Here is a 144,179-nt window from a genome sequence, read left to right as displayed (position 1 = left end):
CTCCACAGACCTCATAGTCACCCTATTTTTCCTTCCTCATTACTCGTATCTCGGTCATCTCAAATGCAGCATTGTGGTAATTGCTGTCTGATGGCAGCAATGATGCAGTAACACACCATATGCTGGGATAGGAAGTTTTATTTAAACTGGGATACAGATGTATCATAATCACCAAGTCTAAATGGATAGCATGTTTGATTAAACACATATTTACAGCTAAAAGTCATTCATCTAAATTATTTATTGTTGAATCCATAATCTTTGTATTTGGCGTTGTGTTCTCACTGTTGTTGGCGACTGTGGCTCATTAGTAGAGCAGGGTCCTACTTCAATCAGAGGATCGGGGGTACCATCCTCCATGTCGGTGTCTTTGGGCAAGACATTTAACTCCAAATTGCTGTGAATAGGTGCATTAGAATTCTGATGGGCAGGTTGCACTTATGAATGGGTGACATGTAGTGTTAAAACGCTTTGAGTGGTTTGAGAGAATGGAGACTAGAAAAGCGCTATACAAGTACAGACCATTTAACAATTCATTCCTATCCATGCAAAAGGTCAAATAGGTGGACTCATATCTTACAGACTATTTGGCATCAACTGGACCAGCCGGCCTTTGTGCCAGTACTCTTCTGCGAGGAGTTTGTATATTCTCTGTGTGTTTTTCTCCAGTTGTCCAGCGTCCTCTCACTGTCCAAGAAATGCAGGTTTGATTAAAACCTCTTAAACCCTCGGCCTATTTTAAGACCTCTGCTCGAAAATGTCATACCCAAACTCTAGAGTGTAAATCTCTAACTACAAGGTCTATTTGAATAATTTAAATGGAAAAATAACACAAATAAATGTGAGCTTTGTTAATATGTGTACATATCATTGTATATGTTACTGGTAAATGCTGAAACGAATGTTACACACAGCTCAAATTGAACATTTTCAGGTTCGCCTTTTTTTTTGTTGCCCTAAAAGCACTTTTATTGATTTGAAATGATGCACACGAAGGCCTAAACTCTCCCAAATCATATCACAACATGTCAGCAGTCAAATTGGCTTTGATAGAGTGAAGTATGCCTGAGAAATCAATGCCGGTGTACAGGTCAGCTGAGGTTAGCCAACGTCAATTCTGATTTTGGATGGAGCAGATATAGCTGTTTTATTGTACTTTTATATACTATATAACTATATATTTCACTTCTTTTATCACTAATGGTGTTCAATCTATCTAATACAGCAGTCTGGCATCATTTTGAGAGCCTGGGCCCTATAATAACCTGTAAAACATGGCTCATTTTCGTCAGCGTTTCAGTTTTACCTGATGTATTTGAACCTAACACAGCCTGTGATCGGCCAATTTGCGCATTTCTCACAGATCTGACTCCGGAAGAGTCTGGGCGGTGTAGTCATTCGTTCTTTGAGTTGTTTGACAGAATTTTAAGCCAATAAAATAATCAAACTGTGATCCACCCCCATGGGTCAAACCCATTGACCAAAACTGAAATTATTATTCATTCGTCATAGAAGCTCTAGATGCTCACAGAACGAGCAGAGAGACTGCTGCCAAATTGCTGCAGGGATTATTTTATTGCCGATTATTTTTTGCTGATTTTCATCCAGGAAACATCTAAAAGGTACGGAGCGTTTCAACTGTTATGATGATGGGCTGAGTTGATATCTGTGGCAGATCAATAGTAACTTTCTAATGGTTTAAAGTAGAATAATTTGGAGGCGATAGTTCGATGCAGTTTGTTCTGCTCGTCCTCCTGGATATGCAGTGTCTGAGAAAGAGCAGTAGATCGCGGCAGGGAATGATAACGGAGAACATTGTTCGCCTTCTCCTGGTGAGAAATAGGTGAAATTGTGGTAGTACTTGTCTATATATATGTTTTTGAGTGATTAAAATAGGTTACATGGTCCATTTTATCAGAATCTCTTCGTCATGTAGGTTTTTAAAATATCATTTCATTCGTTCTCAGAAGTGATTTGTAGTACATGTGTGTACTCTTCGTCCCCCCATTGGGGGGCTCTCGGGTGCAAGTGGCCGACTCTGAACTGCCTTTAGTTGTGAATGGTTGTCTGTTTGTGTGTGTGAGCCCTTTGATAGACTGGAGACCTGTAGCCCAATGCTAGCCTCCTGTGATTGTCATGGTCTAGGGTTTTGTTTAGTTGTTTTTCTGTTTTATTTTGAATTTCCCTGCCTCTTGTGTCCAGTGTTCTCTTCACTTTCTGCCTTGGTATGTTTCCCCGCCTGTGCGATTGTCTGCCTCAGGTAACCCTCATTGAATCCTCCTGTGTCTAAACACCTACACATCCCCAGTGTATTTAAACCCTGTGAAGTCCCCTGTCTGTGTTAGTTTGTCTGTTGTGTTTCCTGGTCTGCTGTGCTCTGTTCTGCCCTGATGTGACTGTTTATGGCATGTTCCCTGTGTTGCTCCTTGTCCTGCTCAGCTCTGTGTTTTCAAGTATGTACCCCTCATGATTGTTTTGTTTTTTTTAGATCCTGTTTTGCTTGTTCCTTGTTTTTCATTTGGATTTTTTCTTTCTTACTCTGCAAGTTTTGTTTAGGACTTTTTTCATTTAATTATTAAATCACCTTCATATATCTGCTCCTGTGTGTCTCTGTGTTTGGGTCCATCCTCTACTACCAGTTTGTCCTACACCCCTGACAGTGATACTCTAAAGGATAACGAGGTGTATCTATATATAGATGTGTAGTACGACATCTAAAACTCATACAGTCTGACACAAAATTGCCTCCTGCCTTCATAAATGTTCCTAAATTCGGAATATTTCCCATAAATGTGACAACTATGACTCTGTGTGATATTAACTTTGAACTCTCCTCCACTGTGGAGATTAACATTTATATCTGGGTAAGCATCCTGTTGAAGCTAAATTGATCTTCTTGTGGACCAGGATCCTGCTGGTCCTAGTTATCACTAGTTTAGTAGTTCTCAGGGAGAATTGAACACTACATATTTTCATGCATTTTCTGCATTACAAACTGGGGTGTGGCGTTTGAAAGATATGGGCATTTAATATACAGACATTAAGGATGTTTGTTTTTGACTATTTCATAAATGTGTTTCTTGTTGGTCTCCAAATGTCATGGAAGTACAATACTAAATCATTGGAGTACCACTTTCAGTAATAAGTCTTTGAAATTCATTTCTGTTATTTATTTAGGCATGATAATTGTCAACTGTAATACTTGTTATACTTCATTCAGTTTACCATCCTCACAAAATTCAAGCTGCCTTTTCTGTCCAAAACTAAAACTGGCTTTCAAAAATCCATTTGAGCCAGATTCAATTGTAGTGTCTGTCATTGAGACATCTCATCTGACTGCTGTTGACAGCCAGTGAGCAGACATTTATAAAGTGGTGGGAAGAGATAGTAACTGTCAGCACACATCAATGTCAACAGCTATCCTCCATGTTAAACTGGGCAGAGATGGGTCGAGCAGCCAACAAAAAGTGTACTCGAAGCAAAGTACTGTTGCTTTCTAAAGTACTCAGGTAGAATTAAGTTAGAAAACTTGAGTACAAAAGTATAAGTAAAAGAACTCAAAGGTGACAATTTATGGCACAATAATGTTGCTTGATCATTTTCTCATTGGAAATAATGACATAGCTGTGACTTAAAAATCTGGCACTGACATGAGCAAAGATACTGCTGAAGTCTGGTGGTTCCTCAGCCGGCCCAGGCTTCAGTGAGGTAAAGATATCCTTTGAAATGAATGTAGCTCAAAGCTGTAAAAAGCTTTCATGTAACTTTTGATTTCCTGTCACATCAAATCTGGAATCCCAGAAGGCTAACATGATCATCAAAGTGCAACTTTAGAATATTTGTAAGATTCAGTGGCGGGTTGTGGATTTTATACCTGGGCCTTCAGTGCTGTTCTACACTTCTAATAACCTCATTATGACGTCACAGCTACGGGTTATTTGTTTCGTGTAAAAGCCGCATATTCACATAACACTGCAACATTTGACAAATGAAATAAAATGTTACATGAAGTTCAACACCTAGCATACAAAACACGAAATGCAGAGTGCAGATACATGAATACGAGCATGACAGGACGCTGCGTCATTAACGGACAATATAGTCCAAATCAATGTAACACAATGACAAACTCACAAGAGCGGTCGCATATATTCGTATGACAACAAATCAATCCAGCAGACCTGCAGCGGATCCACGCATTCCACCACACGAGCACGAGCCATTCAAATATTATTCATAAAAACGCCACGATAGACAAATGAACAGTAGAGGTAAACAAACGAACTTCACTTACAAATGCTGTCTATCCTCCTTTCTTTGTTGACAAAGAGTTTAATCCCAGTACATCAGTTCCAGTTAGAAGTCCTTCTCGATTCATCGATGCTAGTCGAGCCTCCCCAGTTGTATTTCGCCGGTCGTCGTCGGTCTTCCGCCGCCGGTCGGTTGTCCGTCTTCCGCCGCCTTTCGGTTGTCTTCCACTGCCGGTCGGTTGTCCGTCTTCCGCCGCCGGTCGGTTGTCCGTCTTCCGCCGCCGGTCGGTTGTCCGTCTTCCGCCGCCGTTCGGTGGTCGTCTTCCGCCGCCGTTAGGTGGTCGTCTTCGGCCGTGGACCAGCGAAGGGCAGGCCGCGGTTGTGGAGCTGATTCCCTGCGAACGTGGTCGTTGAGTTGTAGATCCACTCGAGTCTCTCCAAAAGTACCGACGCTCAGTTAAAATGAAACACATTCACAGCCATAACATGTGCAACGCTTCTCCGACGCTGCATACAAATCCTTTTCCTGGCTGGGTCAGGGCTGCTAGCTGTGGGGTCATTTCTTACTGTCCAGTTTGTTCAGAAATGTCCTTCTTGAGAAAAGCGTTCCCAGTAACTCCGCCACTAAATCCGTTTCTCCTCCTTCCGCCATTTCATATTAAAAAAACAAAGCTAGGTAAAATGTCTTTCAAATATTTCCACTTGAACTCTGTCTGCTACAACCAAAGCTCTGCTAGCAAACATTATGTTTCGCGGGCAAATAGTCACGTGCCCGCCTACTGACCAATCACAGCACAAGCACACCTTGCGGCAGAGAGGCATCTGGACTCTAAGCTGCAGTAATGCTGACGTAACTGTAGGCCTGTAAACCGCTCTGGTGCGTCCATGAATCCCAAACTCTGATTGGTTGAAGACTGTCAATCAACAATATCGTCCCCATTCAACTTAAACTGCACATGGAAGCACTGGGTGAGTCTGCAGGCCTGGGGCCTCTCTTCTTACCTAGAGACACAGAGGTGAAATCTGATTGGATAAAAGCTCTACTTAAAACAAGCTGCACTGGAAGCAGAGCAACTGAGGAACACAGTAGCTGTGCAATGAGAAAATAAGATAATGGGAAAAATATTTTTATAAATTATAATACATATAAGAAAAAATGTAATGTATTTAAGAAAAAATATTAAATTATAAAATAGCTATAACTTTGTGATTCTGTTTAGGCCAGCAGAGAAGGCTTTGCAGGCCCTGATGGCCCGCCACTGGTAAGATTCAGCTGAATAGCCGTAGAATACTATAACTCTACTTTGTGGTGATGACGTGATAATCTAATTTTGTCGAAAAAAACCTAAAGAGACGGATAATTCCCTTTTAAATTTCTTGTCATCTACAAACAAATCCCAAACCACGCATTTATGGCCAAACTGACAAACACTGTTTGTACTCTTAACTGACACAAGGTAGGTGGAGGGATCCAGATGCCGATTCAGACGATGGAAGGTGGAAATATTTTACTAAAGAATTCTCAAATACAGTACAAAAGACACTGAGGACTCAAGCAACAGAAGTTGCATAAAACTCGCAAATTACTCAAAACTCAAACTAGGGCCGATGATCTAAAGCAAGGAATTCAGCATTCCTTGTTTTAGACCATCGGTGTATATACATACTTACTACTCGGACAATGAACTACTCACAACCTATAAAACTACTAATGAAGATCATCCACAGGTGTGCTCTCAGCGGGAGTCCACTGATGGCATTGCACACAGGTGTGCAACTCTTTCCATGGAAATCTGTCACCTAGATAGAGAGAAAACAAACCAGGCACACAGCATTCATTCTACTTAAAAAAAACATTAAAAGAAAACACACTCACAGGGGTGAAACCGTGACTTCAGTAAATAAATACTTAGAAGTCTATGTTTTGTTAAAAACTCTACAATCTGTATCAATCTTTATTTTTTTAACAAAGGCATTTTAGAGGGTGTGGAGAATTAAAAGCATTATTTAGTAGAATTTATAGCACCCCTAGTGGTGAATGAAATTGTCACAATGATGAGAATGTAAATTATGTTAAGAGTCACAATATATTTACTTATGGAATGTAATATAGGTTTACAGGATGTTTACTTATAGAAGATATTATATGTTTGCAATAAGTTTACTTGTAGGAGTCTTTTAACATAATCATTGGAAGTGTTGAACCAAAGTACAGTCACATAGGTATGTGGGTTCTGAGCCATGAGGCAGAGACATCAAAGGGGACACAGAGGTGCTGGACAAATGGCCAAGGAAGGAGGAGGAGAACCGGAGACAACTGATGAGGAAGCAGACGGCCATAAAATAACAGAGAGCACTCCTGGGTAACACCATGCGGCCGCAGGACAGAGGGCAGGTCAGAGGTGATGTCAGAGGTGATGTCACAAGGGGTCCAGCCATTGAGATGAGCAGTGGATCGATGAAGGAGGCGTCAGAGCGATTGGAAGCCAATCACTGACCCCAGAAGACGGCCTTTGTGTTTTACGACAGATTTCGGACACTTTCCGACCATCAAAGGACATAAAAGGACTGTTTGCGAGGACGTGCGCCAGGCCATGGTAGTTCGCTTTGCAGGATCCGACTTGGTCGGGCCTGTGAGGGGAGTTGCACGTGGTCTCTGCTCTCGAGATGCATACTATCGATAGTGTATTATAGATTATAATTGTCATCATCAGTTTACAGTCGTCATTGTTTAATTAAATACTGTTTTGAATTTGGACCGGTTCGAGTTACTTTATGATGCGCCTGCGCAGAAAGAAGTAAACACAGCAGCGGCCTTGCGCTTCCTCCACCAGTTTCAGCCTCAACAAGGGTTAACACCGTACTCATATCTCCCTTAAATTCAGTTTGACAACACGTTGCAGTAACGCTGCTGCTCGCACACATTCTACATACTACCTTGCGTAAATTGAGAGAAAAAAAACAGCAACAGTTTCCTTCAAAATAAAAGCAATGCAGCTGTATTCCCTGCATGATGTACACTTATTTACGTTTTATTCCTAATTTCCCATTGACGTCCCGCGGGCCGGTCGGCGACAGCTATAGCGCCGGCTATGGCCTTGGGGGCCGTATAATGCCCAGGTCTGTCCTAACCAGTGCCGCCAATCCTCTAGTGCCATCTTCACAGCTAGCAGCTCCCTGTCCCCATTATCGTGGTTCTTCTCTGTAGGGGTGAGACGAGTCTTGGGACAGGATTGCCCCCATTCCCACATCTGAAGCATCAAATTGAATTTGGAGAGATCAGGATGGGCTCCAACGAGAAGAGGCTCATGAGCCTTTCAAACGCTGCTTCAGCTTCCAAGGACCACTTGAAGGGTCCTGGTAAGAGCTGTCAAGGGGGCTACCACCTTACTGTAAGCTGCTTCCAACCCTGAGGGCGAGGCCAATCTCTCATCGCTTGGACTGTGGCAGGATCCATCCTGACCTCACCTTGATTGAGCATGTCACGAAGCACATCATTAATCTGGGCTTGAAATACAGCAGGGGTGTTGGTAAGTCCAAAAGGCATGACAAGATACTCAAAATGGCACAGGGGAGTTTCAAACGCCGTCTTCCACTCGTCAAAAGCAGAGTCAATGGCCCAATCCCAATCTCCCCTCTAAGCCCTGAACCCTCAGGGACTTAATTGATGTCGCCTGGTAAGTGGTTGAGTGTGAGGCTGCAAGGGCTCGAATGGTATAAATAGGAATGGGACAGCTCTTTGTGTCATAGGACTTCATCTTGACAGCATCGCAAAACATGTTGCATACCATTGTGAGTTTGGGAATTTTTATTTACATTTTTTTTATGCCTTACAGAGTGGACGAGAGGTCATTTTCAAATCTATTTATTATTTCTGTCAAAAAAAAGCTAACATTTTTAGACATTGATGAATAAACTTAATATATGCTTGCATTAATTTAATTTCATGTGTTTTATGTACCATCTTAAATCCTTATTAATGTAGTGTTTCTGTGTAAATGTAGGCATTCCACTGCACCCACTATGCCAGGCTGAACAGCCATGTGCCAGTCCTCAGGATGTACATGAATGTGGAACTAGGATTGACTTTTGGGTGTCAAGAGAGGCCTTCTAACCATTTTGCACCAGGAGAGGGATCATGGCTGGGGACATAATTTAGAGGGCCTTATTTTTGTGTTTTGGCTGGCGTCTTACCAGGTGACTACACAGGCTTTTGATGTGCCAAAGTCCACAATTTGTAGAGTTGTGCACAGGATTGCTAAAGAGATTCGTCGATGAAAATCTAAGGTCATCTTCTTCCCCAGTCCTAACACTTTGGAGGAAGTTGGTCAAGGATTAGGACGGTTGGCACAGCATGAGGCCTTCAATAAGGCTGTGGGGGCAATATATGGCTGTCAAATAAGAATTAAACCACCCAAACATAATCAGTTAGATTATTTCAACTACAAGCAGTTTCACTTCAACTTCAAGGCATCTGTGACTCTGGGAGATTTCTGGACATTTTTGTTGGTTATGGAGAAACAACCCCGTTTATTTCAATTCATTGATTATTTTCTCTTGATAGATGGAGGTTACCCTTGTTTTGAGCTCCCTATTGCAATTATTACTGCTTTCAGACACCCATTACAAGGAAGGATGCAGGAATACTTTGATAAAAAGCATGCCAGAGCCCGTTCTGTAATTGAGAGGACATTTGGGGTCATGAAGGCACGGTGGCGGGCTACCTTATAAAGGTGTTGGAGGTTAAGCCCAAGTTTTGTTCTGAAGTTGCCCTGGCCTGTGGGTTCCTCCACAATTTGTGCCTCAGACATGGGAATATCCTGGAAGAGCCAGAGCTCCAGCCTGGTCCCCCTGCTCCACCTGATGACATCCAGGAGAAGAGTGGGGCCCACTTGAGGGACAGGCTATGTGTTCACACATCAGCACCTTTAAGCCCCGTTCAGGGATCATGACTATGCTGGCAGATAAAATGTTGTGAAATTATGAAATTGTTGTGTAAATTTACGTTGGGCTATCTTCAGTTTAAATTAACAGCTACCATAATCCTGGTTTACCCTTAAAACATGTCTGTTGAAATGATTTAATTTTGTGGTCATAAAGCTATAAATACCTACATTACTGTCTACTTTGTTTCTTGTTTGTGATGGATCTAAAAGTGTTTTGATACTCAAGAATGACAATTCAACACACATTTCTGTTTTGCACCCAATCTCCCTTAAACTCATCCACTCCCCCCCTATTTTGGAGCAAAAACACCTAAAATGTGTTGAGGCTGAAGCTTCTGGAGGAATTGCAAGGCCGCTGCTGTGTTTACTTCTTTCTGCGCAGCCGCATCAAAAAGTAACTCGATCCGGTCCAAATTCAAAACAGTATTTAATTAAACGATAACAACTGTAAACTGATGATGACAATTACAATCTAAAATACACTATCGATAGTATGCATCTCGAGAGCAGACACCACGTGCAACTCCACTCACAGGTCCGACCTAGCCGGGTGGCTGAAAAACGGAGTCTACCGTGGCCTACCGCACGCTCTCTCAAACATTCCTTTTATGTTCTTTGATGGTCGGAAGGCGTCCGAAATCTGTCGTAAAACACAAAGGCCGTCTTCTGGGGCCAGTGATTGGCTTCCAATCGCTCTGACCCCTCCTTCATCGATCCGCTGCTCATCTCTGTGGCTGGGCTCCTTGTGACATCACCTCTGACCTGCCCTCTGTCCTGCGGCCGCATGGTCCTACCCAGGAGTCCTCTCTGTTGTCTTACGGCAGTCTCTGCTTCTCATCAGTTGTCTCTGCTTCTCCTCCCCTGTCTCTGAAAAGCCTCGCCTTGAATAATCCCTAACTTTGTGTTTAAATCCTCCAGTGATTATGCATTCATAATTTCAATACATTCAATATGTCAATATACTGTAACCTATAACATCCTTCATGTAAACATATTACAAACATATAATTCATTCTTCAGTAAATATTTTGTGACTAACATATTTTACCTTTTATTATTGTGACACCTCTATTCACCACTTATGTTATAAATTCTACTAAATAATGCTTTTAATTCTTAAATTCTCCACAAATGACATACCCAAATTAAAATGGCTGTAGCTCTGACTATATGCATCAATGAGGTCTTGCCAGAAAGAAAACCCCCTAAAGTTTCTTGTGAAAGTGTCAGAACCTGTAGGTCATACAGAAACAGAGCAGTGGGCCTTTGAAGTCAGTAAAAAATTGAAGATTTTTGTCCGCCTAAAATAAAAAAGTATCTTTCAGCATAAATAACTGCCTGTGGCTGTATCTGTACCTGCCTCAAATTTGAAGAAGATAGGACAAAGTATGACCATTCTACAGTGTTTTTTTTTCATGAAAGGATCCAGGCGGAGCTTTAAAAAAGACATTTGGAAACTCCGAAGTTGACACACTTCTCCGACCTGTGCTCAGTGCGGGTGTGGTCAATGGCTTTCCTATTCGTCTGGAAGGTGTGAGCTTCGGGGTGGGTGCTGGAGGTGAAGGTCTTCTCTTTGCCCTGGATGGTAGTGGGGGGGGACTGACGATGATGGCCCTGGTTGTTGACTGAGCCCAGGTGGTTCATCTGTGTCCTCCCCATCCAGACTGTTAGAAAAGTTTTAGAATGAGTTGGTATCACTACTGTAATAATAATTCTATTCACCAATTTGTAGCTTCGTGCAAATATGAAATCTCCATGGGACAATACAGTAGAATAACAGTAATAGTACAATGATAGCATGCAAAATACAGTAGTATTAAATATAGTAGTCACAGATGAAACACATACCGTGACTTTCTTTTCTTTCTCGGTTGGGCGGCAGCAGGAGAGGCCTGTGGAGGCTCCCAGTCCTCATCATCATCTTCCTCATCGAAACTGAGAAAAAGAATAAACAAGATTATAAATAGTTTATGCAATTACCAATACAAATAATTGTTTCAGCTAGACTGAAACAATTATTTATTATTAAAGTGAAAATGATGACCCCGTTGATTGACAGCTTATATCAGAGAAAAAATAGGTTTCTAGTAAAAGTACTTGCCTTTTCTGAAGCCACTAGCTTCATGCTAACATCCGCTAGTACATCCACTATTAAAGTCGGGTGTGTCCTGTAACTTTTGCCGTCGAAATACTGAAAGACACAACTTGCAGCAGTGTGTTTAGGCTCCTCTTGTGAAAAATGCTTAAGAAATAAAAGAAAATCAATGTTTTCTTTACAGAGATGAGGATTTTGCGAATGCTGGGATACCAAACATGTCCAAACATTAACATAGTGTGCGTCAGCAAGCCGTAAGATGGGGAGGGGATCGCAGGCGTCCACGAGGAGTTGAAGAGGTAGCAAACTCTTTAGATATTCATGTGGGAAATCTTAGTTTCAAAAATCACTGCACTGAGACAAATGAAATGCAACTCAGGTTAAATGTCATACAGCTTAAAAAAGAAACAAATATATAATTTATAGCTGTACATATTTTCAAACACATGAAATTAAACCAATTCACAGGGTTAACCACAAATGAAAATATTACAACCAAAGTAACAAGTCACTGCTTCTCCGCCAACTTTCCAAAGATGCCAATGAGGGTGTCCAGCTGCTCTTGTTTTTTTTCCTCTCTCTCTTCTACTCTTTTGTCCAGCTCCCTCTGCCTCTTCTCCTGCCTTTCTGTGTGAAGGTACTCTAAAACCTTAATTTGTCTTTTTCTGTGTTTTGGCCTTTTGGAACCCCCAGACAGTAGTTTTGGGATAGATGGCCCTGGAGCAGAGGTACAGGAGTCTTCTGCTGTGGCAGTGATGTTTAGAGGCTGGGTGGAGTCTCTCTTCCCCAGAGCCTTGTGCATTGCCTCGAAGAAAGGCCAATTTCCAGCTGACATCTCGCCACCCTCGGTCCCTGATCCGGTTTTTGGTAATATCAGATCTGGAGTGTACGGAACACAAGGTTAAATCAACATAGTACACCTTTTTACCTTACTTATTAATAAGACTGGAGCCAGAACGTTCATGAAGATTCGCTATGAGTGCAAAGTAAACCCACACACAGAAATAGCCTATGTGATCCAATAGCCCATTCAGCAGGTATAAATTAGGCTCATGCTGTACTTCTTTAAGTTTTCCCATTTCTTAGTGCCTTGAATGTTTGTGAGCTCATTCTCCAATCCCATCTCTCTTATTAACAAACTGATGAGAAAAGCAAAGTTGGGGGTCCATTATGTGTTAGGATTAAATGCAATTTAATGTCAGAGAAGAACATGTACCACAGCAGCAGTAGACTGTCAGCATTATATGCCCCTATCAAAGGGGTTGACTTGTGGAATGCTGTGACAAGGCAGTATGAAAATAACTAATAACAAATTAAGATATGATTATTATTTAGCATGAAACGTTTGGAACTCTATTTTTGATTCGGTTTTTAAAATTAGAAGTGAAATGGTTGCCTATTAGAATATATGTAAAAAGAGTATATCATAAGCCTAAGCCTCAGCTTTCCTCTTTATTTAATGTTTTATTGTTATTAATTTATATTTTTTGTGAAAAGACTCAATGATTTGACAGTGGGACAGCCCTAAACCCTGATGCACTTTACGGGAGCGCGCCTCAAAGTCTGTGAGTCCGTCAGGGTGGAGATTGGGATTGGGCCAATAAGTGGGATGGGATACTTGTTCTTTGCAGTTATGCCATTGATTCCACAATAGTCAATGCACGGCCGCAGAGTTCCATCTTTTTTGCCTATGAAGAAGAAGCTGGAGCCCAAGATGATGGTCATATGATTCCACCCGCCAGGGATTCATGGATGTAATTCTCCATGGCTTGTGTCTCAGGCTAGGAGAGGTTGTACAGCCGACTGGAGGGGAAGGTGGCACATGACTTTACATACCTGCAAACTTGTCACTTTTTGGCGAAATTCACAGTTTTCACGGCGAAATTCACGTGAATCGTGTAGATCCGAAGAGTTGTTTTTTTTTTGGGGGGGGGGGGGGTCAACTGGCCGGCCAGCGTTTCTCAGATTGGAGTGAGATGAAGAGAAAAGATGATGTTGTGATCTTCGCAATAAAACATTGTGTCGAGTCTTGGTCAATCAGCATTAAGATGTCTACAGCGTCTTCATTTCGCTCCAACTTTTCATCCTTTCACTCCAAGTTGAAGTTACCGCCGATACTGGATCTACTTACAGCAATGAACACTTGTTTTGGGGTAAGTCTTGTTTGCTAGGAACGATGTAATATGCTGTTTAACTAACTTAACGAAGGTAACTAGCCATCCAAGTTGTGTGTCGTAATATTTTTGTCACGTTACCCCATCAAATCTTTCCCAACCTGTTTTATAATGGAAAGCTAGTCAGCTTGTTCCCCCCCCCCCCCCCGTGGTCTGGGTCAGTTCACGCCGTCACTCGTTAACGTTAAACCGGAACACCGGCGGATCTGGTTGCAGGTTATTTTTTTTAACTCAAAGTAGAATGAAGCAAATCACGTAGTTGGGCTTTGCCAATAATGTGATTTCGTGGTCATAAGAGGCCCAGATATTTATAAGATGATGTGGTCCATTTTTCAGAATGAAAGAGCTTAAGGAAGAGGACGCTATTTATGTAGCGCAGCTTGATGCAGGGCTGAGATGCAAGTGGAGCTGGGCCTGGCTGAAGGTCAAAACAAAAGTGAAGGGAGTGCAGTACAGCTTCCCGCTGTCCCAGTATTTTATAAAAATTGATAAAGCAGGGTATGCTAAATGCAGCCTCTGCTACAAGGAGATCAGTTACAGCAAAAAGGGCTCACATGCCCTCTAGTCACACTGCCAGACAGAAGTGCACCGGCAAAAGGTGTACACTGTAATGACCACAGCCAGTTTACTTCCAGTCCTAACAGTCGCAAGTACAGTTGCTCCCAAGGGCCCTGAAGGAATGAGAGAGAGAGTTAAGGTGCCTGTACTTTCATTTCAGCGGGTTGCAAATGCAGAGGTGTGTATAGATTGGAAGCTTGCAGTTAAATCACAGCTGTTATTTTACTCTGGATTAACTACTTTAGCCAGAGTAGATTATAATTTTAATTTAACTGGATGGAATGCATATTAATTGCAAATAGAATATAGGCCACAATTCTAACAGCTGTACAGTAATAGTGGAAGTCCATTAATATTAAGTCATACAGTAACAGGGTTTTACCAATGAAAACTGATATTTTTTTTTTTCCTCGCTACTCTTGCTGAACATTCGCTGCCGTTTACCTTCGCACCTGTGATGGTGAAGCTGGCCCTGGCTCTAGCTTCAGACAAAGTAGCGCTGAGTGGATTAAAGCTGTCACGCACATCAGCAGCTTTCAAAATGGTGCATGGATTGGGGTATACATTTTCACAGAGGATCTTCAGCAACATACAGAAGTACCCATTTTCCATCAACCTCGATGAGAGCACTACCAATGGTAACAAAAAAGTGCTGTCCATCCTGGTCTTCAACCCAGACAGGTAAACAGTTAATGTGGAACACCTCAGCTCTTTAGAAGTCTTGAAAGTGTGGAGAATTTAAGAATTAAAAGCATTATTTAGTAGAATTTATAACACCCTTAGTGGTGAATAGAGGTGTCACAATAATAAAAGGTAAAATATGTTAGTCACAAAATATTTACTGAAGAATGAATTATATGTTTGTAATATGTTTACATGAAGGATATTATATGTTACAGTATATTGACACATTGAATGTATTGAAATCATGAATGCATAAACACTGGAGGATTTAAACACTGTAAAGAATAGCCATCAGGGAAAGTTAGGGAATTCAAGGCGAGGCTTTTCAGAGACGGAGGAGGAGAAGCGGAGACAACTGATGAGAAGCAGAGACTGCCATAAAACAACAGAGAGGACTCCTGGGTAAGACCATGCGGTCGCAGGTCAGAGGTGATGTCACAAGGAGCCCAGCCACAGAGATGAGCAGCGGATCGATGAAGGAGGGGTCAGAGCGATTGGAAGCCAATCACTGGCCCCAGAAGACGGCCTTTGTGTTTTACGACAGATTTCGGACGCCTTCCGACCATCAAAGAACATAAAAGGAATGTTTGAGAGAGCGTGCGGTAGGCCACGGTAGACTCCGTTTTTCAGCCACCCGGCTAGGTCGGACCTGTGAGTGGAGTTGCACGTGGTGTCTGCTCTCGAGATGCATACTATCGATAGTGTATTTTAGATTGTAATTGTCATCATCAGTTTACAGTTGTTATCGTTTAATTAAATACTGTTTTGAATTTGGACCGGATCGAGTTACTTTTTGATGCGGCTGCGCAGAAAGAAGTAAACACAGCAGCGGCCTTGCAATTCCTCCAGAAGCTTCAGCCTCAACACATTTTAGGTGTTTTTGCTCCAAAATAGGGGGGGAGTGGATGAGTTTAAGGGAGATTGGGTGCAAAACAGAAATGTGTGTTGAATTGTCATTCTTGAGTATCAAAACACTTTTAGACACCCTTATGAATCCGAGTCCGAGAATACCGGTTTACCACTTCAAAGTGTTAGCTCTAAAGTAGAATTATTTATCACTGGGTGGGATTCTTTTTTCCAGTTCCAGGATCGAAGGGGCAATCTCGAACTCCATCTTGAGGACAGCCTTTCACCGTCTGGGAGGAATCAACTATTCTTTGCACGCTTCTGTCGTCCAGCGGAGTCCAGATTACTCGTCGGATCCCATCCTCGTAGCCATTTATGGCCGAAATTAATCTTTCTAATTTCCCTGTGGGAAATAAACGTGATGAGAAAGCTCTCAAATGTCTTTACGTACTTTATTGAACAGACAGAGCTTTCTCCACGGATGGTTCGGAGGTCTAACAACATGTCTAACATTTTACAGAGCATATATGCTTCTCACAAACTGCACATTATTTTGTCCCCCCACTGCTGTTTTTCATTAATGCAACACTACCACAACAAAGTTAATTCTCAAAAACGACCATATAACTGAATCAACACACAAGTAACTCAAGCAGCATCAACAACAACTGAACATTACTATATTTCCCATGCCACTGAGCACTAACTCAAACTGAACCAAACACAGGACCAACAATATTCATTTTTGCAGCTTTATTCATAAATACAGTCAGAAAGAAGTGCTGCAGGGTAAGTCCAAAATAATCACAGATACAAAAATGTGTGAGGTCTTTGGTCAAAGTTTCCAATGAAATCAGTGCAGAAAAGCAAAATAACGTTATCCTGCTGACCGTACACTGTTTTTGCACACCAGCTGGAGTTTTCCACTTCACGATGGTCTGCACCATTGTTACGTTCCCCTTTTGGCGTCTAAGGTATGCGGGGAGTAACGATATTAAAACCCCGGGGAAGGAGAATCATGAGCAACTGATGAGGGTTTAACAAAGAAGTATTTATTATCAAAAAGGGTTAACTGCTTACACAGCAGCAAATGAAAACAACTTTCTTATAAAAAGAAAGAGACACTAGTTGACGATATACAAACAGCATACACGGCTTAAACACATGCTGGAACATACGCTGATCCACACACTCACACACAGACACAGACGCACACGCAGCTTCACTACTGCGCATTGCCCAAGGGGTCGTCCTTCTGGAGCTCCTCTCCTTTTAACCACCGCTGATTTGGGATCGAACGCAGCCACGTTCAATCACCTGGCAGCTGGCATCTAGGGAAATGGGCGGCACCCGAGAGGACACTGGGGGGGGGCAGAGGGAGAGCAAAACACAACACGGCACGTAACACCCCCTCCCATAAGACCAAACACCTGTTTGGCCACAACCAACCCACATCATACATGTATCTACATTATAACAACAAAAAACACACAAGACAACACACAGAAGGGGACCTATTGCAAATGTCCTCCAGACTGATATAACTGTTGCCTTACCCGATTGTGCAACCCACTTCTGCATCACCACCCGCTTTCTACTAGGAAAGACCGCCCACCACTGCACTCACTGGTGCCCTCATCCACTGCGGCAAAACACCATGCCAAGGCTGGATCACCTCTCTGGGCGCCGATGAGCGCCTCACGCGTCAATGGCAAGTCCATTGCTGGATCAGCAGTGGACTTTGCTCCACTTTTAGGGTCCTTTTTGAGGTGCCGTTCACCGACCCACCAACAGGAAGAGACCTATCCTCAGACAACACAGAAGCCAACAGTGAATCAGGTATGGGGACATCCACAACTTCAGGGTCAGGGAACACTTTACCTCCCGCTACATCGTTATCATGATGAACTCCACACCATCAACGGGAAAACATGAGCGGACGGCCACTGGGAAGAAACCACTTATTAATTTTGTCTGTACATAGATCTGGTGGAGAGGTGCGGGAACGAAACCCATTTCAATCCCTATTACCACCGTACTCACGTCACAGGCAGACTCGTCATTAAAAGGCAGATCACTGGCAAGAATTAAGGACTGCGAACCACCAGTGTCGCGTAGCACCGTCACTGGGCGCTGGTCCTCTGCCTCTCCTGTGAGCGACACAAATCCTTTCATGTTAAACGGTTTAAAACACTCAGGCACTTTTGGAGCGGCAGCCTGGCCAGCGGGAGTCACCGTCGTCATTAACCCAACTCCCTGTGGCTGCTGTCCGGAAGCTGCGCAGTCTACGACCAAGTGACCAGGGTCATGACAGAAAAAATACAGTTTCTTAGCCTTAGGACCCGACCGAGAAACAGTTCGGTGTCACGACCCGGCTCTTGAGCCATGACAAAACGGGAGACACATGGGTTGTTATACCAAACAGTTTGCATTTATTGCTCAACAAAACAAAGGCATGGTGCTGCAGGAACAGAGAGGCTCCGACTGCGACAGGGAGGTCCTATATACCCCTGGGAGACTGGCCAGGTGCTCCCAATTGGACAGAGAGGCTCCGCCTACAAGGGACCTGCAAGACAGCACAGACAAGACACAAAGGAACGCCCACTGCAGGCCCTGCTGAAAGCCAGAGGCCGTCACATCTGCGTGACCCATATGTGCCACCATCCTCCTGAGAATACTCGCACTGCTGAGCATCTCGCCTTGAAAACACATTCCTATGCGTTAGAGGAAATGCGTCTGCTAGTGTAGCGGCCTGCTGCAGGGTGGTCACTTTCTGCTCATTTAAATACACTACAGTACGCTCAGAAACACAATTTTTTAATTCTTCCATCATCAGGAGCTCACACACCGAGGCTAGATCATCAGCCTTACTGGCTTTACACCAACAGTCAAACTCAATCTTCTTATCCTGAGCGAAGTCAGTGAAAGTCTGGTTGTACGCCTTCTTAAGGTTTCGGAAACACTGTCTGTAAGCCTCTGGTACCAACTCATACGCTCGCAGAATGGCCTCTTTAACCTTCGTATAAACTAGGCTATCTTCCACAGACAGTGACGAGCAAGCTTCCTGAGCTTTTCCAACCAGCTTACACTGCAGAAGTATGGCCCAGACGTCTTCTGGCCAATGAAATGCAGCAGCGATGTGGTCAAATGCACCAAAGTATGACTCTACCTCAGACTCACGAAACACAGGGACCAAAGAAATATTCTTACTGACATCAAATGCAGCCGTAGAACCTGATGTTACGTGCATAGCTGTAGGGGTGCCACCAGAAACAGAATGCAGCTCTAATTCACGCATCCTAACAGCTGTATCTGCCGCCAACTTACGGAACTCTAATTCCCTCCGGAGCTCAAACTCTCGCTCTTCCTTTTCTAACTGAAGACGAGCGGGGCGCACTTTTAACCGAGCATCCACCCTAGAACCAGGAGTTGATCCCGAAAGAAAGGGATCAAACTGAGGCAATGTGTGCGGCTTCGGTTCCGCCCTGCGCAGCCGGAGTGAAATGCTGCTCGGTTGCATCCCACCCTGGAGCATCCGGAGATACCGCTGCTGCGCCCCCTAAGCCTCTACCGGTGCCGGTAGCCTGAGAACACCCCTAGTACACAAATTGTTGAGAATCACTGCTTTGAGTTTTCCTTTCGAAAGTGAACTCGAAACAGGGACACTATAATACGATGCTATCTCCCGCAAACCACTCTTCTTACACTTCTCGAACTGAGTGAGAAAAGGATTAGCCACAAACTCCTCCATATCAAAAGCTGCCATATTAACACGGTGAAGAGAAAACACACAGCAGCACTAGCTCACCACTAGCAACGCTGCTAACGCTAACGTTAACTCACTCAGCTGAGTTAGCTCACTCGCTACAAAAAGCCCAGCTGGACACTCACCTGTCTAACCTGAGGAAGCTGTTATCCTATAACAGAGACTATACCACAGACATCCAGACATCAACACTTACCACGAGACACTCAGACACGCTCATTAATTATCCAGTCAACTCCTTCAGATCCCGGACGAGCCCCCAACTGTTGCACGTAACAACCATGCATAGCTACTCTCCAAAATCTGAACATCTCCAAGTGGGAGTGGGCAAGGTAGGAGACATGGTTACCTGGGCTACCAGCTGGGGAAACTGCAATCCACCACTGACCTAGAAAGTTATACGGTCCTTTTTTGGAAACTGCTAGTTGGTACCACCTGTTTACAACCATTGCAGCTCCATTATAAGGCCCTGACCAACAAGGACCAGTCGCACCATGTCCTATGGAATGAAGAATGTGAGGCAGCCTTCGGAACCCCAAAATCCTTCAGTATTCATCATTAGAGTGAAGCCATGTGGAAAGAAACCATTCTGTCTGATTATTATGGCGCACACTGCTCTGTAGCACCTTCCAGAGGGGAGATATTGAAAAGGTTCATGTCCAGAGTGAAAGAGGTCTACAGTCATAGAACATACTAAGGATTACAAATATTCACACCATTATATCTAGGAATCAGGTTCAAACCTGACAATTCTGCAGCACCCAATGTTATCCACTGCCAACGCTCAGTAAAGCAGGAACTTGTGAGTCCTTTATAGTGAGTTTCAACATGCAGAGTTAAGCAGTAAAGTATAGTGTATGGGTGTGTGAGCATGTTTTCCTCAATCATGACCAACTGTGATTTAGATATGGTATGAATAAATAATTAATCGAATGTGCTTATTGAATGTAACCCGAGGTTTTGCAGAACTGTCTTCTATCAGCTCTCTGTCTACTGTTGGTTTGATACATTTGGTGTTTCCGGGTTCCAAGTAAGCCGTTTTCAATCCGTCTACAATTTCTAGGTGCATCCTTGGCAGACTGCATCCATATTCAAGAAGACACACACACACACACACACACACACACACACACACACACACACACACACACACACACACACACACACACACACAGTCCACCTCAGCTCTGTGCAAGTGCCACAAATACCATCAGATAGCTCTTTTCTAATCAGTGATGAGTGCAGGACTCTATCACCCATCCAAAGTGATGTTGACCATCCTCCGTAATCATTGCTAATATTATGCCAAACACCATTTTTCTTTTCTATTGCTGAAGCAATATGTCGTTCTGCCCAAGATTCTGCCTCTAGAGGCACTGCTCTGTGGATTCAGGTTTTATACTGAGTGCATTGTCACAGTAATTGGCTGAAAGACTCCTGAGAGAGAAAGAAAGATTTCTAAATAAATTAACAAGCCACTCAGGGTATAAATGCCAACAGCAGTGCCAAGAAACGCTGAGAGGGACGAATCACTGCGGCTGAGGACAGGAGCAGCACTGTGTCGACAATACATCCTCATATCATTATTTCATATATACACTGTGAGGCACAGATTACACGTGTGTGTGCACACACATTGTGTCAACATTACTTTAATTCAATTCACTTTTTATGTTTTCGTGTACTGCCTTAATGTAAAGGTGTTTTTCTGCTTGTACCTACTTTGTTGTAGTGCTACTGTTCTACAAATGGTTCAAATCTATCCGAAGAGTTTTTAGACGCAACATCTAGAGACGTTGCTTTTCCAGCTATATGAACAGTGAACCTGAGATCATCAACTTCTTCATAATGTATTGATGTTTTGTCTGACATGTTGGTGGCCAACATCACCTGTTTGTTTTTTCTTTCCTGTTGAGAATCATGTAGTTGTTATTTGTGCTGTGTGAGTAGATGTTGCCAACCTAAAAATCCTAACATTTCCTCAATAAAAGGTGTAAAGAAGCACCTACATTAATCTGATTCATGCAACTTTACTTCCACTCCATATTCCATTTTAAATTCCATCACCCCAACACTCCAAACAATAGTAGGCCTTAACGGCTTATCATAAAAACAGTGTTGGTCAAGGAGTGCATTAAAAATACACCAAATAATAACTGTTATTAATGTCCATACAAAATGTGTATATGCATATACTTGAAAAGGTGCCTATTGCACCGATCCTTTTCATACCTTATTACATGGCAAACCACAGCAGTGGATCTAAGCCCCAAAAGGCTTTCCCCTTGGAATCCTTTTACACCTGAGTACTGCAGATCAGAATAACCCAGATACTGAGAGGATCAACTCAAGAGGAGGCTAAAACATTCATAGCTTCTTCACAAGAACAGGAAGGGCTGAGAAGTGGATAAAAATGGAGAGCAGAGTGAGAGGCAGGAGGGTAATGAAGAAAAAGAAGATGAAATGAGTGAGAGGTGAGGGAGATATGCGATAAGAGGACCAGAGAGAGAGAGATGAAAGAGTCAGAGAGCCAGGGAGTGAGAGAAAGGTCTTGTTAAATAAGAGGTGAAGAGGAAGTGACTCACCTACATGTTTTTACAAAGCCTTTCACTGGAAAATGGCGGTTTAAGTTTATGCATGGATGTATGCAACAAAGTAGCCATTATCATGAAACTTGCTCGACTAGTTAGCGTCAAAGCTCATTTTAACATTGATGTCAATAGAGAAATGCTAATCGCGATTACCATCTATTAATACAACACGCATGTTATACTAAAACAGCAAATACACAAAGAATATATCGTAGTAGATCATTATATGCTACATACAGAAATATTTACAGACTTAGACCTTTAAAGGCTACCAAACAGGATAAGTGAAAAGCTACTGCAGCATGTCCTCTCAGGAGAATCAGAAACAAAGAAGGAACTAACTATGGCAAGAGAGGAGGGATAAATATGAGAACGTAAATGCAATCACATTCTACACCACTTGGTGTCTCTAATGCAACACATTGAAATGTGGGGGCAGATCAAAACAGTAAGAGGATGTTAGAAATATATGGAAGCCCATTACCGCGACTGTGAGGAAAATATATATATAAAATATATATAATGAGTTACTGACTGAGGGCGGGGCGTAGCAGAGCAGGGAAGCCATGGTGGGGAGACAGTGAACCAGGTGAAGTAAGGTTTGAGTTAACGACAACTACGCTCGTCACTGTAACTACAATACAAACTTGTTCAAGTAAAAGCCTAGGAGAGGGGGAAAACGGCTGTTCAACAACATGTAGAAAAGCGATATTTTCTGCTGTTTTGACCGAGCAGCAAATCGTTGTAACATAAGCTAAAGCTAAAGCTGTTTGTATTTAGCCTACCTGTTCAGCATAGTTTGTAGCATAGTTTATATTAAAACATGGCAAATTCTTGTAAGCTTAGCTACCAGCTGAGACGGCCCCTCCTCTCCTCTCGGTACCTGCACGCAGGTTAACGCTAAACACAACTCAGTATTTTGATTTCAGCGATATTTGGTATTGTATCGAAATTTAAGATTTGTATCCAATAAGAAATGACTACGTTTTATATAGGCTGTCTTGAGGTAAACATTGCTGGTGCTACTCTAGAAACTGTTCGTTAGTTATGTTTGAAATATATCCTGTAATGAATTTATTCTTTTTAAATTTAAAGTGAATCCTTAGCTATGAAAAAGAGATGTTTACGGGAGGCAAATTTAGACAACTATCATGAGCCATAACAATGGCATGTTTTTTTTTATTGAAAGGTGAAAGTTATCCTTATAAAACTACACTTACACTATATATAGAGTAATTCAGTAGTTCATACTACACCGTTGATGATTGCATTTACAAATGTTGGCATGAACTAAGATTAAGATGATAAAAGCAGACTGTTATTGTTTAGTGACTCGCCTTTTATATGCTACATTAACAGTATCCAACCTGTATGTTTCAATGACTTTCAAATTCACATCAATATTAGCCATGGTGCATTGCAGAACACAGTAGTGGTGTCACAGATTTGAAAAAAAACTGTACAAATGCAAAGTGACAATGCCACTTCCCTCGCAAAATCATAGCTCATCTGTAGCCCAGACTCTAGTTGTGTATATATGATGTATGTATGATGATATGATGATATGAATAACTTTCCTTGTAATGCATGCTCACAGGATGGATGATCTAAGTGACTTCTTGAGACACACAAATGTTCCTGAGGAAACACTAGAGACCCTGGAGCATGAGAAGGTACTTGACTGCAACTATCAACTGTACCTTTCATAGACACTTGTTATTGCTTCTAAATTATTGTTTCTGAAAATAAACATGAGCTTTGTTGTTTCGCTGTTTCATTAAACTGTAGACAACTAAATATTAGCAAAAATGATTAGGTTATCTAATCAGGATTGCTATTTTTTTTAAACAATTCCACTGTCCATGTTTTGGTTGATGCCAGCACCATACAGCTGATGACAGATGAAGAATTAAAGACTTATTTGCCATCATATGGTGATCACCTAGAGATTGCCTAGGATTTTGTAAGAACACTCGAAAAATCAAAGCTTTTTGAGTGTCTGAAACACAAATTGGCAAAATCAAAACCTTGTGATGAAGGAGGCAGCAGTAAAAACCAAGGAGAGCACTCACCAGCCCCTCAGAAAAGAAATGCTCTGTCGACAATGACAAAAATAGAAATAGGATGGATGCATTATGCTGATCAAAAAGAGGCTTTCAAGCAAGTGAGAGGCCAGAGGTGGAACAAGAAAAGTCAACGTTTCAAAGGATGCTCAGAAAAGGGATTTAATTCAGGAAGCAATTGGCCTGTTCTTTCCAGATAGGAGAAATAGTCTGGGGCCCTTAACAGATTTTGAGTTAGATCTCAAAGATTATCCAGAGGTGACAGTTGACAATGTAATTACAGTTGGACAACTGTACACTGACACAAAACTCCCTCTTATTAGGTTTTATTTGACCACACAGAAAAAAACAGTCCACACTGTCACAGTGCGGGTTTGGCTCCATCTTTGGAGAGACAAGCTCTCAGAATCAGTCTTCCACTTCTTTTCTCAGTGTTGCTACAGCCCCACCATCTGCTACATTTGAAACATTCAACCCTGATGTGATATTTCTTGGAAGTACTACAAGCAATGACAATTTTGACTTTGCACTATATTCCACACAGGGTGGGAGTGAGGATGTTTTTGAGAGTAGCAACGTTATTTTTGTATGAGACTTCTGAAAATGACCAACAGAATTTGGATGATACACTGCCTGTTTCACCACAAACCGTGCCATCCAGTGAGAGAGTGAAGAGAATATTGGTTCACAGAGGGCAGGTACTGCCAGAGCTCATGGCACATTTCTCTGATGATGGACATCAAGATGTTGACATCAAAATCCAGCTTGTACTGCCAGATGGAACATCTGAGATGGGAACTGATGATGGAGGAGTTGTGAGAGATAGCCTTTCAAAATTCTGGAGTGAATTCTACGACCAATGCGCAACGTGAAATGCTCTTAAAGTGCCTTTTCAAAGACATGATTTTGGGCAGCAACAGTGGGAGAGTGTAGGTCAAATATTTGTTTTTGGATGGGCAAGGGAGAAATATCTTCCTGTTAAGATCGTGCCTGGCATATTAGAGCAAGCTGCCTTTGGATATGTGAAGAGCAATGTAGTGGAGATTTCCTCAAATACATACCTGAGTCTGAGCGTACAGTGTTTAAATCATGGAGATCAGATTTTAACAGCGTTGACGAAGAAGAATTAGTTGAGATCCTAGAAAACCACAGCTGCAAAAGGATACCAACAGCCAGGAGCTTGCCCACTAAAGGCTTGTCCAAGATCCTGCCTGTCTGTGTTTGCCCTGAAGGTAATCGGTGCCTGCTGTATCCTCCATAACATTTGTGTGGCAGCAGGTGACATCCTGGAGGAGGTGGAGGAGGATGAGGAAGGCCCTGGCCCAGATGACATCGAGGATGACACGGGCAACACTGATGAGAGGGACCTGTCTGGGAACGGGATCCGAGGAAGGCTTGCTGCCCAGATTTTTGCTCGTGAAGGACTGCTTGCATTTCTGGGTGAACATGACTACATGTAGACAGTAAACCTTTTTGCAATGTTCTGGCTAATATAAATGTAACTGGATGACTGTAAATAACTTTAACTGTAAAAAAATAGGACTTTGTAATTGTTTTTTGTTGTAAATATACACAATTGCTTTCAAAAATGAATATCCTGGATAGAATTTCAAACATAACATTTATTTACAATTGATCTACTCATTTTTCAAACAGAGACAGGAAACGTTCATCTCTTTCTGTGGCAGCCCTCTGTCTCTCCTCTTCTCTCACCACTGCCTCTCTTTCCCTCTCCTCGTCCCTCTCTGCCTGCTCTTTCAAATAGTCCAGGAGACCCTCTCTATCCCTGGTCCTCTTCCTGGTGGGCTGGTTGGCACCGCTTGTTTCTTCAGCAGAAGGGGCAGAGGCCGGAGCACTGACTGTGTCACCTGTAGTGGCAGTCAAGTTCGCTGCAACGACCAGGGGCGGACTGATTGAATGCTGTCCCTGGAGTGCAGCATCCATGACTGGGTACCACTGCCAGCTGGCAGCAGTCACACTACCAGCCTCCACCCCTTTGCCTGTTGGGGGGTCCCTAAGCTCTTGAAAGTAGGGTGTTATTTACTACACTGTGAAGCTGACTGAATTTATTCACAGTCCCAAAGAACACCCACTGCATTCCTGTTATCTGTGTTAGGTTTCACAATTGACCTGGCAAATTACTCTTTTCGGGGAATCATATTAAGGCTCTCTCAGTATATAATACAAAGCAGAGATTACCTTGTATTTGTCCTTTTCTGGCCTGTTTGACAGTTACTGTCAGGCCTGACATGGTAACGAAGTCCCTGGGCAAAACATAAAACCACAGTGACATGTTACCACTTCAATAACATATTAATTATTTCAGATGGAGACTGAACAAGGCTCCAACTCTTTCCTAGACATGCACGCAATGATAAGAGCACTCAAAATCTATATTCACTCCCATCCAGTCTTGCTGGAGTAGCGCCGGCCTGTAAAATGGCTCTTGTTGGCCGCCCACCAGTCAATAAGGGCCCGGGTTTCCTCAGTTGTCCCTTAATTAAAATATTGCTTAAATGTTAGTCCCAATGCACAATGACAGACAGTATAACAAGCATGCACAATATGGATAGACAAGCAAACAAGTCGGTCAACAGTAAAAAGACGCTCTAGTTCAACGTTAAATGTAAATTAAAATAACAAGTTATGAATCTTAACTTTGCCCTCCCCCAAACTGATTTAACGTTACCTGGCTGTACCTCTTGAGACCAAAAGACTGTTTGTTAGATTCAACCAAACCGAATTATAGCTCAGGTTTACTAACGAGGTAAGGCTGTTCTCGGCAGGTACCTTGAGCGCTGACCCCCCCGGTGCTGGTGAGGTTTACTGCAGGTCCCGCTAGCAACACCTCACATCTCCGAAATCGTCGGAGCTCATTTTTAAGTCGGCTGAATCTTGACAAACCGACCACAGATTTGATGCTTAAACAACTAACTTCTCGCCTACCAAGATCCTAAAATTACTTTCCATGACTCAACAACAGTAGTATTTAGAAAATGTAAACTTACAGTTGTGTGACTTCTCCTCCGCCATTGTTCCTTGTTGCTGGAGCGAGACACAAGTCACATCCGGGCATTTGGACCATGCTTGGCTCGATGCAGATTTTTGAATTGGAACAGTACTTTGGGCTGCGACTGATGACGTTTCACAAGTCCACAAATACAGACAAGAACGCATATTGAGAAAGGCCTCATGTCTTGTGTGTGACCTTTCTTATGTGTTACACACAACACAAAAAAGAGGAGATTAAGGGTTCCACAAGGCATAAAAACTCCTTGCCCATGGGTTTGGATGGGCAGCAGATATGCATGTTAAAATCCTCTAAAATCAACATTCATCAAAATGAGAGATGGGTTATGGAAACCATCAGCAGATCAGAGATGGGCAAAAATACATCAAAATGTATTTTGATACAAAATACCCCTCAAATAAATGTATTAAAATAAAATACAGAATACTGGTGCCAGAAAATGTAACAAAATACAATACATGTATTTTGTATTTAAAATATAGGAAATACTTTTTTCTGGATTTTCCGTTTTCTCACAATGTATCAACAAGAAAATATTCATCACACATGAATAGCATCACACATTAGGCCGATGTATACTATAAGAGCAAAATATAGAATTAAGAATACTTTCATAATATTCCTTTTAAATAAAATAAATTGGATATTTAATATTTTTTGTGTTTTTTTTTAACAAATGGACATCCACTGTCATAGCCTGGCTAACTGTGAACTATATTATCTGCCAGTAATTGATATGGCATTATGACATTCACATTGAGAAGATACAGCATAACTTGTAATACAGTGCAAGATTAGATGGTCAGACGTCTCTTGATAAGGTTATCATGAACATACAAGTTCTCAATCTCCCTCTTCCTATAGCTAGCTACTCGACTGATAAGTTAACTTGCTAAACACTGGCTATGTATGTACTAGCCTAGACAGCATGCTAGCGTCATTAGCATGTTAGCATCGATCGCTAGCTTGATATTATAACCATCACCATGTATATATAATAGGCTATGTAGCCTACATGTAGTCAGCATGATTATGGTATACAGAAGCTTCTCAGCTTCTTGGAGTTGGTAGTGTGGAGATTCTCCAGAATAGCATCCTCTGTAACAGCCGGTGAATACAAGCAACAAAGGGAGGACCTAAATGCAGACAATAGAGGCAGAATAAAAGTTAGAGCATTATTAATCAAATACAGGTACCATTGTGCCATGGTCAAAACCAGGAAGGCAGTCCAAACAAGCAAATAAATTAGGCATTGAATCATTAGTCTGCAAATATGGCAGAAGGTCGGGCAGGTACAACAGAAGCCTAAAAGCATTGAAACTTGCCAAAATGATTGCGTCAATACTCAGCGAGCATTTTTCCGTTGAAAAGACATTTAAAAGACATCTATGGCCACTGTTGAAAAGACATTGAAATTGGTTCAAATGTGAAGGTTTGTTCACTATGGGGTCAGATCAGTCTCAATAATCGCAAATGCACACAGATAGACTCACAAATGCAAACAGAAAGATTCACAAATGCGCACAGAACAATTCACAAATATATTCGATTTACAAATGCACACAGAAGGATTTACAAATATATTCGATTTACAAATGCACGCAGAACAATTCACAAATACATTCCAATGCACAAATAAATAAATTACGATTTATATATATGTAAAAAAAAAAAATCACAAATATATTTCTGCATTTGTATGTATTTGTGTGTGGATTTGTATGTATTTGTGTGTGGATTTGTATGTATTTGTGTGTGGATCGCACTGCATTCATTTGCAAATCGCTTCACATTCGTGTATGGATTTTTGAGACTGTTCTGCCGTCGCTGGATTCACAAATGCGTTTTTTTCAACATAGACCTGTCTGTAGCCAATCAGATGTCAGCCTCATTTTCAACCAATCACATGAGCGCAGCTTCATACATATTCATACATATTGTAGCCGTCTGTGTTCACCCAGAGCTCTACGATACCTCATATCAGTAGAGACCGGACCAAACTATGTGTGTGTAAACCATATGGTACAAACAATGAGGCCACTAGGCTGCTAGCGTAATGCTGCGGTTCACACCAAACACGATTCGCGCCGCGTTAATCGCGCCGCCGTTCTCGCCGGGGGACTATTTGTGTTCATTCGCGTGAATCGGTGAATCGCGCTGGACACGCCGGTGAGGGAGCGCGGCTTATCGCCCTGATAGCCGTTCAACTGTCCGCCGTCAACTGTGGAAAAAATAACCTCTATTTCTGCTTAGTATGTGTTGTGGAAGTCCCAGATATCACGGGGAACCAAATGCCGTCATGTCTGGTTCATAACATAGTCCGGAGGAGCTCCGTGGATTTCATCGAACTGTATTCTGTATTCCTCATATCAGTAGAGACCGGACCAAACTATGTGTATAAATGTTATTTCGGAGTTCCTTTTTGTTGGTTTATTGCCGTTAAATCATAGCCAAATCAGTTTATGTTGTGTTCATACAGCTGTGGTAAACAGCCGACGTGTGGCTTGCTAGACACAGTGAATACAGTTCGATGAAATCCACGGAGCTCCTCCGGACTAAGCCGCGCTCCCTCACCGGCGCGTCCAGCGCGATTCACCGATTCACGTGAATGAACACAAATAGTCCCCCGGCGAGAACGGCGGCGCGAATCGTGTTTGGTGTGAACCGCAGCATTACGCTAGCAGCCTAGTGGCCTCATTGTTTGTACCATATGGTTTACACACACATAGTTTGGTCCGGTCTCTACTGATATGAGGTATCGTAGAGCTCTGGGTGAACACAGACGGCTACAATATGTATGAATATGTATGAAGCTGCGCTCATGTGATTGGTTGAAAATGAGGCTGACATCTGATTGGCTACAGACAGGTCTATGTTGAAAAAAACGCATTTGTGAATCCAGCGACGGCAGAACAGTCTCAAAAATCCATACACGAATGTGAAGCGATTTGCAAATGAATGCAGTGCGATCCACACACAAATACATACAAATCCACACACAAATACATAGAAATCCACATACAAATGCAGAAATATATTTGTGATTTTTTTTTTTACATATATATAAATCGTAATTTATTTATTTGTGCATTGGAATATATTTGTAAATCCTTCTGTGTGCATTTGTAAATCGAATATATTTGTGAATTGTTCTGTGCGCATTTGTGAATCTTTCTGTTTGCATTTGTGAGTCTATCTGTGTGCATTTGCGATTATTGAGACTGATCTGACCCCATAGTTCACCAACTATATGAAGACGATTGAACGTTCAAGTTTAGACCTGATTTCAACGGGATTTGCAAGGCTACAAATTGTTGTCCTCTACATTGTGCTAATAATAGTATATCATCATTTTATAGGCAAGAAACCACATCCACATTTCTCAGTTGAAAGCCAATATTGCAAATCCCAGTGAAATCTGGTCTAAACGTGAACGTTTAATCAACGTCTTTAAATAGTCAGTGAAAAAACTTTCACTTTTGAACCACTTTTAACCGTCTTTTCAACATCACCGTATTTTAAACGCTCACAGTAAAATATGTAGCAACTAAATAAACTTAGCACAAAAAGTAAGGAAATGTGTGTTTGGTAGAATTGTTGTAACAATACTTCTTGGCAATACATCTTATACTATTGGAAAGCCTGTTTATTTACCTTTTAAATGTTTTTTAAGGAACAGGCATTCGTGAGATGAGCAGCAGAGCTGAGTATGTGGGTTTACGCCCATGAAAAATGTGCCAAATCTTCTCTGCCTGTCTTCAACAGGGGAAATAAACAGGATCACTATGACTAGCTTTATTTCCACACTTTGTTCACTAACACTATCCACATGTGCAGGTAGTGAAGATGAGCAGGGTGAGTTGACCGGTGAAGGCAGAGTGTGCGTTGTCGAGGCTGGAAAACTTCACGAGAGGGAGCAGGCTGCAAAACTTTCGCCGCTGCTAACTTTCAGCAACGGAGTCTAACCAAAAACAAACTGGATCCAATTTAAAAAGTCAAAAAAAGTAATTTAATAAAAAGATAGCAGATACAAGCAACCACGAAGGTAACAATGCTAACAAATGCAACCTAATGTTTTTCAAATGCAAACTAAAATACACCATGCATGGTGATATTCTCGAGAACAGAGATCACGTGTAAACTTCACTCACAGGTCTGACCTAGTCGGGTTCTGAAAAACCAAGTACCGTGATCTCAAGCACGCTCTCTCAAACATTCTTTTTATGTTCTTTGATGGTCGGAAAGCGTCCGAAACCTGTCGCAAAACACAAAGACCATCATCTGGGGTCAGTGATTGGTTTCCGATTGCTCTGACCCCTCCTTCATCGATCCGCTGCTCATCTCTGTGGCTAGGTTCCCTCTGTCGTCACCTCTGCCCTGCGGCCGCATGGTCTTTCCCAGGAGTCCTCTCCTGTTGTCTTACGGCAGTCTCTGCTTCTCATCAGTTGTCTCTGCTTCTCCTCCCCTGTCTCTGAAAAGCCTCGCCTTGAATAATCCCTAACTTTCCCTGAAGGCTATTCTTCACAGTGTTTATGTCCTCCAGTGACTATGCTCTTATGGTTTTAATACATTCAATGTGTCAATATACTGTAACATATAATATCCTTCATGTAAACATATTACAAACATTTCAGTCTTTAGTAAATATATTGTGACTCTTTCAACATATTTTACCTTTTATTATTCTTCTATTCACCACTAAGGGTGCTATCAATTCTACTACTAATACTTTTTAATTCTGCAATTCTTCACAGCGTCCACCGCGGTGTCTCCAGTGACAGCACAGTCGTGTTCACTGCAGTGATTTTACTCACAAAAACTATATGAAAACTAAAATCATTGGTGATACATGGACAGTATTGGAAGATATTTCTGAAAACTACTGATGCTCTGTTCTGCAATTCGTTAATGCTATTTGATGATATCTTGGATTTCTACAACTGATGATGATCATTTCATCAGTTAGTACCCAGACAGTCCGGTCCTCTCTGTGCTCTGAGGCTGAGCAATGTGATGAAAATAGAGCGGAACTTTCTTTTGATTTGAGTTGGTTTATATCTTTGATAATGGAAAGGTGCTTATTGAATAGTTAAGGATCATTAGCACAACACAAGTAACACTGCTGGTTTAAATGCTTATGATGAAGCGGATCTATAAGTAATGTGTGGTTAGAAGTGAAATTAAGTGAGTGACAGGCGTCATTATACAATGTGGTTCAAGTCACCACCTCACTATCTGTGTCTACAAAATGTGCGTACGCATGAGTCTATGTTTAGGTCACACATTTGCCTGTCAAGTTAGTTTGTAACTTAAGTTTGGGAAGTGGCATAAGCTTCTTTCAGGTCCCGTTTTGTGCGTATGCAAGGCTTATAAATAAGACCAGTGAGGAGAGCCATGCAAGTCCTCATGACATCCTCAGATATTTACCTCATCTAAGAGATTAATATATCCTAATATACTGAAGAGCATACATGTGGTTAGGGTTAGGGTTACATAAACAATGTGTTAGCTGTTTGTTTTTGACATGGCTGGATGTACTGCCTTAATTGTTTTAGGATCTAATTATAACTGTGCAATTTTAAATGTACTCAATGAATTTTCAGATTCAAATGAGAAGTGAGTTGTATTGAACCAGAAAATGTACTGTACCTCTGGGATGTCTCTCCTTGGAAAAACACCTTCCCTGCTGACAACTTTACACAGTCTTTATTCCATGCCCAATGTTGTTGGCATTTCAACGAACACTATTGCATACCAAAAGATATCGACTGGAGATAAGTATCCTGCGTTCTAATGTTGTGCATGTTTTGAGTTCTAAACATCACAGAGAAGAGCGATACATACCTTTTAATCAGAGAAGATGGAAGTGATACAGATGTCCAGGTGAATTCTTACCACTGGTCGAGTGAAGAAGATGAAAGCCTGTCCACAAATCAGTCTGTGGCATGAGAACCTGTTTCATCATGAGTCTTCCTAATGCTTGAGATATACAGTACTGTATGAGTAGAAGCCAGCACTGTTACTTTGGCTGTTTTTATTTCAATACAGTCCTATTTTTGTGGCTTTGGAGATGCCGCCTATGTCAAAGCTTGTGGAAAAAGTCAGATTTGTTATAAAACCGTAGGAAATTCATACATGATTGTGCCTCCTATTCCACGATGTAGAAGTCTGTAATAGAGTCGATGGCTTTTTTTAAATCAATGCAAGAAATTAATATCTTATCTTTTTTTTTTTGGAGTACAGGTTTGTTAATTTAAGTGTGAAGGGTTTATACAGGATCGGTGGTGCAGGGTTTTGGGAGGAAACCAGTTTGATTTTAATGAAGATGGCGTGAAGGAAGTGTTATATAAGCCATATATTTAGTTTTGATTACAAATCATAATTTCTAATTTTGCGACCATATTTGTATGACCTAAACACATTCTTAATTTGTTAATGAAGGTTAAATGTGCATTCTGTACAATTATTTTTGTTTCGGAACTTTTGTGATTAATCAGATGAGGATCAGCTGGTATAAGAGGAAGAGGTGGGACTGAGTCTCGAGTGAGGACAACTTTACTACGTATTATCACACTATACAACACCATATGCACTGATAAACAATATACAAGCAACAAAGACCTAATCCAGAAGCTGGAGTCAACATGTCAGTAGTGATCAGAGCATGGGAATGCTGGTGGTTGCTGTGGCTCCAGCAAGCCCTGCAGATGCTGGATCCGGAAGGAACTGGATTCACTAATCGGTCAGCTCAGGGATCGATCATTGTTCAATTGGATCATCCGCCAGTGCTGAAGCCAAACACGGACATGTTCCAAGACACACCACAGTTGTTAAGACCCTCGTGGATATAATTAATTCCACTAACACTAACCGCTCTAGTGTTTTAGCGTTGGACTCCTTACACTCCATAGAGTCTCTGGGGGATGTTGTGACGTCACTGTGTCACTTTGACTTAAGTGCCTACTGAGTTCAATGGACCTAAACCACACCGCTAGAAGAGAAACGGACTCTGGGTATTTTCACTTGCCCCACATGTGTAAATTGCACACGCTATTTGATTCTCTTACCCTGTTTTGAGTTATGTAATCATGTAAACAGACATGAGAGAATCCATCTTTGGGCCAGTCAGACTTATTTTTAGCTACACTTCACTGGACTGAACACTGTTAAATGCAGAGCGGCTGTCAGCTGTAACAGTTTAAATTATCCTTCAGTCTCATTTACACATTTTGAGACTTGCTTTAGAGCAGGGGTCTCAAACTCATTTTGCCCTCAAAGGGCTGGTTGTAAATGTAAGACTGTAAATGTAACTACTCCTAACATATTGGTAAATAACTGTCTCTGCATTTGATTATTGATTATTCAAGTGTAAAAATATTGTACATGCAGTTATATCATTTTTATCCCACGTGAAGTATTTCATGTGTTGTAAAGCCACGTTTAAAGTAGTCTTCAATGTACTCACAATCCATTTCCATGTCAAATGTAGAGTAACCAGCCAAAGAGCTGCTTCTATGTTGTGTTTAAGTATCTCATCATTTTGACTTTCTATCTCATAACTTCGACTTTCTATCTCATAATTTTGTCTATGGGGATATTTTTATTATCAAGTCTAACTTTTAATTATTATTTTTTTAACTTAACTTTTCTCTTTTTTTTCGCTGGCGGATTCGCGGGCCACATGAAATGACGTGTCGAGCCGGATTCGGCCCGCGGGCCTTTAGTTTGAGACCCCTGCTTTAGAGAGTGAGTTAAATACATCAACCTGAACTGCATCCATTTTTTGTATGTATCTTGTTCATTACATTAGTCAATATTTAATATTCAGCAATTACATTGCTTGGAAAATCTCATGCAACTAACCTTGCAGACAAGCATGAAAGTAGGCTACACTCTTACAGAAGTGTTGTACCCAGAATCGCTGTCCTCTGAGAAAACCTTGTCTAATTGTCTTCATCAAGGGTCCTTAAAAAGACAAACAGCTTCGCTGAATTTGATTTTGCTGCACCACCATCTTTTCAGACAATTCTTTCATCATCTTTTGGAAAATGGGTAAGCAATGAACATTCTTCATTAGCATATTTGATTTTCTGCAGTGATTTGGTTCTAAGATTGTCATCAGACAAAAACAACAGCAAAAAGTCAAGTTAAGAACTTTTGGAAGGGGGCACCCTCCAATACTAGACTGTCCTCACCAGAAAACTACAGCAATGGTCCTTTGTCCAAACACTTTAAACACCCTTTTGTGCTAATCTTCTTTCAGAAGCCATGGCATAGATACTGTGACATTGCTTCCATGGCAAAATGTCTCAAAGAGGACGCTGGGGTGAGTGGTTGGGAGCACAATGCTTCTAAATTTGACAGAGGACGACTAACAATCATGATCACAAACTTTATCTAGCCTTATATGACATGATCCTTATTCAAGTATGAAAGTCTTGGGCCATCATAAAGGGCACTTTGTCATATTCTATCTTCTATAGAGGCACCAAGACGGCACCTTTGCTGCGCTTTCGTGTAACATGGGGGCGCCAGTACACCTGTAATGTTATAATGCACATTACAACATATCGAAACAAGTTCTTTCATTGTAACTTCATCTCAACACTATGTTGGAAGTTTATTTTCAAAAGAGACTGTATGGATGACACGATAGGAAATGATATGTTTCCTTTAAACACAGAAGTTTATTTTGAAAAAACATTATGCATATAACTGTCACGGGAGGGGACTTCCGGTGGCGTTACAACAAGATGAGCTCCTCAGAGTCGGTTACTCAATATACCTCCTATCAATATACATCTGAACGAATATTATACCAAGTTGAGTATGAGAGGAGGAAAATCGCAAAGGAGGTGTAAGTCTGACAAGAAAATGAACAAAACACAAGAAAACCTGGGTGTTGACGAGGTCAGTAATCAAGAAGATGGCGGCGGAGACGACGCTAAATCAACTGCAGGTGATGAAGCTAACGTAGCTAACCAAAACGTATTGCTGGAGGGCTTCACACAACTGTCTAAGGACCTGAGGGGCTTCAAACAAGACGTGAAATGGGACCAAGATGTGAAACGAGACCTTAGTGAATTTAGAAGCGATGTCAAGAAAACTATAAAAGAAGACTTTACTGAGTTTAAAGTCAAAGTCATACGTGAGCTGCAGAGTCAACACGCAAGCATCGCCGAGGCACAAACCCATATAGCAGCCCTGGAATCAGCCTGCCTGGAGATGAAAGACGCGCTGCTAATGGTAGTGAAATTAAACTTGAACATGCACAACAAAATTGTTGATCTGGAGAGCAGTTCTAGGAGAAACAATCTCCACATTTATGGAGTCCCAGAAGATAAAGAAGGGAGCTCGGTCACGAAATTTGTAATTGAGTTGTTTAAAAGCCATCTTACACTTCCCGATGGCGTTGAATTCCAAATCCAGTGGGCTCACTGAGCCCTGATCCCAAAGCTGGCTGCGACTTCAACCCAGAGATCAATAATAGTTAACTTTCTACAGTTTAATGTTGAAGAACAGAAAGCATGGCAGCAGAAGATTGAACTTGATGACAAGCAACTGTTCTTTGACGACTATGCAACTGACACAATAAAAAGACGCAAGGAATACATTACGTTACAGTCATTTAGCAGTCGCTTTTATCCAAAGCAACTTACAATTCAGATTCCATCATATTTCTGCACCGTAGGCACAGCTACGGGAGCAATTTTTGGGGTTAAGTGTCTTGCTCAAGGACACATCAACATGCAACTAGCGGAGCCAGAACCGGGGATCGAACTGCCGATCCTCTGATTGTAGGATGGCCCTGCTCTCCACTTAGCCACAGTTGCCCTTACGGGCTGATCAAAGCGATACTGAAAGAGAAATGGATCCGGTACCATACGGCCTATTCTAAGATACGAGTGTACTGGGACGCCGGACTGCGGATCTATGAGAGCACCGACGAGGCTGCACGGGACCTGAATAAAGTTGTCTGTGACGGCGAAGGTGAACACCGCAGTTGCCGTGGAGGAGAGGCTGAATGAGGTGTTGCCATGGAAACGTACCAACGCGATAGACAGCCCAGCGTGCCAAAGAGAGGCTCACCGAGTTCAGACAGAGCCCACCGCCTTAAAAGAAGGGATTGAAATGAAGTAGACAAGATAAGTAAGATCTGAACCGGGTTGAGGATCCTTACTCTTATACAGGTTTGTGGTATTCCATCTGAAATAATGCAAACCCTGGACAATATATTTAGAAAGACTTATGACTCATTTGAATATGTTTAAGAAACCGATGGAGGGAGCACTTTATGTATGTACCACTAGGGAGGGCCCCTACAGTAGAGAACTCTACCGTCCTCCCAACAGGGAACCCAAGGGATGGCAAGCTGCATCCTTTTTTTCTGAAGTCACGTTGTTCTATGTTCGATTGTTTTTTTGGTTCGGTAATATTCAGATACTGTCGTTGAATGTGAATGGTTTGAATAACCCTGTTAAATGGAAGGATAAGGTACAGATTATATGTCTCGGCAGAAACACGAGCAGCTTAAGAAGTTTGGCTAAGCAAATACATGTTATAGTTCATCATGGTTGTAGAAGTGGTGTGACTTTTCTCATCTAAATCTGTTGAAAAGTTTGCTAACAGCTTGTAAGAAGGCTATTACTAAGAGATGGCAAAAGGCAGAACCACCATCACAAGATGGATGGCTGATAGTTGTGAATGAAATATATAATATGGAACCGTTCACTCACAGGATAAGAGTTCAAGAGGACTGGTGTCGTGAGAAGTGGGAGAAATGTACGATGTTTACATGTCAACCATCAGACAAGATAAGAATATTTCTCAGAGCAATCCAGATCCTTTCTGTTATTATTTTTATTTTATTTAATTATTTTTATTCTATGTTTTTGTTTTTCTCTTTATGTATGTATGTGTTCTGTATATGATGAAAAGGGGAAAAAAGTGTGAAAAAAAAGAAACTGTCACGAGAGGGGAACATAGACTAAGCGTCGCTATTTGACCAGTTGGGAGTGAGAATCCTTTGGTCAGCAAAAGTTACAATGCTAACATGGTAAACTAATATAATATATACATTGTAAACATTATACCCATCTGCTTCATATCGGCATGATAATGTTTGGGATGGGGAAAGGGAGGTGCGATGGGTCTAACAAAATACAGGGCTTTCACCCAGGATACCTCTGTTCATGTCCAACCAAGTCAACATGGTATTACATTTGTAGTAATGGTCAAGCTGCTGTTTTTGATGAGTTGGGAGAGAGACTGTGTTGACATAGGAAGTCATACGGTTGTGAGAAATAAGTGGCTGAAGCTTCCGAAAGCTATACAAGAATATCATAATTTTTCTACATTCTTAAAAACAGTTCAATACATCCATTAAGAATGAAAAGGGTGAAAATACATATATCCTTCCCTCCTCCCTCACAGCTTCCTTCTCTTTCTGCCTCAGGCACTATCATTTTTTTTGTATGTGTGCCCTACATTTGTTATTCATCCATTGTTCATTAACCCAAATTCCTTCATAGTCTGCCTCTACCACTCATCTCTGAGCACGCTCTCCCACTCTTCTGCAGAATAACATCCCCCTTCACTCACAATGAAGCCCTTCTTTATTGCATGTTTATATATCTCTCCCTGAATGGAAATGTCGTGCGGCAACAGCTGCATATGCAGTCACGCTTCTCCAGTGAAGAGTGTGTACCCAGAAAAGCAGCAGTGTTGCTTTTCTCTTATAGATGGTAAATAGACTTGTACTTGTTTAAGTTCTTTTCTAGTCTTTCGACCACCGTCATCATTCACCCATTCACACCCATTCATACACTGACGGCAGGGGCTACCATGCAAGGTGCCACCTGCCCATCAGGAATATCTAACATTCATACCCATTCACCGATAGTACAGCCTTTGGTAGCAATTTGGGGTTAAGTCCCCAAGGATACATCGACATGGACTAGAGGAGCTGGGGATCGAACGCCAATAGGATATAGGCGTTCAATTAAGATCTGGCGTCAGTAACTACGTAGCTACACGACTTTTTAATGTGACAGTCTCAGTGCAGAACATGGTTGTGCTTTATAATAAAAGATCATTAGGGTATCCATGTCTAGCTACAACAAAACAGACTTACAATGTATGGAGAAAAGAATAAGACTAAAACACACACACAAAATAACTGAAGTGTAACTAATGAAGTGGCCGGTGAGTGTATACCATACTGTATATATATTATATATGACTTTTATATTTCTATTATATGCTGTGTTATATTTTAATATCATTTCTGACTTCTTAGTTCTTCGGTTTTGCCGCTGCCTCATGCTTAAACGCTGCGGGGGAGGAGGGCTGCTATGCGGGCCACACACTTGTCAAGGCGCAGGACGTGTTTCCTGAAGACTTTGTGCTTTTGTAACTTTTCAATTCAGACCGTCGATGCTCCAAATGTCAAAAGCACTGTCCCCAGCCATGCTTTGACCTCTCTCAGTGAGCAGGTGAGAGTAATGAGCTGATGAGGTGGGTGTGACTGGCAGGTGCACTGAATAAACTGATTAGGTGAGTGAGAGATGGAAAAAACAGGATAGTAGTGGCAGAGCTGTGACAATAGGTTGATGATGGCTCACAACAGTAACAGACACACCATTGTTCTAGAGGAAAAAACTGTCCACTTTTGTCATTTTGTAAATTGTCTGTGTTTTAAGATTGTGATATCGCTGAGAGAGGAGTACAGGGCGTTGTTTTCAGCTTTTATGTTTCCTAAAATAGGCGGTTGCCAACAAGTGGCTAAATGAGACTGCAAAATCAACATGCCGACTAGTCCACCTTTACAGCTTTACCTTTACTTTGTACAATTAATAATTGTTCACTTGCCGAATGCATTCATGCTTAAAACAAATCATAAATGGTCGTTTATTTGTGAAGATTATCTTGCTAAACAAAACGTAAAAGTATCATAAACGCTTGTTTGCCACAGAGATTATTTTCTGCAGTAATCCCAAATCCAATTAAGAAATCACATTGTCTTTTTGTCGAGGGAACCAGTGCAACGCTAACTTCTGTGTTGCCCTACAAAAGTAAGTCATCCCTGCAGCCTTGTATAATAAGTTTAATGTTTAATAATAAAATTAACTTAAACTTAAATCCACCACGGACCAACACACTCAGAAAAGGTAAAAATGACAGCCAGCTAATTTATTCAGTCTCAATTCTGAAGGAGTTTCTTGACACTTTTAACTACACAAAAGACAAATAAATGACTAAATGCAAGGATGAATAAAGGAGCACAATGAATAGGGATGAAGACATAAAAATGTGGGGGCGGCTGTAGCTCAGTAGGGAGAGCGGGTTGTCCTTCAACCACAAGTGTTGTGTTCACATGTTTTAACTTGTAACACTTGTGACCAGTCAAAATGAATCAGTGCACCATTCAGCAGTTGAAAGTTTGGGAAGCTCAAGGGAGGACTCTTCTCTCAATGCAAATATTTCTATTTTGATCCTACCATGACCCAAATGTTTAGTTATCTAAATATCATCAACTCCAACGGTATAAGTTTTACCTGGTGGTTGCGATGGCCAGGAGAGGCGTTGTACTTGAGGTTATGTGCAGATCTGCTGTTTAAAAGTTGGCTGGATGCCGACACAGCAATTGGGCATTCATTTAGCTGGGCAACAGGTCAGACAGATAAGAGCCACAACAGACGTCAAAGTAAGGATAAAAGAGTTTTCTCTCGAACCCTAAACCTTTTTTTCGGCCTCTTCTCGAAAATTGTAACCCATACTAAAGACACTATAATTCTGTAACTACAAGGTCTATTTTAAAAATTTTGATGGTTGAATAACACTAGGAATTGTGAGATTTGATGAGAAGAGTAAATGTTGTGTATATATTACTGGTTAATAGTAGCTCAAGACTGAACACAGCAAACAGGGGAAATTCCCAGGTTCGCCTGAAGAAAAAGCACTGTAATTTATTAAATGAGGCCCTGGCTAGCCTAAAAACATTCCCAGTTCATAGCAAAAAGGGTGCAGGTGCCTCACAAAAAGATTTGGTGTAAATAAAATGAAGTAAACCCCAGTTATAGCAGTTTGAGTACGAAAAAACATGCCAAATTCTCATTTTTGAAGCTGTTCCATTGTACTTTTATATACTGTATAACTATATATTTCACTTTGTTTATCACTCATATTATACAATCTATCATAACAGCTGTTTGGCATCATTTTGAGCCATTTTGACCTCTGGGGGTCATCATATCTCTCCGCCATGCATTTTCCTCGTCTCTGTGTGTATGGAGCCCTTGCTAAGCATATGGTGGGCGCAGCTTACCATGTGACCACTCGTTCGAACCGGGTGGTTATTTCAAACACACCCATATGTTCCATGAAGTGATTGACAGAATTTTCAGCCACTAAAACTCCAAAACCGTGCTGCGATCCCCCCCCAAGCCCCTGTATGATTCGCCGGCGGCATAATGACCTCCATTTTGGCTCAGATGAACAGAGAATCACCATTTTAAGTTTCAGACGTGCTCAGTGACTTAGCGAACATATTTGTCATAAGGAATAATTTGGGATTCCTCCGTTTTCGTCCTGAAAAGCGACTCAAGGTATGATACGGTTCTAATGTTTGCCAGTGTTAGAGTTGTGCTTTCTGTGGCTTGTTGGCTGTAACTTTTGAACGCTTTCACGGAGAGAAATTCGGATATTATCGCTGAAATCTGTGGGAAATCCTCGTGCTGTTTGCTGTGTCATTTGCCGGGGGAGATGCAATGGCCCCCATGTTGGAAGCATTTTCTGAGTAGTTGGATCGCCAGCTGTGGCGTAAAATGCATGATATTGCGGCGGATCTTCTTAGTTAGTTAGTAGAATTTACATGATTAAGTTGCTGAGACTTTTTTTTTCTTTCTTTATGAAAAGTCCATTCTACGACATTCGGAACCGAGCCTCGGAACTGAATGGAGACCTTTTGGGCGTCGTTCGGGTGCAAGAGGTTTTAATATATTCAATCAACAATCTAATCCTCCCTGATGGCAGTAGCTGCTACTCAGTGTGACGGGTTGCTTAGTATCTGGTTGGCTGGCGTTAGAACAGCCTGTTTGTAGGTAGACTGCTGGAAGGGATGCTGTCTTACACCTATTATCTGTCGGGCAGTCTGCATGAGTCAGACTAGTTTTGACTTCAGTGAGACGTTACCAAACTAAGCTGTGATGCCGTATCTAATCAGAGACCGCCTGACAAACGATACCATGAACTCTGAATTTCCACATGGAGTGCAGACGTTGTACTCGTCTGTTATAGAGAGCATCAACACCACCAGCAGCCTGGTCGCAGCAGAGCAATGCCACATGGAAAAGAAACAAGATAGCAGCAGATTGTTTTAGCTCGTCAGGAAGACATCCAATTTGATAATTACAGTTTATTAAAACATATTCTATTTTTGTTGTTTTGGCCATTATTCCTCACATCTGATACTCACCAAGGCAATTATGAGCTCTGGGAACACGGTGACATCAGGTCTACTGTCCAACCCAAGCAGTCAGACGATCAGACAAACAAGCCAACAGTATTTCCAGATGAGTTTTTAGGTCAAACCGAAAGTGAGAACTGAAATGTCAAACATATTTCGTCATTGCACAGGAACACTGTGTGCATGCAACTACAGTCAGTCCAAGTTAAAGCAGGAAGGATGATTACAACAGACAGTGTGGGTGATCGTTGTACTATTCTCAGTAATTACCTGAGGGATTACAATGTTATCAAAACTAATACAAAACTACTCCTTGATGCTGAAACATATGGAGACTGGCTCAGCGGTAGAGTTGGGTTGTCCCGTAATCAGAAGTTCGGCACTTTGATCCCCTGCTCCTTCAGTCTCCATGTCTAAGTGTCCTTGGGCAAGACACTGAACCCCAAATTGCTCAGTGTATACATGTGCATGAACATGTACAGCTCTCTGAGTGATCAGTAGACTAGAAAGGCTCATGCACCCAGTTTATGTGAATCCTCAGAGGGTTTGGTGCTTCTGTGAAGTGCTGCTTGTATTTTGGAGAATGGGGGGGGGCTCTTTTTGTATTGTGAACCTCTGCAGCAGCATCTCACTTCATGAAAGAGATTACTTAAGAAGCAGAATACCAGGCTTAACTGTTTTAGATGTTTTTTTAGGAACAGATAAATCATCATTTCTAAGTTCTGTTCAGCTTTTCATCAAAGTGTAGCTAAGTGCCTCGTGCTTCATCTACTCCTCAATGAAGTAAGCTGGGAAATTGATTTTCCATTTTCACTATGAATCCAAAGGAATTTCACAACCCATTTATCAACCGTTTCCCCATCCTGGCATGTTCTGATGGTTACCACGGCCGTAATTTACCTTCTAAATCAAAATGAACTCAGGAGTGAATTGACTCTGTCCTGTCAAGCCAAGTGTATTGTCCCAGCTGAGATCAAGGCTTGATAAAATGAAGGTCATTCCAGTGTCTGAGGCTATCTGTTACACCGTAGCAATCAACTAAATCTATTTTCCATCACAGCAGCTGCACAGGAGAAGATGGATTTGATGCACATAGACAGGTATTGAATTGCCAATTTCTGAAGGACAAACAAAATGGTCCCCCAACTGTTCATATTTGCCTCAGTAATGGCTGGGTCCTGGTGGGACTTTCACACACTCTTTAAGCACAAATAAATCCTCCTGACAGGCTTTTTCACAGTTTTGAGATAAATGACAGCATATAGAGACTGTAAGCTGGAGTATTAGGGCTAAAAGTAGAGGACACATTTGTCTAGAATTACCGTTTAAATGATTTAAGTGAGATACAGCAGCAAGCCAGCGGACTAATCAAAGCATTCAGTGCTGTTTCTCTTCCTCTTTAAGTGTCACTGTAATGCAGCTCTTCATTTTGTTTCCTGGATATAATGAGTGTAGAACAGTAGCCACATGTGGTTCTGTCTATATTCATGTGAATCATTTAGCATTCAAACCTGTTATGATAAAAATGAGTGAAACTAAATTTGAAAGAGCAAACGCATTTAGTGATGCCACACAATTTGAATTAGTTTTGCATAATGTGGAAAAGTTAACATTGGAAATAAGTACAAAATGTTTACTATACACGGCTTTATGTTTAGGTAATTCAAAGAACTTGAGTAACTTCCAATGAAACATGGTGGTGTCGTGTCACAAAGACCAGCCTCGATCCGCTGGCCAGCAAGTAAATCTATCTATGTAAAGTATGAGAGCAGCTCTTTCTCCTGTCTTATTACCACCACTGAGGTGACCTTAAACAAGACCCAAACCCCAAGATGGCTTTAGTGGAGCTGCTCAGTGACCATCAGATAAGAGTGTGGTTGTACTGAGCCACTTCCAGCTGAGAATGTGCAGAAAATAAATGAATGAAAAAGCAGCAAAAAAAGTAGAACCCAGTGGAACAGTGTTGCTGATTGTCATTTATCGACATCACAACAGTGAAGAGGGGAGTAAAGGGATAATGACAGCTTAGTGCTCGTCAGGTGGTCCAACAAAGAGTGACCAACCCTCACCCTATTGGGAGGCTGTTTCCAACCATTTCAGAAACATTATAAAATAGACAACCCGACCATCACGCCTAATTGAAGCTCCGTTTTTCGTTCTGCACACAGCTACCTGTGTCACACTCATGTTCAACTGAGAGTACCTCTTCAAAAGTGTGCACCATTATCCCCATGTGGAGAACGATCAATGATCAGTTTGGCCTCTCTCCATGACGATAGGCTTTATGTCAGTTATGACAAATATTGTCTAAACATAAAGAAATTATTTTTTCTTTTTTCTTTACAAATTTGAGAACTGGAAAGTAACACCAAGTAGAGTACGGTTACTTTAATTTTACATTCCAGCAAACGCTGATCTCTGAGTCAGGAACAGCCTGCAAAGAGTCTCAAAGGACACTGCTGGACACATGATGGTACCGACTCCTTTTAGGGCCATTATCCCACATTCCCAAGTCACACACAGCACTGTGGAGCAGAGGCACTGACCAGAATGCAAAATGAAATGAATCTTATCTTTAGCTATAACATTCACAGCGGCTGCTAAGGTGCAGCAGAACTCCCTCTCTGTAGCCATTTTTCTCCTTCGCTGAGCTGCTGCTGTGAGTGTGTGTTGCGCAGAGTGCCCACAAAAAACACGAGTGACCACCCTCATCGTCATAGTGAATGACATTATCACGAATATCTCACGTACTGTATATCTCATATCCTATAATTTACCATATTGTATTATGTTACACAGATATTTGCATCATATTCTATATAACATTTAGATTATATCTCTCTATCTGTACAGAGAAACGCTACGTACTGTTACTTCATCATTAGTGTGGTGTACACTGTTGACACAGGCTTGCTGACTGCTGCTATAAATCACACCACTGTCACTTTTCCATATGCCTATTGTGTAGTATATTTTCTTCATTCTTTTCTAATTTTTGTTTTATATACCTCTTTTTAGTTTGTATTTAGTTTACTGTCTCTATTCATCTGTACCATTACTGTCACTGTGCTGCTGCAACAACCAAATGTCCCCCCTGGGTATCAGAGCACCTGCTGCGGTCATGTTTATATAACGTGGTAATCAAAATGTTGGAACTTACCTGTGATGGAGAGAGAGCCACAGAAGACTCATGATGCAACAGTTGTCATGTCACGTGTGTCCACCTGATTAAAGTTAGTCCAATATTCACTTTGCTTCTAGATCTGATTTTGTTCTCCACCAACTCCTGAGAAATATCTGTCTATTCAGCTGTTATGCTCCACTCTGTTCACCAGCCTGGAGTTGATTTCTCATACGTCTACCATTCTCTCTCTCTCTCTCACACATGCTCACTCATACTTTCCTGCTTTGATTGTTTGGGGCCGTCAATCATGATGTCAGCTGTTCTCATCAGTTGGTCTGCTCTATCCAATGGCACAGTGACACACACCGACATCGTTAGCCCATCGTTAGCCTATTGTCTCTCCGCCTTCAGTGCGTTCACGATGTTGTTACACACCCGTCCACCTCCCCATCTCCTCCCAGTCTTCACAGCTTCATCATCATCTCATAAGCCTCATCATCCGCCACCACCAGTGTCTGGACTCTGGGGGTTTATCTCGCTGCTGCTCATGGCAGACGCCCCTCCATTACAGTCTCTACTGCAGAGTCTCAGCAAAAGACTAAAACTTCAATCACTTGTCTCTCCGGATTGAAATTCAGTACAGGAAGGAAGGGATGGGGGAAAAAAGAGGGAACAGAGGAAAAGTTAAAAAGTTTACTTTTGTAGTTTTTAACATTAACCAGTACAAAAATCTAAAGTTAAAATGTTTTTCTTGAAATGTCTGTAGATATAGCTACTACAGAGTGGGCTCAATACAAATATATATTTTTTAAACTGCCAATTAGATAACTAAATAAAAAACTTTTTGCCATATAGCTTAGCTTGCTACTTGTCTCTGGATTAGCTTCAGTGTAGCGAAGCATCATTTAATGTGGTGTACCTGTGTAGTGTAGCTCACTGCACTTTCCAAGTAGCTCGCCCAACACGGTCACTAACTTTGTTAATGAAGACAGCTGCCTGCTCCTGGAGGCCAGGTGGATCAGAGCGAGACCAAACCGAAACAATACAGCTGCAGAGCTGTCTGTGGGCTCATCACTGTGAGACACCTCTCCTGTTAAAGGTAGCAGCTTTACAACAGCATCATGACCAGTGTGCACACTGGGAACAATTAGTGCACGGCATCACACATCAGTGTCGACATGTGGCAATGTGCCCCCTCTCCCTACTGAATTAATGTGCCGGACTGATGACTCAGGGTTTATAAAACAAAGTCCATCTGTTTTTATTTCTGTTCCACATTCTGTTGTATTTAGCTTGGTCGCCGTTTGATAACTGCAAATAAAGTGTATAAACAATGGTTCACAGAAAATGAGAGCAGGAGTGTTAAGAAATCTGATATCAGAGTTCTTTCAAGACAGTGAACCTAAATGTTTCTCTGAATCCTAAACTGGTCTGAAATCAGAAACAAGACCTTACGCTGTCCTGTACAGCACTGAGCTGAATGCTGGTATCAGCATGTTAACATCCTCACAATGACGGTGCTAATATGTCGCCACCTTAGTTGCTAATATTTGGACAAAGTATTGATCACACTCTTATATGGACCTGAAGATGGCCCTAGAGGGCTAGCTATCGATTCATCCTGAATGGACTTGTATGTCCGTACCAAACTGCAGAGTAGCTGTTGTGGCCTTTCTCTCTGAAACAAAGCAGCAACCTCATGGACATGCTAGAGTCAGGAACCGGCCGACCACTGTTGGAAGTGTTTTGATGAGACTTAAGGATCTGATATTGAAATCAGCACTTCAGATGGAGATGTTTTTATTAACTATCATGAATTAAAATACATGTAAACATATAGTACCTCAGGCACTTTGAGGAACCATAAACTTCTGTTTTCTCTAGCTAACCGGGCCACAAGTCTACTTCATCTGGACAGTGTCCTAAAAAGTCCTCACATTGTTCTAGCCAGTGCCCGTCACAGTAAAAAAATCATGTCTAGAAAAGTTGGCAATAGTCTCTCTGCTGTCCAACTCCCTCTCAGCTCTCCTCAGTCAGAGGCGGCGGCTGTCTGTCCAGGATGCTGGCCAGTGTTTTAAACGGCTGTCCCCAGTCACCAAGGGAGCTAAAATCCCCTGAATCGTCAATAACCCATGGCTCCTCTATGGAGCTGAGCGAGCCGGCCACCGAGCCGTCACCCTCGTAGGCGTATGTCGCCAGAGAATCATAGGGCGGGGCGGTGTAACCCTGCTGACTCTCCTCCAGCCGCTGTGCAATGAAATCCCTGATCATTCCAGCGTCGCCCTCAGTCCCCCGTTTGTTGTTCACGATCACGCTGGCCGTTTGACGATGGATGTCAGGGGACCTGACCTCGTCGCAGCGGCTGCTGCTGAGGTGCAGCAGAACTCCGTCTCCGTAGCCATTTTTCTCCTTCTTGGAGCTGCTGCTGTGAGTGCTGGTGCGCTGTGAGTGTGTGTTGCGCAGAGTGCCCATGTCATACGCGCGCGTGTCCGCCTCGCCGCCACCCTCGTCGTCATAGTGAATGACGTTATCACGGATGTCCTCTTTTGATGTCATCAGTGTGTGCTTCTCTTTGTGGCGCCTCTGGCCCATGTATAATGCTGCCATGACTGCAAGACAAAAGGACAATAAATGATGAGTTATTTGAAAATGAGCATTATAAATATTAGTATTTTCTGCCTGATTTTTCGTTTTTTTAAAATCTGTATGTTGACAGTTTCTGTGATTATAGCATCTTATAAATGATTCTGACTGCGTAGGTTTGGATTCTGGTCTTGTATCTGTAATCTTGGAGACAAGGAATATACAGAAGAAACTATTATAATGAGCTCATCCACAGACATGTATCCACACGTATCGAAGACAAGCGTCAAGGCACACCACTGCCACAGCATGTTCTCCTTTTTCCTATCGTAGAGCTTCCTGGCCAATTTCATCCTGATTTGTTTTAACTTGAAATTGTTATTCTTTTGACTCACATCACTGGCATCACTGGCCTGCTACATCCAGCCAATATGGGTGAACTTCTATTTGCATCACACTGCGTTCAGTGGGTGACTAACTAACAATTTCTGGTTAAAGATCTCTACTTTAATAGGACCACTTACATATCCTGCTGTACTATCAAGTATTTCCTGTCAGTAACAATTGGAAAAGCGGATGGATCCCCGTGTGAAGTATCCAGATGGCAGGCTCTAACACGTGACTCCCAGGTCAGATCCGGGCTAACATGCTCTCTGTTGGAGTCTGTATGTGAGGGATACAAACTGCCAACGCTGACCGTGAGCAGCTTTGAAGATGGTGAGAAGAGGAAGCCCTGCTGCTCACTCGCGTCTAAATTCCTCTTGGTACAAAGCATTGATTACTCTTTTGTCCCGGACTGCCCTCTACAGTTCTGCTGTGTTTCTTATCTGATCTGTGAACCCACGCTCACACATTTTGACATTAACACACAAACCTATGGACAACTTGAGGACATGTATTCCTAATATTTCTGATGCAATCCTAGTCATGCTGTCTCCCCAGGTACACCTATTACACAAAAACATTTTCTTGTCGAACATTTTCTTTTCAGAATTACCAATTAAAATCTAACCAAATCTAACCAATTATGAGTCATATGTATATATGAGTCATATGTATATATGACTCATAATTGGTTAGATTTTAAATCCCCAGTTTATCTATAAAAAATCAACCACATCACATGGTTTTCCTCAGTGGATGGAGATCACTCAGTTGTCATGGAGATAGCTCAGTTGTCACAATAAAGCTGTTGACCTTAGTTCCATGCTTGGCTCACACAATGACAACAACTCCATCCACGGAGGAATCCCATGAAATGAGGCTGAAAGCTGTGGAATTAGACTAAGTGGAAGATTCTTTTGTCAAATCTTTAGAACCCACAACTATGGCAGGTGCTTTAGTAACAGCTCTGCAGACGCTAGGAGACATTGACAAAAGACAGTTGAGTAACAACATGAATGGTAGTTAAACATTTGTGATTAAGATGAAATACAAGATAACCAATAGGACACCAGCTCTCTGCCAGTATTATCAGCTTACTGGGTATTAGAACATTAAAGATGCTGCCTCATGTTAAAGCAGACCCAAAAGAATCACATAGAAGTGAAGCAGTTAGTAACAGAAGTGACCTGAGGAAAATGTGAGACAAGCTTCAACGTGTCTGCAGTGATTGCATATCTCAGTTATTTGGATATCATTTGGCGTCTTTACCTAAAATGACTGATAGCACTGTTTTTGTTTTCATGTGGGAATACTTCCTGTTTATTACTCAGTGTTGTTGGTCATGAATCTGAAGTTAGCTCTGGTGTCGTCCCATCAAAATAGTACACATACATGTAGATTATAGGGAATATATTGATGCTCTCTGTCCTGGTTGATTTCCCTACCTCACTCACTTCATCCGTCCTCATTGTGTCCTGTCTACTACTGTATAATCAGCAGGAGCAAGGAAACTAAGGCCGTTGCTCTAACCAGACAATCAATGAATCTAAAGTGTCCCGTGAGGCTGCCTCCACCCGGCTAATGCCACCACTGCTGCTTACTGCAATACACAGCAGCCCCATTAAACAGCTGTCTTCCTAAAGACACAACGTTTCAGATGTTTGAATGCTGTATTTCTGTTGGTCTCAGGTGATCTTTCTGTTTTATATTCAAATTACATCACAGCACAAATTGTTGCACTTCGGCAAAGATGCCTTGGTTGGTATAACGATGTGCATTTTGTTTATTGCTGTCACGATGTTGTTGGCACATAACTTGTTATGCTTCTCAGACGTTTGTACTTCCTGTCCTCTTGACACAATAAACCTAGCCAGCGGTGGATTCTACAGACAAGACCTTCAGTGCTAAATCAATGTGAGGAATCAATCAAACAGCTGACAAACAAACATGGATAACAAGTCACCTGACTAATTAAACGGCTCACCAACTTATGACAAACATGTGCAGACTTAAGAAGATCCCCCCCCCCCCACACACACACACACACTTCCATTATAAACCAACTATCTGTGAGGCAGATCAGTACATTGAACGACATCCCTCAGGGTATGTGCTATAGAAAGTAAACAAGGTCACAGTGTAGACTAGGAGCTGGTTAATGGAGGCTGCTGGTATGTGCTAGAGCATGCGATTTCTGCATGCTCAGCTCTTTGGGAGGCTTAATAGAAAACCATCACATGTCTGCATCAGGGCTTTTGTGCTGCTTGCTGCAGGAGGAAAGAAGAACTTACAGTACGGTACACCTGAGGACTGTAAAAAAGAACCAACACCCTTCCATAAATAATAACAGGCACTACAGTCGGTCAGAGGGGAATTTAAAAGAGAACACCCAGTCTGCGATCTGTCTGTGAAAAAATGCTGTTTATTAGCTGCCTTTGTGATTGAAGTTACAGACAACATTCTGTTTGTTGTAGCGTGTCACAAAATAGTTCTACATGTGCAAGACATTTACACAAAAGGGACAATATAAAGAAGCATACAATCCAATATACTGTATGATAATAAATGTCAGAATAATGTGAAATCATTAGTTTGTGATTCAGCAGGATCAGCAACAGTACTGTATCCTGCTGCAGACGGGAGAATAACGCTGTGTTAGCATTAGAGGAGGAGGGGAGGGAGATCTCTCCAGGCTGTAAGGAACACTACTTTCTATCATTACAGACAAACATACAGCCCTTCTGAGCCCCACTCAGAATACGGCATTCTGAAACAGAACGGTAACACTTTACAATAACTACACTCTATGAAGTGACTGCATTCCTTCTCCTTATATGGTACAAATCAGTATTTATAGTTAAGTATGAGTAAACACTTAATTCATCATTTATAAAGCATTGTTCCGAGATTAATAATTCATTAGTATGCAGTTCATAACAATTATAAATGTTTTATTCTTGATTAATAAGCTCGCCTATTATGTGTTTCATTATTGTGTTTTCTTTGCTTTATAAATGATGGATTCCCCATTTGTAAATGAAGTATTATATATTTTACAAACCAATTATTAAGGAGTTGTAGATGATTAATGAGATCTTTTATAAAGTGTTAGTAAATGATTAAGAACTTATTTAGATGTACATTATTCATGCATTTATATATATAATGATTTAGATATGCACTAATGGTTAGAGGCTATGTTAATATATGCTTTATAAACGTGTATTAATACTGCAATTCATGGTTAATTCATGATTCATTAAGGTAGTTACTAGTCCTTAGTAAAGTATTTTGTGTGACCTCATCTAAAGTGAGGACTATTTATGCCTTACAAAGCTTTTATAAGTGACATTGAAAGGCCAGCAGTGCCTCAAAACCCATAGTTTTTAACAGAAAAGTCAAATAGACAAAACACAAAGTGATAAAGAACATACCAATATTTATTGCAAGATGCAAACAATATACTGTTACATACAAACCTCTCAGCCATTCATTCATGTAACAAACAAACAAACAAAGACATTCTCCTTCAGGAGAACATGGCTGGATATAAAACATTTGTAAATATACAACTGTTATATATACACTGTTCTAATCGAGGAACCTTTATGTATTTATGGAAGTATGAATCACTGAAATCCATTTTTTCTGTAAAATACTTAAATTCCTGCTGGGACCATCATCACGACCTGCAGTTCCAATGAGAACTCTTCACTGGTCCACTTAGTTCCTATAACTGTGACCCGAGTCAGGCAGGCTCCTAATATAATATAATATAATAATAAGTCTCTGATCATGTGATCCATAATATCATTGCAGGAGGAAAAGTGTTTTCTGAGGCGTGAACTGTTCAATGCAGGATCAATGACTGGTTTCTCTACTCTGGGCATTAATTGGTGACGATCATGCTGCGGTCTTACTTTTGATACTTTACAAATTATAATCCACTCTATTTTCACCATGTCTGACTGTCCTCAGGTCAGCTCTCTTTGGATTGTGGATGAATGCACATCCGGTTCAGGGAGGCTTTCCACAGACCAGTTTTGCTTCGGCTCAAAAGCCTTTACCTTGGAGATCACAAATACAGTCACTGAAGTTTAACATTAAAGGCAAATACAAATTGTAGGATTGATTGTAGTGAATTGAGATCAGAGAACTAAATCGTACAAAGAAGTCAAACGGGACAGTAGACAACCAGACGAGGTGTTAACGTGCAGCACAGTACTCACTGCAGTTCTCTTGTGCCATTGAGGGAGCATCTTGAGATATTTCAGGTTTAAGGTTCACCTCTAAATAGCTACAGAGTTAAGACAGTTCTGTAGCTATGGTGACTTTCTACGATTTCAATAAGACAAAATAAATCAGTGAGGGACTTTGGGACCACCTGAGGGAATTATACTACTGTTTCCATCAACGGGTCATCTGTCAAAACTGTCATAGAATAGATTAGAACTGACATTGAACTCTTTTCTGTATTCATCTGACTTGTACAAAAGAAAATAGCGATTATTTCTTGTTTATAGTGAAAACCACGTCAATGGGGCTGTAAAGTGTCTCCGGAGAGACGGACAACTGGCTAGTTAGCTAGCATTAGGTAGCTTGTCCTCCAGAGCAGCGGTGAGTGAGGAAGAGGGATCATAAGACTCAGCCTGCTGATCAGCTCATTTTCTGTGTAGTATTAGCAAGCAAACTTACTAGACAGCATTTCATTGTTCAATTTGACTCTTTGTGCTTCGTAACGCTACTACTCCACGGCTCGTTTTAGTCGTTATGCAAAACCTCACCTCACTGAGCACTCGACTAAGCTGGTTTACAACTGTTGCAATGGCAACAGTACACATGAAGATGGCCGCTGCTCTGACAATCCTGCTACGTTGATTTGACGAGGAATGTCCGTTACCACAAATCCAAGACATTAACAACAAAGAAGCCCATAACATCATTGACGACACCAGCCACCCTGCTCATAACCTGTTGTCTCTCCTTCCAACAAACCTGCAGAGCATTCCCCCCCCGACACTCCCACAGGCACTGATCACTCTTTGTAAATAGTATGTATGCAATGTAACATGTAAGTGCACTGGGTTTACAGTTATGTAGGCTGTGAGGGTTGTTGTGGGCTCTAAGTGTTATAGTGTGGATGGTCTGTATATACTTCTGTACTTAAAGGATGAGAGTCGGCCGCTGTACTAGAGCCTTCAGGGATGCTCCGTTTGATCTTCAACACTAGCCCCCTGTTGTTTGTGTCATATGGTGTTCCCGGTCCATTATAGTGGACTATAAATCCACAATGTTATAACCTTATGTTGTGTTAGATCTTTTAATAGAGGCTTTTTTTAGGCGTGCAGGCCTCATTGAGCTCAAAGAACTCGTTTTGAGTCAAAAAGCGTAGTGTATGGATCATTGACTACAACTAACACTCAAAAGAAACATATTGTGCTATTTATCACAGACTACTTTGTGTCAAAGTTTAAACAAAGACATTTGTTTTACAAAATATAAACAATGTGTACAAAAGGACATCTGATGTTATGAGTGAAGATCTGGATGTGCGTTGTCTTCATCATGACTTCCTCCTCTACAAACCTTCACTGTTAGTCTCTTGGCCTCTCCTCAACGATCGAGAGCCTCATGTACAGAAACCCGTCGGGTCATTGTGCTGCCACAGAATTACCTGTGATCTCTGTATACTAGAGCGGCGAGAAAAGGTCGATGTATTGAAAGAATCTGTTGTTTTTGAAATGCCAACAGGTGTGGAAAAGTTCTAGGGGGGTTGCCATGGAAGCCAAGAAGGGGAGTGCGGGAACACCTCCGCTACACCAAAGTGAAATAAAACATATAAAATAAAAATGATCACAATTTCATGTGTATTTCAATTCCCTTTGTGGACATGGCATGCAACCTTATGAAAATCACATTAAAGCTACATCTTTCAGAAAGAAAACGTGTAAATTGGTTGAAATTGGAGCGGACACAACAGGGTAGCTAGATATTCGTCACTAGAAGATTAGTTTAACCTTTGATGGAGCATTTGAATTCAGATAAGAGGGCTGTTCTGTCATGTTACCTTCAGCCCCCTTCAGTTGATCTGTAAGAAGGTAATGTATGCCTCAGTTATTCACGCTTGGGTTATTCTTATCCAACAGCTGTCGCCAAAGAGCAGCAGCCCTTTTAAAAGACGAGGTGTCAGAAACAGCGTGCTCTATAATGGCCCCTGTTCACTTTTGGACCGGTTTTATTGTCATGCAACTAATCACTGAGGGTCAGCAAAGTCCTAAAACCCTTTGAGGCTTCATAAGCCGAAAGTAGCCTTCGACTTGGAGGAAATCCTTCTGGTGATGTCAAAGTCCTTTCAGAAAAGGTGAATTAATCGGCTCTTACGCTCAGAGCTGCTCTGCTTTAACTGCCTGCCTCGGAAGTCTGTCATCTTTTGAAATCCCTGCTTGAAATATTCTTTTAAAATCTTTGTCCAGGTTTAATGTATTTTGTTCTAACTGCTGTGGCTTTTAGACCGTATCCTTTTGTTCTCTTGTCTGTTTAATGAAAGAAGCATCAGCACTTCACCAGAGCAGGGCCTGTCCACAATGTGCTGTTGTGGAAAAACCAAATGCTCATCGCTCATTTGACTCCAGGGAAGTGAAGAAGAGTTCAGTTGTAATGTTAGTTTATCCAGAATCACCAGCGAATGTGAATTGCAGTCGATGAGGCTGCTGCTGAGCAGAGCGCTGTTTGCCTGGTTATTCAAAGTTTATTGCTAATTCCACACTCCACATTCTTGGGTCTTGTAAAGTTGATCGTATGACATGTGAAGGTCGTACCACAGACAGAGAGGTCTTGGTTGATACAGTAGTTGGATAAATTCTAGCCTCCGTCCTCCCTACTTGAGTACCAGCACAATTAGTTGATTATTAGACATTTACTTCTCTGTTTCATATCACTGTACACTGTGATGTCTCTGAACACTATGTTCTTGCATTTAATTGACTAAACTATTAATCAATAACTCAATGAATGATCAACAGGTTGGTCTCAAATGAAACTAACTGCCTCAGTGCTTGAGTCCGGTCTTAATGTCCTATTGTCTGGCTTTTTTCAAATGTTCGTAGTCCGTGGTCCGTTATCTTCTGGCCTAGTTCTCCCCAGCCCGCCTTCTGTAGCCTACTTGTGTCTTTGCCTTGAAGGTACCAAGAGGAAGTTATGAAAGCCATAGGAAGACGATCTCTCCCTTTGTTCTGGTGTGTACCAGCAGTGTCCATTTCCTATTGTACCTTTTACAGGAAACCTTCTTTGTAAAAATAAACTCTTTTTAGATTTTCCATTTTAGGCACAAATATTAAGATAGTAACACTTCAGTAATCAACACCATCGACACCATCTTCCTCTACAGCAAAGTGTTACATTGCCATCCTGACATACGAGAGGAAAGGCCTTGAGAAAAAGGTGGATGTGTTAGCAGATATTAGCCCATCCTCCCTTCTCCTCCTTTATGTTCTCTTTCAGCTATCCTCCCTCTCTACAGAGGACACCAATAAAGAAGGCACAATGTCCTCAGGAGGCTGCGATTCTTCTCTGTCATGCTATCAGTCAGTGCACACACACACCCACACACACACACATACACACTCATGATTGGGGTGATTCAGTTGTGAGAGCAGGATAAAGAACTGCTTTCAAACTGCTTCCATTTCATAGCAGCTTTATCTGTAATGTAACACACATACCAGTTGTTTATGCACACACACACACTGAGACATACAATGAGAGCTGTGTACACGTGGCCCTGCATGTTTCCACTGTGTTGGACAGGTGGTTATATAACAGAGGCAGAGATAACATGAGATGGTAGAAGAAAAGAAGACCTTCCTGTGATAATTAGAGGCTTGTTCTGGGTTGTTGACGCCCTCTAGTGTTACATCACATGAATGAATTCACCTCATCACCAGCTGCAAGCAAGAGACTTCAAAAATGACACTGAATGAATGAAATGAAAATCAACTACAGAAAACTTATTTTTAAAATAAAGTATAATCTGGAAAAAAAAATATATATTCTTTTCAAGGTCACTAAATTAAATTAACAGAAAAGTTGAATGTCATGGTCCAGTTAGTCATCTCATAATGCCCTCATAAAAACATTTCACGTTTTTAGACTGTAAACCAGTCCTTTTCAACTTGTGGCCTTAAACTACATTACGTTTCATTACATTACGTTTCATTACATTACATTTCATTACGTTTCATTACCTTATGCTTTGCTACGCTATGCTACGCTACATTAGCCTCACTACGCTACATTACATTAACGTTACACAAATGGACCTCGTTGAATTTTATTTGTTGCATCGATAAAGTATTCTGTGTGTCGCACAAACCCACAGTGATTTTGCTATTTGGCGCAATTTCTATTGAAATTGAATTGTCCTACTGTGAACCCATTAATAATGTGGTATAGAAGAAATTGGGGACACTCCAGGGAAAGTTACAATAAAACACACTGCACCAAATATTGCTGTGGTTTAAGTGCTGACTAGCAGCTTTCATTTAAAGGTGTGAACATATTATGGGAAATGTGATGGTGAGATGTTCTACAAGGTCTACCAATTTCAGTGGACAGAAAGTACTTAAAGATAACATACAACCCAAATGCAGACAAAACATAAAAGGCAAGACCTTGGTCAGACAGAGGAAGAACAAACCAGAACTGAAACTGAATGAGGTGAATAACTTTGCAGATATGCAAAATTTGCCTCACTCGCGTTTTGCCTCGAGCAAGAAATTTGCGTGACGCTGTTTCTTTAAAGCCTGTCAGCGCTGAGATTTTGCTCCTGTCATCACTGACATCCTGGCTTTGTTGAATCAGAAATGGAGGAAAACAAATATTGGAGCCTTAGGTGTTCACCCAGAGTTCTACGATACCTAATGTATATGTATAAACCAAATGGTACAAACAATAACGACGCTGCCGTATTTACGCCTATATGATGGTATTTTGAGTGTTGATTGAGACGCTACAATAATAGCAAAGCCGAGCACCGATCGAATCAAACTCAGAGAACCAGCATTTTAAAAGTTGTTTGCTTGTCCCGGATAGATCTGACAAATATGAATTCAGACTTTTTACAAATCGGCATCATTATGTTGTTATTATTTCACCATCCTTTTAATTTGTTTATTGCAATTATTAAATCACTGCAAAATTCGGAAAGTCTGTTGAGGTGGCAGAGGTGAGAGACATCATTAGAAAGGCACTGGCAGGGACAGCAGGGTGGCTGTAGTTTTGGCTGCGACTATTATTGACTCTGTTTTTAACTGTTTCTTTGTTTCCACCAACTCCTGAAATGAAATGTCTGTTTTTAGCTGCTACATTCTCCACTGTGTTCACCAGCGAGATGCTAAATGTTTCTGTGTGCTGTGTGGTGCTGGTAATGTACAGCTAGTGATGTAGCATCTGTTAGTGGGGCTGAGATGTGGATGTAGCAGAGCTCTGTATTTGGTGTGTTCAGGGAAACTGGTCTAGCATGACCGAAAAATATGTTTGTAGTAGCTTAGTTGACTTTGTGTGAGTGTTGTTTTCAAGTGGAACCAACCGGCGATGTTTTTTTTATGTTTTCTCTTGTCTGCATGCCATCTCTACATTTGACTCCTTGAAACTATGTAAAGTCATATGGTTCTTTATCCTGACATTAAGTATGTCACACTGGCATCTTCACTGCCCTCTCCTCACCTACACAAGCATTCCTGTGGAGGGCTTTTACTCTGACCTTGTTTTTGGAAAATACTTGACATATTTATGTAACTATAATTAGTTATCATCATGTCAAACAGTCCCATGAACCGACAATGTACTGGCACACAGCTGTAAGTAAACTATGATAATATCTGATACTGCTTCTGTAAATGTAGGTCTTGTGCAACACAGCGTTTAGTTGTAGGTGCATGTCAGTCAGCAAACAACCCAAATATGTGTCAAAGTGAATAGAGCTAAAAGAAATGCTAGTACACCTCAACACAACCCCAGACTGACCCTGGGCTGGCAGGGGAAATAATGGGCTGGTGTTGGGCCTATGAACAGTGTTTGGTGTTTCATCATATCATCATGTCATAGTAGAAAGATGAGCTTACCTATCAGCAGAGCTACACAGAGCAGGACAGCCATCAGAGCTCCAGTGCTGAGGCCCACAGGCAGGAAGATGGCCTCAGCTGAGCAGCTCAGCAGCGAGCCTACTCCCCTGCAGGAACACACTCGGATTGTGAGGGTGGCTGTGCTGCTCTGGGCGGGGTAACCGCTGTCTTCAACCACAACAGGGAGGACATACACATCCCGCAACCGCTGCTGGTAGATCGTACGCCGAGACACAATGCCAGCGGTGTTGTCTGGAAACCAACAGAGGGTGATATTACATCACTGACAAAGTCACCGTCACACCAACCTCTGACACAAATGTGATCGACACTGGAGAATACCAAGCATTAGCACAGCTGAAGTGTTCGCCTGTCCACTTCACAATACTACTAATCTATAATAAACTGAAGGATTAGGCTAGCTTTGTTTTATCATTTTCTTATTGTCAAGAAATGTGAAGACCAAAAGCACCAATGTGGAACCTTCTGACTTTCCCAAAGCTTTCTGTGGATTTCAAATAACAACAAGCCTCTCTTCAAAAAAACTACATTTCCATAACGAGTACCGTTATATTTTCTGAATTTTGTTCTGGTTTGTTCCCTATGTGGGACTGAGTCAAAATGAACTGCAGTGTGTGTTCATGGGAATGAAAAGGTGTGGATCTTGTATGTGTTTTCATAGTTTTTGAACATTGGAGCTCTATGATACTAATAAAATACTTGTTATTAATTTGGGATTTATTGACGATGAGAAAAACATATCACCAGACCTAATGCTGAAAACAAATGCTGCAGTAACGGATTCATAAGGAAGACCCGGGAGTTTGACACATATAGCATAACAGCTCTTCCTAACATACGAGCAAACTCCAGCGAAGAGAGAGTGACAATGTGTCCTGATATAAGAAGAGAGATTTAATATTTAAAACTGAAACAATCTGATGTTCACTCGTCTGCGTCCAGTTAGGAAGAGGTGTGTGAGGGACATTTTACAGAACTTTACATACAGAACCACTACCTGGTGAAAGGGACCACCAACCATTAATGCAAATTCAACCCACAGGCTTTGAAATTTCCTCCATTCTTGAGAATTGTTTCAAATGTTATTGCTCACACCCTTTTCCCTTTCAATGATTCTGTCTTTTTCAGATATCAGTACACTTTTACTAACCTTTACCCAGCCTGAAACGTCACCTGATACCTCTAACTAGCAGTTTGATGAATGGACCTTGTTGGATGCACTATGTGGCCCGGTTCATGGCTCAAGAATAATCGACTTCCTTCTGAAGTGAAACTCATCCTGGAACTAATTACATGTTTTAAGTGTTTCATTTTGCTCCGCTGACCTGCTCTAAAAATTACCACAATTTAATGCAAAATAACAAAAATAACATCACAAATTGCATTCACATTTTTAAGTAACTAGCTGTAAATTCCTCTATTTGGATTCCAATAAACATAATCAACCTTAGAAGACTCAATTCACTTGATCAGATGAACACAAAGTCTGGAAAGCATTAAGAACATTTAAATGTTTATGTTTTATCACTTCCTGTGTGTTTGTTTCTGCTCATTCATCTCAGTGCTGCTGGTCCCATGACCCATGTGATCCTCCATATCTCAAAGTAGGGAAACTACTTTACTGGATAAAGCAGGTTATACATCATGAGAAGACAAAAAGACGAGAAGAAGAGTTCATTAAAAGCATTCTGTGAAGAAAAAGACCTTTCATAGCAGCAATCATGTGGCACACTTCTAATATGCAACACACAGGAGCCTGTGTGAAGCCAATATTTCACAATGGAGGACAAAGAGATGTGCATCTTATAAACAGTGTGTGTGTGTGTGTGTGTGTGTGTGTGTGTGTGTGTGTGTGTGTGTGTGTGTGTGTGTCTTAACACTGTGGTTGTATGTTGTGTGTGTTTGATGCACATATTTGCACATATTTCTCCTTCCTCTCCACTTTTCACAGTCTGTTATTTCTATTTATCTCATATTACTTCATGCTTGTATATAAGAGCCACTGTAACGTACCAATTTCCCCCAGGGGATCAACAAAGTATTTCTGATTCTGAGTCGACTCGCCAGTCCACTGTTGGTGAATGTGTAACATCACAGAGGTCCACTATTAGATAGGTATCCAAACACACACACACACACACACACGCTCCAGTTCCCCTTGGTGGCTGCAGGCCCACATGTCTGAGTCTATCAGATGAGATACTGACTGTGTATATATACAAACATACAAAAACATAATAATGCTGGTTGGTGAGGTGTTGCAGGGGAAAACAGGAAATGTCAGGGGAGGATTTGTATAAGCTGAACATCCCAGAGCAACATTCAGACTCACTCTTCATTCAGCGGGGAAGCATTTGTTGAAGCTCCCAGGGAGTGGGTATCAGAGAACTTGTTAAATAGCAGCAAATGTTTTCTTTTTCTTTCAGTAGTAAATAGTAACCAAATGATAAAACAGGACGCTGTGGCCGAGAGCTGTAACCTCACAAAATATTTCATTTTTGCTGCTGCGCGTGTACCTCCCACTGGTTAGTGATGATGACTGTTGTGTGTGCAACAGTCCAGCATTGACCATGTAAAGCAGTGATAATGCTCATCACTGGTAGGTGAACAGAAGCATCTGGAGACAACCTGTGTCATGAAGACAGCACACGTCGTTCTGCAGAGCTATTGCATTGATCAGGGACTGCAGTGCAGAGGGAATTAATTGTGCATTCAAAATTCATACAAAAGTCAATCAAATAATTCCTCCTTTTGGAGGATTCTACTCTTCACAATTGACCTCAACTGCACATTCAGGAGCGATTTCACAAAGAAAGGATTCCAGGCGCTGACAGCACCATGACTCGAGCATCACTTGTGAACTGCAGCATCAAAGCAGACGAGAATAATGATTCTCTTAAAATGATTCTTTTTTCAGGAACGTGTGGCTGACGTTGTCGGTATCTTCCTGCCTTCGTTTGCCACGCAGCTAGCGGGGAACAAACAGTATTTTGACCTCAGTTGAAATATTGTATTTGAAAGGCTGAACCCCAACAAACAGGAATTGAAGCATACTCTGTCCTTAGATAAAAACATGTTGTGAATTCAGGAAATAATTATATAAATCTTTTTTTCAAAAATAAAATATTCAAGGACAATCATGAAGTCACTTTTTTTGGCTCTTTGGGGGCAGAAACTCATGAAAACACATTGACATACCATCACCTATTAGTTGATGTGACAAGCAACTAAACAGCTGTTTATCTACACATCGAGCATTTATGGAGCAACATTATCATTCATTTGCAATTGCGTTCAGGAGAACTTTGCAAATGTATGTCCAATATTCTCTCTCTCTCTTTTAGCTCAGTTTTTGGTGTCTACCAACTCCTGAAGCTAAATGCTCCACTGCGTTCACCAGCTGGTCTCTGGCTTTGTTTGTCTGCTGGTTGCTGTGAGGGCACAGTGGGCTTTAAGAGCTTTCACTGGAAACAGCTGCTTGCTGCCGCTGAAAACAATGCTGTGACGATGAGTGAACCAAAGCCTCTGTGAGAAGAGACGGACAACAAAGGAGCTCTAGGTTCATCACTAAGAGCAACTTCCTCTAAATTGTTTTCACATTTTCAATTGATACATTGTAGTTATAAAGATATAGACTCCAAAGTACTTTGATAATTAAATTAAAAAGTCTTCATTCAACATGTAACCATCTTCTTCTTCCCCTTTAATCCCCTTTCTTGCTTACTTCCAAAATCTCGAACGGTGAAGTTCCTGTTGCGAAGCTCTTTGGGGGACTTGAAGAAGAACCTCTGGCCAGCAGGAGGAAGGTCCTTGTCCACCGCGCTGACTGTCTGGATCACCTGGTTAGAAAGCGAACAGAGAAAGGATCTACTTAGCACACTGAATAAGGGAATCTATGTATTTAAATAATACATGTGTTTAGTATTTGTTATATAGCACATCATCTCAAGCAGAAACAGTTCCGTTTACCTGTCCTACTCTGGAGTTTTCACAGACAAAGGTATCTGAAGGGACCGTCAGCTCAGGAGGGAACTCGTTCACATCCAGGACGTTGACAGCCACCGACACTTTAGTATACAGCAGAGGGTTGTCTGGAAGAGACATGAAGTGTAGACATGTATGACTACACACTCAGTGGCACATACAACATACTGACAGTCCATCAGTGTGACCAGCAGAAATGAAACATCAAGAAAAAGGGCTTCGTTTCACGTCATTATAAACTAATGAGGAAAAAGTCAGGAATAATATATTCCATTCCTGCCAATTAATCCCCCTAAGTGTTAATAAGCAACATTCAAAACTCATTTTGTCCAAAGATATATATGTATGTATGCAAGTTTGTATGTTTGTATGCATATATGTGTGTATGTGTATGTATGTATGTATGGTTTTATGCATGTATATATGTGTTTCTGTATGTATGAATCTATGGGTGACTGTGGCTCAGTGGTAGAGCAGGGTCATTCTTCAATCAGAGGATCGGCGGTTCGATCCCTGGCTCCGCTAGTCCCATGTCGATGTGTCCTTGGGCAAGACACTCAACCAAGTTGCTCCCGTAGCTGTGCCGGCGGTGTGTGAATGCTAGTTAGTCCTGATTGGCAGGGGGCACCTTGCATGGTAGCTTTTGCCATCATTGTATGAATGGGTGAATGATGACATGTAGTGTTAAAGCGCTTTGAGTGGTCTGAAGACTAAAAAAGCGCTATACAAGTACAAGTCTGTATGAATGTATTGAAGATACTTATCGGAATGTCAGGAGCAGGACCACGCCTCAACCCTACCACTTCCTGCATAGCCATAAATACCCGCCTAACTCGCTCCTCCTGTTCCGCCCCTCCCTCCCTCCTCCTCTCTCTTTCTCTCTCCTCCTCTCCTCTACGTAGGGTCCTGAGGGGGTTCGGCTAACCGGATGAGTTACACAAAGCTCATGCCTCGCATCTCAATCACGTTTACCTTCAATACATCTAATAAATGCTTCAATTTGATGTACGTATGTACGTATGTATGTTTGTATCTATTGTTCAGGTTTAGCAGCCCTGACGGACCCGTGCAGCAGCACCATCTATACCGGCATTCAGTCCCCGGTGAGCACAGACAGCGGAGGCAGTGATGCTCCCTGCCACGCCTCCAGCTGGGCAGCCTCAGGCCTTGCTCAGGGATACGGCGGCCTGATATGCTGCTGTATACTCCGCTCACCCAGGACTGCATCCCAGTACAGATGACATTTACTGACAGCTCCTAGAGACACGTTACACACACGATGTTCATTCGCATCCAGAGCCTGTAGTGGTTGTTTTAGGACATCTGAGTCATTGTTTTATTGATTCACCCTTAATTGAACATAAGAAAGTAGAGATAAGTAGCCAACTAGTGTAGTAATGACGACAATTACATTCACAAAGCACTTGTGAAGCTTAAGCACAAAGTGTTTTCCACATGAAAAGAGTTAAAGAATGAATATATCAAGCAGAACCGAGTCCATACATACAATAGCGGTGCACAATAAGAAGTAACTAAAGAGTATCATGTGACGTTGTGGGTTGGTTTTCTTTCTCTGCTGTAGCAGCTAACACAGCTTAGAGCTACCGGAACTAAACACACAGCAGGACTGACAGTTAGTGTTCAGAGGAAGCGAGGGAGACATCGGACCCCATGCCTGCCACAGTCCGAACATGTCAAAACAGTCAGTAAATGACCATTTCCCTGAGTAAAACTACATGTTTTAGTTCTTGATTATTTCCTGTTGTCATTTACCTTTAATGTGTATGTTTATTTGAGGACCCCATTCATCATCCTCCCTACCACCCTGCCGAAACCCCTCCCCATGCAAATTGTTGCAGATCCACCAGTGAATGGACAATTTAGTGAATCAAATGGAACCAAACTCCGTTACAGTATCTATATCTTCTACTCCACTACATCCCATGAAATATATTGCATAATTATAGAATAATATATACTATTAATACAGTATACTAATAATATAATATAAAATACCCTTCAAATGTATTAAAAACACTTTGAATTAGCTCCTCCACTACATTATATAAACACATATATATATAGTCTCAATTACCAATCTGTACGCTACTTCAGCACCACGGACAGCGCCATGGATTTGCAAAAAGGATTTAATAATGTCACCAACATTTTACAATGACAGTCTTCTTCATATTCTGGGACAAAACTTATTTTACGTTTCAGGACGATATGACTTCTTCAAAAAGACCTAAGTATGAGCTCCAGTGTGTTTTGTCATTTAGATAGCATTTATGCGGGTTATCTGGGGAAAAACAAAAAGAACTGTAATGGTGCCTAACAGAGTAATGTGGAGAAGATATTTAGCCTCTTTAAGGCACCAGTGACCAACCACATTCCTTTTTAAATTCAGACTCTGAACACCTCAAAGTGACAAATATAAGGAAATAGTTTGATAAAAACATCCCAACTCAAGGTCCACTTACTAGCTTCTCCTGACCTTCATGTCAGGGTTTACATGTGTAGAATATTTCTAGATATCTTATTAATTGAAGGAAGATGTGTGATTTTCTGAAGTTTTCTTTTTCTATCCATTATGTGTAGCTAAATGTTATAAACAGCTCACTGAACATAATGTAAGCATTATCATCGTTTGCATTCATCACATTATCTTACATGACATATGATTCAGCCAACCCACAAATGCTGCCGCTGTGTTCTGATTGGGGACTTCTGTAATATCAACTTTGGCCACGAGATAGAGCCAGATAGTAGTCAGAGCGGAAATGATCCCCAGCTGTGTGTGTGGTGTGTGTGTGTGTGTGTGTGCCTGTCAGTTAATCCATTGTGCATCAGCTTACTATGTAACCACAGTCTTGAGAGGATTTATATTGTTGCTCTAATGAGGAAGGTTGGAAGATCTGTGACTGCAGCCCTTTGCCTCCTCAAGAAGCTTACAGGGGGAAATCATATGGTGCACACACAGTCAGGATGAGTTAAGCTGCTTGCTCAAATTTAATACATTTAGTCTCCATTAGAGCTGCACTGAGAGATGCACAGCAAACTGTAGCTGATGTTAGGATATAGATGATACAGCTTCCCCTTGAGCTTAATTAGTCAAAATGATTTTTCTCTATGTATTTGAACTGTAAATATCATAACTTTCTGTCTTTCTCTCTCTTTTCCGAAACATAACTAAGAGGTTTTGTATGGGGTCAGATCAGTCTCAATAATTGCAAATGCACACAGAACGATTCACAAATACATTCCAATGCACACATAAATAAATTACAATTTATAGAAATGTAAAAAAAAATTCACAAATATATTTCTGCATTTGTGTGTATTTGTGTGTGGATTTTTCTATTTGTGGGGGGGAGCTGCGCTCATGTGATTGGTTGAAAATGAGGCTGACGTCTGATTGGCTACAGATGGTCCATGTTGAAAAAAACACATTTGCGAATCCAGCCACGTCAGGGGAGTCTCAAAAAACCCACAAACAAATGTGGAGCAATCCACAAATAAATGCAGAAATATATTTGTGATTTTTTTTTTTTACATTAATATAAATCGTAATTTATTTATGTGTGCATTGGAATGTATTTGTGAGTCTTTCTGTGTGCATTTGCAATTATTGAGACTGATCTGACCCCATAGTTTTGTTGCCTAAGTTCCTGTGAAGACTGAAGTTTATTTTGAGAAGACACCGTGTGTGTAAAGAGCGTCTATTGACACGCCGTCCCTGATACGTCCCAAACTGAAGCAAGCAAGGAACTGGGCAAACCATTGGGAACCAATGCCTTGCTCATTGACACTTTAACATGTGGAGGAAGGGCCGGTGATCAAATCACTCAATTTGTGGACAACCCTGTGTACCTATGAGTTAACTGTTAGTTAAGGAACTCGACTTGCAAACACATTGTTGTGGACTTTTTGAACATTTACAAACTAAAATCTCAATTTGAAGTTAGTTAAAGAAGGTGACATGTCGCTGCAGGTTAAAAATCCTTTAATACATGAGAAAGACTGTCTCTGTGAATTATGAAGTAGAGAGTACAGGACACACAGCAAATCCCTGAACTATGAGACATTAATACACACCAAATTAGTGAATTTTGAGTTGTCTTAATAGGGAAGAAGAACCACAGTAACTAACTGATAATGTTCATAATCATACTGTTACGGGACTCGAAGTCAAAACTTTGAAGGTACAATTTTGAGTTTATCCCCCTTAACAAGCCTGCCGTTGACATTTGCAAAATAAAAACAAAATCCCCTTAAATCCCTCTGATGGCTGTCAAAACCTTGGTTTCTTATGAAAAAGCGGGAATTAGGCCTCATTTGGACTGGCTTTATTTATCTATGGGAGGTCGGCTGATTTTAAAGTTACAGCACCTGGGCTGGTAAATAATTTCAATGCAGTCCACAGCGAGTATTATCACATCTTCCCCAGTAATATAGTAACTTTTAACCTGTCCAGAGTGAGTATTTATCACCTTTTCTCCAGTAAAATATTGATTTTAATCCTGTTTACAGCGATCACTCCTTCCTCAGATATAGAGTATTTTAGAGTTTTTCCATGTGAAGAGCTTCTTGTTGCTCATCTTATTTTGATTAGCTCAGTGTTGACTTTTGTTGGAATATTGAGTACATGAAAAATGTCTTTTGCTAATCTGATAGATGTGCTGACGCCAACATATAAGCCTGTGATATGACTGCAGAACAAGTGAAAGGCATCAGGAGAGCAGAAGCTCATCAATATGTTCGGCCTATATCTGTCTTCATTCTAAATATGATGAATTAGCTATGAGCACCTCCATTGACAGCACGCACATTGTTACACTAAGTACTATGTGATGAAGTGTCTTTTTTCTATGATTTGTAAGTGGAGCTATGGAGGAATATTCCGTTCCCCACCTCACCCTGTTATGTGACAGCACCAGTGTGGAGGATCCCTGTGCTCATAGAAGCATTTGCAGTGCTCTCGCGCCACCAAATTCAAGCTGCCACTTAAACATAAATACTTGAAAGGCTCTCTCTAGAGCTGGTGTTTGATTTGTACCTTCTGGGCTTCCATAGCAACATGGGCTTCCATGTTGTCCGTAGCAACATGGACTACAGTCCATGTAGATATGAAAGGCTCAATCTAAGCTAAGGAAAACACATTCATTCAAGTTGCAGGTTATTGTACACTAATAATGAATATTATATTCCATTTCTGTTGATGGATATCCCTAAATCATATGAAACAAAGATGTACAAACTGTCGCTTTAGTACACAAAGTAGATTTCCTGATTTCCAGACCCCATGGGGATCTGACATCTTTTAAGAGATCACTATTATTGATTTTACAGCCACTAATCATGCAGGTGTGTGTGTGTGTGTGTGTGTGTGTGTGTGTTTTTGTGTGCGCATGGCAGAAGTTTGCCTTCAGGGGATTCTGCGAGAAAGAATTTAAATGAACTCGAACCAGGAACAAAGGGCCACAAAGGGCTTTTGTCAAATTATTTAGATATACACATCAGAAGAATTAAAGTGCTGCATAAACTGTCAGTCACAGAATCTGACTTACTTGTGAGTGATGATGATGCAGGATGACAAACGATCTCGCTACCTGTCAGTCTGTAAAACTCCTTCTGGTTCTTTGTAAGAAGTTTTCATGATCAGCTGTGAGCTGTGAACGCTTTGTTTCTGCACTGTGGAATACTTACTGACTTTAGTTGCCACTACAGTGATATTGTGCTGGACAGCTGTCTCTCTGTCCAGGTATTCATTGGTGGAAATGGTCCCTTCAACAGTTTCAATGTCAAAACCGCTGTCGGACTCCGTCTGCCATTCCAAGGAATACCTGCAGAGATAAGAGCAGTCCACGGGAGGGGAACAAGTTATAGTGATGGGCTGGAGCTCAGGTATGAGAAATGTTCCCACAGAGGAGCACAGTAGGAAACCTTTTTCAAAAGGAGAACACATTAAAAAAAGCTCATTTATTTTTCTGCTTTTAAACCCGCAAATTATCAGATCAGTTGATGTTTTGCAGTTCCAATAACCTCAACCAACTCAAATGTAGAGCTGTATTTGATTTTAAACCAGGACATGTTGAACGTTGATGAAGTTTCAACATTGGTGTACATTTGTTTTTGCCAAATATACTGCTCCTATATTAAAGAACTGGTCAGTGCTTTCCAAAATAAAAAAATATAAAATGTCTGCTCCTAGATCTACACACTGTACACTTAAAATAGAGAAAAAGACATGTTCATATTTTTGTATTTAATATTTGTTTTTTGCACCAGTTTTCTTTGAGTTTATTTGTGCAGTGGACGGAGCACAAAAGGAACACAATATTGTTCCCCTTTCACTGTGTACATGTAATGCATCACAGCGACAGGGAAACCTTTCCGTCATGGTTCAGAGAAATCAACGTTGATTGTTGGTACTAGATTCACATCAACTTTCTTCTCCTCAACCCTGTCTCCTAGAAATGATGTTCATTTACAACTAATTTCAATAAAAAATCTTAAAACTGCGGCTTGATAACAAGTCTTCATGGTTATGATGAGGCTCACTACAGTTGGTGAAGATAAGACAAAGATCTTGGTTTTGGACAAAGTCAAAAGAGGCTTGGGCCGTACCGGTCATCTGACAGACCGCTCACTTTCCTGTAGAGCGTGAGTCGTCTTCAGTGTAAATATTAGCAAAATAATTGATGACAAAACACATGAAGAATTGCATTGATTGTACGGACAGGGGACTTCCTCATTAGACGGGCTACTTCAGGAGAAACTGGTGGCAGCAGCTTGATAATTGTGTAGTAAGCTTTGAAAAGTCCACTGAATGTGCTGCATTTCCCATATACACCACATGGACGTTTATGGGCTTAACAAAGTGAATGTGTATTGCTCTCTCAGAACCACCAAAAAACACGAGTGACCTACACAGAAGTACAGTCCCTGAACACATTCTGAGTAGACGCAGAGGAGTGAAGCTGCTGACGTGCTGCTTTCACTATGAATCCCTCCAGCTGTTCATAAATCCATCAGTTAGTTTGTGTGTAAAGACCTTCCTCAGTGTTTTTACATGCATACATGCTGTTAGTAGTATTCATGCAGTTTACACTAAAGGCCTTCACACATCGTGTGGGAAATGAATGACACAAAACTGCGAAATATTTGTCTGCGAAAATTTCCCTTGAAAACCATTCATACCAGCAGAGATGCACATTTGTGACAGTTGCAAAGCTGTTTGAATAGGCTTGAATAGATTCACACAGACAGAGGACCAACTACCAGGATCCTAATGACTTGTATTGAGTTTCCTTTTAGTGAAAGAGTTTCCTCAGGTAAAACAGTTACAGTGTATATGTCTAGGGCTTTTATTGTGAAAGGTAAGAATGAAAGAAGTGGATTTGATGCACACTGCCTTTGTCAAGCTCATGTTGTTGTTCTCTATAGCTTACATTTAGAATATACATTGTTTAACACAATGTGATCGATTGATGCCTTTATTGGCAATGTGAAAAATTGGCTAAAAATTGGCTAAAATTGGATAATATTAGCATTCTGTGGGAAAATAATTATTTTTGTGAAATACAATTCAAACTCGAAAAGAAAGCATCATGTTGAATACATCGACCATGTTTTCATTCGACCTCTTTTACTCTTCACTCTGGGCGTTTTGTACGGTTTAGTTAGCAAGGTACGGGTATAAATATTTAGCTAGTAACACTTAATTTTATTGGCAAACTACATTTTCATTAGTGAAACTAAGCTTCATTGTGTTTTCATTAGTTTAGAACGAGCTCTTCATATCTGCATCAGGTCCTCTTCACAGAGTCCACCATGTTGCACCGCCATGTTTCTACAGCAGCCCAGAAGGGACAAACGGAACATTGGCTCTAGAGAGAGACTTTGGTATTACCTGAAGACCTGACGTTCTACGACACTTACGGGAGGGGGAGCGGAGGGTATTCAGTTGGATGCAATTTGCAACTTCAAATGCCACTAAATCCGACACACTGCTCTGTTAAGAACTGTTTGTGTGGTGCAAACAGGTTTTTAGATTTGCTTAAATTGGGAAGTGCTGGTCCAGCTAGCTCAGGACAAATAATACCAAAAGGCTCAATCTAAATCTGAATCATACATCTCACTGAAACAACAAACAGTTAGGTTTGAGGGTGCTGGTAACAATGTTCCCACTAACTAATGCATTCCTTGTTACCTGACGGCACTGCTGCTAGCATCCAGGTCTTGAGCCGTCACAGAGCCGATTATGGTTCCTGGAGGAGTGTCCTCGTACACGTCCATGGAGTAGGATGGCTTGGTGAAGACGGGAGGCTCGTCCGTGTCCAGGACATTCACCTTGACTGTCGCCGAGTCCTTGAAGGGCCCCAGGTGGAGGAAACGGCGGTCCAGCTGTGCGTTGGACGCCTCAACCTTAAATGTGTATGACTTCTTCGTCTCATAGTCAAGAGTCTGCAGAAACACAAGAATGAAAGATGAAGACACATGGAGAGATTAAAGTTCTGAGAATAGAGCTTATATTATATTGCTATATTAGTATGTGTAAACTGTAGCGCTGTGTCTACACAGGAGACATCGAGCCTTGCTTTTCAGCCATCAGTGACACATGTCTGACGCTATCTTTACTCCTGCTAAAGCCATATTTTTATACTTTCGGTTTATTTTCTTCGGTTTTAAAGGCATATGGTGAAGGCGTGTTGGGATCTGAGAGCTGACAAAACACAAGTGACCTACCCTCAATACTGTGCCTGAATACATCCTGTGTACAGGACTGAAGCTGCTGCTGTGCTGCTAAATGAAAACATGAGGCTTTTGTGACGGTTCCCATGATCAGCACAGACATTTAGCTAAAACCACATATCTACATTCACACAATCCAGTGGTTAGTCCGCTCTGATCTGTGCGTGGACCAGAGTGAGCCTAAACCATCCTCACCAAACAGATACAGTTAGGCATGAAGCACCATAACAAATGACTGGGGGGGGCTGGTCCTTGTGGGCTCAAGCTACATAACTCTCTGTGACACAACAATCATTAATAGTGTAGGTCCACTGCCAAATAGAGAAACATTACCACATCACTGCTTCGCTGGTCCAACCACATGGTGGACCATATGTTTGGACCCATGCTGAGTGATAATGATAAATCTTCATGGACAGTTTTTTTTGTCAGTTGCATCTATAGAGCTTGGGCGGAGCTAATCCATATAATACCACAATAGTTTCTTTTTCCATCATGGACCGTTACTAAAGAGAACAACAGCGTGAGAGAGATGTGAGAGAGATGTTACAGCATGAAGCAACTGACCTGCTCCTTTCAGGCTAAACTACTATGAACATCACGGAAACCAAGTACCGTTCCAGTCTCACCAATGACACCAACACATGTACATGAGTTCAGTAGTTTTGATGGGCCCCGGGGGAATACGTTTATGACGGGCCCTTGTGCACAATAGTTACTAGTTATGAATCATACATACATCATCTTCTCATCAAAAGATCAAAGGGAGACTTTACATTGGACAACATCATCATCATATTACCCAGCAATCATCATTGCATATCTGTCCATGAAAGAAATACCAAATGAAATGACTAATTATTCATTTTCCAGTTTATTTAGTCTTTATAGTTCATGAAGGATACGATTATCAGTTTGTCATCGTTACTGACTATTTTACAAAATAAACTAAAAAGAAATATTTACCTCTGAGATATAGTGGAGTAGTGTTTACTGGCGGATTGAAAACCACCTTCATACTGCCACCTAGCGTCTGTGTCGGGAGTGACGCTCCAAAGATGAGGATTGTAACCAATTCAATCTTGTGATAGAATGGTGACTGGGTCCGCCCACTAACGGTCAAAAAGAAAAACCACTCGCGAGTCAGCAGGTGGAACTTGACCAATGGCCAGAACAATGGTTTCCTCCTGCAGTCTGCTCTGAGCCATCTCATGCCTCAATCACAGAGAAGTGAAGTTCAATGAGGGACAATCATAATCCAAAGATGTAAGAATTACATAACAATGTTTACATTTATTTAGAAATCCAACTTTTAGACTGAGAGTCACAAACCAGGCACGTCACCCCAAGCTTAAGGCTGTCCTTTAGAGTTCATCAGGAGTTCAGCGTCCATGAAAAAGCACCAAGTCGTCATTCTGGAACCCTGTTTTTCTTTCCTATGATACGGCGTGGTGGGGGATGCATCGGGTATCTCCTCAGAGGTCTGTGTCCACCTGTATGATGTGGCTCATCAGTGTCTTTAGTCTCTCAAATCTCCTAAAGTTTTCTGGCTAAAAGTCTCCATCAATCCCATTGGCTTCAAATACTGAGATCCACACAAACACAACAGACTCTCAGACAGGTGGAAACACACCTGGGCCTGTAGTATGGAGTCTACATACCAAGTAGTGAGTGATTGTTAAAGGACTCTTAGTCAGCTTGAAATTGTACTTCTACCCTCTACCCTTCACCACAAAGTTCCAGCTGACTGTTGGAATACACTGCTACCTCTGCTGTCTGATGGAGATGTTTAATTCAGTGTTTGTAATGGAAATGTTTCGTGATGGTGAGTCAGTCAACTTATGCTTGACAACTGCCTCTTTGTTTCAGAGCAATGAGCAGGGACTGAATGGCCACACAGAGAGCCATGGCTTCTCTCATTGCAAACACAAGAGGCACAGCACACTCACAAAGTAGCTGTGGTGTCTGATCTGATTTAGAGGACAGTCTGAAATAAAAGCCTTCGCAGCCCTTCTGATGTTAAACTGCTTGATGTGATGTGACATGTGCGCTGTGTGTTCCAGTGTGTGTGTGTGTGTGTGTGTGTGTGAGTGGGGAGTTGGAAGTTTTCTCAAGTCCTCGGATGACTCTTTTTGGAAGAGCTTTACTCTAAGACCTAGTTTCCTGCTGTGGTCCTCCAGGAGCAACTGTCATATACTTGAAGAAAAACAAATCCTAAATGAATCGTGGTGTCTGTCTTTCCCCCTTTTCTCCCGATTTCCCTCGCTTTCCTTCCACCATCCTTTCTTTTTTTAGTTTCTTCCCTGTTCTTCCAATATAAAGCAGTGATCTTAATAAATCATCAGGGGAATCCAGTGGCTGACGCTGCAGAATAAAGACTGATTTGTGTGCATGAGAGTGTGTGTTTTGCATGTGTGAGTGAGTGTATAAAGCATTATCTAGTGTCATGGCTCGGTTCAGTGGAAGGTTAAGAGGAAGCACGATTAGGATCACAGTCAGATCAACACACCCCTCCTGGCAAAATGCTGGAGTTTGCAAAATCTGCCTTTGGTTCTAACTTTTTAACAATTTGATCACAGAATAATACATGTGATCAGTGGAATTTAAATAATAGATTTAAGTACTATTTCTCAGTCAGAATAGCCCTTAAAGCCCCAGCTCTGCAGGTATTTGGCGACATATTTAGAAAGGGAAAACATTGACGTAATATCCATGTCTTTATGCTGCAACACCGTCTATACTGATACCTTCATTCACCTCAACCTCAGAGAGGACCGGGCCTTTCTTTGGAGCAAGCATACATTCATTTATCACAGCACCGGGTTCACCGTGGACGCAGAGGGCTCCCTATTTTCAGAGGAGAGCTGCCTGCGTCCTTTTAGTGCCCATGGAAGCCATTCGTCCTGTTCACACAGGACGCGCTGCACAGAGCTCAGGGTCTTCAGCAAGAGTTGACCTGCTGAACTACTGGAGGTTCCATTCTCTCAATGTTTATCCCCCGAATGATGATATTTCCAAATCTCTCTATCCACTATATTAATAAACCGCTGTTTGTGACTGTGGTTATTCATTTGTCAGTTGTGTCTAAACATAGACACAGACATGTCAGGGTTTGAGAGGTGGGATGGTTTATTAGGGCCCGAGCACCGACAACGTCGGGTCCGCGAGGTCCCTATTGTATCTGTAGGAATTATTATTATTATACCCAATGTTAAAAAAACGTTTAAGGGTATGTGTCTTGTCCCAAACCTCCCCATATTTGGCGAGCATATCAGGACTGCGGAAAATTTTGATATTTTATGGGTCCAATGCTCAAGCATACAAAAATACTCGTTAGCGTCCCCTAGAAGTTGGAAAGGCAATACCCGACAGCCCGTATGTCCAAATTACTTAAGATTTTACAGACATGAGCAACTGAATGAGTTCTATAAAAAATCCTCTTGGGACCCTAAGCTCCGCCTACCAAAATCTTCCGCCATTTTGAATTTTGTAAAAAAAAAAAAAAAATCACTTCTCCTAGACCCTGGGTCTGATTGGTACCAAACTTGCTGTGAATCATTATTGGATATCTATCATCAACAGTTATGAAAAGTTTGTTGGTATCTTATTGCATTAAGAATATATGGACCAATGAATTTCATGAGGAATTGGCCTTCTACAGCAATATATAACTTCAAAACCATGTGGCTTATCATCACGAAATCTTTAGCATATGTTCACATTGTGTCCTGTAACATACCCTTAAATTTGTTTTCCATACAACCTCTAGGGGGCGATGCAGTAATACTCCCATTTCTTTGCATTTTGAGGCATTTTTCATTGTTTTCAGGCATTGTACTTTAACGAACTCCTCCCACAGAATTTATACAATCAACTTCAAATTTGGTCAAGATGATCTAAAGACATTAATGATGAAAAGCTACAGAAATGGTGTACTGACATTGAACGACCTTCATTTTATGTGGCGCCCATGTCAGGCACATTTCGTGCCGTTCGCCATGAAAGAGGAAGTTGTTGTAACTACAAGGTACTTTATTCAATCTGCCCCAAACTTGTTTTGCATGATGCTGGTCCAGGCCTGAACACATCTCCATGCCAACATTTTCACAAAGTCATAGCGCCACCTACTGGCACAAGGAAATGACAAGTTTTATACTTTGATGTACTTCGACTAGGAAGTTGCCCAGATCACTCTCAAATATGGTAAGGTAATTTGTAAGACAATGATGATGCTTCATCATGAATATTGTGAGTTGTCGTTAAACGCTGTTGCCGTGGCAACGCGTCATTCGCCATGAAAAATGAAGCTTATTTTTCTGTGACTTAGGATGCTCAACAAGCCTTGGAACTTTGCACAGGTGTCATAGGTGATGGAAATAAATATTTCATATGGCTTTTTGGCTTGACCCTTTCAAATTGCCTCGATAGCGCCCCCTACAAATATTCAAAAACCCAGCCCCAGCGCTACGTTTGACCTACATGTATGAAATTTAGTAGGCACGTGTGTCACATGAAGACTTAAAAAAAAGTGTCTTGGGACCATGCTCTAAATTTAACAAGAAGTTGGCCATTTAGATTTTTTGTGTGAATTTCCCCATGATTTCTAGTCGCCATACTTTAACGAACTCCTCCTAGAGACTTTGTCAGATCCACTTCAAATTTGGTCAGTATAATCTAAAGACTGTTGCAATTAAAAGTTACTAAAAGTTTTACGTTTGCTGGAATGGCGTAGCCGTGGCATGGCGGCCATTTTAAGTGATTCAGCGTTAAACAAGCTGATGTAACTCCACTGGACTTGCTCAAATCTGTCCCAAACTTGCCATGCTTGATAATAGTCATGGCCTGAGGATGTCTATGAGCCAATATCCACTTAAAGTCATAGTGCCACCTACTGGCAACAGGAAGACAGCGTTATGTAACACACTGAATTGGATTTACACGATGTGGTCTATACTTGATATAGAGCAACATAATGCATGTTTGCGCGTGTTCTCTAGCGCCACATAGTGGATACAGGAACTGGTGAAATATTTGCACTACATAATTTCCAGTGTCACACAGTCCAAGCATTACAAATACGTCTACCTTGTGGGCTCGCTGTCTGATGGTCGCAGATATTTATGGCCGCTTCTGCCGGCATCCCGCCATTAACCCCGACGTGCGGGAGTACATCGCTGCTTGCAGCTTTAATTTTCATATTGCATTGCAATATCCTGTTTAAAGTGATCATATATCGAACTGCTAATCAATGCTGGTACTGTATGCTAATAGATAAAGGAGTGATGATACAGTACATGATTTGAATTCCTTAGATAAAGCTGTGCTGCGTTCCAAGCAGATGATAGAACGCTCATTACAACCAGAAGAGACGTGAGACTCGACTTGGACTTGCATGAAATGACTTGTGAGCCTCGCTAATACGCAAACAAACAGCAGACTGAGGGGAGAATGTGCTTCTGATAAGGACAGCCAGGGCACAGCTGCACAGTGTGAAATCAGCACATGCCTCCGATTTCTGATTTGCTCCCGTTGACAGTGGTGTTTGTTGTTAAACTCAACACCTTATCCATGTTGATAGATGATGAATTCAGGATAATGTACATTTCTGCAGCATTATTACAGTCATGATATACTTGTATTTCTGCTGTTTTTTTAAAGAACACTATTGTCAATAAAACTGAACATTTAAATCCTTCTAGAATTAGGACTTTAAGTGTGACCTTTTTTAAATGACACCCAGTTATTTATAATATTTATGGTCTGCATTCTCTCAGCAAGAGCCTCTATATAGAAGTTTCATTCGGGCTGGTTTCAGATTGCCTTCACTGGCACGATGAATTCACAGGAAACAAAGCATATATGCACTCCAGCATTAATATTCATAGTTTTTTATCTCGTTGATTTCAGTGTCATGAATTTTGTAGTATTGATCAGTTTTTACTGTGTTTTTTTACGTTTTCTGCTTTAGTATGTCTCAACACAAAAAGATATGTAGATTAGGAACTGTTTAAAAAAAAAGATAGAATCCTCAAACAACTCATCGGCCATCCAAACATCCGTCATTCTCTGCTAAAGGATTGACAGGATTCACATATGACAGTAATGACTCTTCACATTATACTGTACATGTGAATGACTCTATGACATCATCGTGTTCTATTCCATTGACAGAATGTGACCTATCAAAGGAATAGAACACGATGATGTCATAGTCAGAGAGTTCTGTCAGAACAGATCAGCCCCTCGATGAGACCACACAGACACACACTTTTGTCTTTTTGTACGAACACTAGCGCTGAGTTTGCGTCAAGACGGATTCATTGCATAGAGCGACACGTCAGGTGAGCTGAGAGCGGTAAAGAAAAGTCACATATTGTTAACTGTGGACAACTGAGCCAAAACGGAAAACTCTTCCATTTTAACTGTCTGAATGTAATTTGAGAAGAAGAGCGACCTCTGTTAGTTTAGTGTCACTCATATTATTGTATTCATTTGTTTCCTTATTAAGTGGATTATTATGGATTAATTGCTTCTATTTTTGTTTCCTTATTATGTGGATTATTATGGATTAATTGTGAGCGTGGCTCGAGGTGCTAGTAACTTCCGACCTGCTCGCCATCGAGGGAGCAGCGTCCGCGGCCTTTGGGCGAGCCATAATAAAGCCACCCAGAGGTGAAGAGGACGTAAGAAGACCCGCCTCTAGTTTTCATCGCTTCTACTTTTTAGTATTTTTGTTTCCTTATTAAGTGGATTATTATGGATTAATTGCTTCTATTTTTGTTTCCTTATTAAGTGGATTATTATGGATTAATTGCTTCTATTTTTGTTTCCTTATTAAGTGGATTATTATGGATTAATTGTGAGCGTGGCTCGAGGTGCTAGTAACTTCCGACCTGCTCGCCATCGAGGGAGCAGCGTCCGCGGCCTTTGGGCGAGCCATAATAAAGCCACCCAGAGGTGAAGACTGGACATGATGTTCAAACCAAACGCACTTTTGGAGCAACAATCAGAGTCCAAATAACAAAGCTGTCGGTACCAAACTGAAGTGCTGTCTTGTTCCCTCTGCTGTCCTAGTGGCTGCCCAACAACGTGACAGGCTTCCTTCCAAATTCTTTCAAAAGTGAATACATCTGGTAATGCACATTTAAATCAGTCAGTTATATCACTAGACAGTGACCATTAGGTTGTTTAATCAAGTGTATATTAATTTGCTCTTTTTGGGGAACCTAAAACTACAGTCTGCGCTCTTAATGGAATAATCATTTCAACGATTAACTGGTGATCATCCTTTCAGGGTCACTGAAAGTAACAGTTACTGAACATTGACAGGGAAGATATGGAAGTGAAGTGTTTGTGATGTGTTTGGTGAGAAGGAGAAGTGGATCTGGAGCCAGAAGGAGGACGGAGACAAAACAGATGAGATGAGAGCAACACCAGACAGACAGGAGTGTTTGTTTGGAGGGATTTACTGTTTCATTTGAAAATCTTTCCCAATTGGTTAGGTGAAGGCTCGGTATTGTCAGGAAAGAAGCCCTGCAGTTACAAAGTAGCTGGTAAGATTACTACAAAAATCAACTAAAACTACATTTTAAATGTCAAGAGTTTATGTCAACTAAAAGTAGACTTAAGTTTAAGTAAAACCTTTGATTTCAGGACTAAGACAGAGACTTAAAAATAGTTGAGAAAATGAACTCTAGTGTGACTACTAGCAGGACTCGGGGCTGCACGGTGATGTAGGAGCAAGAGGGCCTGAAGGAATTATTTATGCTGTTCTATGGTATGCTGTATTTACAGACAGCCCATGTTGGCTGGCATGAACCTCAATTATTCATACCTGCCACGCTGCCAGACACATGATCATCATGCATATCGAGTTGGTGCAGTACAGTATTTGTATTTGTGACAAAAACAGCTAATGTGCAGCTAATGACGTGTTAATGTACCTTTCTCAAGACTACAACTCCTTCTTGACTATGGCTATTAGAGATGATGTCAAACATGTTGCCCTCATCTCCTGGAACAATGGCATAATCCACGTCTGCATTGCTGCCAGCATCCAGATCGAATGCTCGAATCTGACCAACTGCTGAGCCGACAGACGCCGACTCCGGAACCCGCAGATGGAAAATACCTGAGAAACGGGAAGACAGCAAAAAGAAATTAAGTGCAAATGTAAAACTGAACATGTTGACTGATTTTATTCATTCATAAAAAGGTAGGCATCGTAATACAAAAAAACTAAAACATTTTATATGTTTTTGTTGAATTCATTACATCCTGACAGCAATGAATGAATCAAATGGTCTGATGAAATAAAAGTAAAAAATCTGTTATCTTTGTTTGTTGCAGGACTGTAATAAAACCGTCCAAACATTTAATCCAGAGTCTTCCACAAGCTGCTAGCTTGACAGCTGTGGATACTATCAGTAACCATGTTTGTTGTTCACATTCATAATGATCATTTTGAGGGAGTGGCTTTGGAAGGAGGCCTGAGGGGCTGTCAGTGTTGCTGACTTGGCACCTTTCTCACTTGATTTAGCAACATTTGAGAGCTAGTGCTGCTAGCTGCTGGGAAAGAATTGGCAACACTGGGCAGGGTTCTTCAGTTAGAAGCAATCAACCAATTACATGTCATTGTTTGGACTTTCTTACTCTTGGCGAAACGCGGTGGGTTGTCGTTGACGTCGCTGAGGGTGATGTTGATGGTGGTGGTGGAGGCCAACCCCCCCAGCTGACCTCCCATGTCCTTGGCCTGGAGAAGAACCTGGTACTCCCTTTTCACCTCGCGGTCCATGTTGGCTAGAGCTGTCCTGATGACTCCTAGAGGAGGAGGGGTTGAAAAGGGTACTCATGAAGAAGATAACGATGATTTAGCTTTCCATATAGGGTTCCTGATGGTCAGAGAGCCTTGCCTGGCAGCCTCTGCCATCAGTGTATAACTGTGTGTGAATGGTTGAGTGATGGAACAGTGTTATGAGTGGTCGGAGGACTAGAGATGTGCTGTATAAATAGTTGAACAAAGAGCTGCATTGATTCAGGCAAGGACAGCCAAAGATACAGCACAGAAGGAGAGAGAGAGAGCTGAACGATGTCCTACAGGTTCCTAAGACCAGGTGAAAACAAGGTGAAGGACTCCCTCACAACTGCAGCAAAGATTCTCTGGTTTGATGAAATGTTTAGAGAGGTGCGCTGCTGTGCTCTAAGCAGCTAACCTGACAAAAAAGCATGTAAGACATTGAAGCCTTTTGGCTTCATCTGCAGTTTATTTGAGTTCTTTTCATGAGGACAACTCTACAAGTCAATATTCAAGTATAATAGGATGTATACACATATCGCACAACTCTCATTATTGACATCGGAAACAAACAAACTAAATAATCAAACATTAATCAATCAAGTGGTCAGGTAATCGACTACTAAAGCCACTGGTCAGTGCTGTGGATGGTAGTTGATGATTTAAACTTAAAAAAATACCTGTAAATATCTGCACATGGTTTTCACTCATTTTGGTGTGGTACCACGACAATCCCCTGAACACGGACCTTAGTAATTGCCAGCACAATTATTTTCTGCACCTTTTATTTAGGCTGATCAGCGTCTTGCTAAGATCAGCGAGGTTGTACATGAAGACACTCTTTGCCAAAGTTAGAACAGATTTTCTTTATTTCGCAAGAGAGATTTTCTCTATATTGAGTTTTGTCTGTGCTCTTTTCAGTGATTTGAAGTAGGCAAGACTCAGTTGGGAAAAGAAGATGTCTTTTATTTCTGTGCACCAGTCTGGATTTGACTAACATCTGAATCCCATCTGATGACAGTTGTGGGTTTGTTTGCTTGTGTTGTCAACCAGGCCACGGTCAATCAAATCTGATCAAACCAAACCCACTGTCAAATGCGTAATGAATAATTCATAAGGGTGTTGTTGTTTTTAATTGTTTCACATTCAGTAATGCATATCTAATGTAATACAAAAAATATGTACAAATTCAAGACAAAGGTCATTTATACAAAACAAGCATTTCTTGCTTACAAGGGGCAGGGGTAGACTTTTCCCATAAACCACCACAGGAAGTGGACGCTTACCAATACTTGACGTTTGAAAAAAATGCATTCATCTTAAGCACTTTTTGACAGTTGTCTTAAACTGGTTTGTATATATATATGTGTATCAATGATCTGTGATTCTAATAGACTTGTGTCTTACTTGTGTGGACCTGTGAGTGATAAACATGTGTATCAGAGATCTGTGGACGACGTGCGGAGGATCCAGAAGAACCAAGAAGTATGAAGCAGACATCCTCCGGTTGATGCTCATGGTGAAAACACGATGTAAAACAAATAATTAGTGGCCCAAATAGATAATACAAGGCAAAAGAGCGATGCTGGTGTGATATGTTGTCAAGATCAATGTCATAGAAATATAAAAAAGGGCTCGGAGCAGTTATTCGTTGAAACACTAGGATGAAAAGCTACCCAGCGCTCTGCAGACTTTTTTCTGCCAGAAAAAGAGGCTTTGTGGTACATATCACTACAAATGTTGAGTTTGATATAATTACTAAATCAGTTTTTTTTACTATTATGAGGGTTGACCTAAATACATCTAACCTAATGCTAATTCATCACTTGTCTGGGCATGATCAGGGCTCGTCTAATGACAAAGACAATTTCGAGACTTCTTCGAGAGTAGCTCTGCGAATAAAATGTAATGCTGAACCATAGCGTTCAGCATTACATGGAAGTGTAATGGAATGATACATCAAATGTTGTGTATGACTAGAATCAGCTCACTGTATACCCGGGTCGCTCACAGGTCCTAGAATTGGAGAAATTATGCCTAAAAGTCCGAAGAACAAATCCCCGCTGTCATATGGAGGATGAGTTTGCTGCTTGACCGCTTGAGAGAGTGCAATCACGATCACCGATCCTAGGAAATGAGAAATTCCACCTACAAGTTTGAAGAACTAACCAATTACCACTGAGCGACCTTAAGTAAGAGGCTTTTGTCTGGGCAGAGATAGGTCATAGAGTGTTTGTAACCGTGTTTTGTTTTAAGTGTAACTGTACTATTTACTGTGTAACATAACTGTTGTGCTTGTTGCTGCTGTGATAGCGTTGTTCCACGCTGCTGTGCTTTGTTGATTCTATCTACCATTGCGAGTAAAGTCGGTAAACTGTACTTTAGAAATGAAAGGTTCAGTGCTGCGGCTGCCAAACCTGAGTTCACCAGTCAGGCTTCTGTGTGATAACGTTATAGTTACTGTACTTTACTGTTGTGGTGAGGATCTGCCTTGTTCTGAGAGCTTTCTTCTTCTTTTTTCCTTCTTTCAAAACTAACCAAAACTAACCCACACACACATAGTGGCTCCTACAGAGGTTAGCGTAGATGCTGCAATAGCATCAGTTCTATCAGAGCTGGAGATTATTTCTTCATTGAAAGAAGAGCAAAGAACGACACAGAAGTCTGTTCTCTATGGAAAAGATCTTTTGATCTTCTCTCGACTGGCTTGGTCAGAGTTTGATTGACAGATGGCTCATACAATCAGCTGCCACGTAAGTCTTGAAAGTGCCTGCCCTCCTCAAAACAGTTTACAATGACGGCTTCTAAGAAGTTTCTGTGTAACAAACCATCAGGTGGATCAGGTTAGGTTAGTCTTTCTCAGATCAAAGTGAAGAAGTGCACACATCTATTTCTGACTGAAGCTACCTGGTAGAATGTGTGAAGGATCCAGAGATGTCGGGGTAAGTCCAGGCATAAGTCTTACTATTCTTTTCATCTCTTCAGTATTTACAATCACTTTTCTAAACCGCTTCACTGTCGTTTGTCAGATATTGAATTGACAAACAGGAGCACTGAGCTTAAAGAGCTTTAGTGGCTTGTAAGTGGAAAAGTGAAAAATGACAGTCGCTGATTGCTTCCAACATTCTTCTACCGTTTTCACCAGTCACAGCCTTGTTGTTTTCAGCCGTACTCTCTGATGCAGTCTGTATTTAAGAAGAGGCAGGAGGGTGACCCATGCTGCTCCTCGGGGTGAAAATCAAACATGACACACTGTTCAGAGTCTTTACCGTTCAGCTGAGATGCCTAATATAGGACTGAAAATCTTTAGTGCTTGTTTGAGCATTCAGTAGCAGGACTGAGGAGAACCTCACTCGCTGTGTTATGACTGAGCTGTGGGTTCACACAGCTCAGTCACAGAGCTGTTATACTGTGTGGACAGCTCTGTGTTTGTTATGGCTGCAGTAATGGAATCGTGACGATGAACGTTTTCTAACCTGTCTTGGTGTCCACAGAGAAGTACGGCTGGCCGTGAAGGATGCTGTAGACAATCCGTGCACTGTTGCCATATGTGGGGTCATCTGCATCGGTGGCAGTCACCTGAGTCACATAGGTTCCTTAACAAACACATATACATACACAGGTTATGTAATTATGTGTTTTCTCTTCTAACAGAACAATTCAGCTCTGTCTGTGTGTTGAATATCGAGATCTCAAGTTAATTATCTTGGAAAACTATTTTTGAGATCACAAAATTAATATTTTGGTAAAAGGTTATTTTCTTCCATTTATTAATCAAACCACAGATTATTACTCTTAATATAAAGAGCATCATGGTGACTGACTGACTGATCCTGGAGATCCTTTAATGATCATCAGTGCATCACAACGTGTAGTAACACAGTGTTTTACGTATGTCGGTTTCATCGATGGGCTTACATTGATTCAGTCTGGCACAGTAAGAACACGAGTAAAACAAAGCTCCAGATGCAGCAGATACTGCTGCCTGAAACATGTGGCTACCTAAAGCATGTTGACATGGAAGAGCAGAATCATGACAAATCATGACTGACACAATCATAACCATATTAGTAAAAATGGGTTTTCTCATCTCTGCCACTTAATCCAATAAACAAACAGTCAAAGCATAAGCCGATTAGCTAAAGTAAACCTCAGGCCGACGCCACACAACAAGATTAAAAGAAGACCAGTTTGGTTGAATTTGACATATTCTTGCCCTGCTGTCAGGCTTAAAAGTAGATTGTATGGACCCAGTAGTGGAGGTGAAATGCTGCCCACTGCTTGTTTGGAGCATGTGGTCAGGTGTTACACACTTCACCATTAAGATATCTGTTAAGGGGGAGCGGCTTGGTAGCAGGGTCATAACCTGAGTACAACCTCTTTCTCTGGGGGAGAGATGCCCCCAAAAAAAGATTTAAAAAGAAACAAAGGTATCTGTTACATTGTATTTAGGTGTCAGCTTGGTTTAGATGACAGCTTGTGTTAATGCCAACACAGGGAGCTTTAGAGAACATCTGGTTATCTTCCATATGTGCTGCTGATCAGTCCCAGGATGAATGAACACAACATCCAAACAAATGAAACACAGTCAACATCAGATTTGGACTCTTGAAATGATAAAAGTCTTTGGAAAACCTGAACTAACAACACACATACTACACTTACATGGACACACACTAAAGGTGAGAATGTCAAGGCAACACGACAATCATCTAGGATGTGTCCTGGTGCAAACAGGAAACAGGCTGGAAAGATCACTCCAGACCCTTCACACCCTGGACACAAGCTGTTCCAACTCCTCCCCTCTGGTAGACGCTACAGAGCTCTGTACACCAAAACCACCAGACACAGGAACAGCTTCTTCCCACTGGCCACTATTACCTCCATTCCACTGTCGTTGTATAGGTTTATGTTCATATATACTTTTGGATATGTATTTATTTGTACATAGTCATTAAACGTGAAATGTTTATACTTACATCTGTTCTACTTGTTTTGTTGTCCTTGTGTTATGTTTCTGTATATTTCTGTATGTACGTTGAGACCAAAGTGTAAACCGGAGTCAAATTCAGCAAATAAAGCTGATTCTGAATTGCCATGCAATATAGTTCAAACATTCATGTTCCCCACATCATATTCATTATGCTGGTGATGTTTATGACACTGCCATCAGTCTCAGCTATAGTTCAAAGCACCACTTTGACTCTTGACACTTACAGTAGACTTGCTTTAGCACGTTGTCTTTGAAAACTATGAATTTAAGACAAAACTCTGGATGGACGAAAAATACATTCAGGGAGTGATCTTCAAAGTGTCACTGTGTTTATCAAATTAACGTTCATCTTGGTTCCAGCTCTACAGAATAATAATCATTGTATAGCATCTCAATAGCAAGTTCTTGTCTTTATTGAACATTGTACATATGTACATGAATTATGTATGCTTGTCATGTAACTCAATGGATTATTACATTCAAATGTCGTGACTATGTCTTTAGGGGTAATTATTATAGAATGTCCAGTCTAGTAATCAACAAACTTCTCTCTGTGACTCCAAACACAATTGAGACGGGTCCTGACTAAAGAGTAGCATCCGCGTTTCTGTCTCGGCTCTTCAAAAGGTCATTTAACATCACGTCAACACATTTGGAAATGATGACGTTATGCAACATTGTAAAGTGAATTTTGTCACTTTCTGATCTTGTTTGAAACACAGAATTGGAAGCAAAAAAGTTTCTTTGGGTGAAATCTCACTATAGTTCTGTAGTTCTTTCCTTTCATATTTGTTGTTTACATGTTATGTCTGTTAACTTTATCCACCAACTTTGAAACAAGGCACTCAAACATTAACATCATGGTGACATTTCATGAAGTGATTTCTACCGCCCTCTCTCCTCGTAGCTCTCCACATGCCCAGTAAAGTGAGCTTCATGTGTGACATTGGTGAGTTTCCCCTTTAAGAAACAGCACAGAGCTGTACCGCTACAATAACAATGCATGTTTTAGAAAGAGTATTATTTTAAAAAAGAACGCGAGAAGTCACAGCTCCACAGGAAACGGTCCTCCAGGAGCTTTGCAGAAAAAAGAGAAACACGGCTGCATCTATTCTTAGCAGTCCATTCCTCATAGATAGGATTATGCTTTTATGATATGGATACTTGCTGTTCCCTACCACAGCTAATCCGCTATACAGTTTGTTGCTGTATTTCTCTGCAACAGAAACATACTGGGCTCACACTTGTTCTCTTAGAGCACTTTGGTCCTCAGCTGAAGCATTAACAACTTAAAGCCTAAAGACCTTGACTGTTAAATTACCTCTCAGTAATGGCATTTAGCTGACAGATGGGCCACTAAGTCTGGCTTAGTGTGTGTGTGTGTGTGTGTGTGTGTGTGTGTGTGTGTGTGTGTGTGTGTGTGTGTGTGTGTGTGTGTGTGTTAACTTAATAAATCCAAGTTGAACCAAGAACTGAGGTGAATCAAAAACCTTAGGAATTCAAATCCTGCATCTGATCAGGCAGGTCCTTGTGAGGTGTGTGGATGTATGAGAACACAGTGGTGCAGAGGATCACAAAGTTGCATTGAGAAGACAAGTGTGACCACAGCCAGTGTTACTCATGGGGGGGGGGGGGGGGTTTGAATGCCGGATTATCGGTTTCAGCAAGTTACAGAAAATGTATACAGCTCCCCCTAATCTGATAACCGAGAGGTGTGAAGGGGAGGGAGTTCTGAAGCTGTTTAATCCTCCGACAAGAAGCATACTGGCAGCTTAAGGGTTTATTAATCAACTAACATGTGACCTGTTAGAAAAAAATGGCTTGTTCGTGGTGAAGCTAACATCTTAATTTAGAAATGTCAGTCCATGTATGGTTTAGTTTCTAGTTTAATGTCTGTTTCCTGTCTAACATCACACCAGTCAACGACTAAAGGATTATAACAGTGAACAGCTTGTAATTATCATTCTACTGATAACATCAAAATACATTTCTCTTCTTTCAAGTAAAATAAGGGATGCATTTAAGAATAAATTACATAACAGAAAGCTTTTTAAAAATGTGCATCTTTAAATAAAGTACTTCATTTTGGAAAAATGTACTTAACTGAATTGTCCTGTAGCTTAAAATTCAGTTCATTCAGCTGTGAAGTGATGTCAACCAAAAAAGCCACGATATTATATTCTCGTCATCTTATAATGAGAGGAAATAGTTTGCAGGGATTACAACTGTGCTTATCTAAACCACTTGTTTCAGCCCCTTTCCCAGTGAATGAATGCGTTAGGATTCTGATCATATTGGGCTCTTTTTGGATTTGAGTGGGTAGGTTTGTCTCATAGTGGTGCTTCACATTGCTGCTTGTAATAATCGTCACGGTCTCTGAACACATGCCACATCCTGGTTTTGAACTGTCCGTGGGAAGAATTAACATTTCAGATTCTGTCCATTCTTGGTTAAGCTCTGGTCTCTTTGACCACACTTGTGTTTTTGTAGAACGCCAGGTGAAATAACTTCTGTGACTCTGACCGTTTTCTCGGTCTCCCCGTGTATAAATCTCACCCGAGGCGGGAGGCTTATCGGAATACACGTATTTGATTGGTTGAGTAGCATCACGCGATGTGATTTACAGCACATGTAATTGGTCGGTGTGTTTCCTGGACTGCTGAATGACTGCCGTAAAGGCTGGAAAAGCTGCACCGGTTAAAATAGAAGCGCTCCGTCAAAATGTAATAATTCTTAATTATGTATCGGTTTTCGGTCCAGGTCCGGATACAGCGACGTCTGGGTCTGGACACGGACCGTGGTCCGCCTGTTAGTGACCCCTGACCCAGACATACACACGTTTGTTGAAATGCATTTGTATCACTGTATACATCATCATTATGAAACAATCTTAAAAGTGATGGCCACTGCAGCTGCTAGAGTACTGAGACATGGTGCTAACTCTTTATCTTCTTAAAGGTTTAGAGAGTGCTGATGGTCATTTGGACCATGCTATGTTCCTCCTGCATCATGCGGGGGGGGGGGGGGGGGGCAGTATTTTCTAGTGTGATCTTTGATATTAATTCTTTGGACAAACAGTGTTTTTGCCATTGTATCATCCTAGTGTTAGGTAGCACTATACGTTCATGTTCTGTGGGGATTATAGTTGGCGTCTATGCCAGTTTGTGAGTGAATGGCCTGATCAGCCACCATATATGTTTCCCCCATGTCTCAGTCCAAAAGGTCTGTTTGTGGTACTCACCTCTCTTCTGTTAGTTCTGTTATGTTGTCCTTTTGCCTTTCTAATATAAAAATAAAAAATCCCCCAAAACACTGTCTCTCTGGTCTATTCACTCAGTCCCTGACCTTGATGTTGAGTTAATATTCATATTCATATTATTGTGTTTTGTATTTCGATGGTCTTGCAACATTGTTTTCTTAAAACTTTCATGCCAATAAAGTAATTGAAATAAATAAAATAAATGCCCTCTTAACTCAACTTCTAGCAGTCCTACCTGTTGGAGACATCTCAGGGACACTGGCGCTGTAGGGGCCATCAGGAAAGCGTGGCTCGTTGTCGTTGATGTCCTGCACCTTGATGATGAACTCAGACTGAGGCTCCAGAGGGAGGCCTGTGTTGGTGTCAACAGCCTGGGCCTTCAGCGTGTAGTAGGACTTCTCCTCCCTGTAAAATATCACATGTTATGTTAATGCACTAGTATTAATACGTCTAATCAACAGAGACTACATGAGGATTATGTAGTGAGGCTCTGAGTTATCTGTTTCATGGTATTTATGTTTCTGTGTGTGTGTGTGTGTGTGTGTGTGTGTGTGGTTTTGATGTCAGCTTGTGCTAATTCCAACAATGTCGGTTTTACAGATATTCTTATTATTTTGGATGAATGAGTAATAAATACCAGGATATCAAATATGGATCATTGAAATAATAAAAGTCCCTCTCTTTGTCCACTGAAAAACTACCAATACAGACATACTACCCTCAAATGAACACAGTCCACAGATAAGAATGTATGGGAATAGGTTTAAAGTGGGGATACTGTGGGCTTGATCAGCCTGATCTCACAGAAATACATGATCACAACCTCTTAACAGCATATTACATGGTGGTGGTACTTAATGTGTTAAAATCACTTGTCAGCACCACTAAAACAATACGAGAAAGTCAATAATGTCCTTTGTTGTGATGGACACATGAATTCTGAAGCATCCACGTTAATATATGCAACGTACAGAGCTAGTGACATCGTATAAACAGCAAGAGAGACCACTTATAGTTCAAGAACAGCGTTGTTATGTTAGTGACATTCATGGCATGTTTACTTCGTTTACGTACTTATTTTAAGATCGGCAATGTTTTTCTTGAACCTAACGTAAACTATTCTCTTTCCTGTGTAGGTGTGGGACTTGTGATAGAAGTTACTGTAATTTGGTCATTAAACCCAAACTTCAGCCAGTAAAAGTAGCTTGGACAACGATGAATCCTCATCATGTGGGACAGGATTCTGTACCGTACTAGTCACAGGCCAAAACACAGCTATGGTCTAAAACAGTCAGTGATCCGGGGCCAGAAAGACAACCAGTGCCCCTCATTCTAGATAGATGCTGATTTGCTCCTAGGACATTGGTCACAGTTTTGTAACTATTGGGGTTTTGGATTAATTGAAACCATGGATATCCTCCCCTTCCCCGTAGCTGTCCATTAAAAGGACTACTGCCCATAACCCTGCCGAAACTTTGATCCGTCAACATTTACCTGCATCGCCTCAAACACCGATCATAATGTTCAAAGTTCAGAACTTCAAAGTTTCAGGCTTTAATGAAATGTCTCCAGATTTCTAGGGTCTGACCAGACAGCGAGATGAAAATAGTTGATTTGGTCCTGGCAGAATCTAATAAAGCTTACAAACTGTGTGATTTGAACACTGCAGTACTGGAAAGGATTCAAATGTGAAATCACTGTGCATGCATTTAGATCTTTTAGCTGTATCTGCTATTTGCCTCGACACAGAGTATTCTTACAACATTATGGCAGAGGTCTAGATGGCTCCGTGGGATACTCCGATGGCATTTTTAGAATTGAATGTACATAATTGTAAAAAACTTGTATTCATAGATTAATCAGCCTTAGTTTGGCACCATGCTCTGAGCATTAATACACAGTAGTGTGACAATACTGTTGGAGATTTGTGTCTCGCTCCTCTTTTGTCAAAGTGGAATTGCAAACACCTTACACACCTGTTTCCCATTCGCTCATCGCTTTAGCCTATTAGCTTGTTAATTTGTAAATTATACAGCAGCTGTCCACAGGAATAACACTCCAAAACTAGCTCATGTTAGCTTTATTATAGCAGCTGGCAAATTACTCCAATTTGCAAGATTGGCAAGGTTAGCCGTACATTCTACACATGGTCATTATTTAAATGTAGCTTGTATTACCTTTGATGAAAAGGCACAGAGTGAGCAAAGCTGAGCAGCTACTATAATACTCTATGTTTTTTCGCCTATTTAACGCAGAAACATTCAGAAAAAAATGCATAACATTGATGATGCTTTAATGGTGGTCTCCTCTATCACTACTTTGATTTTAGATGTGATTTAAACTTGCTTCAGTGGTGTCTTAACATTTTCAGGTGGAAAATAAAAGACAAGTGGCTGTGATGTAAGCGCTGCCTCTTGTCAGTATGATTCTAGAAGACCAAGTTTGAGTACCGCATCAAGGAATTTAATAGCCTCTCATTTGCCAAAACATGGCACACTTACATAACACTATGAGACAGGATTTCACAACTTTGGAACGGAGCAGCGACAATCGCAAGGTAAACTGTACAAGTATGCCCTTCCATGATTGCATAACGTAATATACCAGGAAAGTGTGCTTGATCATATTTGATGGGCCAATGCAGCACATTGCTGGTTGACGCTGCAGTGTGTTGAAGCAAACGTTGAGCCACACGATGCAGAGGGCTACATTAATGAGTGAGGGGGCTGTGTAACGTGTCTGAACACGCTCTCTCACCCAGCTGGACCTAACCAAGGACATTTCAAACCTTTATTGATTCCCATTCCATCAACACTTAAGTAGAGCAACACATGAAAGGGTTTGTTTTTCCTTGCTCATCATTGTTGGTAGCAGTTGTTAGCACTTTACGCTAAGCTAGTGTCTTTACTACTCTACTGTTTGAAGCAGATCATTTCTAATGACCCATTCCAAGACGGAGAGACTCATGTGCTACTATAGATATCCTTTACTCGCTGATTACAATGTAATAAACAGGGACACATTGTTCAGATTAATTATTCTATGCAATGTAAATCAATCTGTTTATTAGATGCCACTAATTTCCCTACTAGAAGTTTTGCATTACATTTATGACCTTTATTTCCTGAATTGTTATTAATATTGAAGAGTACTGACCTGTCAAGCCCCACCAGTGCATGTATATCTCCAGTAATCTGATCAATGATGAAGATGGACCCAGCTCCTTCTCCTGACAGTGTGTACTTGACTGCATTGTCTCCATTGTCTATGTCTGTGTGGAGCTGCAGAGGGAAAAAAATACACAGAGAGACACAGAATATGAAATCATATAGCTCTGCATGCTCCAACTACAGCTGCACAGTCAGTCACAATGAAACATGATTTTAAACAGAACATGTGTTGTACCTAAAGAGTTTTTAACAGTTAAAGCTACAATGAGGGACTTTATTTTTCTGGTTATTTAGGCGGTCCTTGTGGACTAAAGCCGTAGTGTTTCCGAGCACCAGAATCCTTTTAGCAAACCTCATTTCACTGCAGCAGGGTCTGACAGTCTGCTCTGCTCAGTCCTGGTTCTGGTTCTCACGTGCCTCCCGGGTCGTATCAAGCATTTTTATCGAAAGTAAAGTTTCTCAAAATATAACAGAAAATGAATAAACACAGACACAGTCCTGATGTAGTAGATCAGCTGAGTTTCAAGTGTTTCAAAATGACGACCAAAGATGTCAAGCTGTTTCTCCCAAGACTGTCTGTCACATCACTTATTGCACAGTTGATTTCCCTTTTTCTGTCATCATTGTCCTCCTTTTCCACTTGTCTAGTATATTTATCTCTTCTGGCTGAAAATACACTTTTCTGATGTTGTGCTTTAACTTTCCATCAGCTCTCTGTCCCTTTTTCTTTAAGGTGCATGTGTTACCGCAGTCATAGGTCTCTGAAATGATGCATTGAGGACGTGCAGATTTAAAGAAGTTACATGCGACTCATGTTGCTAAAAGGAGGTGAAACAACGTTGGTGCCTTTTAAAAAAGAATAAGCTGAGGTAAAAATTTGCTCGTCGAACAACAGAAACGGATAACCTTTCCCGTGCTTAAGTCAACATTCGCTGTTTTCTCTGCCGCCATACGAGAATCAGCACGTCGCTTAACTCGCTGACAGAGCATGTTTGGTCCCCGGTCTTAGGCACATGGAGGATCAGCATGCCGCTTGACCCGCCGAACAAGTCCGAAGAAACACACCAACCACTACGAAGAGTTCTTAGGTAAGAGGCTTTTGTCTGGGCAGAGATAGGTCACAGTGTGTTTGTAACCTTGTTGTTATGTTTTAAGTTAACTGTACTATTTACTGTGTTCGTGTGTATTTGTTGAACCGCGAAAGTCCCTTTCGGTGTTGTGTATCATAACTGTTTTGCTTGTTGTGGCTGTAATGGTGTTGTTCCACGCTGCTGTGCTTTGTTGTTTTTAGATCAGCCATTGTGAATAAAGTCAGTGAACTAAACTTTATGAATGAAAGGTTTGGTAACAGTCGGGCTTCTGTGTGATGAAGTTATAGTTACTGTACTTCACTGCTGCGGTGCGGATCTGTCTTGTTTTGAGTGTTTTCTTCTTCTTTTCAAATTAACCCCCACACACACACGTGCACATACTCACACACACATATACGCCACAACATGTATTTCATACCCTTATTTCATATTGTGTGTCTTATTTCCCTGTTAAATAATTGCGGCCAATATTTCAAACGATGACTTTAAGACTTGTGTGGAGAATGTTAATGATCTCACAATGTGCTTTTGTTGGGAAGCCGTGCCCCACAGCGACAGATGGAAGTGCCACTGCAAAGGTCAGGCAGACATATGTAATGAGGACAATGAGGTGATATATTTCCACCCCAAAAGGCCACAAGAGCTGCTCATACATCCTGCTGAGAGTCTAACAAACATGAGAGTTCTACAGAGCAACTGCAGCAACACAACCAACTCTGCGGTGTTATGAAGGTAAGGTTCAATATAAATATGAAGTCATGGTGTAACCTGTGTTTATTTTTCACAAGTTTTATTATATTCCCATTGCATTTCTGTTTTATGATATATGTTTACACATATTGTATAGTTTAAAATGCAAGGTAAAGGAGGGATTGATAGAGGAGGAATTAAAATCAATCAAAGCACTAATGTGTTATCTGAAACAGGCTTTAGGATCACTGCAGTCTTATTTGATTTCATCAACAGACAGGTAGATAGGGAAACAGTCTGGTGTGTAGACAGGTGGATAGAGTCAGTCACAAATGTAGATAGTTACATATGTAGACAGTCAGGTATGTAGACATGTAGGCCCGTAGATCAGTAGACAGGTAGGTATAGACAGGTAAGCAGGGAGAGCTTATTACAGTCCTGTGACACAGAGATACCAAACCTTTTTCAGTATCTGACTCATTGATTGTTGTTGAGATGTGAAGAAAATTTCAACAAATACAACAAAAATGTTTGTATTCTACATTACCTTCTCGCAAGTTGTATCTCAACCTCAGCACAAGACCAAGGTGGGACGTTCTGGAATGTTGAGTTTAATCCTATCCATTCATTTATTATATACAAAGGTACACATCCGTATATCTATGGAAGTCTGTCTGTGTCATGATAACGAGGTCTATCTATGTTGTGTAATTCATTCATTAATTCAATCTTTAATTGATCAGGTTTTATTCAATGATTCTTATCAAACTATTTGGTATCAGTCTTAGTATCACGACTTTGTCAGTAACTCTGATTAACACCCCCCCCCCCCCCCCCCCGCCCCCCGCCCCTGATAATTTGAGCCGACCTGAAAACCAACAACCTGGAGAAGTGCCTTCCTTCACTAAAATACTACAAATGTGATTGATAACTTTGAATCATGCACGCCAGATTTCTCACTCTCCCTCTCTTGTGGCTCTGCCGGTTACGCTTCTCCTCTAGCTTTGGCTTCCTGATCTGTAAACTATGGCCGTCTAATGTGCCATGGAGCTCGGACCTGCGATGCACCTACATACTGAAGATTTATTCTACTATTGAGAGCAAGAGACTCAAAAAGAAAAGAGTCTGAGATGAAAGACTTTTTAAACTAAACAAAGGGGGGGTGATAAGTATCCTGCTGAGAGAGATGAAGATGAGGAAGAGCAGTTCAAGCCGAACCTCAAGGAAGAAGACGACCAGGTTCCGAAGATATCAGAGAAAGCCGAATCCAGCGAGATGGAAGAGTGCGATTCAACAAACTACAATCATCCAACAAAATTCAGATGTAGAAAGAGGAACAGCCGCCCATCTGCCCATCAGAGCCGTCAGGTGAAACAATACCATTTCCAGATGTTCCTAGGCCAAATACATTTAAGTCACATAATAAAATAATCATAGATAGAAATATCTTAGATCTAAATTACATTGAAATTAAACTAATATAAAAGGTGCTTCACAATCTTCCCTGGAGCTTCTCATATTCTCAGCTGCTGAACGGTGCATAAATGTGTTCGTCAATCGACAAATTTAATGAATCAGTCAATGATGTGAGTCACTGATTCTGGTCACATGTGGTTCTTTGTTATTCATTGTACTCTTCATCCTAGTCCTTATTCATTATTTCATTTTGTTTATTTTATCATTTATTCATTTATTTTCTGTTTAGTTATGTAGTAAGTCAAATAAATATTTCATTTATAAAGGACTTGATCATTTGATTTGTGTGTATATGAAATAATAGGTCCTTGTACACCTTGAGAAGAACTTCGTAGCAACCCTGAGATTAAGATTTAATTGATCAACATCACATTTTTAAAGTTTTCCCAATTTGTCCAAAATTGGGTGGCGTCCAAAACTTATGTTAAATTCTGTTTGTCAAACTAATGGTGGCTTATGGCGTAAGCTAAGTACCATCATTCTGTTATGCTAATTTATGGGTTTAGGAATCATAATTGTATCACTCATAATAGTTACATAAATTGAGATTAATTCATAATTATTTGTTAAATCTGGCTCAAACTTCTTAACCCGTTTTGGTTTCATTGTTTGAGTTTGCCCACCTTTCCATTTCCTTCAAGTAAGACTATTCTGAGGAAGGTGGTTGTATATTTATAATTGATAATCAGACTTTTTCTATGGATGAGAGTGCCCGTCTACAGAAAAATTATGTACTGTTTGTTTGGACATAAGGGTTATTTGGTGTAATGCTGTTCCACTGGAATACACATTGAAATGTTAATGCACTATATTTCAAAGCCTACATACAAAGCCTCATAGTTCTATCTTCTATCTATAACATAATCATATCAAATGTTTTCCTCTTCTCCCCCCTTTTAAAAATGTACAAAAGACACAAATATAACTCCATAAAGCTTGGTCGGGTTTCCTCTCTACATTATACTGTTTTAGTAGAAGTGAGGGCAGAAATTTAGCCCAGTAACCTTCGGACCATCTCTGAACACACATGACTTCATAGAACCTCATTATCCACTATTTTAGTTGGACATGTGGCCTGTCCACAGTCTGTGCAGCTCAGTGTGAAGTGTTTTTAGGACAAGCAGTGCAAACATGCTCCTTCATTTGAGTGGCCTGTTTGCCTGCTGGAGGAAATTGGTAATTGATAAGACGTGCATGTGTTTGTTTGGTTGTAACTCCTACAAGCAGGACTCCAGCTCTGTTGTCATAATCTTCTAAACCTGTCCTTCTCCACAGATCCAGCCAAAGGTTTTAGTGGCATAAGGTCATGTGATTCCCTCTGCCACCCTCCTACCAGGCAGCCCTTACTCCTCCAGTGATCCTGCTATTAGCACTACAGCAGATTAATCAGGGACCCGGGTGGAGCCCGGCTGATTGAAACTGACGGCCTCTTCAGGCCTTGCACGTGTTTCCTCCCTGTTTGTAGGACCATGGAGCTTAGAGAAGTTTGCTTGTTAATGTACTCTTTATATTCCCAATTGACATTAATGTATTCATAAGCAAATCAACCAGTAATGTATGCACACGTATCAGACTAAAGAGCCTACCTACTAGTTATGAAGCAGGCCTCTATATATTCTACCAATGACGTGTTGGATTTTACTGTTGAATGGGTTACACATGGTATTGTATTGTAAATAGCTCTCACTGGGGTAATTCAATTCAACTTGATTTCAGACACAGTGGTATCCTTATCAAGAATTAATGAATAAATACAATACGAGGATTGGAAGGAGAAAGTCATCCTACAGCACTAATCTGTGTTCTCATTGTGCCGCTGCTGGAATCAACACTGGACACTGGAATCAATGGAATCGATGCCTTCATTTGGCAGTCAGACTAATCTCAAGACACATGGTTGTGGGGACTTCCACTTTCTCAGAACACCTTTTATCACCTGTTCTATTCTGCCACTGACAGTCTGCTGACTCCTCAATACTCTTAAGTGAGTGACTTTTATGGATGTTTTGAAACCTCGAGTTCAGCATTTTGGCTGTCTATTTTTTTTTCCTTGTAACGAGAAGTGACACGAGAGCAGAGGTAGCCAACACGGTGAACTCTGACTTTGTCTAAAGTTAAAGTTCAATATTGTGCACATGTCAAACCGCCATCTCACTCTTTGCTGAGACAAAGAGATTTGCTGAGTGAAAAAACTAAAGAAAACATGGCAGAAAAGCGAAAGAAAACAGACTATTTTCACAATGATTGGGAGGAAGAGTTCTTTTTTACACCAGTGAAAGAAAAATCTGTGTGTCTCATTTGCGGGGCAACTGTTGTGACGGCAAAGCGGCACAATGTGTCACAAAAGCTTTCGCGCTAACTACTCATCTAGCAGCGCACTACGGACAGAAAAAGCCAGTGATTTAAAGGCAGCTTTGGGGAAACGTCTTTTTTCACGAGGCCAGTGATAAAATCACAAAAAGCAACTGAAGCTTCGTTTAGAGCTGCACATTACTTGATAAAGAACAAGTTCCCGATGCCGTCTCCACTCTCTCTGATGTCCAACTGGGGGCAAGTACGATGGTTAGAAGAGTGTCGGCTATGTCCGAAAACTTGATGGAGCAACTGGACCGGGATCTGGTTAAATTCAGGTGATTTAGCATCCAGTGCAACGAGTCCGTGGACAGCACCAGTACAGCTCAGCTGATGATGTTGATCCGAATGGTGTTTGATGATTTCTCCACAAAAGAAGAAGTCCTGACACTTCTGCCCCTGAATACAACAACGAGGGGAATTGACATCTACAACGCGGTGAAGAGGTTCTTTGTGGAGAAAAAGGTATCGTTAGAAAAGCTGGTGCTGCTGACAACAGACGGTGCTCCCGCCATGACGGGCCGGCATGCAGGCTTTATTGCGCAATGCAAAGGTGGCCCAGACTTCCCAAGATTTCTACATTACCACTGCATCACTCCCCAGCAGGCGCTATGTCCAAAAGTAACCGGCTTTGATGATGTGATGACTCCTGTCGTGAAGATCATAAATGGCATCCGCTATCACTGACATGATAAGCGCTGTAAACGCATTTAAAGCTAAGATGAACATTTTCTCTGCGCATTTACAGAGAAAAAAAGTGCTACACTTTCCCTCCGTGCAGTCAGTGTTGAATGACAATGCTTCAGCATCCCGGGCTTCTGACAAAGCTGTAGAAAAGTACTCTCAAGTCATAAACAGACTGGGGCAAGAGTTTGAGAACAGGTTTTGTGACTTTGATCAACTTGAACCATGTGTGTCATTCGTTTCAAATCCTTTCATACATGTGGACATGACGTGCATTGCTGAGCAACTAAGTGCTACGTTCAACTTGGATGCTGGACAGGTGGAGATTGAAATCGTAACGTTGCAAAATGACCTCCACCTCAAAACCCATCAGTCTGCACCAAACCTTTGGTGTACAAAGGTGTATGCACAGCAGCAATGAAAGTTGCCCGCCTTTTTGGTTCAATCTATTTCTGTGAATCAGCCTTTTCTGACATGAACTTCATTAAGAACAAACACAGAACACGCCTTACTGAAGACTCACTCAGAGTTGCAGTGTCAGATTATACAGCAGATTACAGTGCATTGGTGAACAGTATGCAATGCCAGGCTTCCCACTAACATTTACAGACCCTCTTGACCATGATGGAGCTCTGTTGATCACTCCCATGCTATTAGAGTCTCCACACTATAGAACTCACTTTTTTACTGAGCTCAGACACAGTCTAGCTTTTATTAAATCTCCTCTTAAAACTTTTCCAGCTTTTCGAAAAACATTTTATTCCTATTCATCTGATCTTATTCATTTTATTGTCTTTACTTCTGCTGCCCTTTTATCAGCCATTTTCTAACACTGTTTAAAAAAGTGCGATATAAATAAAAATGTTATCATTATATTTGTTGTCAAAACCTAAACCTAAAAACTAAGTAAACTTTCGTTGGAAGATTATTTAGAAAAGACACCAATGCGCCGTGCATGACATTTCCTAAACCAACGCTATGGCTTTGAAAATAGACTCTGAAACTGCAAATCCCCTGGGTCCTAAAAAGGGTTTACATAAATTAGGTGCTATATATTTCACATTAAGAAATTTCCCCCCAATCTTTAATTCGTCTTTGATTAATATAAAGTTGTGTGCTCTTTTTCATGTTATAGTGGTGGTTTAATTTGATACTTGAGCCACTCGTCAATGATCTGAAAGTCCTGGAGACAAAGGGACTTATTATTCCCATGTTTAAACATGTGATTCATGGTATCATAGTTCAGGTCACATGCGGATAATCTCAGGTTGTTTGGCTTTGTGGAGTCATTTGGGGCTCGATATTGCTGTCGTTTCTGTCTCCTTGGGAAACATTGTTTTCAAACTGTATTCTGTGAAGATGACCCGGGATTTGTACTAAAAACTGTCACAATGCATACGCAGCATTGTCAAACTATACAAACAAATCCTACGCTACCTCATTTATAAGGTGTGAAATGCATTTGTCTGTTGAATTCACTTCAGTATTTCAACACAGCCAACAATTTTTCTGTAGACATAATGCATGATATTTTAGAGGGAGTTGCCCAGTTTGAGGTCAAACGTGTTCTGCAGTACATTCTGGACAACTTCTTAAATACTGAACCACTGGCTGGTAGAATATGCCTGTGACTATGGTTTCAAGCAGCAGCGAAACTGTCCACCAAGAGTAAAGTTGTTTGATGCAAGCAATGATTTGGGGTTGAATGCCATACAGTCTTGGTGCTTATTGTGCAATATGCCTCTGATATTTGGTGATTTAATACAAACAGATGATAAACACTGGTATCTTCTACTTTTGCTTCTACAGATAGTGAACATTGTATTTTCATCAGTCCTGTCAGAAGGCATGACCATTTACCTCAAACATTTAATCATTGATCATCATCGGCTATTCAAGCACCTATTTCCAGCAATCAATCTCTTGCCAAAGCATCTCTTCATGATACACTACCCTCGTAATATTAGGAACATTGGCTCTGTTCTGCACATGTGGTGCATGTGTTATGAAGCCAAACATAAATTCTTTAAGAATCAGTTAAAAAGCTTTAAAAACATTACAATGACATTAGCCAAAAAGCATCAAAGTTGTATTGGGATGAACAGTATCAGGAGTCTTTCAGCAAGGAAAGATTCACTTTAGGTCCAGGACAGATGTGCCAGTTCCAGACGGACAAGTCGCTGTCACCCAGGAACATAGACAGCCAATGCCCCTCCCAGAGCCTGATCCCAACTCTAGTCCACCCATTCTGCCTGCATGCCTACAACCGCCAAAATCTGACAACCACAACCATGTCCCAAATCAGAAGTCTTTAATTTGTTCGCTGAAAAACGCTCAGAACAAATAAAAGGCATACGACACTCTGACCTCTCCCTTGCAGTCAACAAGCTTGCAATGGAACAGGGGACACCCTGGGAATCCCAGAACAATTGGCCTCCAATTCCACAACCTTGCGTATTGAATACCATAAAGCGTCAGCAGAACAGAGGAAAACCAGAGAATCCTCAGAACTGTCCACAAATCTCACACCTGGGTCGCAAACCCGGTAGTGCAGATTTGACCGCCAAGCAAGAATGAGATCCATTCGACAGCCGAAGTTGAAACTCACGCGAAAAGGGTCCCAACAACTACCCCTGCTTGAATCGGAAGAGCTGCGAGCTCGCCATTCTGTACAGCCAAACTGCAAAGTTAAAAAGGATTTTTTTGGTACACACCTCCAAGGGCCAGGAACCGGTCCATTGGGCCATCCCAGCAGACCCAGGGGATTGATAGATAAATCCAAATCTAGAGTTAGGTAGACCATGACACAACCATCACACTAACCTACCTAACCACCTTTCCGTTTTATTTTGTTTGTTTCCTTTTTCATTTCTCTGCTTTCGTTTTGTTTTGTTTTTAAATACTATGCTCACAAAGTCATGATTAGCAATTGAGTGTATTAGGAATAATGCCTTGCTTACCGATGATTTGTGTATATGTTTGACGTAGCTTAGTTAGTCATCTGCCCAGATGGTGCCTTAATGTCTGCCCAGACACCTAGAGCCTCTATGAACTATGAACACTGACTGTCAAACCACCCTTTTGTTCCAAAAAACTACATGGACTGTTTAACCTCCCGTGTTCTCAGGAATACATGGGCTGTATAACACCACAGGGAAGCACATTTCAGTCCTTGGTTTGCTCTAAAGACCGTGGCCAGCACCCCGCTCTTTAGGCCAAAGGGGATGTTGGGATCTGACCATGTGCCTCGCCATGTGCTTTCAAACAGGTGGATCTGGGCCTGCCTATTCTGCAAGCAAGGCAGAGCCTGATTTGAGTTTGATAAGCATTCAAACCCCCTCTAGAAAGAGGTTCACATCAAGGTGTGAACTCTTCACCCAAATGCAACGCTGCAATCTAATTGGCCGAGGGCCACAGACACCCCAGGACCCCTGTGGTTCGGCACGGTTTCCATAAAACACTCTTTTTATCTTACATAACTGATCATTTGTATAAACATGGGACAGAGTTCATGATTTGTTAAAATTTTTTACAAAGGTAGTGGTTAGTACAAACGAGACATGATTTGAAGATATGACAGTTAATGATTTACTAAAGAATGTTAGAAGTGATCATTTGTACAAAAATGTAACAGGTATGATTTTGAACAAAATCATTGTTAATAATTATTGTGAAGAATAATTATCATTGACATGTGATCAGACGATTCTAAATGTAAGAATAAGTGGATAAAGTAAGTGGACTGGCCTTATTGCCAGAAGAGAAAGGGACTGAAGAAGGCAGAGATATTTGATTAAAGCTTGCTAACTGAAACCTGGTTGAAAACACATGATGATTGCTTTACTTGTCATGGTATATTCAGTATTCCTCAGTCTGTGAAAACACTTGTATAATGTCCTCTGTGGCTGTGGGGCAGTTTAGTTAAGTCTGAGAAAATGTTAGTGTTGATTGTAGGGCAGGGAGGGGAATGCTTGTGTTGACAGACTACCATGTGGGGTAATCAATGCAGAACTAGAATTATGTAGATGTGATTTGTCAAACTCAGACAGGTGCTTTATTACTAATAGGAGGATTAGAGAGCTGTCAACCAAGGACTGTCAGTACAATAGAAGCAGAATAGAAGGAGAACAGACATAGAACTGTTTGCTGTGGTCAGTTTACGAGTTCAAAAGAAAATGGCAATTAGTTAGTTGCCATGGAGGCAACACATGTCAGTGGGCTGTAAAGTTTGTCACACATTGTTGCATTACTGGTAGTCACAGAGCCTGATCAGCCGCTGTATTGAGACACAGTCCATGTCTGTATAAAAGGGACAGCCGACATGATGGGACTAAAGTTAAACACACACACACACACACACACACACTCACTGATACCAATGGGGGTCACCAAGCCATAGACTGTCACACTAGTACACAGATTATTTCAAACTGGCATGACATTAAAGAGCCTCTCGATTTCCCTTCACAAAGTTCAATCAGATATTCGTGACTGAACGTGAAGGTGCCCTGTCCTGTCCACATATAACGATATTTCTGTTTGAATACACCATAAGAAGAAGACTCAGACATAAATCAACAGCTGTGTGAGTGGGCTATGGACCTTCAACACAATGCTGCAATTAAATACAATGATTAAAGAGACATCTAATGACCTGCAATATCTATTTAGTTGCAACAGCCACCATACCTGAAATAAATCTATCCCGTGTGGAATATTGTCCTATTTATTGTGAAGAGTCAAACATCATCATCACAGCTGTAGTCTGGTTGCTTTAATGACCCTCTCTAAGCAGGACTCCAAGATGGTGGAAGCCAACCATCTGAATCAGCTTACACACAAAAGGGAGAGGCCAAGGAGGCAACTTCCTCCACTAAGGCTTTTCTGTGTATTCACGATGCTGCTGTATTTACTACATAACTTCTTTGCCTCCTTTCTGAAAAACTACCCTGGTCACAGCTGATGAGTTCATTTGATTTTGATGATGTGTTATTCAGGTAATGGTTTGCATTCTGTTGTGAATAGTGTTCATGCTTTTTCATGTAAATTATTGTGTATACTTTTTAATTAATGTATCAAATATTATTAGTACCAAATGTAATTTGTATGCAGACGACATCATTACGTATACTTATGCCTCATCTCAAGCTGAAGTGATTAACTTCAATCTGCTTTTAATGTTATTCAGAGGAATCTCTGTGAGTTGGGACTTGATGAAACAAAATGATGTGCTTCTCAGGTTGTTACTCTTAATGATAAGGTGAATGGACGAGTCTCAATTTAAAACACAATCGGTCTTTTAAACATATCGAGTGTTGGGGGTCATGTTTGGTTTCTACTATAGAAACTATTTTCTTTTGCTGCGAGGGAAATAAATAATACAATCTTCAACATCTTAAACCGTTAGATTCATGAATCATGCTGCATTATGATTAGTCTATTATTCCGTTTTTAAGAGAAAGTTGGTTTATCTTCCTTATACAACTGCAGATATAAACATTGGTACATTGTTCTGTATGAGGCCATACATTATCGCTGTTCTCTACTGACTCCTACAAATCTGTAGCTGCAACTGGACAAATTAGAAACCCTCATCCTGAGACTGAACGACACTGCTATGATATATATTTATATTAATATATCAATAATATCTTTGATTTGAAGTATTAATGTTGTTTTTAAAGTATGTTATTTGTGCTTTATGTGTGAAACGTTTATACTGCCGTCATAGCCAAGAGTCCCTCAGAAAAGAACAAGAACTCACAAAATAAACAAATAGAAGCTGGTAAAAGACTGATTCATTTATAACTTTAAAGGTCAAATGGAAACAATGTTTACCTTTCCAACATACTGTGGTTCAGATCCCATGTACTCCTCCAGGACAAAGAACTGGTTCCATACCCATCCTCTTTTAGTACGCTGGATCCTCGACCGCCCATGTCTGAGCCTGAGCCTCGCCCTGCTCACTAATGATGGAACTTCCCCCAAAGATGCTGTCACATTCTTGGCTCCAGACCCTCCCCTGGTTGACATCACCCCTGCCTTAGTTCTGCTCTGGAGGAGAGCCTGCGGGGGGTTTTGGGAGCTGTAGTCCAACAGGAAACAGAAGCCCACCAGAAACAGAGTGGCATATTCCCTTGTGATCATCAGGGAGTATTGCTGTTGGAAAGGTTAGTGGAAAGTTGAAAAGCGGGTTATTTCCAGGTTGGAAATGGACATGCATCCAAAAGTGTATTTTCCCTGGAGGTAAGCATCGGATAAAGTGCTTCAATTCCAAGATGATGAGAGGAATCTGTCAATGCACTAACCTTGCTGAAGTGTGAGAGTTACTGGAAATCATTATGTTGGATAAAGGAGACAGAGAACACTTTGGTTTGATGTTTCCTCAGAGAGTTTGTGTAAAGTGGAACGTTTTGGTCTGTTTGGGGGATATCCAGAGGATGAATTGGAGAGATTCCGAGTTGACGGCAGAGGAACCAGGACGACCAGCTTGTCTCCTCTTCACTTCATTCAGTCCCCAGCTTAAACATCTGGAGGAAAAGGTGAAAACAACAATATTAAGAGTTGTTCTTGACTTTGGAAACAGTAGAAATGTTATCTCTAGCAGATGGAGTTTTTATAAGTTGCCATATGGTACCACCTGTTATCACGTGATCAAAGTTTCATACTTAGCTGTGCTATCTCTATGACAAGGAAGCAATTCATCACATATTATATATAATAACATTCATCAATGTGTGAGGCGATAATGAACATTTATAAGCACTAAATGATTATCTCCCTGTGGTCTCTTGTCATGAAAATATTTGCACAAAGTGAACGACATGTTGGACCTTACAGTACGCCTACAAGGGGTAGTGGTACCTTTGTACTACTCTGTTAAATCTTGAACTGAGGCAGCTGGAGGCAAATAAAAACCATGCATGTTTGCTTTTTATCGACTTTTCATCTGCCTTTAACTGTATTCAGCCAGATCCTCTGACAATCAGGTTCTTATCAGATCGTAATATGGATTTTAGTAAAGTATGTTTGCTCGCTGACAGGTCCAGGTTCATTTTAACCCCATCAAGAAAACCTCTCATCTTCTGCTAAACGCTGTGTGCTTTTACCACTTCTGTTTTATATCCAAATGAATGTGAGAGCAATCATGTATCAACATTTGTCCTTCAGTCTGCCGATGACTCTGTGATGGTGTCTTATGCAGGGTGTGGAGCCAGACCATGTCCAGTCATTGATGAATCTGTTAACTGGTGTGACCAATCTCTCCTGTTATATAAATGTGTCTTAGGCCAAAGAAATGTTCATTGATTTTGACACTGTGTGTGATTGGTGGTGAACCAGTGGCAGCCGAGCAGCAATAGAAGTATTTGGGCACTGGCATAAAAGACTAGCTTCACTTTTGATGCAAACACTGATGTAAAAAAGTGAAATAAACAGATGTTCTTTTTAAGTAATTTGCAAAGTTGTAATTTGGTCATTTACTGAGTCTGTCCTTTGCTGGTCTTTGCTCTTCTGGTTTGGTAATCTTAAGGCCTTTACACACCAGGGGAGTTGCTTCATGCTAGTACTTCGCACCGCAATGTTTTTTTTTTAAACTGTTGTTTTTGTCAAGAAAGAGCTCAAGAGGCAGGTGAGTAAAAATGTAACTCTGACTTTCTCTGAATATTTTCAGACAGACTAAGTATTACATGACGAAAAAGCCACTTAATTCTTCGAGGTGGATCTTTTAGAGCGTTTACACCCCAAATAAAGGCATCAACCAATCACAACCTGTATTCATAAATATTATGAGATAACAACACAGAGGCTCCGTGGTCCAAACCAAGACGCCAAACGCTATTACTCCCTTCAACCTTGACAAAGTCAGCACAGACAAGATCCACTCCTTAAGTTACCTTTCACAATAAATGCCCTCGACATTTGAGTATTTGAGTATTTTGCATTTTCCCAGTGATCAGTGAGTGTGATGCCAAAAGTAGGATCACAATTTTCCCATTTGTACCAAAAAGCTTGATTTTGTACCGTAAACATATGTAGATGATCACTTTACCCTCATAAGTAGGAAAAATGCACCTGCTTTATGAAAAACTGGAGGAGAAAACTTGAAGAAACACCTACTCTCACATTATTGTAATTTATACACATCTGAGAGGTGATGTGAAGTGCTTACTTAGTGTAAAGGACATGAGGCCAAGCACCGAATCAGATCAGAGGCTCTAATTAGAAAAGGCTTTAGCATCGAGGTTGAGCCCTGGTGAATTAGTCTGACAGATGATGCATGGTACTTGGATATGCAGATGTTGATGAAGGGGTGTTTGCTCATGCAGAGCATTTTTTGCTAGCCTCAACATTTGTACAATCTGTAACTGATTTGAGATTCCCTTGTATTATATTGCATTATACCAGAGCTTGACCAGTCATGGCCTATATTTGTTTTGGCAAATTGGCAACTTAAAGATAAGATAAAATAAGATATACTTTATTTTCCACTTTGCTCAAAAAAAAAGTTTTCCAATCATTCTGGATGATTGTGCTGTTAAAGGAGACGAGTTGAGATATTCGGCAGACTGTTGGCACTGATCACTGGCTTTCAACTGAGTGTACCCTCCAGTCAGTGCACTATAATGGCATGTTTGACTTTTTCTGGGAGCACAGACAGTATTTTAGGACAGATGGAATTTCCTTCAACAAGTCAGGAATAAAGTGGTTCACCTCTGAACTATTTTACTTCACCCATCTGAATCAAAACAACAACGAGACATAGCACAACAGGGCGGAAACAGTGATGGAGGACCACCAGAGAGGGAGGGAGGGAGGGAGAGGAGTCTGACATGCCAACTACCACCTGTGAGGATTCTCTTTCTTCACATCCCATCCAGTCCTCCCTCCTCTCTAGTCACTCTCTTCCTCCTGACGTTCACTGAGCAGATAAAAGAGCTGGTCACCACTCAGTCTCCCCTAACTCCCCCCTCCCCCACCTCTGCCATTGGCTTTACATCCCCGCCCAGCATTGAGACATGTTTGCTCCAGGTGTCATTGAGTCAGCCCCTCCAGACCATTTTATTATTGATGCTTCTCCACCTGAAACAGCTGCTGGTGTTGCTGCTATATTTAAAACTGTGTGTGGTAATTTGTCTTTGTATATCTTTTTATCACTGTTTTGAATTACACATCAAAAATCGACTGTGAAATCTGAAAGGTAAAACAAAAGGTCTCTGGCAGGCAGGAAGCACCGTGGAGAAAAACATTTCTTCGGATTCACTACAACTTTTATATAGAGAGACTTCAGACTTCAGAAAATAACAACGTTATCAGCAAAAGACAACAATTTCTCACTCTCAACTGGTCAAATACTGACGATTTGTATGTGGCCTTAAGCTATAACACTCTAGATACCCCTCTAGTGTCCGTTTTAGAGATGTCAGGGACGTCAATATACACTTGTTACATGCATTTCGCCTTTTCAAAATAAACTTCTGTCTTCACAGGAGCTCAGGTTTAGGAGACAACACTTCCTAGTTAGGTTTAGGAAAAGAGTGTGGTTGATGTTGACTTGACTGACTACGACACACCTGACTAGTGACCCACATCACAAAATAATTGTACTTTGACTTTTAGTTGTACACAGGACATGAATAGAGGTCTCCTGGGTGAAAGTCCCCTCCCACCCACTCTGAGCTGACTCACTCACTAGATGTGTTTACATTGGAGTTATTGAAAGCCTGGTGCATCTCATAACTGCCTCGGTTTGTTGGTACCAGACACATAGGGACACTAACCAAGCCTTGGTATTTCACAAGTTGGGAGTGATCATATCTTTATTGTTATCTGATGGCATCTTGACGGCAGAGGATACACATTCAAACCAGCAGTGTTGAGCCAAAGCTATCCATAATAACCTTTCAATTGTAAAAGTTATAAACCAACTCAAATCAAAATCCGCTCTATACTTCATCACATTGCTCAGCCTCAGAGCACAGGGGAGAGGACCGGACTGTCTGGATACTAACTGATGAAATTATCATCATCAATAGAAATCCAAGATATAATCAAATAGCATTGACGAATTGCTGAATGATAGAATTAGGGGGTGAAAGCGAGCAGGGACCACCTCACCCTGAAGCACCTCCGTTTCTGCGTCAGGAAAAAAAAAATGTCCTGGTCTTCCTCTCGGTAGTTGCCGCAATTCACCATAAAGGGCCGTTGATCAACAAGTGCATGTATGTATCAACATTCATGAGGTCCTTTCATTGTCCACTTATGGTCAACTGTAGCTGTGTAGAGGGCACTGGTCCACATGTGGACAATACCAAGTTGATTTGGGATTTATACATGCACGTTTGAAGGGGTGGCCAGTTCCATCCTACAATCTAATTTGCCACCCCAACATTTTCTGCCACTTCATTGGCTTTCACCGCGCTGCGGGGCAGGTGTTTGGCCAATTAGTGTCTGTGAGACACACCGGGCTTCCAAAAATTCCAATGTCAACTCATCAGCACCAATAAAGACGCAACGGCTCCTCCAGCTGTCCACTCACTGAGGTCGGCATGGATGGACAAGTCAAACTAACACAAGACTGATCACATCAGAATATGATTAAAGGGTGTAACACGTTCCTGTTACCATGGTGGGTTTCCTAGGCACAATGACGCCAGCACACTCATATAGCGTTTTTCAATGTACTTTATTTTGCCACAGTTCAAGCTGGTCTCGGCCGTGTGCTCTGCCGCCGTGCGTTCGAGTGCTCCAGCCGTGGGCGATTTCGTCGGGCTGTCTCTCGCTCCCACCGTCGCTCGGCCAGCCTGTGTCTTCTCTCGCGCCTCTGTCCCTACTGGTGTTTTTATAGGGGATAGATACAATCAGAGATTGATTACAGCTGAGGCTGATTACGTGTCTTACCGGCGCCGTTCCCTGAACCACTATCCCCACTCCGTCCCCTCTGCAGCTGAGCCCAACCACACCAAGCCACCACAAAGGAATTCCTTGATCAGTCCTAGATTTGTTTGGAATTATGACATGACACCTTGTGAATCTAATTTTCTAGTCTCATACAATCATTATAGGAGAGGTAACGCTTTCTTGAAGTAATATACATTGTTGCTTTGTCATGATGTTTGTTACTTATCCTCCTCAGGTGAAAACAAACCTGTAAACGGTGTTCTGGTTGTGTTCCACAACACCTCACAGTTTGCTCTGCAGAACCTGTTTATTATTTATCCAAACTCATCCAGGCTAATTATCTTCTTACATCTGCATATGCTATAGCGTATGGTCAACTGTAAAATGCAGATTAAGTTATGAGAGGATAGAACCCATGGTTTGCCCAATGCATTTTTGTTTGGTGGTTTGCTTCGACCATTTGATTACTTTAACTATTGTAAATGAGCTCAGAACAGGTCCTATTTATTTGTTTTTGTCAATGTTAGCCTATTGACTATCAAGGCAAAATGGGAGACTGGCGATCAACAGTTATGTGTTTGACTCTGTGGGCGCTGCACAGGTTCCAAGCTTCATCCCCGAAACGATGCCTTAAGTCCGCCTACTGTACATGCTGCTCAAATGCTCTGCATGTTTGAAGCACATACCTGTGTGAGCAGCTTTTCTCTGTGATGAAGATCAACAAAAACTCACACAGGAGTCGTCTCACTGATGCACACCTTCACTTCACATTGAGGGTTTCCACAGAACATAACCCCAGATATTAATGAACTGGCAGCCAAGAGAAGATGCCAAACATCTGGCTCTGGTGCGTATGCATAAAATAATGTAGCTACCTAAACACGTATTCTTTTTTCACTTTGTCCAATAACCCTTCTATCCTGTTTATTACATGGTAACTCTATTTGGCCCTCAACGTAGTCCCAATTTTTAGTTTTGGCCCTCTCTGGGTTTGAGTTTGACACCATGGCATAGATGCTGTATTATGCTAAAAGGTGTCATTTTGTAACGTTTTTGGTTATTGATGTGTTGTATTGATGTTTTTAATGTAAAAAGTGTGCCGCGGCTCAGAAAAGGTTGAAAAACACTGATGTAGCCCATTAATTCATATTCTAGTTTATTATTGGTAAAATATGAATGCATACTTTTTTTGCACGATAACATCCGTAGTGGCCACCTCTAGGTATCCCTTTGCAAGTGAAAAATTCCTAGAACCAACACTGGATTAGAAAAGGAAATTGCGTACACAAGGTTTATATATCACAATACTTTTGGGCATGCTTACATTTCCTTATAACTGCTGCTGCTTGACTCGTTTTGGTCTCTATTATTCAGATATTCTAAACCAGTATCAGTACTGTTGGTATACTTCACAGGTGATGCACAAGCAAAATGAAGTTGTCTTGACAAAAGAAAACCAAGATGAATACAGAAAACCAGTTAGAGCTGCCATTAAGATTAATGCCATGTTTGGCAGAAAGCCACATTCCTCTTTGGGTCATGAAGGACATTTTTGTGCTCTGCTGCCCCTCATACCATCACACGACCAGGCTGCCATGGATCAGTGCTCTCCACACTATAGTGGCCTGTAAAAATGCCTCCAGGGAAAGACTTTTCTGTGTGTGTGTGTGTGTGTGTGTGTGTGTGTGTGTGTGTGTGTGTGTGTGTGTGTGTGTGTGTGTGTGTGTGTGTGTGTGTGTGTGTGTGTGTGTGTGTGTGTGTGTGTGTGTGTTCTCCAGAGAGCCTTTAGCCCAGTCAGGCACATAACCTAATGGAGTATTAAAATCATTTTGAAAGGAAAATGCAAGTGGAGCAGAACTTCAGACAGCATAACCCACTTGCAGAGCTCTATCTCTATCCCTAGAATTCTCAAGTATGGTGTTCTACTGTCTACACCACCAAAGATCTTATATCACTCAAAATATCAAGTGTTGTTGTCTTTATATGGTACATTGTAGCATCTTAATATGTAACACTCTAAAGACATCCACAGTGTGTTGATGAGTTTAAATTTGCTGTGTTTTGCTTGTTTTGACTGAGGCCTCCTTGTCATTGGCTGGCTCCGCTAGCCTCCCCCCCCTGTGGACATACGGGCCCTAATCCGACGTTGTTATATGTGCCTGTAGCCTCTTACATGGCCCACGTTGAGGTGGTACATTCCATGACGTGGTCATCCCTAAGGGCTGATGAATCTGCTACAGTGTTACCAAACAATCATAAAAATACTTATTATTTCAAGCTTTGTATATTCTACACACTCAGAACTGAGTCTGCAAATGTACAGTTGACTTCAGTACACACCATCTAAGTAGTAACAGGTTTATGTTAGGGTGTCAGTTCCAAGCTGGACCCAAAGCAGAACATGGGGCAGGCAGGTGGAATTTAACAAAAGGAAAGTTTTTTTAATACCACAAAGCAAAACCAACATGTAACTTTACAACATCACAATGTATTCAACAGAGATGTTCATTAAACCAGATCGTATTAACACCATGTCTGAATAGAGACATTTCATGCTTTTCCATTTTACTGTCCACTCAATCGCGGTCATACCATACTGAAGTCAAATGTTCTGTCCCATTCTGCCCACTTCACAGAGTTGCTCCGAGAAGTTTCCTAAATCAATGAATGAAAATGAAAAAAGAACTGGAGTTCTTTGACTTTTTTACCTTACTGTCTTATGTAAAGTGTAAATCTGTGTTATTAAAAAGCAATATGTTTTCTTATCACTGTGCATAACTTCGTTGCAATCCAGCTGTCACTGAGTGTGACTCATCAGTCAATCCGTTTTCTACAGCGCTCATGCTGTTCATGTTTAGAGTCTGTTCAGCTGTCTATACTCCCAAGTGAATTGTGGGAGGATCGATTAATAAGATCAGTGCAGTCTTCACAGGCTGCAAAATCATCAAATCAAATCAAGTTTATTCAGAAAGCACATTCAGAAACAACCAGAATTGACCAAAGTGCTGTACAAACAAACAACGTACATAAAATGAAGCAACATAAGATGTTTAAAAAAAATACTGTCCAATATACAACTAAGTTCAGAGGAAACTAAGCATGCCTTCAGGACATAAAAACTGGATGACCTGCTACTTCCTGATGTTAAAGTCAGACATGAAGTTATTGTACTTGGCACTGAGCACCTCTGATGTACATTTTCTGATGATATAGTTACTGATATATAGGCACCGTCCTGGCATCCAGAACCACCGTAAAGAATCTCAGAGTTATCTTTGATCAGGATAGGTCCTTTAACTCCCAAATTAAAAAAATGTCAAGCAAAGACTTTCTTCACAAATGTAACATTTGACAAATCAAGCACATTGTGTTTAAAAAAAATGGAGAAAAATGAGTTCATGCATTTGTTAAATCTAGACTACATTACTGCAATTCCTTATTATCAGGCTGCTCTAATAAGTCTCTTAAATCTCTCCAGCTGATTCAGAATGCTGCAGCTCTTGTACTAACATAAACTAAGAAAAGAGTTAGGGCTGGCTCAGGTTTATAGTTAGGGCTGGCTCAGGTTTATATTTAGGGCTGGTTTAGGTTTAGAGTTAGGGCTGGCTCAGGTTTATATTTAGGGCTGGCTCAGGTTTATATTTAGGGCTGGTTTAGGTTTATAGTTAGGGCTGGCTCAGGTTTATATTTAGGGCTGGCTCAGGTTTATATTTAGGGCTGGTTTAGGTTTATAGTTAGGGCTGGTTTAGGTTTAGAGTTAGGGCTGGTTCAGGTTTATATTTAGGGCTGGCTCAGGTTTATAGTTAGGGCTGGCTCAGGTTTATATTTAGGGCTGGTTTAGGTTTAGAGTTAGGGCTGGCTCAGGTTTATATTTAGGGCTGGCTCAGGTTTATATTTAGGGCTGGTTTAGGTTTATAGTTAGGGCTGGTTTAGGTTTAGAGTTAGGGCTGGCTCAGGTTTATATTTAGGGCTGGTTTAGGTTTATAGTTAGGGCTGGTTTAGGTTTAGAGTTGGCTCAGGTTTATAGTTTGGGCTGGCTCAGGTTTATAGTTAGGGCTGGTTTAGGTTTATAGTTAGGGCTGGCTCAGGTTTATAGTTAGGGAGCGGGAAAATCAAAAACTTCCACTCACCAGAGGGGTGAGTGGAGAGCACGGGCACACAGGTCACTATTTATTTCTCTTCTTTTCTCCTCCTAGGAATCCCCTCACTCCAATTCATTGAGGCCACTGGGACATTTTGTGTTCAATTTTTGGATCCAGTGGCTCTCTAAACGGAGTCTCTGGGCTGCTGACCAGCCCACTCCGGACTCCAGCCCTGAGACTCTCAAATTCTGTTTTTTTGTTTTTTGTTTTTTGTCTGGCGGTCTATTAAATAAATGTGTTGTTTGAGTCGTTGTTGTATTGTGTTTTTTGTTTGACCCACATACATTTTACCGCAGGCTAGACATTCTATGACATACACCAGGTTGGAGGAGTTAATGTGAAAGGTTTGAAGGATGGGTGCCCTAGCGCCTGTAATTTGATTTTTGATGAATTTGGCGACCCAGAAGTATGTATTCTTTTGGGGCCGTCTATTCATCAGTGAGGCATGGACCAGGAGATCATTGAGGTAGGTATTTCTCTTGAAGACAGATATGATCTTGAAATTTGACAGGGGTTTGACCCTGTTCTGCAGTTTCTGGAATCGTTGTTTTACACTCTTATTTATTTTCAGGGCCGCCGGAGACAACATGGTAATAAAGGGGACCATTCTCGCATTGGCTCCATCTGGTGCCTCGACCTGTAATCTGTTCCGATTTTCATTTTTAATGGAACGCAAGAATGTTCTCCCATAGCCTCTGGTCCGGAGGACCCGGAAGAGTGTCCTAGTGGCTGCTTCTGCGTCTTCTGGGTACGTGCATATTCTGCTGTACCTGATCAACTGGGATTTCACTAAGCCCTTAAAGGTATGTTTGGGGTGATAACTTGTTTTATGTAATAGGGCATGGGTATCCGTGGGTTTAAAATAAACACGGGTACCCAGCCTCCCCACCCCATCCTGTCCTATTTTAAAAATCTCCGTGTCCAGAAACTCAACCTTGTTGTGCTGGAGGTTATGTTTAACTGTTATGGCAGTGTGATGGCCGTTCAGGGTATCAATAAAACGGTCAAACTCCCGTTCCGAGTGACTCCATACTCCAAAGATATCATCTAGATATCTTATGTAGACCAGCGGTGTTTTGGTACACTTGAGTAGCACGGTCTGCTCCCAGTCTGCCATGTATATATTGGCGTATGAGGGGGCGAACTTCTTGCCCATTGCAGTGCCGTGTATTTGTAAATAGTGTTTCTGGTTGAATTCGAAATCATTTCGTCTCAGTCCTAGCTCTAAGAGAGAGAGGAGAGCCTCATCTGGTCTAGAGGGGTCCGGATGTCTGTCAAAGGCCTGTCTGACCGCTTTAAGGCCCAGTGGGGTGTCTATGTTGGTATATAACGCATCAATGTCAATAGAAAACAGCATGGCCCCAGTTGGTACCTGGAGATTGCTGATCCTGTCGACAAACTCGTATGTATCTTTGACAAAGCTAGGGTGTTTCTGGGACAGAGGGCCTAGAAATTTCTCCAGATATTCTGCTACCCTATAAGACTCACTCCCACAGTCGGAGGTGATCGGCCGACCGGGGGGAATCAGATGGAGAACAGTCCATTTCAGAGGGTCTTTATGAATCTTTGGCAGGAGGTAAAATTTACGAGGACGTGGAAGATCCGGACCAAAAAGGTACGTTTTTTGTTTATGAGAGATGAATTTTTCTTCATATTAAGTCTGCAGGATTTGCCGAGTCCTGACTTGGGTCTCTGCTTGCAGAGGGCCGCTCAGAGGTAAGTAGTGTGTTGTATTGTTTAATTGTCTGTTGGCCTCTGTTAGGTACTGGTTCCTGTCCATAATGACTATTTTGGAGCCCTTGTCTGCAGGTTTAATGACAATGTCCTGGTTTTGTTTGAGTTTATTGAGTGCTTGTCTTTCTGGTTTCGACAGATTGTCTTCCAACTGGACCCTAATGGAGGTATTCTCCAGGTCCCTGATGTCCTGGCTAATCAGTTGTTTCAGGACTTCCGGGACTAATTCCCACTCTGGTTCCCAGTTTGTCGGTTATGTAAAGCCCTTATGGGCCACTCCTGTGGCAAACTTAAAATGGTTTAATAGTTTCAGACGTCTATGGTAGCCCCATAAGTCACGGCGGAGCTCGTCTTTATCGACCCTGTCTGGGGTTGGAACGAACGAGAGGCCCTTCTCAAGCAATTTCTCTTCAGATTCTTCCAACTGGAGGTAAGTGAAAGATTTAGAATGTTGGATGATGTGGGGGTGGGAATTCCCGGTCCCCCATTTACAAGTTTAATTGTGTCATCCAACCCTTCAGTATTTCTGAGGCTGTGCCACCAGTCCAGTGTATGATGTCATGGGTTTGGACTTCAAATAACCGTTCTTCCACCCCCTCCAGTACTCTGTATGTTTTTTTAAAAAGGTGCTGGTTTAGGTTTAGAGTTTGGGCTGGCTCAGGTTTATAGTTTGGGCTGGTTTAGGTTTATAGTTTGGGCTGGCTCAGGTTTATAGTTTGGGCTGGCTCAGGTTTATAGTTAGGGCTGGCTCAGGTTTATAGTTAGGGCTGGCTCAGGTTTATAGTTTGGGCTGGCTCAGGTTTATAGTTAGGGCTGGCTCAGGTTTATAGTTAGGGCTGGCTCAGGTTTATAGTTTGGGTTGGCTCAGGTTTATAGTTAGGGCTGGTTCAGGTTTGTAGTTAGGGCTGGCTCAGGTTTATAGTTAGGGCTGGCTCAGGTTTATAGTTAGGGCTGGCTCAGGTTTATAGTTAGGGCTGGCTCAGGTTTATAGTTAGGGCTGGCTCAGGTTTATAGTTAGGGCTGGCTCAGGTTTAGAGTTAGGGCTGGCTCAGGTTTATAGTTAGGGCTGGTTTAGGTTTAGAGTTAGGGCTGGCTCAGGTTTATATTTAGGGCTGGTTTAGGTTTAGAGTTAGGGCTGGCTCAGGTTTATAGTTAGGGCTGGCTCAGGTTTAGAGTTAGGGCTGGCTCAGGTTTAGAGTTAGGGCTGGCTCAGGTTTATAGTTAGGGCTGGCTCAGGTTTATAGTTAGGGCTGGTTTAGGTTTAGAGTTAGGGCTGGCTCAGGTTTATAGTTAGGGCTGGCTCAGGTTTATAGTTTGGGCTGGCTCAGGTTTATAGTTTGGGCTGGCTCAGGTTTATAGTTAGGGCTGGCTCAGGTTTATAGTTTGGGCTGGGTCAGGTTTATAGTTAGGGCTGGCTCAGGTTTATAGTTTGGGCTGGTTTAGGTTTAGGGCTGGCTCAGGTATATAGTTAGGGCTGGCTCAGGTTTATAGTTAGGGCTGGTTTAGGTTTAGAGTTAGGGCTGGCTCAGGTTTATAGTTAGGGCTGGTTTAGGTTTATAGTTAGGGCTGGTTTAGGTTTAGAGTTAGGGCTGGCTCAGGTTTAGAGTTAGGGCTGGCTCAGGTTTATAGTTAGGGCTGGCTCAGGTTTAGAGTTAGGGCTGGCTCAGGTTTATAGTTAGGGCTGGCTCAGGTTTATAGTTAGGGCTGGTTTAGGTTTAGAGTTAGGGCTGGCTCAGGTTTATAGTTAGGGCTGGCTCAGGTTTAGAGTTAGGGCTGGCTCAGGTTTATAGTTAGGGCTGGCTCAGGTTTAGAGTTAGGGCTGGCTCAGGTTTATAGTTAGGGCTGGCTCAGGTTTATAGTTAGGGCTGGTTTAGGTTTAGAGTTAGGGCTGGCTCAGGTTTATAGTTAGGGCTGGCTCAGGTTTATAGTTTGGGCTGGCTCAGGTTTATAGTTTGGGCTGGCTCAGGTTTATAGTTAGGGCTGGCTCAGGTTTATAGTTTGGGCTGGCTCAGGTTTATAGTTTGGGCTGGCTCAGGTTTATAGTTTGGGCTGGCTCAGGTTTATAGTTTGGGCTGGCTCAGGTTTATAGTTAGGGCTGGCTCAGGTTTATAGTTAGGGCTGGCTCAGGTTTATAGTTTGGGCTGGCTCAGGTTTATAGTTAGGGCTGGCTCAGGTTTATAGTTTGGGCTGGCTCAGGTTTATAGTTAGGGCTGGCTCAGGTTTATAGTTAGGGCTGGCTCAGGTTTATAGTTAGGGCTGGCTCAGGTTTATAGTTAGGGCTGGCTCAGGTTTATAGTTTGGGCTGGTTTAGGTTTAGAGTTAGGGCTGGCTTAGGTATCACTCATCATAAAACACACACTTCATTCAAACTGGACAGAAACTCACCAAAACTAACAAGACTACTGTTTGTTAGTCTTTCCACTTTTCCAACAATCAACAACTAAATAAATCCTTAATTCACTTTGTCAACTGTGAAAATCTGTCTGCCGTCCTGCTGCCAACTGATCAGCGGCTGGTTGATGGCTGTCACTCTGTCTTCAGAGGCAGCCCATTGAAGTAGAAAAATGCAATGACTGACACCCCAAACCTACCTCCTGGTCTTGGTTGTCTTTTCCAGTTTAGCTTCACACCTCTGTCCCAGTGACAAAGAAAATGTTCATGCACAGTAACGCACTCATGGCTCGCTCTGGGTTATTCTCAGCAACCGCATACAACCAAAACTGACCACAGTAACATTCATTACAGCAGAATGATTCAGTTTCTGTCAGCATCAGCGGGCAAGTCAGTGTTTGCTCTCAGCAGCTCAGACTCTGCCGGCCATATCCTCCTCTATGCAGCTGCAGCGGCCTCCTCCAGCTGAAAACACTAAATACCTGAGTCAGCAAAAACACTGTCACATGTAACATTACACTGTGAAGAATCCTCATCCACAACATCCTCTGCACGGAAGGTCATTTCTGCTGTTGAAAACATAACAAAGCAACGAGAACAAGGACGTTTTCGAGCAGCATTGCTCCCCACAGCTTCAAAGCTGAAGAAGCTCTCTGTAGTTCTTCCTCATTCCAGGCACATCACTGGAAGAACAACAGATGCTGCAGCTGCCCCCAACTGCACTTTAGATAACATTCCAGACATGCAATAGAGTTGTGATGTCCCATTAAACAGTTGTGATGATTGCACAGTTTAGAGAATGCTTCAAAAAATGAGCCGAAGTGTGAGATTAACACCGTAGACGACCATGTAAATATTGCTCTATATATGACACAAAGGTGAACCCTCTGAACAGACATTCAGAGGCTGATGAAGATCTACTGCAGAGCAGGCTGGTGGGTCGTTTGTCTTCTCAAGTTTGCTGATGAAGCATGAATGTATGTGAGAAATGCCACTTGGAAAAAGCTGCTTGAAATTGTTCTGGTGAAATCTGTAAGTCAAATGGACAGGTGTCTCCTGTAATACGCCATGCACCACTTCACACTAATGCTAATTAATGACCCTGTCAATCACAGACCAGGATTCCATTTTTGGATTTGAACCAGGAAATGTTAATAGAAATATCACAGGACCGGCAGGGTGGCCATGAACAGTCGATCGTGACATTTTGTGTTGGTGAATTGTCATTTTGCTAAACTTACAGTATATTACTCAGTTTGGGAAAGGAGTATATTATTTCATGTTTAGGATAAGAGATTATTTTAGTTAGTCTAACCCTAACCTCCATTGACCAAAGACATTCATTCCATTGATGATCAAAGAAATAGGTTGATTTTAAGGTCCATTTTCAAGGATTTCAGGGGATCTATTAGCAGAAAAGGAATATAATATTCATAACTATGTTTTCATCAATGTGTAATCACCTGCACCAAAAATCACTGTGTTTTCATTGGTGTAGAATGATATGATATTACCCATCATATGTACACAGGGAGCAGGTGCTCTTCATGGAGTCCGCCATGATGCACCATGTTTCTACAGCAGCCCAGAATGGACAAACTGAACAGTGGCTCTAGAGAGACTTTGGTGTTTTTGCGTTACCTGAAGCCAACTGTAGTTCTCTCTGACAGACTTGTGAAACTGTGGTAACGTGACATGCAGAATGCAAAACCGTGGCACCACCAGCTCCCTCAGCAACATTTACAAGTCCTTAAACCGATGATAGAAAATGTTGATGGATTTGTTTTATAATTGATTTTTCCAGAACATTTACTTGCTAAAAAGGGCATTCTTGCAGGTTTATTGAGCAGCCGGCAAGAGTTTAATTAGCCAAGTGCAAAGTGGTCCATGATATCGTACCCTCCCACACAAACACTAATTAACCCTTCACACATCCATGAACTGCACACACAACTTAAATGTCTTATATACAATTAAAATGACATGTAAATCATTTGAAGGTGAAAGGCGAGGATAGTTTGAATACATGTGTGAAAACCTTATAATGTATTTTGGTCACAAAAGCTTGTTTGACAAATGTTGGTGTGTGTCATTCTAAGAGCCTTTACTGTAATGGGGCTAACCATGTAAAGTGTGTCCTAACAAAAAGCTACGGGTCATTCAAATGAAAAGATTTCGGTGTGTGTGTGTGTGTGTGTGTGTGTGTGTGTGTGTGTGTGTGTGTGTGTGTGTGTGTGTGTGTGTGTGTGTGTGTGTGTGTTGTTAGTGCAAGTGTGGATGTAGCAGGGGTACCTGGGCCCAGCTTCACTGCATTGATATCTAAAGACCCAGACAGCATCACAGTGATTCAGACTCAGCAGCAATTTACAACTTCTTAGCTAGCACAGAGGATAGTACTGCTCTGTGTGTGTGTGTGTGTGTGCGAGCATGAGAGCGTATAAGTAAAGAGACATACTGTACATTCTTCCCACAGCTTGCAGACGGTTTGTGTTGCATATTTCATTCCCTTCTATATTTTGACCAACAAAAATAGATCTCATCCCATATAGAGTAGCTACCACTGTTGCTATGGTATGTCAGAATACTCTAGCACATGAGTGAGTACCATGTATAACAGTAGTATGGCCAAATACCTGCTTTAATGTGACTGGCTGGGTCAGTCTGGGTGGTGGAATGGTGAACTGGGAGGAGCTAGCTGTTTTAGAAGGTTGTACCTCTATAAACTCGTATTTCAAAGTTTTCTTCTAATGGTATGCTCAATGTTCCTCAACGTAGAAACACAAGCGTCTCGTGAATTATTTAACAATACTAGGTTTGTCTTATGCCCATCACATTTAATTATTCATTATTTTATGTTTCAGTTTGGTTTGGCCGATGGCTCAACGACAATACCCATGTACCCCAGCATCTATTTTTATGTAAAAGACAATGTCAGAGGTGTAAATGAATGCTGTAGTGAGTGGAAAAGACCTGCAACTGTCGTATAGTACAGGCTACAGGAAACATGGCTACAAAGCTTGTTTAAGAGAAGGTAAAAGGTCGTATCAGATCTTTATCAGAATGAGATCTTAAATATACGCCAGCAATCACATATGGTCCAGTTCAAACATTGATTGATGGAATAGATCGTGACATTTACAACTGCTCTGTGAACTCTTTGCAGTGAAGCTTGGTGGCTGTGGCCTTTTGATAAGGATTATTGTGTTGTTTGTTTGGGCTGAAGTGATTCATTTAAAATTCAAACAGTAAAAAACACAACCGATCAGGGCAGCTTGAGAGGAGTTAATGTCTAAGAAGCCACTATGTTCTACAACAATGTCCAGCTCAATAGGGAGACATGATGATGGAAATGTCCTAAAGATTAAAACAAAGACAGACAAAAATGGCCGAGGCGTAGACCAAGACACCAGTGCAGAAATCTGTACCTCTGTACTCCCAGTGCTGCGAACAGCGGCCGGGTAACTCCTGAGATTCCTTCCCTGTGAGTATAATTGTGCCCTCCACCAAAGCATACAATTGCTCTGAATCGGCAAAACAAAGCTTTGGTAATATTATCCAGGCCAGCAAACATGAACAAACCTATACTGTTGCTCATTTATGTACGGCGACTTTTGTAAATATTACATCAAATTGTTGGACTCTCCTTTCCAATTCTGAATTCAGAAATGACCACGGAAGGTAAACCTGTTATATTTAGGTTCATGGATTTAGAAATATCTGATGAGTAGAAGTTCATTTGTTTTGAAACCCAATGACTTATAACAACATGACTGTATCGCGGCTACAAGCGGCCAAAATGAGCTTCCTTCGTAGGGAGTCTGGGCTCAGCCTTAGAGATAGGGTGAGGAGCTCAGAGTAGAGCTGCTGATCTAATCAAGTTCCTCCTGGATCCCTCCCTTTAGAGGTTTTCCAGCACATCCAACTGGTAAAGGCTCCGGGTACACTCAGAACACGCTGGAGGAATTATTCATATCTTGTCTGGTCTAGGAACACGTCGAGGTTAGTCAGAAAGAGCTACAAAATGCTGCTGGGGGGAGGGACATCTAGAATATCCAGCTAAGCCTGCTGCCCCCGCGACCCGGCCCCAGCAAGAGGTAGATAATGGATATAATGGACCAAACTTCATTATTTCCCAAATAACTAACTACAACTTCACAAATCTTATTAAAACAGTTACGTGTAACACAGACAGAAGTCTACTTTCTAGAGTTACTGCTGAGACAGTATCCCCTCTTCTTGACGAGCAGTCAGTTTCACTAGTCATGGTTTTTTTCATATTCACTATTCTCATCAGTGACTGATGAAAGCTTCTGCATTTCTACCTGTCAACAAAAGCTTTGCATGTTTTTTTCTTTTTAGTTTTTTTTCATAGACAACCACAGAAAGCTCTTCAATGAACATGAAACAAACCTGAAATGAATTGTCATTGGAACTCTGAGGATGTAACTGCTCTTGCTCTGCATGCTCCTGCTTTAAAAAGAGCCAATATTAATAAGATGCATACAGTCACCATGCCTGAGTATTAAACATGTAAACCAGGTACTATGCATGGGCAAGACCTGCTGATCTCTGCACGTCCAAAAACACACACACACACGTAATTACAGCGTAAGTGTGTAATAAAACATTTATCGGTGATACCGTGGGAGTAGTCAACTACTGAAAAACAACTAAACTCATTTAAGCCACACCACAAACTTCTCTTTTTATCTTTTTTATTAAAACCACTGAAATAGTTTCAATGAAGGTCAATAGTCAGCATCAACAAATTACAGTGGATGCTTATTAGGGCTTAATGAAAAAGATCAGAGTGGGCTGGAATTTGGCTAAAGCACCAGTTCACTGTCTGTAGTACCACATTAACTTTTTTATGTTTCTCTGGACAGTGTGAGATGTGACGCAGGGAAAGTAACACAGAGGGAATTTTGTACCAAAAAAAAGGAAATGCTGAAGCCTCATTTCAGATTCAGCTTATGTTTAGAATGTATTTTTGCTACGAACACTGACTTTGGATGTGCATTGAGAAGGAACCTTGTAATGACCAGTATGAATAGATGGAATAGTTACAGGGAGCAATGATTTTTCAGTGTTCATCTGTGCTCCTGACTTTTGCTTTATGACAGACGGTAGAACAATGTGACCCTATTCTTTTACATCCCATTGTCATACTGGCATCAGTGCTCAGTCTGCTGTTGAACCTTCTATGTTTAAACTGCCAAATGAATTTGATACATTTCAATATTAAATATCAACATTAAAGCAAGAGAACAGACGGAGAGAGAGCAGATCATGCAGGGGGGTGGGGGTGTGTGTGGGCGGGGTAAACAGGTGCAAATCCCAGAACCCAGAAGTCATCAATCTTCCACTGAGGTGGAACAAGACGAGCTGCCCCAGTTGCAGCCACACAGAAACTCTCCACGCTGCCAATGTATTGCTCTCATTCAATTCCAAGTATCAATAGCATTTCCTTCATGATGGATTTATTATATAAGTAATTTGTTTGTGTCCATTAAGCCAGAGCACGAACCAATCAGCATCCACGTGAGTGTTTGGCTTAGGTGTGTGTGTGTGTGTGTGTGTGTGTGTGTGTGTCGACACTGAGAGGTGACTGTTTGTTAGAGCTGGAGAGTATTTCTTCATTGAAAGAAGAGCAAAGAACGACACTGAAGGCTTAGTTTTCTCCATAGAAAAGATATTTTTCTTCTTCTCCCAGCTGGTGTGGTAGGAGTTTGATTGACAGATGGTTCATCCAATTAGAGTCTCCCCTTTTCTAAAAAGTTCCTAATGACTTCTCAGATAGTTCTGTGTAACAAACATTTGGGTCAGGTATATATATATATATTAGTACATATGTACTAATTGTTGTACTGGTACTTTTACTGTACTTATCCGAATACTACCACCACTCGGGACATGGGACTTGCTGATACCACATTACAAGGTTTTAAATAAACATGCTGTGTGTCAAAGCAGGAATTATACTGGGTTTTTTCACATTCATTTTCACTGGTGTGTATAATAATAGTGATTTGATGTGTGCTTGGAGGTGTTGACCATCCCTCTATGTTCCAGTTGTGTTGCCTAGTCAACCAGCTGAGCTTTCGGAGATAACTAGTGAAGATTTGAATTTGACACAGCAACAAAATGAATTCCATTATAAATGACCACATCTGTCCCGTTGCTGAGAGCAAACACTGCTGAATTAGAAGCAACATCACTGCTGTTCACATCTGCCTGGTCCACTGGGGCATATAGTCAACAGTGACTAGGATCTTCAAATTAAAAGTGTGTAATGTGGAGGCTACAATAAACAGTTCATGTACGTTATGGGACCAGTATCATCTTCTCTCCCACTATTTATTTATTTGCCTCATTGTCCCCCAGCATTCAAGTGATATTTTCACCTCCTTATATAACTGACCACAATTTTTTGCACAAATCTTATACCATGATGATCTTGGAAATTGGGAATGTCTTTCCCAGACCATGTTTAGAACCACAGATTAGATGTTTCTGGTCATTGCACCATGGATTCCTCAGTTGTCTCTCTTTTTCTATCATGATAATACCTCCGTGCACAAAGCTAGATCCATGAAAATGAGTTGTCTGTTGACTGGCCTGCACAGAGCCCTGTGTTCAACCACATCCAACCCTCCGGGACTAAGATCTCTGCATTATTACCAAACCTCATTAATGCTTCTCCTCAAAAACAAATCTAATAGTTACAGTTGTAGTCACAGTGCAGCACCGTAAGTACTTAGGAATTTGGTTGTAGAGAGATTGTCCCAAAATACTCATTGAACACCTTGCTGAAAAACTATAAATTAAAATTGTATTCTTATAACAGAATATATACACACACAATCCAGGATAGTATCTACTCTATGGAGCTATATTGTATGTTCATGCTGCTGTTAACAAACTGAATGTATTTCCTGTTGTGACAGCTATCATGCTATGAGTGTGCGTTTACTTAAAGTTAAGGTTCAAAGTGCATTTGTGACCTTGGAAATGGTAGTTTGATGAACAAATCCCAAGTCAAGCCAAGGTCCATTTACCAGTTTTTTTCCACGGCATTCAATCATTTTTTAAGCTAACATGAACAAGAAGCCCTACAAGTGCAATGGATGAAATCATATTAGTTTGATTCAGTGAACGTTGCTTTGTCTAAGTATGAAGAGTGGAGGCTGTCATAGCATTGTGCTGATCTAAATAAGCACAACGCTATGACACACATGGCTGTAATGTTTGGGGTGCACTTTACTGCATATAAGCTAGAGTAGTTCCAAATAATAGAAGAATGCAGTTGGAATGTATTACATCTATTTTAGACCGCCATGCATCTGTGAATGCTAACATTTATACTAAAACCAAAATCTTCTCTCATAGCTACGGTGGCCTTCAGGTAGAGATAGGTATCTTTAGGATTATATTTCGACTAGGAGCTCCACCGCAGCCTCTCTGACTTCAGTGTGTGTGTGTGTGTGTGTGTGTGTGTGTGTGTGTGTGTGTGTGTGTGTGTGTGTGTGTGTGTGTGTGTGTGTGTGTGTGTGTGTGTGTGTGTGTGTGTGTGTGTGTGAGTGTGTAGTTGGAGGAGCTCAGCCCGACACAGAGAGCAGAGGAGATGCTGCAGCGTGACAGTAAATGACACCAGAACATTCAAAAGTACTAATAAAAAACACCTGTACCATCAGGGATTATCAATACCTCAGTCTTTAATAACTTAGCACTTGTTTAATAATGAGTGCCAGTACTCATCCCTAACCTAAGCAATGAAAAAACGTGAAAGCCTCTCTCTAGAGCCAGTGTTCCATTTGTCCCTTCTGGGCTGCTGTAGTAACATGGTGGTGCAACGTGGAGGACTCTGTGGAAGACGACCTGCTCGCCATGTAGATATAAATGGCTTTTCCTAAGCTAACAAAAATCATAATGATTCTTAGTTTCAGGCCATTATACACTAATGAAAACATAGTTCTGAATATTGTATTCCTATTCTGCCAATTAATCCCCCTACGTTACACACGGTTCCTTTAATCTAATGTAGGAGGTTAGTTTGAGGTAAATCCTTCAGTACTAAAGTCCTCTACCTGAGGCCCAGGTGCTATCTATATATCTCTTGGAGAAAAATCAGTTCTTCAGCTTTGCCATGTCCAGCATATCACTCTAGTCCTGATATTTATTTTACCAGAAGTAGACCTTTCTTCAGTGTGTAACAGTCGACCCAGTTTGCAGTATCATCAGGCTAATATTACACAACACCAAATTCAGACAGATACCTACAGGAAAGGTGTTTTATGCAGGTAGGGAAGCCTTTGTCTAACAGCGAAAACTCCAAAGTACTCAGTTAAGAATGCTATGAAACAAAGACTCCTCACATTTGAGAAGCTGCCACCAGAGGAGGTTGGCATTTGTGCTTAATAAGTGACTTAAACACCTAATCTAATCAATTGGTATTAACAGATCCAAAAATAGTCTCTTTATTGTCGACTTGAGGCGTTTTTATTGCTTCATTGTCCACACGTTCCAGATTAATTCATGTGGTTGTGGCTTTTCAAGTGTCTCAAGGCTGTTTTCATCATGATTGCTACTCTACCATTTGTGTTAGCTCATCAGAGTTCTTAACTACCACCTAAATACAGTGTGTTACAGGTTTATTTCCCACTGATTCAAACACAAGCTCCGATCTTTGGAGAACTAAAACACCTTCTCATCACGTTTTGACCCTGAACACGGTCTAGACAAGGGAAACTGACATTTCATAAGCTTGTTATTTAGAACATCTGACTTAACTAAATAGCTTTTGTTCATGGACATTATCTACAAGAGTATAGTGGAAGCTATATTGGATAATTCTTCAAATGTCAGAGAGAAAGCAGTCTGACTTTGAAAGGGATTTTAGTACGTTTTATAGCCTAATACAAGCACACATTTATATAATATGAAAGGGGTCGCTCGTAGTGACAAAACCACTGGAAGTCATCAAAAAGCTGCATTTACCAGAGAAATGTAGCTGCGAGAAAAAAAGAGAATATTAACTTCATCAGCTAATTAAGCAGCTGTTATATATATATATATATACACATATTATGCTGCACACAAGTGGCCAACAAATCAATTATTGTAGGTTGAACCCAGGCTTAAACCATCAGGTGTCAAAAGTTAATCACAAATACTATCATTCAACTGCTGTATCTTTGCTCATCATCAGGTGCTGGTCCCACACTATTGTGAACTCTAGCGTTCTAAAGGCCTTTCCACAACGAAGAAACAACACCCAAATGTGAAATACTCCCCTGCGAATATTTCACATGAAAGCTATTCATATCGGCAGCGATGCAAATTTGAGACAGTTGCAACATTATTAATAAAAGGTTTGAATAGATTCCTGCAGGCAGAGGACCAACTACCAGGATCCTACTGACCAGACCAGCGTCTGTCAGTCTGTCCGAGGTAAACTGTTGCATAACCTCATCTACTGTAAGATATTTCATCAAGTTTCCTTTTAATAGAATGCTCTGAGTTCCCTCTGGTTAACGTTTACAGTGTTAATGTATTGTGAAAGGTGAGAACAGAAGGAGTGGAACGGGTCTGTGCTGCCTTTGTCAAGGTTGGAAGGAGAAATAAAGTTTTCTGTCTTGGTTCAAACTACGGAGCGTCCGTGTTGTTGTACACTGTACATATTGAATATGTCCGCTCTGCACAACGTGGCTTGATTCAGTGCTAAAGCTCAGAAAAATTAAGTTTACGAATGAATCAAAAAACGCCTTTAGACTGCAGATCCAAACCAGCCTCCAACTCATAAATTGTCTTAACCCTCGCTGTGTCATCCTTTTACTACTTCCCCCATTCTGTTCTTTGAGTTCTATTCAACGACTGCATTAACATCCAAAACAGAGCACAGGGGAATGTGTCTCTTCTCACAAACTGTGAATGTTACAATGACCTTAACAATTACAATGTCTCTGTTAGGAGAAGAATATTCCTCATCTGGCATGTGAGCGAACCGGTGTGATGCAGCCATCAGTTTAATATAATGTAAACACAAAATGACATAACCAGGTATCAATATAATGATGATTGCTGTGCAATCAAATAAGATCCACCCTTCAGTGTTCCAAAGTGCAATGACAGATAATGTAACTGTGTAAATGACAGTGGAATTAAAAAGAAAAGTGTTATCACATTAATGATGAAGACTTAATATTACATCACTGGGAAATGAAAATGAATAATGTCAAATGTTAAGTCAATGAAATACAAGCTTAAAGATGCATTCCCCGCAGCATAAACTCAGCTCACAGTCGAGTTGTAAAAGACCAACAGTCAACTTCAAGACCACTTTTCGTTAAGGGGCCAATATAAAACAATCTGTAAATGTTTCTTTAAAGGAATGTTTAACCTTTATGTGTTGACCCACCAATCCACCACAGCCAGCTGAGAATACAACTGCAATCAAACTTCACATCACATAATCATACAGTGAAGGGCTTAAAGCACAGGCGTGTTCATCCACAGAGTGAACAGGCTTTCCTGCTTAGGAATGCACAACATGTCCTGATTGCAGCTCCTCTCCTTTAGCTGTCACTTCTTTAATTGATTTAAGAGAGCCTGGAGGCTCCCCCCCCCGGCTGACTGTCCCACCTCTCCCATTAAACACTCCCAGAATAAACCTTGAGATTTGGCAACACATGAAATAAACCAGCATTAAGAAATAGAGGAGTACCACAGAGACTTCATTTGAAAACTCTGGTGTAGAGTCAGCGCTCATGTTCATTTTCTCATCAACAAGCAGTGCTAGGAGTAAAAGCAGAGCAGTTACCTCACACAAGCCTCTCATTGTCCCTCCGAGATGCTGCTGAGTGCACTAAGTCCACATATTTCCTGAAACTCTCTCCGTGGACACTTCTGTCTCCGTCAGTTCACCCTGTTGAACTACAAGCACGCTCGATCTGCTCTCTTCTCTGTGTATCCTCTCAGCTCTCTTTATCTTTTTCCCTCTAAGTCCCTCCCTATCAGCCTCTTTCCCTCTCATACACCCCTTGATCCTCTCCCTGCCTCCCTCCCTCCCTTTCTGTCTCACCCTCTCTCTCTCTCTCTCTCTCTCTCTCTCTCTGTCCCTCACAGTACTTGTATCCAATCCTCTCCCTCCTCTTTCCTTCTCTTCACTCTCAAGGTTTTTCTCTAAAACTGAAATTTGCTTTATTTGCAGGACCTTTTAAAAGTACTCTGTTGCAAAATCTGGTATTATACAAAGTGAAATGATTGAGAATATCTAAAGAAATTCTGTATAATAGACATATGTACATTCTTTTGAAGGGTGAGATGAAAATCTCTCATCTCTGTGTGATAATGCTTCATTCACCCGATGTCGGCAGAATGGGAAGAACTGAAAACACTTGTATTAGTCGGAGATGGATGCTCCTGCTGCTAGCCACAGCAGTTAAAAAGCTACTTATGTTGTGTTGAGTTTCTTTAACAAGGAACTTATGGAACAATTGGGATTTTGGTCTTGTCATCATGAACATTACTGAATTGTATCGTATGATGGAAGAAAAACAAATAGTTAAAAGCAAGTCATCAAAAGTAATGGTATGACATTACATTTTGTATGATGTAATTATAGTTTGTCATTCAGCACAGTCTGTTGTTGTGAATGTCAATATACTGATAAACCCCCCCCCCCCCCCGTAAAGAAAGTTCAGAGCTGTTGACAGTGTATCAGTCTTGAGGATTCCAGGCAAACAGTCTGTTTCACTGCCGGCTGTTTTCAATGTTTTGTAGCTGAGACGCTATCTGACTGACTGCATCTCCCCAAAGCTTCTCAAGCAGAGCTGTCTCCCAGTACTTAATCACACACAGACACACACACACCTACACACACACGCAGTCTTACAACAATGCTTGTTAAGACAACCAAGCGCACAGTGACTCCTGCTGCATGAGTATGTGCACAAACACAGGATGACTTTACTAGCAAGTGTATGAAACAAAAAGATGTCATGTATGCAGACGGATAAACACAAACACACCCATGGAGTAACCCAGTAACCTGATATGTATGACATGCATACACTTCTTGTGTGACTCACGGCCACACATGCAGCAGGTGAACACACAAGCACAAAGAGTAAATTGTAGATTAGCGGCACCCTCCCCCTTCTTAAAGCTTGACGCTGCAGGGGTCTGTGGTGCTAAAAAGACCTTCATCTAGCTCCCGTCTTAACCAATTACAGACCTAACATGCATGTGTGTGTGTCTACGGCTAATACATTGGTGTAAATTGCATGCAGCCCCATTACTTAGCAGCTGGGAGGGAGCAGTGTGACTGATGATCAGAGCGGTTCTATATGCGTCTTTAATCTAACTGATCATCAGAAAAGCTGCAGCTGTTGCATTTTTGATGGAGCCATGATGGATGGATGTCCCTCTCTGCTGACTGACCTATTTGTAAACACTCCAACCTCGCTCTTGTATGGCTCCTGCTATTTTTCTGACTTTTTTTCCTGTGTGTTTTTATCTCATTGATGGACTACCCTGTGTCCCAAATATGTCTCAACTAATGCTAAGCAGTGTGAGTCTGTGATGCGTTCACGCTGTGCAAATGTTCGGTTGAATACCTCAAGTGAGACAAAGAACAGCCTTGCTGAATGCTAACATGCTATCAGTGTTAACATGCTAATGTTTAACATTGTCACCATCTGAGTTAGCATACTTTTGCAGGTATTTCTTTACAAAACTTAAACATGGAGCAGAACAAGCAAAAAAATAAATCAAAACATGATTTAATTAAATAAATAATAATATCTGTTGGTGAGCATATGACATCCTTTTTATTTCTGTACAAAATGTGTGGATTTCTTGTATAGTAACAGCAAAATCGGTAAACTATGACAATTAGTTAACGGATACGTAGGTAAGGTATCACACCTCGATACGTTTGAGTACTGGCTCAGTGTGTGTGTGTGTGTGTGTGTGTGTGTGTGTGTGTGTGTGTGTGTGTGTGTGCGTGCGCGTGCATCATGTTGCATTTGATTGAAAATATACAGCAAACATGACAGAGTAGTTCTAAGCAATGCTTCGAAATGCATACAGTAAAAAGCAAAACACTGTAGGACGAATATATATATATATTATTAAAGCTTTAATGAACTGTGAGGAAATAATACAGTATGTCAGATGTTCTGAAACAGGACAAACAGTGATGTTGTATGCAGTCAGTGAGTATTTGCAGTGCTAACAGGATAGCATAACACACACAGTACACTGTAGTATACTTCAACTTGCTCTTTCACACTGAATTAGCTGCATTATAGTATATTGAGCTATGTTAATTAACCGCACTGCTTTACTGAATAATGTATTGTCACACACTGAATGATACGATTTTAAAAGCTGCTTCTGGATCAGCTGTAAAAAGCTGATCTTCCACCTCCCGCAGGCCGTCAAGCAGATCCAAGATCCAAATATGATGTAGAACTTTATGTACAAGAGGAACACAACGTATACATGCTTACATGTGTGTTGTTATTGCCATTTTTGTGTAACTTTTGTCAGCCTGTGCCCAAGGGGATGCATGTATTACACACACATGAAACGGTTGAATAATTCTAACTTTGAGCAGTAAAAGAAGTTCAGTATATGTCTGGGGGAAATAATCAATAAATGCACACTAGATCTTATGTTTCCGTTGTTCACTAAATAACAATAAATTCAATCTTTTCTGTCACAGGTAGTGACTAACTAACGATGTATTGCATGTGCAAATTGAGCTTTTCTGGGGGTGTAAACAGTCTTACGTAACGTAGCTACCCGCATATTGGTCGTGCGCTCGGTCGTGGCTACTTACATACCACGTCTTCGACCATATATACTTAGTTTTTGCAATTTGCAATGGCTAAAAATAAAAGGAAAATAATATAATATCAAAATGTAAAGGAAAAAACACCTTTAGTGTGTCAGAATATCATTTGGTTACCATATGTCCATTTGGGTCTCCAAATGTCCTTTTTAGAGCTCCACCTGGATCTTTTCATGAAAGAAACACTGTAGAATGGTCATACTTTGTCCTATCTTCTTCAAATTTGAGGCAGATGTTCACTGATAGTGTAGTTACAGCCCTATACTACCCTTTACCTGTACATATACAGCCACAGGCAGTTATTTATACTGAAAGATACTTTTTTATTTTAGACAATAATCTTCAATTTGTACTGACTTTGAAGGCCACTGCTCTGTTTCTGTATGACCCACATGTTTTCTGACACTTTCACAAGAAACTTTAGGGGTTTTTCTTTCTGGCAAGACCTCATTGATGCATATAGACAGAGTGGTTCAGAAGCTACAGCCATTTGGGTATGTCATTTTAGGCGGTCTTGCTCCAAAATAGGGGGGGAGTGGAAGAGGTTCCCATCTGCCCATCAAAACAGTCAGGTGAAAACAATATAATTTCCAGATGTGAATAAGTTTCATGTTTCCCGTCAAAATACATTTAAATTGGATAGTAAAATAATCTTAGATTACCGATCAATACGTTTTGGATCTCCCTTAAATTAGAACTAATGTCTACTTTTCATCACAATCTTCCCTGATGCTTCTCAAACTATCAACTGGCGCATAAATGTTTTGAACCACATTAAATGTATAAACTTAAATCGACCAATTTAATTGATCGAAACGTATTAATGGTATCAGTCACTAATTATCCCTGGTCACATCCTTTTAATTTATTTTTGGTTCGTTATTTATTTTACTCGTCATCGTATTCTTTATTCATTCCATTTATTTTGTTAATTTTATCGTTTATTCATTTACTGTGGCTCAGTGGTAGAGCAGGGTCCTCATTCAATCAGATAATCGGCGGTTCGATCCCCGGCTCCACTAGTCCATGTGTCCCTAGGCAAGACACTTAAACCCAAATTGTTCCCGCATGCTGTTCTTGTGGTGTCTAAATGTTAGATAGTCCTGATGGGCAGGTGGCACCTTGCATGGTCCATTTACCATTTTCTGTTTAGTAGTTTAGTTATGTAGTTAGTCCAATACATATTTCATTCATGATGAACTTGATCATTTAATTTGTGTGTGTGTATAATATAATAAGCCCCTGTACAACATGACAAGAACTCCGTAGCAACCCTGAGATCGACACTTAATTGATACATATTAAAATATCAAAAAGACCTAAACAGTCAAACAGAAATAACTGCAATTCCTTGGTAATGAAATTAGGTCACACTCACTTTCCAAATTGTCTCTGCCTAAACCAACCACCTTTCAACTGTTTTCTGAGCTGGAAATCTTCAAGGACTTCATAACTATAGAAATGGAGCATGGATCGGCGCTCTACATGATTTAATTTTATTGAAGCTTACAAGCAGCAGATCCCTGTTATCATAAACTGGGTACACGAGACTCAATCCCTTCATGCATGTTTAGTAGACCCTTTAGAAATCCCCTTGTTGACGGCCTAATCAGCTCCAACAGGCCTGTGACTGATCATCATTAGGAGCTGCACGCAGCTGGTCAGGTGTGCCTGAGTTCCGGCTTGCTGCTTCAACATTCCTCTGGGACGAGATACTTTTCAACCTCACTGAAAATCTCCAAATTCAAGAGCACCGTATTTACTCAAAGGACAGAAAAACAACATGATATTGGTTCCAGCAGGGCTACATTTTACCTTGTTTGTGCACTGTTCAGTGATTTATATTTTTGACATAACCACTCTAATATTTGCATTGTATGGAAAAGGGACTTTCGCCTTAATATTATCAATAACAGGTTGCAGTCAGCCTGAAGGAAAACTTAACACAGGATTTTGCAATAGTTCAGCTGTGTTGGACCAGGAATGTTTGGGGTGGCAGCAGCTAAGACAGGAAATCAGGTTCCTGGTGTCAAAATGCAGGTAAAGGTCCTGACTGTCTTTTAAAAAAATAAAAAATTCTGTAAAACTATAGTCAGGCACTGCCCATCAAACAAAATCAACAGAGACACAATGCTGGCTTTCAAAGTTTGATAAACTGAAGAAGACACTTTGAGGATGCAGCCAAACATATGGCTGATGTGATAAAGGAAATGCCAACACTGTTTTGCTCTGTTTGGTGCAAAACTCGCATAATAAATTAATGCTATACAAATTGGAAGGTCAGAGGTTTTCTTAGTTTATAGTCTAGCTGTCAGTCTGTTCATATTTTGCATTTTTAATTTCTAATTAAGAGGAATCCTTCCTCTTAAGAGGAATCCTTCCTCTTAATTAGGTCCAAACTCGGAGGGAAATGTGTTAATATACAAAGTAGTTGTCTCAGAATGATATACTTGCTCCTCATTAGGAACACAGCCACATAGACAAACATGCAGTGAAGCACAGAAACAAATCATCCCTTATATACAGTATATATTAAGTGTAGTTGGTTGTCAGTGCTGGAGTTCCTGCATCTCTGAAAGCCATTAGTAAATCAAATGCACTCTTCTCCATCAGCACAAATGAATTAAGAGCAGCCTTTAGATTACACCGCACAGACAGCCATACTACATAGTCCCCTTGTGAGTGTGTCTATTTGTGAGCACATGTGCACATGCACAGTAATGTAGATGGTAAGTGTTTATCATGCCATCATGACCAAACCACGCATGCTATTGTTTCATCTCCTCTGCAAAGTCAGTTAGGGTGGTCGACAATGAAGTGATTATGAGCAGACTCAACTGTGTGTGTGTGAGTGCGCATGTGTGCTCTTTGGTCAGCTTCTGAACAGATGGTATGCCATGCCCCGAGATGCACAACTTAATCCCTCAACCACATGGTGATCTTAATCGGACAGAGTCCGGGGGGCAGGCAGGGGGGGCATAACTGCATACAAACTTATTAATAAACAAACTTGCAGTATTAGAGTATGCTCTTTGTATTTTTCATAAAATAGGTGAAATAAGATCATTTCACTGTCTTCCCTGCTCCACTACTCACACACATGCGTACACACAGTTTTCCACGGATAGAGAATGGTAATGATGTGGTCTGATTTGGTTGAGGTGCGTTTTTGTTAAATGTTCATCTTATCCTGGGCACAGTGGGCTGCACCTGCTCTCCCTCTCTCATCTCCATCACCTTCTCTCTTTCTTTATCTGTCTCCTCGTCGCGTCTCTGTTCTCCTCTCAAAGCTGAGCTTTGACAGAGTCTTTTCATTTTAGTCTGTCTCATTGAAGAAAGTTAACACAGGGTCAATTGATATTTATATTTAAAAGTTGACGGCCTCCACTAAGATTATCTTGCAATGAAAATAAAAATACATAGGGGCACCTCATACAACATGAATTTAAACCCCATATGCATGCATGCTAACTGTCTGCTGGCCTGGAGGGAATTCTACATTATTAACAGAGCAACAATGTAATCACAACAGATTTCTTTCCTCTAGTCTACTTTTTTCTGGGCCTCTAAGAGAACACAGATATGCTTTCCATGAGCAGAAACCTTGATGAAACACGCGTGAGCTATGGAAGTCCAGACATTTATAAATTAACTAAAATGATTATTAAATGTAAATTTGATGTGTCAGAAAAAATCTCTGTCCATACTAACATTCCTAAGAATGCATATCACATAACCATCTATGTACACTGAGTGTGTGTGTGTGTGTGTGTGTGTGTGTAAACAGGAAGCAGATTTGTCTACTCTGCGGTTGGTTGCTAAGTTACAGAATATACAACGGGGTATAATAAAAGGTCTTGTTTGATACCTCAGATCTTCCTCTATATTCCCGACACTGAAAAAGAGAATTTAGTAACACGGCTGCTACGGGGTAAATTTACTTAAAAAATGAACATTTACTAATCAAACTTTACTAGCTTATGAGTCAATAAATGTGGTTTCCACAGGTCTCACTTGTTTCCCCTTGGATTAATTGTTATTGTGGAAGTCCCTGTCGTACTTGTGAGCAGCATTTATGCTTTTGTCCATTTACAGTTTCTTTGTGAACTTCAAAATAAGCATTGATTAAAAACAGGAAGGTCCTTCCTGTTCATGACCATAGCCCTCCTCAAAGCTGCATACTGTGCCTTCAAATGTTCGCTCAGTAGTGTTGATAACTAGTGGTGTAACAGACCGTAGTTGATCCATGATCCGTAAAGATCCTCACCAACGGTTTGGCACCCATGTGAACCGCAGAATAATTACACAGTTTAACAATCATTGCATGAAATACACTGCCGATTGTTATCAGTCGATATTCATTGAAAAATATGTGATTGGGAGATCAGCATTAACGCTTAATAGTTGTCCTGATAATGTTACATTGTGAATAACAAAACAGTGTTGAAATCAGCAGGATGAGAGCTAACATTAGCAGCAACAGCTAACAGTAAACAAAGTGAGGTTCCAATCAGTAACATTATTATGCGTTCAGGCTGTTTAATACAAATTTGTATTGGTAATAAATTCATTTGTTTGAAGGAGATGTTGTTATAGTAATTTAAAAGAGATATTGGAGAGAGAATAATGACCTGTTTAACTTCCTAACATTGGCTCTAAGCAGCTTATAATACATCATTACAACTAATAATGCCCAAAACATTTATCAATACAAATACAATCATTTATTTCCTAATCATTTGAATTGTTTGTTTTTATGCAAATAACCAACATAGATGACTATGATGGTTTACACTGACATATGGATCATCGATGACTGGCAATTTGTATCAGCGGCAAAATAACGTGATCTCTAAAGAAATGTTCTTTTGTGCTGATCCGATCGGTCCCTGAATGTTATGACACGTTGCACTCCTTCCACTGGACACAGTGTTGCCAACTCCTCAGTAAGGTAAGTAGCTATTGGCTGTCCTAGAAGTCGCTAAATGACGTCATTGCCTAATTTGCATAATGGTAATGAGCGCTGTAAGCCAGGGCGGGAACAGCGGCGGCTTTGCGCGAATCATTTGCAGTCTGGACGCGGAGTGTGGGTCTCCTCTTTCTGCGCGCGAGGGGCTACTGTGAGACTGAGTGCTTTGGGATGGTGGAGGAGCTCACGGTAGCACCCGCTGCTCGTTGAGGACAGTAACTGCAGAACGATTCGCGCTTTCACGTCAGTCTCCAAAACACCAGAAAAAGTCGCTAGATTTGTCGCTAGTAGCTTTTGACAAAAAAAGTTGCCAAGGGGAGTTGGAAAGTTGCCAGATTTAGCGAGAAAGCCGGCTCGATGCCTTGTGCAGGTCCATGGCGTTTAGCAAGCCGACCAGCACGAGCTGATCGACTGCACACACTCAAAGACCCTAAAACCCCCTAAGTGTACACACAAACACAGTGAACCCTACACACCACAATACAATATAATATACATTACCAAGTGAAGAAAATGATGAAATTAAAAATCGCTAGTAATCGCTCTCAAAACCACGGTCTGTAAACTTCACACTCCTCCACTCAGACAGAGACAGACACACTTTAAAAATACTTTATTTACATATTTATAATTTGTACAATTTCAACAATTCAATGAAGTGATAATGCATTAAATTCACAGGTGGTTTAAAAAAAATAAATATATATATAATAGTTTATCTGATAAAAACTTGTGCAAACATCAACTCATTAACTACCAACAAACAATGATATTAAAACACCAGCGCTGTTTAAAAGCATCAAAGTCTCCAATGTGTTTATAAAACCTGAACTCTAGCCAGAGTCTGGCCCTGATATTGCACAGCCACACTAACCTGGCCTCCTGCCCCTCCCTGTTCTCCACTCTGTTCTTCCTGCTCAAATAAATTCCCCTGAACGATAATTAAGGAGCTGCCACTTTTCTTTTCCTGTTTTCTTGTAGGCAGCTCCCATGATAAAAACCCTTACAGTAAAAAACACGTTAAAAGAGAGAAGAACTGCAAGTCTCTTACACTCAGTAAAATCATGGTAAACAGTGTCTCGAAGGCTACAGAACGGGCACTGGCTAAGAACAGAGGGATTAAGAACAGAGATAAAAGCATTGGAGGCGACAGCACCATGTAAAATCCTCTTCTGGAGGTCGGCAGTCCGTTTTTTGAGGGGAGGTTTGTATAAAATCCTCCACTGTGAGCCAGGTCCGTTTTGTCCCAGACTGTTTGACCACAGAGTGGGGAGCCTGCAGCACAGTCCGGTCTTGTTTGTGCCCGTCACACAGTTAAAATACAAGTTATTTTTGTCCGCCTTGTATAATGTTAGCTTTTCTGGGCGTGTTGTACCGAGCAGGGGGCGGGTGAGTTCCCCGGGCTCAGGGAGATCTCAGCGAAAGGGTCAGCAGGGTCCGGCTCGACTTTTCCTTGGCTGTGGTTTGTCCCCCCCCTTACGGACTCACGGACTGTGAGGCGCGCTCCCGCGAAGTCCGTGAGTTACTTTCAGTGTGCTTTTATGTTCAATTTCAGACACCGAAGTAAGGTTCATAAACTCTGTGAAGTCAGCATCCATGTATTGCAAACGGAAGTCCTCTTTCAATTGAAAGAATGTCTTTATCGCCAAATGCAGCTATTCCACTGTTGCTGGAATTCCAGAATCCAAGGCTAATTTTCTTGAGTCAGACTCATCACCAAAGATGATCCGCAGTACAGCCGAACCTGCCATTATGGAACACCTTTAATCTACAGGAGAAACAAGAAACCAATATATTAGTTATATTTGAGATGATAATAAATATAATTTGGCCTAATGATGACACTAACATTTAATGATGACTAATCTTTACAACATTACCACCCTAAAACCTCCAACCATGTACTCCACAAGGGTGTATGGGTCTACCAAGTCACCAAGCTCAATTAGGGCAACCTCTCCAGTGACTGAGGCAGACAGCTCAAATCCACCATAATGCTCCCTATACCATGAACATACATACTTTACGAGAAAACCACGTCTGCTACCTAGCTCGCCTTAGCTTCACTGCCTGTGTTTCGTATTTTTCTCCTCCTTAGTTGCAGATTTTGGCTCCACTGCTTCCTCCTCCACCATCTCAGCCTCTTCCACCTGCTCCTCCAACATACTCTGTTCTCCACCTGCCTGTACTTCTACTACCTCACCTGACTCCTGTATTTCACTAACCTGATCTGTTATGTCTACATGTTTCTCACTACTACTATTTCAGAATCAGCTTTATTAGCCATGTATGCGTACGCAAGTAGAACAGATGTAGCTAAAAACATTTAACAGCTATATACAATATAAGTATAAATATATATCCCAAAAAAAAATGTGTCAGAGTGACGGCCAGTGGGAAGAAGCTGTTCCTGTGTCTGGTGGTTTTGGCGTACAGAGCCCTGTAGCGCCTACCAGAGGGGAGGAGTTGGAACAGCTTGTGTCCAGGGTGTGAAGGGTCTGCAATGATCTTTCCAGCCCGTTTCCTGACTCTGGAGGTGTACAAGTCCAGGATGGAGGGCAGGCTGGAACCAATGATTCTCTTTGCAGAACTGACAATCCGTTGTAGTCTGTTTCTTTTTGGTGGCCGATCCAAACCACACAGTGATAGAGGAACAGAGAACAGACTGGATGATGGCTGAGTAAAACAGAATCAGCAGCTCCTGTGGCAGGTTGTACTTCCTGAGCTGGCGCAGGAAGTACAACCTCTGCTGGGCCTTTTTCCTGATGGTGTCGATGTTAGGAGCCCACTTCAGGTCCTGGGAGATTGTGGATCCCAGAAACTTGAAGGTCTCCACAGCGGACACAGTGTTGTTGAGTATGGTGAGGGGGTGGGCAGTGTTGGGGGGCTCCTCCTGAAGTCTGTTGGGAGAGTTGGAGAATCTGCGAAATTGAGAGTTGCTTCTCCCCGGACCGCCGGGGTCATTTGGTAATATAGACACCATAAAAGCTGCTTTGCAAATAACAATAAAAGAAAATGATTAAAAAACTAAAATATAATGAAGAATGACCTCAGGGTTCAAACCTTGAAGCTTTCGTAAGACTGCGCCAGCCGGTGTAAAGGCTGCTTGGATCCATATAGTTCCGCTTAATCTAGAGAAGGACACAGATGTTTCTTATTTTTATCTTAAGGTTCCCTGTCTGGGGGAGAAGTTTCTCTTCCACACACACTGGCCCCTAAGTCACAGTTCCTCTTATCTGTGGGGCTAGACGCACACACACCGGCCCCAAGTCACAGGTCCCCTTATCTATGGGGCCAAGCATCCACACACACACACACACACACACGCAGGCTCCGAAATATATCAATAGGGACTACTGTGTTCAAATTGATCGATTAATATTTAGGATGATTAATAGTACATCCGTAGAGGCTTCAATGTGTAGGCCCGAGACCATTAAGGTCGAGGGCACGAGTTAGGCAAAGAAGTACATACAACAAGACTACTCGATTAATTAATCATAGGCTAGGCAACAAGGTGTATTATGATTTATATTTGTATCACACTGTGTATTATGAATGGTTACATGGTCTGGGTATTATCTTTTGTGATTGATATCGATTAATGTCATTACCTGGGCACTGTTAAACATATATCTGTGCAAAAGTTATCACGAGTGAACACAGGGGGAAGCAAGAAGTCCTGAGACAGAGAAGCATCTGATGTGACCTGATAACAAGAGAATCAGGAGTCAGACAAAGGGCAGATGTATGTTGAAACATATGTCCGATCACAAGATGGCTGTCACAAGGCAACTGTCACCAGCAGACCTGGCCATAAGATAAACAGGAGGGCGTCAAAATCCCCCTCTCAAGAGTATAAAGAATCTCTAATCTATTAATTAACAACTATATATAAATAAGTCCTATACCTAACGTAAATAATCACCCATAACTTATCTAACTAAATACAGCAACACATATGTTCACTTCCCCCTACCTGCTTCCTGTAGTTGGTATTTCCCGGAACTATAAATGGGTGCTCGGGCCCCCGGGGAAGTAATTTGCCTGAACACCATGGGAAGAGGAAACAGGCAGAGGTAATTTGTTGCTCTATGTATATATATATATCCAATAAACTTGTATTGTCCTTGACGTCCTTCCTCGCACACTATCCGTGGTCTAAGTAACGGTGGTGCATCGTTACATTTCTTTCCCCCTCTCCCGAGAGTACAGTACCTCAGTCTTCATGTACTCTGGAGAGACAATGCCACAAGGTTGGCTGTCCCCGGACGATACATGACTCTAAAGTCATAGGGTTGTAGTGACAGGTACCACGCCGTGAGACGCGTGTTGGAGTCTCTCATCCGATTTAGCCATTGCAGAGCACGATGATCCGTCTCAAGGATGAAGTGACGTCCCAGCAAGTAGTACCTCAATGACTCAATGGCCCACTTCATAGCCAAACACTCCTTCTCCACAGTAGAGTATCTTGTCTCTCGGTCCAGGAGCTTACGACTCAGGAACAACAGTGGACGTCTCTCTCCATCCGTCTCCTGAAGGAGCACTGCTCCAAGACCAACCCCTGAGGCATCTGTCTGCAGAATGAATGGTTGAGAAAAGTCAGGACTGTAGAGAACAGACTCACTTGTAATTGCCCCCTTGAGGTCTTTGAAGGCCTGGTCACATCCTTCATTCCATCTGACTGTGTTTGGGGCTGATGCCTTGGTGAGGTCGGTCAATATGGCTCCTTTCTCTGCAAAGTGGGGGATGAATTTTCTGTACCACCCCACCAGCCCCATAAAGGCACCAACCTTCTTCTTGGTGGTGGGCACAGGATATGAATGAATGGCATCCACCTTTCCCACTCGAGGCTTGACCACGCCTTGTCCAACCACGTGGCCCAAGTACTCTACTTGCTTCTGGGCAAAGGCACACTTGAGTGGATTGATGGTTAGCCCAGCAGTCTTGATCAGGTGGAGAATCTGTCGCACGTGAGAAACATGTTCCTCCCATGTCTGGCTGAAGATGACGACATCATCCAAGTAGGCAGCCGCAAACTGTGGAACATCCCTCAACACCTGGTCCATGAGCCGTTGAAATGTAGCCGGTGCCCCCTGGAGGCCGAATGGCATCACCTTGAATTGAAACATCCCATAGGGCGTCTTGAAGGCTGTCAGCTCCTTGGTCTCCCGAGCCAGGGCAAGCTGCCAATACCCCTTGCTCAGGTCCAGCGTGGTGATGAACTTGGAGCTCCCAACTCTCTCAAGCAACTCATCGATCCGGGGCATTGGGTAGGATTCAAACTTTGAAACGGCATTGAGGTACCTGAAATCAATACAGAACCTCAGCGAACCATCCTTTTTAGGGACCAACACCACCGGACTGCACCACTCACTGGTCGACGTTTCAATTATCCCCAGCTGTAGCATCAGCTCAATCTCCTCCCTGAGCTTTGGCACCAGCCGTTCTGGAATCCTATACCACTTTCGACGAGGAACGTCGAAAGTGGTAAGGTCCTTCAAGTGGACCTTATGCCGGACCAGAGTTGTGAATCCAGGCTTTAGTTGGAAAAGCTCTGGGTCGATTAATGCCTTGATCTCCACCCGCCGTCCCGGATGGAGGTGGGACAGCTCAAACGAACCGACTTCCAAGATGTCGCTGGGAAACGACTGCTCTCTCTCTTTCTCCTCATCCAGGGCACGGATCAGGAGCTGTTGCTGGACCGGCTGCCGATTTGGTGGCGCAGGCACTTGAAACTCCTTCAGCAGGTTAACATGAAAACACTGTTGCTTTTTCACTCTGTCAGGCATGTAAAGTTCATATGTGACCTTACCCTGGCGTTTGGTGATTTCATAAGGCCCCTGCCATTTGGCCAACAGCTTACAGTCACTGGAGGGCAGTAGAAGCAAGACCTGCTGTCCTGGATGAAATGTCCTTTCCCTGGCCTTCTTGTCGTACCAGGTCTTCTGGTTAGCCTGTGCAGTTCTCATGTGTTCCTGTGCAAGAACTGTCATTTTTTCCAATCTTTCTCGCATCTTAACCACATAGGAAACCACATCCTCCTGGTCTCCAGTTGGATTCTCCCAGTGTTCTCTCAGAAGGTCCAATGGCCCCCTCACCTGGCGTCCGTAAAGAAGCTCGAATGGTGAGAATCCTTTTGAGGCCTGAGACACCTCCCGGTATGCAAACAGCAAGTACGGCAACCATTGATCCCAATCCGAGCCTGTTTGGGAAACAAACTTCCGCAGCATACTTTTAAGTGTTTGATTAAACCTTTCCACCAGCCGTCCGTCTGGGGATGATATGGGGTGGTCTTAATGCCTTTTACTCCTAAGAGTTGATACACTTGTTGCAGCAGTTTGGACATAAAGTTGGTGCCACAGTCCGTAAGGACTTCTTTCGGTATGCCTACTCTTGCAAACAGTTGTAACAGACAATTGGCAACTTGTCTGGCCTTAACAGATCTGAGGGGAAAGGCTTCTGGATAACGGGTGGCATAATCACAAATGACCAAGATGTACCTATTGCCCGATGAACTTTTCTCAAGGGGCCCCACTACATCCATGCCTATTCTATCAAATGGGGTAGCAATGATAGGCAACGGCTGAAGCTGAACTCGGGCTACTCCCCTTTGTGATGTTAATTGACATTCACGACATGAAGCACAAAAAGTCTTAATCTGGACATACATGCCTGGCCAAACAAATCTCCTGGCAATCCTGTTGAGGGACTTCTGAAATCCTAGGTGGCCTGCCCAGGGGATAGAATGACCCAGCTCCATGACTTTCGGACTAAGACTCTGTGGCAAAACTAAGGCTTCATCCTTCCCCTGCCGCTGATAAAGGATGCCATTCTTAACCACATAGGTAGCTTCTGCTAAACAGTCTATCCTGCCACATCTCTCACCCTCAACCTCTGTGACCTTATCAAACCAGGATTTCAGTGCTGGATCCGGTAGCTGCAATGCTGATATGTCAGAAGGGATGTGAAAATCTAAAGGCTGGCTGGGCTTTGCCACCCCTTCACACTGCTTCTTGGCCGTAGCCAAAACCTTATCTCGCCTTCTCTGGGCTCTGGACTTGGACTGCTTAATAGTCTCTGCCTCCAACTCAGCCTTGTAAAAAGGCAACTCCTCAAGATTATTCCTGCCTCTCTGTGCCCTAGTTGTGACCATGTTGCATGCTGTTACTTTAGGTGGGGGGTCCTGCTGCCGCTCAACCTTCTGGACTGGTGCCTCTACAGTGCCCTCTCCCCGTCCCTCAGCGGTAGCCTGGCCCTCCCACTTAACCTGCTGTATCAAATCTAACAGTGTGGGGACATCATGGCCCAGAATAACAGCATAGGGTAGTTTGGGTGCTAATGCTACTGACAAGAGGTAAGTCTGCCCACCTACAGTAAGATAAACCTCAGCTGTGGGGTACCTTTTTTCATCACCGTGGACACAACTAATGTTGGAAGTGGTCTCACTCCACAGTTCTCTGGGTACTATACTAGACAGAACCACAGACTGAAAGCTGCCCGAGTCCAAGAGTGCCTCCTCACGCTGACCATTCACTAACACTGGCGCAATGAGCGCTCCTTTCTGAACAGGAAATGAGTGAGTGGGTCTGGGGACTGAACACAAAAGAGAAGGCTTACTTTGTCTGGTTGCAGGGCATGTGTACTGAGTGTGACCTAGGGCATTACACTGATAGCACCGTGTATCTTGCCTAACACTGGAGAAAGGCTTTGTACTGGCATTGGATTTACTGGGAGAGAACTGCCTGCCACTGTATGGAGGCCTAACCTGAGCATGACCACCCCTTTCACCCCCATTGGACTTACTGCGTCCAGTGAAGTGGCTGTCACGGCCAAAGGTGGTTCTTCTGTTCCCAGCTCTGGCTGACAGGAAAACCTCTGCAAGGCGGGAAGCCTCTTTTGCCGTCTCTGGGTCACGTTCACGGATCCAAACCTGCAGCTCTGGCTCAACCATCCTCAAAAATTGCTCTCGAATCAAAACCTCAGAAATATCTTGTACAGTGGAGCTCTCTGGTTTTACCCATTTAGTAAACATGTCCTTCAACCGCACGTACAGTTCACGTGGTGTTTCACCCTGATTAATGTCCAGTGAACGGAACCGTCGTCTGTATGTGTCTGCTATGATCTCATATTTAGCTAAAATAGCTTCTTTGACCTTTTCATACACTTCAGACTCTGATACTTCCATAAGCACATATGCACTGCGTGCTTTACCCGTGAGTAAAGGAACTAG

At 41.5% G+C, this 144,179-nt stretch overlaps 1 protein-coding gene across 1 annotated transcript; it reads right to left on the bottom strand.

Moving 5' to 3' along the window:
* Nucleotides 1-47,613: 47,613 nt before the first annotated feature.
* LOC306705680 (cadherin-12-like) lies at nucleotides 47,614-104,100 on the bottom strand (the record flags this gene model as incomplete). The annotated part of the gene is made up of 12 exons (XM_079172497.1): nucleotides 47,614-48,203; nucleotides 58,683-58,934; nucleotides 62,428-62,542; nucleotides 62,673-62,794; nucleotides 68,397-68,533; nucleotides 70,903-71,156; nucleotides 79,388-79,575; nucleotides 80,097-80,264; nucleotides 83,715-83,834; nucleotides 88,726-88,895; nucleotides 91,647-91,771; nucleotides 103,792-104,100. The coding sequence occupies 12 exons, from the start codon at nucleotides 104,098-104,100 to the stop codon at nucleotides 47,614-47,616; spliced, it is 2,550 nt and encodes an 849-aa protein (XP_079028623.1).
* Nucleotides 104,101-144,179: the final 40,079 nt, after the last annotated feature.

This window comes from Pholis gunnellus (assembly GCF_910591455.1).
Source record: "Pholis gunnellus genome assembly, chromosome: 14".
Classification (NCBI taxonomy): domain Eukaryota; kingdom Metazoa; phylum Chordata; class Actinopteri; order Perciformes; family Pholidae; genus Pholis; species Pholis gunnellus.
The sequence above is the reverse complement of the archived record's forward strand: the minus strand, read 5'-3'. Positions and strand labels throughout refer to the sequence as shown.